The following is a 144,179-nucleotide window of genomic DNA, read 5'->3' as shown; positions in this document are numbered from 1 at the left end:
CAAAAATAAATATTTACCTTTTGTTTCTAGACCGTTTTGCAACATGGGAGGAAAATGAACACCACTAAATATTTCAGGATTGGTTTAAAATTGCATTTCTTTTTTTGCTACAAAAGTTGGATTTATTCTTTAACAAGCAATAAAGGACCTCTGTAACTGCAGACACTGTGGAGAAAAATATCCTCAACGTTTAGCAGCTGAATAACATCAGTGCTTTTGCTGTGAGCTTTGAGGATGAATTGCTTTATAATGCAGCTACAGAGGTCAAGTACTGTATATCGGTACTAAAATATGTCAATGCTTAAATGTCCATAGTCTGAACATGGATTCACTTTAAAGATAAAATATGTTATATATATAAGTATATCATTGGGAGTAGAGTTCAGTGAATTAATTTACTTCAACCTAAACTAGAGCAATTCCCTTGCCCCTCCTCACAGTTCCCTTGGATCTTGTAGAAAAACACTAACTTTAGGGGTATGTGCCACGTACCTGGTAGGTGAGCCTGATGTGTGGAGGAAGGCCTCTCGTACGGCTCCGGCTCGAGGCCCACTGATGGTGAGACAGCTGGCGCTGGAGCACAGCGGGGTAAGAGTGCCTAGGATCAGTCCTGAAGTCTCTGCAGGTAGTAGCCAGGAACTCACGACAGAAAGATGGACATGGCTGGTAGCAGGCAGGTGAGATGGCAGATAGGCTGGCAGACTTGACAGATGGCCGGCTGGGATGCACAGCAGGAAGCAGGGTCAGACGAGCCGGGTAGACAACAAACAGGTGGATCTGTTATAACAGCAGGCAGGAGCGTAGTCAGGTTACAGGCAGGCTTTGGGCAACAAACAGGCAGATTGGGTACAGAACAGCAGGCAGGAGCGTAGTCGGGTCACAGGCAGGCTTTTGGCAACAGACAGGCAGATCAGGTACAGAACAGCAGGCAGGAGCGTAGTCAGGTTACAGGCAGGCTTTTGGCAACAGACAGGCAGATCAGGTACAGAACAGCAGGCAGGAGCGTAGTCAGGGAGTAAGCTGGGAAGGTATCAGGAGTCACACAGGTATCAAGGATTTCAGGTAAACGCTGTAGACCAAGCAGCAATAAGTCAGTGTCGCAGCTCTGTTTAAATAGGCTTGACTGGTGCCAGTTCCAGTGAGCCTGATGTGTGGAGGAAGGCCTCTCGTACGGCTCCGGCTCGAGGCCCACTGATGGTAGGACAGCTGGCGCTGGAGCACAGCGGGGTAAGAGTGCCTAGGATCAGTCCTGAAGTCTCTGCAGGTAGTAGCCAGGAACTCACGGCAGAAAGCTGGACTTGGCTGGTAGCAGGCAGGTGAGATGGCAGATAGGCTGGCAGACTTGACAGATGGCCGGCTGGGATGCACAGCAGGAAGCAGGGTCAGACGAGCCAGGTAGACAACAAACAGGTGGATCTGTTATAACAGCAGGCAGGAGCGTAGTCAGGTTACAGGCAGGCTTTTGGCAACAAACAGGCAGATCAGGTACAGAACAGCAGGCAGGAGCGTAGTCGGGTCACAGGCAGGCTTTTGGCAACAGACAGGCAGATCAGGTACAGAACAGCAGGCAGGAGCGTAGTCAGGTCACAGGCAGGCTTTTGGCAACAAACAGGCAGATTGGGTACAGAACAGCAGGCAGGAGCGTAGTCAGGTTACTGGCAGGCTTTTGGCAACAGACAGGCAGATCAGGTACAGAACAGCAGGCAGGAGCGTAGTCAGGGAGTAAGCCGGGAAGGTATCAGGAGTCACACAGGTATCAAGGATTTCAGGTAAACGCTGTAAACCAAGCAGCAATAAGTCAGTGTCGCAGCTCTGTTTAAATAGGCCTGACTGGTGCCAGTTCCAGTGACAGGCGCGCGCATGTGCACGCGCAGGTGCATTTGCGGAAGCGCCCGTGGCCGTTCTGAGCGTCTTTGGTTGGCGCCTGTGCACAGGCGTGCGCCGGGGACAGCAGCTCTGCAGATGTCTTCCTGACAGTATGGGAGGAGGATTCAAGCACCTACCTACCTAGAAACCTGCACTTAGTGCCTGAGTTATTAATTTCCAGGGCCCACTACTGCAATGGGGGTGATAAGAAGGAGGTCTAAATTTAAACTCCTTAGTGTTCGCCGGAATGCATTTATTTTCTTCACTACGTCTGTCGTTCCTATTTCTGTTCTCCTCCACCCCTTTTTTCTTACCTATTCTTGTGTTCTCCATCTCTTATCTTCTGTTCTTACCTTTCCGACATCTTAACATACACACCCCCTCTTTGTATTTTAGTTGGAGCCATGTCACGGTCCGGCAGCGGGGACCGCACCTCCACCCCTCTGTCGCCCTCTGTGGGTTCAGAGCACAGCAGCGCTCTTTCCCTGAAAGTATGGACTATCCCAAAACTCATGGAGGAACTGCGGCATAGGGCCATTAACCTACCCTACAACACCTAGGAAGGCCGAGTTGTTCAGACTGTGGTTCCCAACACCAGCAGCAGCTGGACCCGCCACTCAGCAAGCGTCCCTGCAGTCTATCTTTGCTGCTCTCGCCCAGTTGCATAACATGGCTGGCACATTGACCATGGCAGTCTGTGGCATCCAGGCATGAGTGGGAGCCCTGCAAGAGCACCCAGTAGTGACAACCACAGGCACGGCCACAGCTCCCACACTAGCGTTTCCACCCACAGGTATGGCGGACGTCAGTCCCACCATTTTCCCTAAACAGCTCATCACAGCCAGCATTAGGAAGGACATTCTAGAGGGCAAGGACATTAACTATGTCCATGACATAGCCGAGAACAAGTTCTATGCCTGGGGGGAAACCTCAGTGGTAGTGAAGTCGCAAGCTGTCTGTCACTGAATTTGTGTTGGTGTTTGGCATGTTTAGGGACATCTTGCGCTTGGCCAGCCCCATCAGGAGAGAAGAGCTTTATTTCTAATTACATGCCGTTGTCGACAAGTGGGGTACAAGTTTGCCATTTATGATTACCACCACTCGTTCGCAGCTAAGGCAGCAGCCAAACTTGCTCAGTTCCAAGCCAGCACGAACTGGAGCGCCATGGATACCGAGCTCTTCTGCCGTCACTTTGCGGGCTTGCTTTCCCCACTACACTCCGTTTGCCAGTCCTCCACGCACACGGAAAACTGGTGCTCCAACACGCCAGATGCTCCCTGACCTTCCCCTCCACCTCTAGTGCTGGTCAAGGCATGCCTGTTCACATGCAGCAACCACAGGTGGGAAAGTTTGGATGGCCTATCCAGTCACTAGGCAGAGCGCAGATCTGTAATAACTTTAATTATGCTACCTGCAACTTCAACCAATGCCAGCTGCTCCACATTTGCATTGTCTGCTACAGGGCACATCCCAAGAGATCTTCCCGGTCCCTGGTTTTAGCCAGACAACCTCCTTATTCAAGCTCTACCCCATCATCACAGAAGCTCAGGTCTGGGTCCACAGCCTGTATAGTCTCCAATAACAGCATGTGACCCTCCGCAGAAATATTCTTCCACACAAAACAATAGTGAGTACTTCTCTCAGCTCACAAAAGCTGATCTGGATTCCAGCTTAACCAAGATTTATGAAAAGCTTGCTGATAAAATACAGTATGAGCTCCAAAAAACAAAAAGCACACTCACACAAGAAATAGCAACCCTGGGGGGATGCACAGATGTTCTAGAAACCAAACATGATGAGCTATCACTTGCACATAATGATCTTAGAAAATACTTTGAACTTTTAGCTGAAAACTACTAATATTTACAATCACAGGTGGAAGATTTGGATAATCAAAACCGCAGGAACAACCTAATGATTCATGGCATCCCAGAATTAGTCTCTGACCTGATACCTGCAGTGTTCAAAATGTTCCACAATATCCTTCTGGAGTTACCTCCATCCTCATTTACAGAATCCATAGGTCCTTGCGTCCTAAACCACTTCCAGACAAACCTCCATGTGACATCATTCTGTGCATGAAAGATTTCATCACAAAAGAAAGCATATTAAGAACATCCAGAAAAATGCACAACATCAACTTGGATGGCAAAAACAATCAAATATTTCCTGACATCTCCCAAGCTACCCTGGAAAGGAGATGTAAAATGAAGGAAATAACTTCTGTATTACAATCTGCTCATGTTACATACCAGTGGGTATTTGCATTTAAATTAACAGTTCTGCACAATGGCACTATCTACATATAGGTAGATTCAGGTACATTGGAATAAATTTAGGGCGGCGTAGCCTAGCCTGTTTAGGCTACACCGCCGTAAATTAGCTAGGCTAGTAGTGATTTTCAATCTACTTACCTGCTAATCTACGGCGGCGTAGCCTCAAACGAGCGGGCGTAAGGGCGCCTAATTCAAATGACTTGGAGGGGGGCGTGTATCATGGTAATGAGGCTTGACCTCACGTTTTATGACATTTTTATTTACACTGCGCATGCGCCGGGCGCCTGCGCAGTGCTAAGTACGCCGTACGGGCCTATTGATTTTGACGTGGACGTAAACGGCGTAACTCACGATTCGCGGACGACTTACGCAAACGACGTAAAAAATTCGAACCTCGAGGCGGGAACGGCGGACATACTTTAACATTGTTATTCCACCTCATAGGTGGAATAACTTTAGCCCGCCTAAGGCCTTATGGAAACAACGTAATTCGACTGCGGCGGGCTGGTGTACGTTCGGGAATCGGCGTACAAGCTCATTTACATAATCTACGCCGGCCGCAATGGAAGCGCCACCTAGCGGCCATCTAAAAAATTGCAAGCTAAGATAGAACGGCGCAAGCCGTCCTATCTTAGCTTTGTTAAAGCGTATCTCTGTTTGAGCATACGCTTAAACATACGAAGGCGTAGATTCGGAGTTAGGTCGGCTTATCTACTGATAAGCCGGCCTAACTCTTTGTGAATCTACCTAATAGTCTTCAATGTCTCAGAAGGCAAGGATCTCCAGGTGAATTTGGGTCTTTTAGATCCAGTTGCAGATGCAAGACCTCCTACTCCCCATACTTTCTTTATCTGTGCTACCCAGTCACACGTCGGGATCAAAGAAGATGACAACAATCCTTCAGAAATATGGATGCCTGAAGATAAGGATTCCTCATTCCATTAGCTAACTTAGTTGTCTCTCATTAAAAATACAACAAAATGGAAAAGATAGGAATTAGATGAAAATAATGAGCAACGATTTCCACTTTTCCTTTCAAGTTCAAAGAAAAGTTATTCAAGTTTTGAAAATTTGGAAGTTTAATTGACAACTCAAAGTAAACAGCTAATATACACCTTTAAAATGACTTTATTTGGTATATTATAGTTTCTTTTATACAAACTTTTACATTTTACTTTTTTCCAGTTTTCAATATATGATATACAGCATGCACTTACATTTTTGTTTCATAGTATCCTCGCTGAGGCTGATCTGCTCTGCCTCCATTAGTTTGTCCCCCTACTCACAAAGGTTTCCCAAAAACATGGTTGAGCTCATTGTAATTCTTATGCGACGGATCATGCTATCTATTGTTTCAATGGATGGCACTCCATTTGTGAGTATTGGACATAATTGTCCACATCAAAATTATTCTTGGTCAGACGGTGTACCCCACCCTGACCCCCTAGTTATACATAATATCTCAAAGTTATAATATATAGTTATATATATCATAGTTTTACTAAATTTCTCTATTGTATACGTTTTTAAAAAGGTTTAACAAAAAATCTGTATTTTCCTTAAGGCATTATATGGGATTAACCTTATACAATGCAACATTGATATTTTCTATAGGGTTATCATTCCTACTTGATAGATACTATATTCACCATTTTTTGCGAGTTTGTGAACAGTATGGGCGATTACTCTGGTTATATGATTCTAGTTTTTGTGGCTCCTATGGTAGTAAATAACACATACTATTTTATCAGACCAATCTATATCTATGATAGCTACAATGGGACTTAAAGTATTATCTAATAATGTTCAAGGTTTCAATTCTCCCAGTAAACGTAAAAAAGCATTCCGTAATTATAAAAGGTTAGAAAATGGTACTATTTTACTGCAGGAAACCCACTTCGCCACTAATAATCACCCACAATATTTTGACTTATAACCAGCATCATTGTACAGACTATGGGCTAGATCCACGTACCCTGGCGCATATTTCCGTTGGGTGTAGCGTATCTCTGATGCACTACGCCGCCGTAACTTACAGCTTTTTTTTTATCCTCAAAGAATTTGCGCCGTAAGTTACGGTGGCGTAGTGTAACTTTGGCGGCGTAAGGGCGCGCAATTCAAATGGATGTGATGGGGGCGTGTTTTATGTAAATACGTCTTGACCCGACGTAAATTACGTTTTTTTCAACTGCGCATGTGCCGTCCGTGGGGGTATCCCAGTGCGCATGCTCGAAATTAAACCGGAACAAGCCAATGCTTACGACAGTGACGTCATTCTACACAAAGCCCTATTCGCGAACGACTTACGCAAACGACGTAACATTTTCAAAATTCGACGCGGGAACGACGGCCATACTTAACATAGGATACGCCTCATATAGCAGGGGTAACTATACGCTGAAAAAAGCCTTACGGAAATGACGTAAAAAAATGCGCTTGCCAAGGTGTATGTTCGTGGATCGCCGTATCTAGCTAATTTGCATACTCGACGCGGAAATCGACGGAAACGCCACCTAGCGGCCAGCGTAAATATGCACCTACGATCTGACGGCGTACTAAGATGTACGCCAGTCGGATCGAGCCCTCATTCAGTCGTATCTTGTTTTGTGGATATAAAACTAAGATACAACGGAAAACTTTAAAATTACGCAGCGTATCAATAGATACGCCAGCGTAATTCGTTTGTGGATCTGGCTCTATATTTCCAAGACTCATGGTACCGCCATCTTTATAAGGAGATTACTAGTCATGGAAATACTAAACTTATACAAGGAAATACTAAACTTATACAAAGACCCAGAAAGTAGATTCCTGATCCTGAAAGGCATCCTCAATGGTTGTCAAATCACTATCACCTCAATTTATGCCCTCAATGAGGCACAATCTAAAATAGTTTTTTAATTTTTTTATATTCTTGACAGATATCATTCCCCCCATCTAATAGTGGGAGGAGACTTCAATTTGGCAGTAAATTATGTTCTCGATAGAAGTAGAGCTGTCCCTTCGTCAAAGGCATTCCCTAAATCTCTAACCCGATCCCTACATAACCTTCAATTAATAGATACCTGGAGGGCTCATAATGTTGGTATAAGGGCTTATACTTTTTACTCTCATCCACATAAAAATCTATGCAAGATTAGACTATATTTTTGGAACCCCAATCCTTTTAGCTAACTCATCTAATGCAGACATCCATACATGCCCGTGGTCTGACCATCACATTGTTTCTTTCACTACCTCTCACATAGGCATGGCCCCTACCCCATATAAATGGCGTATTAATGACTCTCTTTTAACAAACCCTACTATTACCCAACAACTTTCAACACAATTAGCAGGTTACTTTACTCATAATATAACTCCCGACATTCCTTCTACCACTTTATGGACAGGACACAAGGTGGTTATGAGAGGTCACCTAATTAATACCGCCTCAGCCAGAAATAAAACAAAATTAATTGTTATTATAACCCTAACTAAAGAATTAGACACATTATATTACAAGCATTTACAATCCCCATCTCCTGACTTATATAATCAAATCCAATATAAAAGAAGAACCCTAGACACATTGTCATCTGCTGACACAGAAAATACATTGAGATGGTCCAAAGCAAAATTCATATTATATAGCAACTCTGCCTCTACAATGTTTGCTAGAAAGCTAAAACAATCTACAAACCCCCCACATGTGTACAAATTATGCAATTCCAACAGGAATTTAGTCTCTCACCCTAAAGAATTTACAGAGATTTTTGTCTGATTTCTACAAGAATTTGCTATCTGCTTCTCATTCTTCACCAAAGCATTCTTCTCAAGATTGGCTTGGAGATGTGTTGCTCTGTCTGCCCTAAAAAATCGAAAAATCTGAACGCTCCATGCACCACTGTAGAAATAACTGAGATTATTAAGTCCCTAAAAACTTTCACAGCACCCGGTCCAGACGGATATTTTACCCTTTATTATAAAAAATTCTCCCATATTCTGGCCCCCCATTTATCCAAATTATACAATTATATTTTACAAGGCAATAAGCTCCCATAGGGAAATGCTTCTAGCCAACATGTGTCTTTTACCCAAGCCGCATACAGATCACACCTCTCCACAGAACTACTGCTCACTAATATCAGTTAAAAATAATGACCTCAAAATTTTCAGCCATTTGCTGGTGGACAGAATTGCTTTAGTCACCACCTCATTAATCCACCCAGACCAAACGGGTTTTATTCCAGACAACTTAAGTTTGGTCACAAATACTGTATAATACAGGACGCTAACTTACATGCAAACCCAGTAGTTATTATTAGCCTTGTTATCCACAAGGCCTTTGGTAGTGTCAGTTGGTCATACCTGGAACTATTACTCCCCGAATACGGTCTTTGCAATGAATTACTGCATGACTTTAGAGCTTTATATCAAAATCCTCAAACTAGAATTAGACTCCCTGGGGAAAACTCAGAGTTCTTTGCATTGCGTAGAGGAACTAGACAAGGGTGCCCATTTCTCCTCTACTTTTTGCCCTGGCCATCAAACCCCTCGCTTGTGCCATACAAAATAATGTCAATATTAAAGGCTATTCCAAAGGCCTAATAGACTTGAAATTTAGCCTATATGCCGCTGACGTTTTGCTATTCCTTTGAGACCCCTTATTTCCTTTCCTAACCTTATCAAAGAACTAGAAATATTCCAGGATCTCAATGGCCTAGGGGTTAATTTATCCAAATGTACTGCAATGCCTATAAATATTCCATCATTGTTAACAGCATCTTTACAGGAGAGATTCTCTTTCGCCTGGACATCACATTCTTTTAAATATTTGGGCATCCTCCTTACCCCATCTTATAAAACTATTTTTCAAACCAATTATCCACCACTATTCACAAATATTAAAACACTACAAAAATTATGGTCTAACTATCACATCTCCTTTTTGGGGAGAATAACTGCTACCAAAATGGTGATTTTACCCAAACTACTATCTTATTTTAGAGCTCTACCCATATTGATCCCTAAAAATATGTTAGACTCCCTACAAAGAGAAATTAACAAATTTATATGGCTCAACAAAAAAAACAAGGTTTGGTTACTCTCTCTTGCACAGATCTCAATCCAATTGTGGTTTGAGCCTTCCTAACTTACGGTGTTATTACTTATCAGCAAGATTTACACTTGGTTACATTTTGAAGAACAATCAATTATACCATTCCATCTTCAAGGAATATTATGGTCCAAGTCGATTCAACCTAGAGAGATATTTCCTTTAAATAAGGTTACAAAGATAAATTTGACTTGATTTGACTTGATTTCTACCACCCCCCCCCCCCCAGCACCCTTTATAGGAGACACCCACTTCCCTCCGGCCTTTAGAAATACGAGTACTTTTGGTATATGGAAATTATGCAACCTCACTACTTTGAAATCCCTATTCCTAAATAACAAATGTCACCCTTTATTCAGATTTATGCAGACTAAATAATCTCCCAATTTCAGAATTACCCCCATTATACTCAAATTGAAAAATTCTACCAAAAATAATTCTCTCTAACATTACATACCCCTTATTCCCAATTTGAACAAATCGGCATTTTCTCACCATGAGATAAGGGCTTGATCTCTCGTATTTACCGTTGTTTAAATTAATTTTCTCTTTCACAACAATCAAAACCAATGCTGCAATGGGAAATTGACTTGGACCAATTTTTACACTACCAGAATGGACCACTATGATCCAAAACCTACTGAAAAGTACTCACTGAATTTCGGCGAGAGAAACAGCTATCAAAATAAACACCACATGGTACCTAACTCACTTTCAAAAAAGCTAATTTTAGCCATCAGTATCCCCCACTTGTTTTAGGGGATGCCCACGACCAAGGCACCATCTTACATACCTTCTGGAACTGCAAAATTTTGAATCCCATATGGTTACAAGCAGCAGCTAAGATCAAACATATAGGCAAAAAAATTCCCCTCACTCTTAAGATGTGTTTATTGTTTGCACCTATACCAAATATACCCACACAGCATATTAGATTAATTCACAAACTGTTGAACTCAATCCACTGGATGATAGTGTTTAACTGTCACTCATCATCAGTTCCTTGGTCCCAAGTATTGAGTAGAATGGAACAAATAAAACTCGCAGAGCATATCCACCATACTCTCTTTGACTCCTGCACATTTAAAAAAATGGTCCCCTTGGGATATACCACAACCCTAAATATCACCTAATGTAGCCTAATAATAAATATCAGCTTAGAACAACACTGTGATGTAACTTATATAATCTTATAGGAAAAACGTTCTTGTTCTTACGTTGTAAGTCTATATTCTTTTTTATACATACCATTCACCTCATATTACGTACATTCTGGATATATATTGGATGTACCTATGTTTTTGTTATATATTTGTATGGAACTATGACCTTTTGCAACAGTAAAAATCGTTTGTAAACAAAACAAATATTTCTCTTATCTAGCCCCATTAACTGAAGGTGAGAGAACATTTGATACTCCCATCCACAACAAACAGCACAGATTGATGAATCTGCAGTGCTGGTTTTTATATTCTGACAACCAACACCTGAGGCTGACAGAACACCCTAATAATACCTGCATCTGAATAGATGCAGGTGTGATTCAGCTGAGAAATTTACATCTGGCTTTTCCATTTGAAGCAAACAATTGTTGCAGAAATTTAGCAGGAATCAGCCAAAACTCAATCTATGTATGCCCAGATAAACTGTGTAGCAATAATATCTCAGAATGTGTAATGTGTACCTACTAAAAATTTCCAATAGTTTCCCTTTAATAACCAAAACTGAGTAAAGAAAAACAGAGCTGAAAGCTATTTAACCACTTAAGGACCGCCTCCTGCACATTTACGTCGGCAGAATGGCACGGCTGGGCACAGGCATGTACCTGTACGTCCTCTTTAAGTGGGTAGCCATGGGTCGCGCGCGCGCGCCCGCGACCCGGTCCGAAGCTCCGATCGCCGCCGGTGTCCCGCGATCAGTCACAGGAGCTGAAGAACGGGGAGAGATGTGTGTAAATACACATTCCCCGTTCTTCACAGTAGCAATGTCACTGATCGTCTGTTCCCTGATATAGGGAAAGGCGATCAGTGTTGTCACATGTCCAGCCCGCCCCCTACAGTTATAAACACATATGAGGTCACGCATAACCCCTACAGCGCCCCCTAGTGGTAAATTTATATAAATTCTATAAATTTTGCGCAAACCAAACGTTAAACGCTTATTGTGATTTTTTTTACCAGAAATATGTAAAAGAATACATATCTGCCTAAACTGAGTTTTTTTTTATATATCTTTTTTGGGGGTATTTATTATAGCAAAAAGTAAAAAATATTGTTATTTTTTTCAAAAATTGTCGCTCTATTTTTGTTTATAGCGCAAAAAATAAAAACCGCAGAGGTGATCAAATACCACCAAAAGAAAGCTCTATTTGAGGGAAAAAAAGGACGTCAATTTTGTTTGGGAGCCACATTGCACGACTGCACAATTGTCAGTTAAAGCGACGCAGTGCCGAATCGCAAAAACTGGCCAGGTCCTTTACCTGCATATTGGTCTGGGTCTTAAGTAGTTAAAGCGGAGTTCAGCCGAAAAAAATTCATCTACAAATACTGCAGCTGCTGACTTTTAAAATATTGACACTTACCTGTCCAGGGCGCCTGCGATATCCTCACCCGAAGCCGACCTGTCCCTCGGCTTCTGGGTGGAGGTGCTGGTATCTTCAATAAGGAAATCAGGAACTGAAGCCTTTCAGCTTCATAGCCTGGTTCCCTACTGCACATGCGCGAGTTGATCCCTGCTGTCTTCTGGAACCTGTTTGTCTCCCAGAAGACAGTTGGGGGATGGAGGAGGGGCTGGAAACGGCGTAGATCGTTGTGTATTCTGCGGTGATCTATCACAAGAAGTGGGAGCAAATACCTGAATTAGACATGTATCTGATCTTCCTGAAAAGTTCCAAATGTGACACCATGTGAGGGGGAACCAGATAAGTGGAAGTTCCATGTAACTAAATTATTTAAGTTTGTGTTAGTACAACATGTATATGCAGAATGGAATGCTCTTGAAATATGCTAGTAAGGTTTATTTCTAAAAAAATCTCTAAAAAAAAAAAAAACTATTGTAGGTGTTCTAAAGCCAGAATGCATTAATTGAGTATAAATCAGCCTGCGTGGATAACCATCTAAGTCCAAGACAATGCATACAAAGTAAATTACTTCTCTCCCATGTAAATGTGTAACTAACTAGTTCATCACTCCCAATTCTTAACAAATACTTCCCGTCAATGCAATAAAGCTTACAGAAACCTAGTAATGATTTTGGCTAACTATGGATGGAAGAAAATCAATATTTCAAATTCCTTCTAACAGTAAAACTAATTAAAAATAACAAAGAATATTAATAAAAAGGAGCAGAAATTGGCTTAGCCATGCTGGTCATGAATATTGAGTGATGGGAAATGCTTCAGATTAAAAAGTTATTTCCTAGGAATTACCTGGAGAAAAAGGAAATCTCATTAGTTTTTTCACAATAAATTAAAGGTGCTGTAGTTTATATACTGTACATATACAGTAGTTTAAGTTTAAAACATACAGTCTCACCAGTTCTTGACTTCAGGCATACCATACACACCCTGAAAAATGTCCCTGCTAAACCAGGTAGATTTTTATCCATCTATGGCCAGAATAGCTAAACTATATGAAAACGTAAGATTAATCTCAAACCTAAATAGCTAGTTTCCCCAAACGTAACATGTGGGGTACACATGTTACAATCCTGAAAGTGTAGCGCAGAGCCAATCGAGAAAGCCTGCCCAGAAAAAGATATTCACATGAGAGATTGGAAAATTATCTTTGAGAATACAATTTACTGAGCACAAACAGAATGGGAGTGCAATTTTAAGTAATTTTAATAAACTGTATGCAGTTTCTATTTTATATAAATATATTGGCCCAAGTGGTTTTTATTGGACTCTATCATATTGGTCTAATTGTGTACTGCACACTTACAGGGAGATCTCCTGTGTATCTTAGCTGATGTACATTAGCATAAATTCACGTAAAAAGGTGAATGAGTCACCTAAGAATCTATTACTAAGCATGGGAAGCATTTGTGGAGTTGTTTTTTCACTGTTGACAGTGGTTTAAGTTGAGGAATAAATAGATTCAAGAAAGATGTTGGAAGTTGGGGTTTTGGTCACTGAATGGACTTGTGTATTTATTTATGTGATTAACAAGTTTCACATCACTTGATGATTTTAGGTTTGGTTTACACATGTGGGGAAGCTAGTTATTTAGAAATGATGTTAATTGTACTTATCCATATAGTTTAGTTAAAGCGCTGCACTATTACCATAATATTTTACTACGTTTTTTTCAAATCTTGGTTATTATTATTGTAATCGCAAAAGGATCCAATTTATTAGGATTTTATTATGTGCTCCTATATAACCCCTAATTAATGCTTAGTTAACCTTAATCATCCCAAATCCCTCCCTACCTTTAGGTGTATGAATGGGGTCATGAAACATTTGATACTAAAACAAAGACAGAGATTAACCTGTAAACTATAATAATAACTATATAATTAAAGGATTGGCCACAATAAATTCCAAGTAACACTTTGGATATTGTATAGAAAGCATAGTGGAGTACTCAAAACTTTGGACACCCCTCTCAGCTCATGTATCCTAAAAGCCTTTCACTGGCTGGTAGGTACATTTTATAGCACTATTACATGGTGAAGTGAGAGGTTTTGTACATATTGTTAAAAATGTTGTATTGATTGCATGATTGTTGAAGTTTTGTTATACATTAAATAAATGTTCCATCAGTTGGTAAATGTGGATATAATTTTAAAGAATGCATACTAATCTACAATTGTGAAAATACACACAAATGTACAGTAGATGCGTACATCAATTTATAGGGTACAAACTGACCAATCTCCAAAACAAAGTTCTGGAACTATGAAGGAAATAATAGAAATAGCCTGGTACTGAAGTAGATAGAATTGATCTCCAAAAATAATAATAATAATAATAATAATAAAAAAAAGAAAGATTATGTTTATTTCTCTTTCTCTTGTCCTTAATGATGTTTGGCTGTCACATTGCTAATGAATGCCTGAAATTTGTTTTTTAAAAAAATCTTCTATTTTTACATCCTGTGCATGATTGTGCTTTGCTTTAAGGCTTCTAATAAATGTCCATAAATACTATTTTTTTTTAAAGGTCACATGTCCTTTTGACTTTCACATAGTCAAAAATATATCATCATTTTATCTGACATAAGAAAAGTCTGCAATCCTCCATTTCTGTTACACTGACTTTCCAGGGGGCAAACGTCTACCAATGATAATACTATGGTTCTACAGTACTCCTTAGAAAAATATATTATTTATGAATCATCAATTTCATATTTCTATTCGTTGCTCACCACTTTACTCTACAAGTATATGATTTTGCATTTCTTAAATGCTAAATGCATTTATGTGCAGGCTCTTGTATTATATTACAAAAGTATACTTTTAAATGTAATGGTACTGAGCTATCTATATTTGTCCTCTATATTTAGGGAGCAATCTCAACACAACAGCCATGCTAAGATTCTTTGTAAGGCATATTTTGATTAATTAGAAAACAATATATTTCCCCTTTTTTCCAGAGAAGTTCATGAAGATACTATAGGTAAATATTCATTCATCTCCCCCAAAAAATGTAAATACATAAAAAAAAAAATGATTTATTCAATTCTTTGAAACTAGACCATAGAGTAGTTAAACTATTTTAATTTGCAAACTCAAGAATACTCAACAGTGTCTAGTAACCACGTGAAAATAATGCATGCAAACTTAACTATGCTAGAAAGTGAACTAAAACCAGTATATTTATTCCCAACAAGTTAAATAAAATAAACCATGGGCATTAGAATTGACCATATAAGAACACCTAAACCCTATCAATGAGAAGTGTAACAATTGCCATGAAATAATTTACAAGTCATATTGAAAAATATAAAAAGAACACAATGGGGTTGATTTACTAAAACTGGAGAGTACAAAATGTGGCGCAGCTTGGCATAGAAACAAATCAGTCTTTTTTTTGTTGTCAAAGTTTAATTGAACAAGCTGAAGTTTGAGACTAATTGGCTACCATGCACAGCTGCACCAGATTTTGCACTATCCAGTTTTAGTAAATCAACCCCAGTGTCTGCATAAATAACATAAACAAATGTATATCCATATACTGTATATCCTTCCCAACTAGCTGCAACCAAAGGAAATTGTTCCATATAATGGACTAATGGATTCCAACACTAAATTACATATAAAGAGTTTATTAGCTCAAGTTGAAATTTGCATACAGATCTGAATAACTCTTCTTGGTGACTCTTAGTGACTAAGGGCCAGATTCAGGTACATCTGCGGCGGCATAACGTATCGCATTTACGTTACACCGCCACAAGTTTTACGGGCAGGTGCTTGATTCACAAAGCACTTGCCTGTAAAGTTGCGGCGGCATAGCGTAAATCCCTCCGGCGCAAGCCTGCCTAATTCAAATGATCCGGGTAGGGGGCGTGGATCATTTAAATTAGGCGTGTTCCCGCGCCGAACGTACTGCGCATGCTCCGTTTTGAAATTTCCCGCCGTGCTTTGCGCGAAATGACGTTGCACCGACGTCATTTTTTGAACGTCGACGAGAGTTGCCTCCTTTCCTATTCACGGACGACTTACGCAAAGAAAAAATTAAATTCGACGCGGGAACGACGGCCATACTTTAACATGGCAAGTCTAAATATAGGCCACTAAATAGCAGCTCTAGCTATACGCCGGTAAAAGCCGACTAGCGACGACGTAAGAGAATGCGGCGGCCGTGCGTACCTTCATGGATCGACGGAAGCCGTACGCCTGTCGGATCGATCTTCTTCTGTGAATCTGGCCATAAGGTTTTATTAAGACAAAGACAGTCACAAGGCAGTGTGACACTGCTGTGTTTTCTCCTTTGCAAACTGAAAATTTTCTATGCACAAAATGTTAAAACAAAGATTGTATACTTAGCACACACAGTATGCATTTTAAAAAAGATTTAAACATCAGTTTAAAAAGTACTAAATAATTTAAAAAAATAAAATAAAAATTGGCAGAAAGGCATTACAGTTTTTTTTAAGGAAATCTCCACTTTTCGAGCAACAGGGGTTATAGGAGCTACACTACCTCTACCAGTTGCAAATAGAGCAAATCTGGCTTTTGATATTCAAGCAGGAACAATATTTCACTGGTATTCCATAAAAACATTAACATTTTAGATCTTTCTTAAGGCCACCATATGCATCTTGATTTTTTCTCATTCAGCCTCCAGACTGAATTTGAGAAAATCAAACAATTTCCTCAAAGATAAAGGAATCATCACCACTGGCTATTGTACTCAGGTAGCTGCAGTACCAACAGTTGCCTGTGCACAATGGTTCTGCCAAACAATGACTGCTTCTAATATGATGCAGTCAGTGGTCAGCCAAAAAAGGTTGGAATGGCCACTGTAGATAAGTCAAAACTATGCCTATATTATAAAGATTCTTTATTGAGTCTGGCTGAACATTTGCAGACTAATCCTCCTTACCTACCACCAAATCAAACACAAACATATATAAAGGTGAACAATATAATAAATTCCTAGTACTCAGTCCAGCCATCTAACTCAGAGAACGTAACTAAAAAATATTATTTAGCAAATTGATTAAATGAGGTCTCATGAGGTTGCATTTTTATTTGTAAATATATTTTAAGTCTTGCGAAGAGGCCTCTATAAAGTGTAGTCCTACACCTATCTATGATTTACTGTAGAGAAATGGAACAATTAGTTTCTGCCCCAGCCATCTAATACTAAACTATTAGAGATGGGAAAAACAAAAGTCACCCAGGAAAGGGAATTCATACTCTATTCAAGCTCAGTCTTCCTATTTTGGGAGGAACTCATTTGCTCTGCAAATAGCAAACTGTTAGGTGGTCCTTTGGTCTACTTATTACCAACTCATCAACATACCAAGTCAATTGTATATTCAGTAAAATAACATAACTAACTTAGCACCATATCAACAGTGAAATAGATTTCCTTTACTCACTTACCTTAACCAATATTCTCTGTACACAATTGTTTTCTATTTTATGTTTTTATAATTTTATAATAATTTTAATTATAACAGAAAATACATGTAGATGGACTACCTTGTAAACATAGGGACAGCACTTACTTTCATATACATTAATGAAACGTAGCACAAATCCTGCTAATATCACAAGGAATCATCCAAGCAGATTAAGTCAGCATTTTTCTCATCTGCCAAGGAATGAATCTTTTAGCTTATCTCTGTCTCTTTATCTTGGTGATATAGATATGCAGCAATGAAGGAACGACCGTCCTCATTTCCTGGTGAATGAAAGAGAGGAGGGGTAAACTATTGATAAAAGAAGGTGAGCTTTATGCAAGTGTAATTCATTCTGTGGATGTCTCCTGCATATGCCAAAGCTTAGGACATTTAGATTTATATAATAGATACATTTTCACACATAACATTTAATGCTACCATTAAATGTTTACAGTGTGCAGCTTGGTATCATCCATATAAAAGTATTGTAGACGTATTTTTATTTTAAACAAATATTTTTTTAGTAATCAATCCAGATTCAGCCACTAGATTAAAATATTCCCTAATGGTCCTTCCCCATCAGGAAGGGGAACATTTCCAGAATGTTGTCATGTAAACAATGCAGTTATCTTTTTTTTCCATCAAGTCACACGATTTACTTCAGAAAATGTAATCAGAAAAGGTATGTCCTTGAACCGAACTTTGAAATGTCACCTTATAGCCCTTCTATTTCTCTGTTTTCTATACTTCTGGCTACAGTACATGGCTATTTTAACACAATCCAATGGATCCTTTAATAATACAATATAACCCTTTGATAACTGGAACACTTTCTAGGTGAGAAACTATACATTTCTTGAGGAGGACCTGTCACTCGGGACACTTTATTACACTAACCCCATATCTGGTCAAATATACTACTGTACTACTGTATATAATTAAGTATATATAGCATTAGCTGTTCCAGCTGTATCCAGTTTCTATACCCATTTAATTTGTATGTTAAGTTGCCACTGTCTTTGCAGATTTAATTATTCATGAATATTTAAATCTGCTCATCTACTGGCACAGACCATGCTCATTGTGCTTTGTTCACCATATTTCTCAGCCAACACCACACATTTCTGATTGGTTCTGATTAGTAATATGCAGCTTGTTTCCTGTCCTTGCCATTCTATGTTTGACACAGAAAGAGGGATAATTTTATAAAAAAAATATTGCTCTTGAAGTTATAACAACTATACAGTTTTGCTTCTAGTAACAGCAGCGGCAGAGTTTTCAGTGTTGCAAAGAGGTAATTTTAACATCATTCATACATAAAACATTTTAAGAAACTTCAGTGGTTTTGGACAGCCCTCTATAGAAAGGGGAACATTTCTTTAAATGTGGATGTACTGAGATTTAGCATGTCTTTATACCAAAGTGCTTTCACTTCCATGTGCTGTTTCACACAGTTTTCAATGTGCGTTTTCATGCATATCATGCATTTTCTCAGATTATGTGCTCAGCTTCTAGGGAAACATGAGCTCTTAGCCTAGTCCATGGGCTAAGAGGGCTAAGAGCCATGGACTGTTGTCAGGGGTAGACCTCAGTAGCCATGAAAAGCTTTGGGCATTTTAATGTACTCCTATTGACTTCTATAGACCCATCAATGCACCCTGATTGGTAAAAAAAATATATCTGAACTATTTTCCATAATGAGCTGCAATACAGTGCTAATATGTAAACCAGACCCATTGAAAACAATGCTATGCTATGTGATATGTGTTTTGATGCATCATAACATACATATTACTATGCTAATATTACTTGGCTCATACAGTCCATTAATCAGAGGTGGAGTTCTTATTTAAAGCAGAACTCCAACTGGCAATAACAAGATAAAAATGATCAGTCTATTAAAGAGTAAAATACCCAAATCAGCTTTTGCTGAAATATTCACCTTCAGGCCAAATATTTCCCCCAAATTAGGGGAGTAGAGCCAGAAAACTAGAGATACTCCATACACAAACTGGAAATACTCCATAAACAATAGAAGGTCCAGGTTACTCAGGATTGGTATCCATTTTGACCCCAACTCAGCTAACACTGGCACCAATGATTTTATTGAACAGGACAAGGCTGCAAACTGATTGTAATTCTTCCCTAATGTGAAGAATAACTGTTGGTGCTGTAGGTAAATGGGTACACAGAGGTATACATCATAGATACATACATATTGATGCCAGAGAATCTCCTTTGTGCAGAAGTACCACAACCATAAACTCGACTTGAGCTTGCGGATTTAGAAAAAAAAACATTCAACACTTGATTTAAGACAAGTCATACTTCCTGGTTCTGTGAAGAGGCTTTTGTAGAAACATTTGAACCTTTCCACAGCCCGAACTGGATTCACCTGGATTGTCCGCCCACCTTTAAAAGAAGGGAAATCCTCCACCAGAATAAATATAGCCTTGTTTAATTGAGACAATGAAACATCCCAAAGGCAAAGTCATTCACTTTTTAGAATTCCACCGCTCTCAAAAGGGTAATGCACAGAAAAGCATTGTGGCAATAAAAAAAAAACTGAGTTGGTCACTTTCACTCTTCCACTCCATAGATAAAATCATCAAAAAATGAATGGTAGAGAAAAACCTTGGCAGAACACTTTAGCTTATGCATCCCAAAAGGTACTGCCACGTAAGAATCCATGGCAGAGCAATCCTCAATCTTAGATGTATCCCTAATCAACCTAAATAATGTGGACATCTATGGAAGAAAAGTTGAGGTGGACACTTTGTTGGTGCTCACTGCTGTTAGCAATACCTGTCATGCAGGCTCTTGAAACCCCCTGTCTGACATGCTGCACCAAGCAACCGCCTAATGAGCCTGCAACAGTGTAGGGTGATTGACCAACAAAACGGTGCACTTGTGTCACTTTTCAGGCCACAGCAGTTTGCCCCAATATCTTGCAGGCTACAGCTGCTACTTACACAAATCACAAACCAGGCAGAGTGCTAAAGAAGTGTTTCCCATGCTATAATGTTCCCATGTGGTAATTTTCATCATGCAGCTCTCTGCCAAGAGCTTCTCACTAGTCCTCAGAAGGGTAGTAGTACCAGACAAAAATTTCCTTGAGGGACATTGATAAGGAGCACATCCCTCCCCAGAAGTGAGAATCACCACACCCCAGATGCTGGGTAGGGGAGTGTCAGGGCTGACTTTGGCTACTTATGGGCAGCTCTTTTCTTTCAGTGTTCAGAGTTGCTCAGCTGTTGGTTAGTTACCAATAACCCGTCGTTTCCGCAGTGACTCGCCTGGTTACCATTAACCTGCCTTATTAGTTCAGCCTACAGCCAGCCCCTATTGGCTATTAAGCAACTTAGTTCATTCTCTCCTCACCCTTGTGAGGTCCACTATATCCAGTGTCTGTGTTCGTCTGTGTATCTGCTCTGGCCATGTGCTGTGACAGGTGGACACTGTGACAGAACAGTTCAAGGCTGACCTGTCATATATGTCCTCAGAAAAAAACCTCTACAAGCTGGCCTTGCTGTGGCAGCTGAACCTAAATAATGCAAGGAACTTCATGCATTCAATGACTGAAACTGTGGAGACTGCTAGAATCTGTGTTGTATGGCCTGCCAATGGAATTAGGATTTTCAGGATGAGATCTCTTATGTCCTAACTTCTACATGGTAGGCTAATACCTGCACTTGTTCAACAGTATGTGTGGGGCAGTGTTCACCAGGAGGAGCTGCCCCAGTGCTTTTTTTTATATACCGGTATATTAGTACCTACCATCCCACTCTTGCAGGTTGCACTATACCTAGTAAGTGATAAAAAGGTAAAAAATGTGGGCCCCTCCTTCCTCAATATCTAACCTGCCTGAATTACCATGCATCAAGCATGAAGTCTGGTATCTCTATAGCAGGGTAGTGGTGAGCTTTTGTTGTCTCTGCTATGCTGTTACCGGCCCACATGCTCTTAAACACTGGAGGGGTGTGCTTTGAGAGGGGTTCCCACCCTTAAAGCAGTTTTTGACTTATACTGATGGGCACAAAGCTCTTTGGCAGCCCCTGTGTCCAGAGGGTGGCAGCATCATGGATAGAACATAATGGGGGGGGGGGGTGGATTGAGTGACCTTACAAGATCTGGCACCTCATCCCTTTACATTAGTAGAATTGATGACAAAGGTTTTTTTGGGGGATTATAGCGGTGCCAAGTATAGAAAAAGATTACAAGCTTACTTAAAATATATACATTTTATTACATAAATACAATACAAAATAGGGTTCATAAAAACAAGAAGAGTAAATATACAGACTTTTGAACTGGCCAAGGTATTCATATACATGAAATGATTACTGATGAATATCACGTCCCTACATGTTTCACCATAAATGGCTTCTTCAGGGGGTTTTATAGGTCGCCAGTGTTCAAAAGAATGACTCTGGTAGTAATAAATACATAACAGAGATTTAATAGTCATATAATTAAATTAAATGTAACAAAAGCAAGTCATGTGTCACGATTTAAGACTCCTCCCATCCCACCAAACTTACCAGAGAGACCATACAAAGGGCGCGCACTAAGACAGTCCACAATCCGCGGTGGAGGGGCCTCTGTGTGACCACAGAGGGCATACAGGCGCCAGGACACAAAAAATCAGTCAAGAGAGAAAGGGAAGGAAATATACATTATTGGACACAATACAGTCCAATGTTATAGGCTAACATAGCCTCATAATATACTTACACAAACTCTGCTATAGGAAAGTGTTGGTATAGAGGCTCATCTATTTGTTTGTTTTCCTATGTGTCACGGTCCTTGTTGATGATGTGTGCACACATTGGTTGGTTCACCGGTGTGGGGCAGTTTTGCACATCATTTTTTTTCCCTTATTCCTTATCCTTTCTTCTCCCCTTTCTTTGTCTTTGCAACTCCCCTGGGCTGCACTAGGCTGCCCCTTGTGGTGATTGGTGCGTAGTGCATGTGGCTATACAGACAACCTGGGTATCTGTGTGGAATTATATCCAGATGCAATCTATCCTTTATGGATTGGTCTGTTTATTATTATCTGAAGCATGTCCACTTTGGGATTACTACAATCTCAGAGGGTTATGCATATCTGGTTGTATTTAGGCTCCCTTGCATTTCTGCAGCTTTTTTACTAATTTTGAGTAATTTCAGCTTTATTGAGTTGTCCTTCACCTTTTCCCACAGTGACTTTGATGTGACGGTGTCATATCCTCACACTTGTTGTTTGGCTTTTATTGTTTGGTGCCCCTGTGCCAAAACTTTACTATAGCAGAGTTTGTGTAAGTATATTATCAGGTTACGTTAGCCTATAACATTGGACTGTATTGTGTCCAATAATGTATATTACCTTCCCTTTCTCTCTTGACTGATTTTATGCAGCCTTGACCCAGTATGCCCTCTGTGGCCACAGAAAACCCCCTCCATCGCAAATTGTGGACTGTCTTGGTGTGTGACCTTTTTGGGGTCTCTCTGGTAAGTTTGTTGGGAGTCGTGGGATGAGGGGAGTCTTGAACCATGAAACATGACTTGCTTTTGTTACATTTAATTTAATTATATGACTATTAAATCTCTGTTATGTATTTTTTACTACCAGAGCCATTCTTTTTAACACTGGTGACCTATACAATCCCCTGAAGAAGCCAGTGATGGCGAAACATGTAGGGACGTGATATTCATCAGTGATCATTTCATGTATATGGATACCGTGGCCAGTACAAAAGTCTGTATATTTACTCTGCTTATTTTTATGAACCCTATTGTATCTATGTAATAAAACGTATATTTTAAGTAAGTTTGGAATCTTTTTCTGTACTTGGCACCACTATAATCCCCCAAAACATCTCTGTCATCAATGGATAGAACATGTGGGCAGATACACTGGCTAGTAAAATTCCACTATGCCAGGATTAGTGATTTTGTAAATGAAAAATTTAAAATGCCTACTTCCATACCCACTTTACCTATAGCCCTCTCCATTTACTTACTCTCTCAAAACGAGGATAGTTTAAAGCCCTTGAGTTTTTGAGTTCTTTGTATTTCTGGTTTAATTTTATATTTACAATCTCTTGCTCTATTAAACCATATCAATTGCACAATGTTATTGTGGTGTTTTGAGAACTACAAGCCATCTGCTGCAGCTGCCAGTGATACTTGTATCATTCATTTACAGGAAACTGAATAAATTACACAACAGTGAGTGGGGCCCTGCACGGTTGCGCTTTTTTCAAATTGTGACAGCAGGTGCAGGGAGAAGATCCCCCTCCTGCTGTCACAGAGTTGAGAGTGTTGACGGCAGGAGGTAGATTTCTAGGACCCTTAATATGGGTGTAACATGTAACATGCTCCTAAAGATGAACTTAGCCTTTAAAAGGTTAGGTAGAGGTACTGCCACATGGTGGTATTTATAGTTGAACCAAGCCTTACTTATATGACCTCTTGCTATTCCTACGCCTTTTACTTCTTTTCCATCCACCCCCTCTAATTTTTTTCCTTCTTCTCCATCATGTCTTCCTTCTCCTCCCCCTCCTTCACCACCACCACCTTCACTTCTACTTCTCCCCAGTTTCCACTTCCACCTCCTCTTCATCCTTCTATGTAATTAAGACATGAGAAGAGACTTTGGGAAGCCAGGGTTATATGGGGAAATAGCGCCCACTGAAATATACATGGTGAAGAAATAGTGTATTTAAATTTTTGATACAATTGGTTATTTACCATTTTTAAAATGTTATTCTCTTATTTAAAATGCCCACATAAGGCCATCCTTGGAAAGGGAACTCAAATTTTTAGGGCCACCACATATAGTGGGAGACTCATTTCAATCCCCTTTAATCTTTGTTGGCCTTGTACCGTGAGTCTTTCTCTGAATACAAGAGGGCCAGAGCATGCAGCAGCAATAATTAAGCATACAAACCTCTAGCCATAGGCTAACTGTTTCCATACTAAATGCTGAAAACATTCCCCTTCCACTAGTTGGCATTGCCTGCCCTACAACAAAAAAAAATCCACCCAACATCATCATGTGCTTTTTTCTTTTTTTTTTTTTGTTAAACTTTCTCTAAAAAAAAAATGTTTTTAAACCTTTCATTTTTTTTAACCTTGTTAGACCATTTCTACCATGGTCAAACAAACACAGGCAAGGATTGCAATAGTTTTTTTATTAAGGCACTGCTTATCAACATGGGTACATAAGTGTTTGCATACGGCATATATTAAAAGCAATTTCAAGAGATACAGGTTAAGATGAATAGCAAAGATCAAAGAAATATTACTGCATCAACAAAATGAGTCTACATTAAATTGGTTGTTAAGGCATTTATTTTTTACTTTAATGCATTCTCTGCATTAAGATAAAAACCTTCCATGATCATCTCCCCCGCAGCCCTCCCTAAATACTTAGCTGAGATTTATCTCGATCCACACTGTGCCCCTGCAGTAGTCAATCAAATACTGTGAGGAGGGAGTGGGGACAGGGTCAAGTCATGCTGTGTGTCTATAGATGCACCCAGCCCCGCTCAGGATTAGGTCTGTACGAGTACCCCCATAACAAGTAGTTGGAAGGGAGGAGTTGCTGAGAGCACCAGTGGTGGACCCCAGATAAAGAGGTAAGGGACTGCTCTGTGCAATAGAATGTAAATGTAGGTAGATATAATATTTTCATTATTTGAGAAAAAAAAACTGACGCTTTACAATCATTTTAAGTTTGTCTTGTGGTCTGAGTAGTGTTTAGAACTATGAGCTAATACAGGAGGGAAGATAGCTGAATAAAGATGTAGGATTTGTAGAAGACAAAGCAGGGAGGAATGAAGGAAGACGAATATAGAAAGGGATTGTAAGGAGGAAATGGAGGACCATGAGAGAGAGGAAAAATAAATAGGAAATCTGGGTTGTCTCGTCATGGCTTGTCCCACTTAACTGCATCTCTAAGGAAGAGAAAATCAGCTCTCAGCTCTACATCAACAATATAATCAAGGGCCTAAAGATGTTCTAAAAGAAATTGGAAACAAGGTCTCTGAATGGCAAAGATTTTTTATAAATGATGAAAACGGTTCATGTGTTATTTAGATTATAAACCTCCCAATGGCAATAAGTTGTTCTAAATACATTATCTGATTTAAAAGATCTTCCAATTCTGCCTGTGAGGGTGCATGTGAAGATTCTTAATGCCTTGCTGTCTGTGATAAATTGTAATTTTGTTTTTTTAGCCTCTGAGGTGGAGTGTGAAGATAGCATTAAAACTTTAGTCCTCTGTTTGCTTGCAACACCCCCCCAACACCATTATGGTGACTGGACAGATTTGCCAAAGGGTTCTGCACGGCCTTTGGGTCCTGGCAGAGCCTTTTAGCACATCTGCACACATGTAATACGTGTGCAAGGACAAGGACTTTTTTAAAAGTTTTTACATGGTTAGGACAGTAATCTTTCTGATAACCATTAAAGGATGTACAGATTTGGAATCAGCAGGAAGCATAAGAGTAGGAATGAGCCGAACACCCCCCCGTTCGGTTCGCACCAGAACCTTTGAACGGACTGAACGTCTGCGCGAACATTTAGAACCCCATTGACGTCTATGGAACTCGAACGTTCGAATTCAAAAGTGCTTATTTTAAAGCCTAATATGCAAGTTATTGTCGTAAAACGTCTTTGAGAACCCGGGTCTTGTCCCAGGGAAGATGTATCAATGAAAAAAAAGTTTTCGGGAGCAGTGATTTTAATGATGCTTAAATAAAAAAATAAAAAAATTCCTTTAAATATTGTACCTGCTGGGTGTCTATAGTATGCCTGTCAAAACGTCTTTGAGAACCCGGGCCTTGCCCGAGGGAACATGTATCAATGGAAAAAAAGTTTTAAAAACTGTTGTTTTTTTCAGGACTCCTGAAAAAACAACAGTTTTTAAAACTTTTTTCCATTGATACATGTTCCCTCGGGCAAGACCCGGGTTCTCAAAGACGTTTTCACAGGCATACTATAGACACCCAGCAGGTACAATATTTAAAGGAATTTTTCATTTTTTTTTCTTTTTAATTTAAGCATCATTAAAATCACTGCTCCTGAATCTTTAGGTGCAAACTACAGAGCACACGACCAGTACACACCAAGTAGCTTTAGGTGCAAACTACAAAGCACGCGGCCAGTACATACCAAGTAGCTTTAGGTGCAAACTACAGAGGACACAGGCAATAAACCACGTAAGAATACTGCAGCTAGCACAATCACCTGCCTGCCAGTAAATTAGGAAGAACTGATCTAGCTAAACTATACAGTGTATAAATATATGTACAACACCTGGGATGTATATATCCTCTACACACTGTAACATTAACTGACTAGCCTGCAAAAAATGACACTCTCTCTGTCCTCTCTTAACCACCGCAACACACTACACAAGGCCGACCTGCAGGCGGCCTTTTATAGTGTGGGGCGTGTACTAAACCCCCTGAGCCATAATTGGCCAAAGCCACCCTGGCTTTGGCCAATTATGGCTCTCTGTTTTTTGCAAGCTGTGATTGGCCAAGCATGCGGGTCATAGTGCATGCTTGGCCAATCATCAGCCAGCGATGCCGCAGTGAATTATGGTCTGTGAAACGTATCTCGAATTTTGCGCGAACGACCCGTTTTGTTCGTATTTCGGCGAACGATCGAACATACGATGTTCGAGTCGAACATGAGTTCGACTCGAATACGAAGCTCATCCCTACACAAGAGACGGAAAATTGAGTCAGATACCCTCTAGTGTAGAAAAACTGTTCTGCAGTCATTGCAATATTAACATATACAAAATCCACCACTAAACTCAAGGTAGAACAGGGGTAAAAGGTATAAACATTGAGAAAGAGTCTGTTTTAAAATCTTTATACTGAAAACTAATCTGACCCTTTGGGAAGATAATTCTGTGGATTTTAAGAGTAAATAAGTAGACTAACTCCAACACAGAAGATGTTAGGTAGACTTTGCCACCAACCCTGCCCTAACAGCCATCCTGGCAACATGGGCTTAAAAGGACAGTCTTGAAGTTCTATTTGCAGCAATCACAAGGTCCTCAAATATATAGGGGGATCTTTAAGGGTGCTGAGATTAGCCATTTGTCTATCATTAATGTTTATTGTTAATATTAATAGTTATGGTTTGTAGGTCTTCAGCGCATCCTACAGTGGCTTTAAAGCACAGTAAAGTTGTAGGGTGCATCTGGAGAGATGTTAATAGAAGGATTAGTTGACCATTGAACTGAAGTTCTTTGGATGTGTGGACAGCCTTCATGATGGCATTCTTAATGCTCTAAAATGAATATGGCAGATAATGCCTCTGGAATTGCCAGGGTCAGTAAAGCACGGTCCCAGCATGCGCCTTGCTCTATCAGTTCCAGGTTTGCTTCCTTATCATGTAGCTGATTAAAGATTGATCTGAGCATCAGAATAAAATCATTAGGCTCTGCTGTTTCAGGGATGTCCCCGAATCCATGTGTTATTCTTGCAAGCCCAATTTTATTGGTTATCTAGCTAGCATATTAAATCCTGGATTTGAGTACTATGGGCCAAATCCTCAAAAATCCTGCCTAACTTATTTTTTCCCATTTAAGTTACACTGACTTAAAATTTCTACCTAAGTGCCCGATCCACAAAGCACTTACCTAGAAATTTCAGGCCGTGTAACTTAAATGTCTCCGGCGCAAGGCGGTCCTCTTCTGCAGGGGGCGATGACAATTTAAATGAGGCGCGCTCCCGCGCCGGCCGTACTGCGCATGCTCGTGATGTCATTTTCCCAACGGGCAGCGCGCAAAATTACGTTACGTCGGGCTTTGTGGATTGCGACGGGACAATAAAGTTGCGTCGGGTAAAAAAAAGTTACGCGCCGGGAAAAAGAATTCAAAATTAAAAAAAAAACGCAGCGATCGAAAAAAAGATCTGTTTTTACAAGGTGTTACTAGTTTACACTTTGTAAAAGCAGAACTAATTTTACGTATGCAAACGTAAACTTACGCAGAAAACACAAAGCTGAAAAGCTTTGTGGATCTCCAAAAGTCCTCATTTGCATACGCAAAGTGGCATTTCGACTCGAAATGCCCCCAGCGGCGGATGCGGTACTGCATCCTAAGATCCGACAGTGTAAGTCTCTTACAGATGTCGGATCTTCTGCCTATCTTTGGAAAACTGCTTCTGAGGATCAGTTCCAAAGATAGGCACAGGGATACGCAGGCTGAACAGCAGTTACGCCTGCGTATCCCTTTTGAGGATTTGGCCCTATGTTCATTGACAACTTTGTGATAAGTGTCTTGGGTTTCCTCCTTAGATTGTTCCAAGTAATCCAATCTGTTGTTTAACAGTGACATTTCAGCTCCTACAATTTGTTTCTTAGCTGTGGCATTTCAGCTCTAATACCTGCCATTTTTATGGGTCTCTACTAAATATAAAATGTAGTATTCCAAGTCTGGCCAAGTATGAAGAGAGCATATGTAAGCATGGAGATATAACTTGTCCTCATCTACATTAGCGTCAGGCAAGTGTTTTTTTGCCAAATTAAGGTAAACTATGTGAGGAGGCACTAACTGCATGGGTTATGTTTGTGATGGTGGTTGTGCTGCAGCCTATCCTGACATTAACTAGCCATGCCCCTTCTCAAGTGTTCAATCCAATATACTGCTGGGTGTCAAGAATGTACCCCTGACTGGAAGTGACCCAATATGTGCCTGAATTACTAGCCCAACCTGCTGCACATGTCATATCAGAGAAGGCTTTATGCACAATGAGGGGATTTGTAACTGAGAAGCTGACTTAAAGTGGATGTAAACCCGATTCATGAAATTTGAGCTGGGCACATATATATGCAGTGTTTTGTTATCTCTCTTCAAAACATAACTCCTGACAAGTCCTCCCTCACATATGATAAGAGGGCAATAAAAATAATGGGCCAGGGCGCATGCGTGGCAGCTTCCAAGATGGCCGCCGGCATCTGAGGCTCCACTCCACCACAGCCTAACGCCGCTCACCGGAGCTGATTGAACGCCCCCGCAGCCTTCTAACTGGGACCATCGGGTAGGGGAGGCACCCCCAAACCTGTGGATGCCCTCACCGCCGGTCAGGAGAGACTTAACAGGTCAGATGGCGGTGTCTCCCGGCCCCCTCAGTTATGTCAAGATGGTGGCTCCACGAGGACTGCATGCATCGGAGCGGTCGGAGGACTCCATAGCTGATCAGGACCTGCTCCCCCCGCAATCACCAGGTACTGACTTCCCCCCCTTGGCTGCAGCCGCCTCTCCTTCCTCCACCGAGTCACTGCTGGACAGGGTGGGGACAGGATTCCCCACTACCCCCTTGATGGATCCTCATACAGGCCTGCTGATTTCTGTCAGTGAGGTGCAGGAGGAGGCCCCCATCCCCACAGACTTTCCTACCATGATGGCTGATTTCTCCCAAATGCTGTCCAAGAGCCTGGCACTAAACGCAGCACAAATTACATCATCCATCCATGCGGATTTGCTGCATTTGGGGATGAGGATGAACACTATTGAACAGAAGGCTGATCAAGCGGTGGTACAGATTAATCCGAATTCTGCTAGGTTTCAAGAAGTACAGGATCAATTGGAAACAGCCTTTGCTAAGATTGGCGACCTCGAGAACTTTAGGGTACGGGGGCTCCCAGAATCAGTCAAGGAGGTACAAGTGGCGGTGAAATCCCTCATAAAAAGCCTTATCCCTGATATTGCTGAGCACTGTCTTGAGCTAGACAGGGCGCACAGAGCGGATGGACAACCCAGAGACATCATTGTAAAACCGCACTACTACGCGGTCAAGGAGGAGGTGATGAAAAGGGCTAGGCGCTCTTAAAATTTCACTTTGAACGGCCACAGAATTCAAATTTTTGCTGACCTATCTCCATATACGGTGCAAAAGCGGCGCGCCCTCAAACCGTTGCTGCAGGTCCTTATGGAAAAGGAAATCACATACAGATGGTCCTTCCCGCTCCGTTTGAACTTTTCATACAGAAATAAAAGTTTTGGATTCTCCTCTTTCGCAGAGGGGGAGTGCCTGCTGATACACCTAGGACTGATCGCCCTGGACCCTCCAGCTTCACAGACCAGCAGGGGAACTCCTGCTTCCACGAAGAGGCCTTCGCCTGCAAGCCCGCTGCAAGAAACCTGGCTGAAACAGAACCATAAGCGTTCCAAAGAAAATTTTCAGACCTGAGGATCGAGTTCTGCAGTCCTTCTTGTCGTGCCAGGGTCCTGACCCTGGAGGACTTTCCCTTCCCTGAGTGCAATGGGGGACCCCCCTCTTTTTTTCCCCAGTGATTGCCCATGAGGGAACAGTTTACTTGTTACACGGTTCAAACACTTTTTTTCAGCCTATAGGGCTTTTTTTTTCCTTTGGAAGTGGGGCAATTGACTTGGACTTCTGGGGGGGTGTCCGGAGCCCCTGCGCGCATGGGGGAACCCTATTTTCAAGCATTATACCTGGTTTAAATTTTCTTTCACTGTCTTTCAGCCCTTCCCTAGTTCGGGGGCTGGATGTTAGGCTCCATCAGGTGGTCAGTTTTACTCCTCGACATAGCAGATTCAGTGAACATCTCGGATTAGCCTGAGACTACTTGATAGGGGGGGTGCCATCCCCGGTTCTTTAACATTATTCATAGTTAATTCCCTGGGAGGGATCTGCCTATCCCCCTATCTCCTCTGCACTTGGGGTTTGGGGGGGGGAGTAGGCCCTTCTTAGGGCTCCTGGTGAGTTATTTTTATTTTAGTTACCCTTTGCAGGTTTTCTCTGCTCGGTTGGGGCATTCAATTTCTGGGTATCATAGGCTCATAGTTAGCCCTAATTTATGGTTTTGTGGTGACGGGGCTGTGGTGGACCCAGTGCACCTCCATTGGAACGGGAGCACCATTGGTGCAGCCAGATCCGTTTCCGGTCTCCCGGTTTTAGGGAATTTCCGGCTCTCTAACGATTTTGGGGTAGGGGTAGGATTGTCCACTTCACCCCAGGGGGGGAGGGGTCGGGGACCCCCAGGTTCAGATTATGCACTGTTTCTTTTTTGTATGCTTGTATTTGCTTTGTTTCAGTTATACATTCATAATATTGTATCTTCTCTCTTCTTTCTCTTTTTCATTTCTTTTTTCTCTGCGTTCCTCTCATATCCCTTGGGGTGTTCATAGGTTCCACGGTGGGTTCCAGTCTTTCGTCCCAGGTCCCGGGTCCAGAACACTCCGGTTGCTCAAGTTTGACAGGGAGTACTCTCAGCAAGGCCAAGGTAGGCTACATTTACCTGGTATAGATTTCTCCCCTCTGATCCATGATTGACACACATTCTCCTCCACCTACCCTCAAGCTTATCTCCCATAACGCCCAGGGCCTTAATTCCCCCGTCAAACGCAGGAAACTTCTCCAACTCTACCACTCTATGCACGCGGATGTCCTCTTGATACAGGAGACACACTTCCTATCCACCTACAAACACATTCCTCCATCAGCGTTATCCCCAATTTTTTCTATCATTGGCAGATAACAAAACAAAGGGGGTGGCCAATAGGGATGAGCTCCGCGTTCGATTCGAACGTATGTTCGAATCGAACATCGGTCGTTCGATCGTTCGTCGAAAATCGAACAAAACGGGTCGTTCGCGCCAAATTCGAATGACACAAAACGTCCCATAATTCACTGGGGCGTTGAGCGCTGATGATTGGCCAAGCATGCTGTATGTCCCGCATGCTTGGCCAATCACAGCGCTCAAAAAACGAAGAGCCATAATTGGCCAAAGCCAGGGTGGCTTTGGCCAATTATGGCTCAGGGGGATTAGTACACGCCCCCCACTATAAAAGGCAGCCTGCACGGCTGCCTAGTGTAGTGTGTTGGCGGTTCTAGAGAAGATCAGTCAGTCAGACAGAGAGAGATAGAGAGATAGAGACACAGTGTCTTAACCAGATAGATAGATAGATAGATAGATAGAGTAGGAAGTGTAGTCAGTATAGTTAAAAGTACAGTTTGTAGAGAATATATTCACATCCTTAGGTGTTGTCAATATATTTATAAACTGTACAGCTCAGCTAGTTTATCTATTATTATCTGTCAGGCAGGAGATTGTTCTACATGCAGCGCTCTAACGTGTTGTATTGCCTGCATTAGGGATTTACTTTAAATATAATTATTCTGTGTTATTTAACGTGTGCTAGTTAATTGCACACACAGACGCATTACCTGTTACTGCACGTGTGCAATTTATTTGCACAGAAGCGCAGTCGCTGTTAATGCAACTGGGCTATTGAATTGCACAGAAACGCAATCGCTATTACTGCGTGCGTGCTGTTTAATAGCAACTAAAGGCAGTTGGTGTCACTGCGTGCGTGCTGTTAAATCGCATTTGACCGCAGTCGCTATTACTGCGTGCGTGCTGTTTAATAGCAACTAAAGGCAGTTGGTGTCACTGCGTGCGTGCTGTTAAATCGCATTTGACCGCAGTCGCTATTACTGCGTGCGTGCTGTTTAATAGCAACTAAAGGCAGTTGGTGTCACTGAGTGCGTGCTGTTAAATCGTATTTGACCGCAGTCGCTATTACTGCGTGCGTGCTGTTTAATAGCAACTAAAGGCAGTTGGTGTCACTGCGTGCGTGCTGTTAAATCGCATTTGACCGCAGTCGCTATTACTGCGTGCGTGCTGTTTAATAGCAACTAAAGGCAGTTGGTGTCACTGAGTGCGTGCTGTTAAATCGCATTTGACTGCAGTCGCTATTACTGCGTGCGTGCTGTTTAATAGCAACTAAAGGCAGTTGGTGTCACTGAGTGCGTGCTGTTAAATCGCATTTGACCGCAGTCGCTATTACTGCGTGCGTGCTGTTTAATAGCAACTAAAGGCAGTTGGTGTCACTGCGTGCGTGCTGTTAAATCGCATTTGACCGCAGTCGCTATTACTGCGTGCGTGCTGTTTAATAGCAACTAAAGGCAGTTGGTGTCACTGCGTGCGTGCTGTTAAATCGCATTTGACCGCAGTCGCTATTACTGCGTGCGTGCTGTTTAATAGCAACTAAAGGCAGTTGGTGTCACTGAGTGCGTGCTGTTAAATCGCATTTGACCGCAGTCGCTATTACTGCGTGCGTGCTGTTTAATAGCAACTAAAGGCAGTTGGTGTCACTGCGTGCGTGCTGTTAAATCGCATTTGACCGCAGTCGCTATTACTGCGTGCGTGCTGTTTAATAGCAACTAAAGGCAGTTGGTGTCACTAAGTGCGTGCTGTTAAATCGCATTTGACCGCAGTCGCTATTACTGCGTGCGTGCTGTTTAATAGCAACTAAAGGCAGTTGGTGTCACTGAGTGCGTGCTGTTAAATCGCATTTGACCGCAGTCGCTATTACTGCGTGCGTGCTGCTTAATAGCAACTAAAGGCAGTTGGTGTGACTGCGACTATTTTGTTACTTTACACTTGAGCCAAGTCGCTCTTACTGTGTGGTTGCTGTTTAATACCATCTGAACGCAGTTGGTGTGACAGCGACTATTTTGTTACTTTACACTTGAGCCAAGTCGCTATTACTGCGTGCGTGCTGCTTAATAGCAACTAAAGGCAGTTGGTGTGACTGCGACTATTTTGTTACTTTACACTTGAGCCAAGTCGCTCTTACTGTGTGGTTGCTGTTTAATACCATCTGAACGCAGTTGGTGTGACAGCGACTATTTTGTTACTTTACACTTGAGCCAAGTCGCTATTACTGCGTGCGTGCTGCTTAATAGCAACTAAAGGCAGTTGGTGTGACTGCGACTATTTTGTTACTTTACACTTGAGCCGAGTCGCTCTTACTGTGTGGTTGCTGTTTAATACCATCTGAACGCAGTTGGTGTGACAGCGACTATTTTGTTACTTTACACTTGAGCCAAGTCGCTATTACTGCGTGCGTGCTGCTTAATAGCAACTAAAGGCAGTTGGTGTGACTGCGACTATTTTGTTACTTTACACTTGAGCCAAGTCACTCTTACTGTGTGGTTGCTGTTTAATACCATCTGAACGCAGTTGGTGTGACAGCGACTATTTTGTTACTTTACACTTGAGCCAAGTCGCTATTACTGCGTGCGTGCTGCTTAATAGCAACTAAAGGCAGTTGGTGTGACTGCGACTATTTTGTTACTTTACACTTGAGCCAAGTCGCTCTTACTGTGTGGTTGCTGTTTAATACCATCTGAACGCAGTTGGTGTGACAGCGACTATTTTGTTACTTTACACTTGAGCCAAGTCGCTCTTACTGTGTGGTTGCTGTTTAATACCATCTGAACGCAGTTGGTGTGACAGCGACTATTTTGTTACTTTACACTTGAGCCAAGTCGCTCTTACTGTGTGGTTGCTGTTTAATACCATCTGAACGCAGTTGGTGTGACAGCGACTATTTTGTTACTTTACACTTGAGCCAAGTCGCTATTACTGCGTGCGTGCTGCTTAATAGCAACTAAAGGCAGTTGGTGTGACTGCGACTATTTTGTTACTTTACACTTGAGCCAAGTCGCTCTTACTGTGTGGTTGCTGTTTAATACCATCTGAACGCAGTTGGTGTGACAGCGACTATTTTGTTACTTTACACTTGAGCCAAGTCGCTATTACTGCGTGCGTGCTGCTTAATAGCAACTAAAGGCAGTTGGTGTGACTGCGACTATTTTGTTACTTTACACTTGAGCCAAGTCGCTCTTACTGTGTGGTTGCTGTTTAATACCATCTGAACGCAGTTGGTGTGACAGCGACTATTTTGTTACTTTACACTTGAGCCAAGTCGCTCTTACTGTGTGGTTGCTGTTTAATACCATCTGAACGCAGTTGGTGTGACAGCGACTATTTTGTTACTTTACACTTGAGCCAAGTCGCTATTACTGCGTGCGTGCTGCTTAATAGCAACTAAAGGCAGTTGGTGTGACTGCGACTATTTTGTTACTTTACACTTGAGCCAAGTCGCTCTTACTGTGTGGTTGCTGTTTAATACCATCTGAACGCAGTTGGTGTGACAGCGACTATTTTGTTACATAACACCTGAACGCATAACTATGGCTGGAAGGACAAAGAGAGGCAGAGAGTCACGAGGGCAAGCAGGCTCTGCATCTAGAGGTAACGCTGGTGATGGATGTGGTGCATCCTCTTCAGCACGTGGCCGTGGCCGCTCGTCCTTCTTTTCGGGAGCTGGCCGTGTTGAGCCTCAACATGCTGAGAAATTAGTTGAGTGGATGACCAAGCCGTCCTCATCCTCCTCATCCTCTCTCACACAGACTGATTATAGTTTGTCTGGCAAAGCAGCTGCCAAGGCGTCCTCTACCCTCTGCACAATGGGATCACACAATCCTTCCCTAGTCCCACCGTGTCCTCCTGAGGAGTCCCCCGAACTGTTTCAACACAGTGTTGGGTACATGCTAGCTGAAGATGCACAGCGTTTTGAAGACTCCGATGACGGAACACTGATAGAGGAAGGCATTGATGTGAGCCCAGGGAGAGGGGGTGGCCGAGAGGGACAACAATCTGGGAGTGATGTTCCCCCAGCTGGAGCATACTGCCAGGTTGTCGCCAGTGATGATGAGGAGGGAGGGGATGATGAGGTCATTGACTCTACCTGGGTGCCTGGTAGGAGAGAGGAGGAGGAGGAAGAGGACGAGGCACAGGCACATCTTCAAAGAGGCAGGAAGCCCTCCAGGGGTCAGCTTAAGGGCAGTACACCAACTGCATTACGTGGCGCTGCTGTGTCTCAACGGTACAGCAAAAGTTCTTTGGTGTGGGCCTTTTTTGAAACCTGTCCATCAGATGCTACCTTTGCTGTTTGCAACATATGTCTCAAGCGTATCTCGCGTGGCCAAAACATCACCCGCTTGGGCACCACATGCTTGTCCAGACATATGTCGACCTGCCATGCAGCTCGTTGGCAGGCATACCAGAAAGACCCACACCAAAGACCAAAGCGGTCCTCCCCTTGCCCTTCTGTGACCTCAAACCCCACTAGACCCCTAGTCCTCTCTGCAGCCTGCACCGAAGGTGTAGAAATAGGTGTGTCACAACGTAGTAGTGGTAGTACATCCGGCCAATCTACTGATATTACCAGACAAATTTCCCTGCCCCAGCTGCTGCAGCGCCGAAAGAAGTACGCTCCCAGCCATCCACATGCCCAGCGGTTGAATGCTAGCTTAGCAAAATTGCTAGCACTTCAACTGCTACCTTTTCAGTTGGTAGATTCTGCCCCCTTCCGTGAGTTTGTGGAATGTGCAGTACCTCAGTGGCAGGTACCCAAACGCCACTTTTTTTCACGGAAGGCGATTCCGGCTCTCTACCGGCATGTGGAAGGCAATGTCCATACCTCGCTGGACAGGGCGGTCAGTGGTAAGGTGCATCTTACCGCTGACTCATGGTCCAGCAGGCATGGACAGGGACGTTACCTGTCTTTTACGGCCCATTGGGTGACTCTGCTGGCAGCTGGGAAGGACGCAGGTCAAGGCACAGTAGTTTTGGAGGTTGTTCCACCACCACGCCTCCAAAACACTACAACTGCTTGTGACACACCTCTCTCCTCCACCCCCTCCTCTTCTTCTTCCTCTGTGGCCTCTTCCTGTGGTGATGTTGGCTCAGAACCAGCCGTGCTCCGTAGGCGTACGACGGGCTACGCAGGAATGCAGGCCAAGAGATGCCATGCGGTCCTAGAGCTGGTGTGCTTGGGAGACAGGAGCCACACTGGGGAAGAGGTTCTTTCAGCTCTGCAGGGGCAGGCTCAGAGGTGGTTGACGCCACGCCAGCTGAAGCCTGGAATGGTGGTCAGCGATAATGGCACCAACCTCCTCTCTGCCCTGCGACGTGGAAAACTCACCCATGTGCCCTGTTTTGCGCATGTTCTCAATTTGGTGGTGCAGCGGTTCTTGGGCAGGTACCCTGGCTTACAGGATGTCCTGAGGCAGGCCAGGAAAGTCTGTGTGCATTTCCGGAGGTCATATAATGCCACTGCTCGGCTGACAGACCTCCAGAGGGAATACAACCTGCCCAAGAACCGCCTAATCTGTGACATGCCCACCAGATGGAACTCTACGTTGGCCATGCTGCAGCGGCTGCACACGCAGCAGAGGGCCATCAATGAGTACCTGTGCCAATATGGCAGCAGAACTGGCTCAGGGGAGCTTGGGTTTTTTTCACCACGCCAGTGGGCCTTGATCAGGGATGCATGCACTGTCCTGTCACCATTTGAGGAGGCCACGAGGATGGTGAGCAGTGACAGTGCATGCATCAGTGAGACTGTCCCGCTTATTCACATGTTGGAGCACACCCTACGTGGAATAATGGACAGGGCCCTTGAGGCAGAACAGAGGGAGGAAGAGGAGGACTTCCTTACCTCTCAAGGCCCCCTTTATCCAGACACTGTTCCTGCTTGCCCACCTGGAACACAGGAAGAGGAGGAGGAGGATGAGGAAGAGGAGGAGGAGGAGGAGGATTGTATCAGCAGCATGGAGGTGGAGCCTAGCACTCAGCATCAACAGCAGCAGTCTTCAAGGGATCATTTACAGTCCCAAGGAACACGTGGACTTTTACGTGGCTGGGATGAGGTGGCTGAGGATCCTGTCGTCCTCAGTGACCCAGAGGACTGTGCCCCGAATGCCTCTGCAAACCTACGCTGCATGGCCTCCCTGATTCTGCAAAGCCTGCGTAAGGATCCTCGTGTACATGCTATCAAGGAGAGGGATCATTACTGGCTGGCAACTCTCCTTGATCCACGCTACAAGAGTAAGGTAACGGATCTTATGTTGCCATCGCAGAGGGAGCAGAAAATGAAACTACTGCGGGAGGCCTTGCAGAAGGGTCTGTGCAATGCGTTCCCAGAACCGGGGGGATTACCAAAACCTGGCCCTGGACAACGTCTTGCTGAGGCTTCGGTGAGTCAGAGAAGGAGCGGTGGAGAAGGTGGCCGTCTGAGCGATGCGTTCAGACAATTTTTTAGTCCGCAGCCCCAAGGTCTGACCGGTTCCAGCAACCATCGCCAGCGTCTGGTTTACATGGTCCGGGAATACCTAGCGGCAAGATCCGACTTGGACACCTTCCCCACGAAAAATCCTCTGGCTTACTGGGTCTTGAGGATGGATCACTGGCCAGAGCTTGCACAGTACGCAATTGAGCTACTGGCTTGCCCTGCATCCAGTGTTCTTTCAGAACGTACATTCAGTGCTGCTGGAGGCTTTGTGACCGATCACAGGGTACGCCTCTCCACCGACTCTGTTGATCGACTGACCTTCATCAAAATGAATCAGGCTTGGATCAACACCGGCTACCAAGCACCTGATGCTGATGTTACTGAATAAGAATTTTGTGTTGAAATATCAGATCCCTTTGAGACTGCTGATGCTGAGTGACTGTCCTGTTGTGCTGCTGATGGAATATCCTTCTCCTCCTCACTTTTCATGCTGTTAGCTAGTAAGAAATTTTGTTTTTCTGTGCTCCGCCACCAGTGCCTAAGGCCTAATTTTTCTGCCCCTGTTTAACAGGGGCGCCTAATAACAATTTTTGATGCAATACTTTGCACGTGGCCTAAGGCCTAATTTTTGTGCCCCTGTGTAACGGGCGTCTAATAACAATTTTTGATGCAATACTTTGCATGTGGCCTAAGGCACAATTTTTGTGCCCCTGTGTAACAGGGGCGTCTAATAACAATTTTTGATGCAATACTTTGCACGTGGCTCCTTGTTGCGCTCCAATTACAGATATTGGGAGGGGTTGCAGTGTTATGTTGCGCCTAATAACAATTTTGGATGCAATACTTTGCACGTGGCCTAAGGCCTAATTTTTCTGCCCCTGTGTAACAGGGGTGTCTAATAACAATTTTTGATGCAATACTTTGCACGTGGCTCCTTGTTGCGCTCCAATTACAGATATTGGGAGGGGTTGCAGTGTTATGTTGCGCCTAATATCAATTTTGGATGCAATACTTTGCACGTGGCCTAAGGCCAAAGGCCTAATTTTTCTGCCCCTGTGTAACAGGGGTGTCTAATAACAATTTTTGATGCAATACTTTGCATGTGGCCTAAGGCCTAAGGCACAATTTTTGTGCCCTGTGTAACAGGGGCGTCTAATAACAATTTTTGATGCAATACTTTGCACGTGGCCTAAGGCACAATTTTTGTGCCCCTGTGTAACAGGGGCGCCTAATAACAATTTTTGATGCAATACTTTGCACGTGGCTCCTTGTTGCGCTCCAATTACAGATATTGGGAGGGGTTGCAGTGTTATGTTGCGCCTAATATCAATTTTGGATGCAATACTTTGCACGTGGCCTAAGGCCTAAGGCCTAATTTTTCTGCCCCTGTGTAACAGGGGTGTCTAATAACAATTTTTGATGCAATACTTTGCATGTGGCCTAAGGCCTAAGGCACAATTTTTGTGCCCCTGTGTAACAGGGGCGTCTAATAACAATTTTTGATGCAATACTTTGCACGTGGCCTAAGGCACAATTTGTGTGCCCCTGTGTAACAGGGGCGCCTAATAACAATTTTTGATGCAATACTTTGCACGTGGCTCCTTGTTGCGCTCCAATTACAGATATTGGGAGGGGTTGCAGTGTTATGTTGCGCCTACGGACACATTTTTATGCCCCTGTGTAACAAGGGCGCCTAATAACAATTTTTGATGCAATACTTTGCACGTGGCTCCTTGTTGCGCTCCAATTACAGATATTGGGAGTGGTTGCAGTGTTATGTTGCGCCTACGGACACATTTTTATGCCCCTGTGTAACAAGGGCGCCTAATAACAATTTTTGATGCAATACTTTGCACGTGGCTCCTTGTTGCGCTCCAATTACAGATATTGGGAGGGGTTGCAGTGTTATGTTGCGCCTACGGACACATTTTTATGCCCCTTTGTAACAAGGGCGCCTAATAACAATTTTTGATGCAATACTTTGCACGTGGCTCTTTGTTGCGCTACAATTACAGTATGTTTGAGGGGTGCCCTTTTTTCTACAATTTTGCTTTCCCAAAAAGATAATGCCACCCCCCCACCACCCCTAAAATAATCGAGATATTGTTCCCAGACAGCACGTGCGCAACCAGTATTAAATTACTTTGTTCTTATAATAATTTAATGTTGTGCAGGGACATTTCTAAACATGTGCCACTACTAGAGACACACAGCAGGTGTGATATTTGAAGGAATTTTTCATTTTTTTTTTTTCACTTTAAACATCATTAAAATCGCTGCTCCGCAAAAACGTCCGTTTTTAAAATATTTTTTTCGATTGATACATGTTCCCTGGGGCAAGACCCGGGTTCTGAAAGACGTTTACCAACATTAAATTGAATATTGGTCTTTAAAATGATCGTTTTTGAATTCGAACGTTCGAGTCCCATAGACTTCAATGGGGTTCTAAATGTTCGCGCGAACCCGCGGTCTGTTCGAACGTTCTGATGCGAACCGAACCCGGGTATGTTCGGCTCATCCCTAGTGGCCAACTGTTTTGCTAGACATATCAACCTCTCTCTGGTGGAAACGATAGTTGACCCACAGGGCCGCTATATCCTAGTCTCTCAGGGAACTATACACCTTTGTTTCTTACTATTCCCCTAATAAGGGACAAAGATCCTTCTTTGAATCCTTACTACGCAAGCTGCAACCTCACTTTAAGGAATCGGTCTTCATGGGAGGGGACTCTAACACAGCTTTTGACTTTTCGCTTGATAAATCAGCGGATGGTAAATCTAAACCTAAGCGCCCTTCCAAACAAAGTTCTAAAATAGCCAAACTCCTTCACTCTGTAGGGTTAATAGATTTTTGGCGAGAAGCCAACCCACGTACGAGGGACTACACCGCCACCTGTGGGATTTCCACATCCTTGTCACTCTTACAGTAAAGAACCCTCTACGCAGTTTAAGGTTAAACCTTTTATCTTCTAATTTTAATGAGCGGCCATGTGTCTTATTAAACTCACTTTCTGTGAAAAAGTTTTATCCCTATTGTGGGGTCACCATTCCACCATTCAAAGTATTCCCCATTTATCACTACCTTCTGAACACGCCCTCGTAGCCAGTTTTCAATCCATGTACTCCTATGGTCCATGCCAACGAACCTTACTTTGTACAGTAAACGTGTATGGGGAACTGTGTCAAATTATTTTGCAAAACCCAGACACACCACATCTATGGGCCTTCCTTTATCTAGATGGCAGCTTACCTCCTCATAGAAGGTTAATAGATTGGTTTGGCAAGAACGATTCTTCATGAATCCATGCTGATTACTGCTAATGATACAGTTTTCCTTGCTAAAATCTTGTATATAGTCCCTTAGCATGCCCTGCAAGAGCTTGCATACTATTGATGTTAGGCTAACTAGTCTAATTCCCAGGGATGTATTTTGTCCCTTTTGTAAATATTGGTGCTACATTGGTTTTTCTCCAATCAGCTGGTACTATTCCAGTCAGTAGACTGTCAGTAAAAATTAGGAACAATGGTTTGGCAATTACTTGACTGAGTTCCCAAAGTACCCTCGGGTGCAAGCCATCTCGTCCCGGTGATTTATTAATGTTAAGTTTCCCAAGTATATTTCTAATTCTGTCCTCTGTTAGCCATTAGGGTGCTTCCTGTGATTGTTTTGGCAACTGAAGCCCCCTGATTCTTTTGTGAAGACTGAGGAGAAGAATAAATTCAATTCCTTCTCCATCTCCCCATACTTTGTAACCAGATGTCTTCTTCATTCTTTACAGGGCAAATATGGTCTGTCCTTCCATTTTTACTGTTTATATACTTAAAGAAATTCTTGGGACTTTTTTTGCTCTCCGCCGCTATGTGTCTTTCGTGTTCTATCTTAGCCGCCCTAATTGCACTCTCACATATCTTGTTGCATTCTTTGTAAAGTCTAATTGCTGATGATGATCCCTCAGCCTTGTATTTTTTGAAGGCCTTCTCCTTTGCTTTTATATGCATTTTTACATTGGAGTTAAGCCATCCAGTACATTTGTTCGTTCCTTTAAATTTATTTCCCAATGGGATGCACTGGCTAATGCCCCTATTTAATATCCTCTTGAAGCAAACCCATCTCTCCTCCTCTGTGTTCTTTGTTTTTAAGATTTTATTCCAATTTATATCTTCTAGTGAGGTTCATAGTTTAGGGAAGTTGGCTCTTTTGAAATTTAGGGCCAGATCCACAGCCAGGCGGCGTAACTTAACTTTTCCCATTTAAGTTACACCGCCGCAAATTTCCCAAGTTAGTGCCCGATCCACAAAGCACTTACCTGGAAATTTGCAGCGGTGTAACTTAAATCCGTCCGGCGCAAGGCGTTTCTAATTTAATGGGGCGAGTCCCATTTAAATTAGACGCGCTCCCACGCCGGACGTACTGCGCATGCTCCCGACGTCATTATCCCGACGTGCATTGCGCGAAATTACGTTACGCCGAGTTGTGTGAATCGCGCCGGGTAAAAAAAGTTGCGTCGGGAAAAAAAAAGATACGGCGGGAAAAAAAAAAAATAAAAAAAAATAACAGCGTCGCGGGAAAGAAGGGTCTACTTTTACAAGGTGTAAACCGTTTACACTTTGTAAAAGCAGCCCTAATTTTGCGTTTGCAAACTAATACTTACGGAGAAAAAACGAAGCGTAAAAGCTTCGTGGATCTCCGTAAGTGCTAATTTGCATACCCGAATCGGCATTTCTACGAGAAATGCCCTCAGCGGCGGCCGAGGTACTGCATCCTAAGATCCGACAGTGTAAGTCCCTTACACATGTCGGATCTTCTGCCTATCTATTGGAAACTGATTCTGTGGATCAGTTCCAAAGATAGAAACAGGAATACGACGGCGTATCAGTAGATACGCCGGCGTATCCCTTTTGAGGATCTGGCCCTTAGGGTCTTTGTGTTCCCCTTGTGTTACATATTTGTGTAATTTATACTAAAGCCAGTTGACCTGTGATCGCTGTTTACTAAATTGCCCCATATTTCCACATCCGTGATTCGGTCTGTATTGTTGGTAATCAGTAGATCTAGTAACGCCTTGTTTCTTGTTGGTGCGTCTGCCAACTGACCCATGAAATTGTCCTGCCATTTAGGAACTGGCAAGCCTTAGACGAATGCGTGGTTCCCTCCTTCGAGTCTATGTCTGGATAGAAAAAATCGCCCATTATGATAACATTTCACCATCCTTGCTGCTAATCCAAATTGTTATAGGAGGTCCAGTTCCTAATTAGATAGATTTGTGGGTGTAGGTGCAGTACGACCCCAAACACAAACAGTGTGCATTCAGGGCCACTCGCGCACACTTGCACAGATGTCAAATTAGGACCTAAGGCTGTGTTTGTAAAGTCGTTGCATTTTCATAGAGTAAAATGTGGCTCCAGCTGCACAAACAAACCACTGATTCACATTGCATGGGCCAGAGAACCTGTGTGAATGAGCCCTTAATTTTTTTAATGATTTTGTTTAGAGTTTTTAGAGTAACACAGTATGTTTCATTCATGAATGAACACAGTAAGTGAGGGGCACAGTGTGCAAGGTGGAGGGGGGAGGGGAGGGTCACGTATTTTGGGGGGTGCAACCAAAATCTGGGCGGATGCAGGGGGTGCAACCGAAATCTACATCCGCCCATGCCATTTACGCTACATTTAAAGTAAACCTGTTACAAACATATTTATTTCCAACTGGGTATAGAATGAAATATGCATAAGCAATGGCTAAATTCTGTGAAAATCTCATTTCAAGATGATCATTGGGTCCATAAATACAGGTGAGCATTCCCTTTGCTAAAGTGAACTGTTTCTACTGCTTTAGTAAATCAATTAAAGTCTTTAAAAGGAAAACACTAGCTATTTGGTCTGGAAATGGAGGTGTCATTATCCCATTACCCAGCCCAAAAGGCCTTTACTAATTCTTAACTAAACTCTGCAGCAAGATGTACCACAGGTAAATGCTATTTCTGTGGGCACAGTTTATTTTTCACTTATGTACACATTACTGGAACATCCTGTACACATACTGGCATGTAGCCCTGGCTGAAACATCCTGTTTCCAAATGTAAAATAATCAAGTGAACAGATACTTTACAATTTAATTAAATTATCTGATGTTATTTTAATGCAATCCTCCTGTTGAACTTTCCACTATTCTTAATTCACATTTTAATAATTGTGTGGTATTATTCCTACCAAAAATAAATAGCTATGTTGATGAAAAACATATTGTGATACTGAAAATCTTCTATAAATTAAAATTATATGTATCTGAAAGCTGAAAGCTGGTAATTAAAATATAGCTACTGTAGGTGGTCTGAGAGCAATGTATTTAATTTGTTCTCTAATCAGTACTTTGTGTTTAGATAAAAAAAAATGTTTCTCTGAAATCAATGAGGTGGGCAGAGGACACTTAAATTATTTTAAAAAAAAGTAAATACAATTTGCTACCTGTAAGGGCATTTTTGGACGGTTAGCCAAGGGGGCTGTAAAAACAGGTGGCTGAGCCACAGTTTTACTGTTGTCCACTGGAACATTACAATCTGACAGGGCTGTATACATGCTGCAGTCATGATATTCTGCTTTGCAGCTGCAGAAATTATACTTGGACTACAGAGTCTGACAGGCAATATCACCTATCAAGCTTACCTATTGAGATTAAAGGGGTTGTAAAGGTATTTTTTTTCCTAAAGAGCTTCCTTTACCTTAGTACAGTCCTTCTTCACTTACCTCATCCTTCCATTTTGCTTTTAAATGTCCTTATTTCTTCTGAGAAATCCTCACTTCCTGTTCTTCTGCCTGTAACTCCACACAGTAATGCAAGGCTTTCTCCCTGGTGTGGAGTGTTGTGCTCGCCCCTTCCCTTGGGGGGGGAGGGGGCGAGCAGGAGAGTCAGCATGCTCTCTATGTTGCAGATAGAGAAAGGAGCTGTGTGTTAGTGGGTGTCCTGACTCTCCTGCTTGCCCCCTCAAGGGAGGGGGCGAGCACGTCACTCCACACCAGGGAGAAAGCCTTGCATTACTGAGTGTAGTTACAGACAGAAGAACAGGAAGTGAGGATTTCTCAGAAGAATAAGGACATTTAAAAGCAAAATCGAAGGATGAGGTAAGTGAAGGAGGACTGCACTAAGGTAAAGGAAGCTATTTAGAGATTTTTTTTTTTACCTTTACAACCCCTTTAATAGGGCTTCACTTCATCTGTGAACCTCTGTGTACTGTCAACAGCCATCTGGCCCCACAAGTAAAAGCAGCACACATTACACATTGTTAGGCATACAGTTAACCCCTTGATTACCTCTGGATATTAGCATAAAGTATTATAACTGTATTAGTGTCACTAGCGACATCAGTGTCAGTTAGTGACCCTCCCAGATAGTGTCTTTCAGTGCCAGAATGCCCGCCACACTATTACAGTCACACTATAAATCGCTGATCACCGCACATATATGTATTACAATACAGAATCTGTAGATGCATAAATTCCAGTATATATACAACCCCTTGAAAAAAGTATGGAATCATCACTCTTAGAAAATGTTCATTCAATTGTTTTATTGTGTAGAAAAACAATTTATCACAGACATGCCTCAAAACTATCTTCATTTAACATTCCAACCTTCTAGCTTTAAGAAATACTTAAAAAAGAAAAAAAAGAATCAATTGTAACTGTTTTTGCAGATCAAACAGAGGAAAAAAGATGGAATCACTAAATTCTATGGAAAATATTATGGAATCACTATGTACTTTGCAGTTCTAAAACCGACATCTGCTAATTAGTCTGCAGTTAAAAAAGAGTGCTTGCACACCTTGATGAGCTGTTGCACCAACCTGAATGACATGAACCATGGCTCCAACATGAGAGATGTCAATTGAAACAAAGAGGATTAAAAAACTTTTTCAAGAAGGTAAATCATTGATGTTGCAATAGATGTTGGTTGTCCCCAGTCAGCTATGTCTAAAATCTGGACAAAATACAAATCAAAGGGGTAGGTTGTTAACGGGAGATGTACTGGTAGACCAATGAACACATCAAAGCATCAAGATAGAAAACTTAAAACAATATGCCTTGAAAACAGAAAATGCACAACAAAACAAATGGGGAACAAAGGGGCACAAACTGGATTCAATGTCTGTGACCAAACTGTAAAGACATCGTCTTAGCATCATTAACACCTAAACAGAAAAATAGAAGGTTACAATGGGCTAAATAAAAGCAATCATGGACTGTGTATGACTGGATGAAAGTGATAGTCAGCAATGAATCACAAATCTGCATTGGGCAGGGTGATGATTCTGGAACTTTTGTTTGGTGCCATTCCAATGAAATGAAGACGACTGCATGAAGGAAACGTGTAAATTTCCACAATCATTGATGATATAGGGTTGCATGTCAGGTAAAGGTACGGGGAGATGACAGTCATTAAATCTTCAATAAATACACACTTTTCTTATTCCATCAATTGAAAGGATGTTTGGGGATGATGACATCATTTTTCAGGATGATAACTCACCTTGCCATAGGGAAAAAGCTGTGAAAACTTTCTTTCAAGAAAGACATATAATGTCATTGGCATGGCCTGCAAATAGTCCGGACCTCAATCCAATTGAAAATCTATGGTGGAAATTAAAGAAAATGTTCCATGATAAGACTACAACCTACAACCTGATCTGGCAACTGCAATAAGAGAAAGTTGGAGCTGTATTGATGGAGAATACTGTTTGGCAATCTTTTTACTAAAGACATGTAACAGTTTAAATTTCTGCCTACATTTAAAAAAATATATAAAAATAATAACAGAAAGTAGAAAATATATATTTTTATCATTTTTGGTATTTTTTTTATTTATATAATAAAATAAAAACCCCAGTGGTGATAAAATACTACCAAAATAAAGCTATATTTGTGTGAATAAATGTAACTTGTGTACAGTGTTGCATGACTGTACAACCCCCAACTAAAGTAGCGCTGTGCTGAATAGCAAAAAATTCTCTGGTCATGAAACGGGTAAAACAGGTGAAATGGTAAAAGAATATATGTTTGTAAATATGGGAAATTTCTGGATTTCAATTGTATTTATTCTGAGCATTTTTGCATTTGTTTACTAAACTTATTTTTCAACTAATTTCCATTTACAAATATGACTTTTTTAAATTATTATTATTTTGCAGAGATTTAGCCAAAATAATATGTTACTTACATATTGGTTATTGATTCTCAGGAGTTGTTTCACTAAGCATAGTAACAATTGAGAATGTTCAGGGGCAAGAATAAACAAGCAGGTGTGCATTAGCCTTCTAGCAAAGGAAAACAAACACTACTTGTCCTTGTTGGTGGTGTGAGCTTTCACCCTAGCCTTTGCTCACTTCAAATTCCCAGTCAAGTTCTATTTAAGTTTGAAAAGTAAATTTTCTACATGAATCTGACTGGGTGAAAAGAATGCATACCTGTGTAAATGTTAGACATGCGTCTGTTTAATCAGTCTATGCATTTGTTATGGTAGCTTTAATTTTTAGAAATATTCAAAATAAAATTTAATTTTCATACATAAATTAGTTATGGCAGCTTTACTAATTTATCCTTCTTAAAAAAATTATGTTTTTGAGCTAGGATAAAACAAGACTGATGGCTCTGTGAATCTCCACTGAATTCAGACGTGCAGTCAGCTTGTGGGAAAATCACTATTTTTAAATTGTATTTTTTAAGCTACTTCTGACACATGTCAGTGGTTTTTCAGGTCCCCCCTGGCACTCCTGGCTCCTTCTCTTCAGCCACTGTCCCCAATAGCAAGCCACTTTCTCTGTGGGCACTGGTGCATGCTTGCTTCCGAGCCCCTCTCTATGTGTCCATTAGACACTAGAGCCACCGCTCTGCCTAGGGTTGCCAACTCATCCCTTTAAAACAGAACAAATATTAATTACACAGGTTCTGTGGCTGATTAAGGAGGTAATTAAACTCACTTGGTGCCTTATTTGCATTCAATTAGCCTCAGAACCTGTGTAATTAATATGTGTTCTGTTTTAAAGGGATGAGTTGGCAACCCTAGCTCTGCCCCACCTCTCACTCTCTCCTCATTGGCTCACTGACTGTGATTGACAGTAGGAGCCGAAATTATCCACTGCCTCAACTAATGAGGAATGAGAGACCCAGGAGAAGCTAAGCTCTCCTGCACACCGCTGGATTGAGAGGTGGATCAGCTGAGAATTGGGGGGGGGGGGCTGGGGGGGGGTGCTGCACACTGAAGGTTTTTCACCTTCATGCATAGAATGCTTGAAGGTAAAAAACCTTGAGCTTTTAAAAACATTTAAGCTGATTGGCTGCTTATGAGCACTTACGCTTACTGAGTCAATGTAAAACTTCCTGAATCTACATAGAATTTTGTATTCCTTGTTGTTTCAAAACATTTAACTCCTAGTAGACAATTTCTTTGTTTTCAGCCATTTGATTTCAGAAGAGACAGTCTACAACAAGGCAACAAGGAGTTAACTAGGTAGCATGTCATTTAGATGGTCTTTGTAAGCTTAAAATTGATCGTCTAGTAAATCAAGATTTTCATGTAAAAATTATCACATATAAGCAAGAAAAAAAAAATGTAGTAACTGGATTCATTAGTTTGTACAGATAATTAGGGACTTAATCACAAATACAAATCTATCTATCTATCTATCTATCTATCTATCTATCTATCTATCTATCTATCTATCTATCTATCTATCTATCTATCTATCTATCTATCTATCTATCTATCTATCTATCTATCTATCTATCTATCTATCTATCTATCTATCTATCTATCTATCACTAAACAGGATTTATGTACCAAGTTAATTTATTTGCCACTGACTTTACCATGGTAGAATCTGGAGCATTGCATAATTAAAACTTCGAAAGGTTTTTAAACCCTGTTTACTTCAATGACTACTGGGAAACAAATGTTTCATTCCCCTGGCAGCGCCCACCCACAGAAAGGGAACAGAACAAAGATGGTTCTGTCAGGCCTCTTAACACTAGAAAAAACGCCTTGAGAGGCCAGAATGTATTAGAGCCCTGCTGAGCTCATTCAACTTCACATAACAACTCATGCACACTGTACAACTAATTACATGTCAGATTAGCAATTTCTTTATTACGGTACTACCACTAATTAAAATTGTGTTTGAATATTCCTCAATTACTTTTATTTGTTTACCTTGTTATGCATTGCAATTTTTATGTTAATTTTTTTATATATATTTTTTAAATGTAACAAAGCAATTGTGTTATAATTTATTGTTTTAAGCTAAAAGTATTTCAGCAAAAAGCAAAATAAAAAATCTCATTGCCAAAAAAGTTTAAGTCTAAATCATTGGCTGAGAAAGCATTTCCCCTTTAAAAGTGATCAATTCATTCTCGTATTCTTTGCCATTAAAGGAAGCTGAAATAAAAGGGTTACATCATTTTAATCAGCATGCTTTGCATTTTTTTTGTGCAAATGAACAAAGTAGCACTATACTTTTATGATATTTGATTAATGAGGGCAGGAAATCTGAAGTTTTTGCAATAAAACTATCAAAAAAATTAACAGACTTTTTTTTTATTTTTCCCCTTATGATTTTAATTTAATGGCTCATGTTTTCATTACTGCAGAGGCTGTACACTTTAGCTTGCAATTATGTCCCATCTGTGAAGCAGTGTGTTATTACAGTTTATTCTAGTAGCTTTTCAATCACTTTTGAGTTGTGCTTTACAAGTATTCTTGCAGCAGGTGGGCTTACTGGCATGGGACCAGAAATACACAAAGCGCAAAGCTGGAGTTTAATGGCAGCCATATGCAAGTGGCACAGAGCGCCAGCCTTCCCCCATATGCTGCTAAGCAGCCTCTTCAGCCTGCCAGTCACTCTTCTTACTGACTACAGTCTCTAAGTAGTTTTCTGCCAGGGAAAAATATACCAAGGCAGCAAATTTCTCCAGTGCACCATCCTTATTACTGAGACAACCCTGTCATTAGCAAAAACACAATGAACCTGATCTGGAGATGCATACCAATTAGGTTGCATGGAGCACTTTTCCTTCTTATCTCTATGGAAACTCGGCCTCCCCGGCTGCAGTGGACAATCAGTAATGTTTCATCCACACATATGTCAACTAGTTAACACTGTGCACTTTTATATCAACCATAAATGTATTGTCCCCAGTCTACAGAACCTTCTATGAGGACAAGAAAACCAAGTAGCATCTTTAAATAAAAAATAAAACTTGAATGCAAAATATCTGAAGCTGTTAACCCACATTTGCAGGCATTTAGCTAAAACTGATTACATATTATAATCACTTTTTTGTTAAAGTATTATCATTGCATATATTCACAGGAAGGAATGAGTAGTTAGAGCCAGCACTTTTTTTTGGCTAGTACATTTTCTGTGTTGACTTATTGCAAATACATAATTTACATAAATGTCTATTGTTCTTTTACTTACAGCTGTTGTTTTTGCACCCTTACTGAAAAAATATGCTTAACAATATGTTGAGGGCAGTAAACAAATAAAATGTCATGTCACGGGCCATACACACAAATTGGATTAATCAGATACCAACATATTCTGTATATTTGGATTTTTTTTTTCATGAGTTTGTAACATTCAGTGGTAAACAAAACAATGGAATACAATGAAAGGTCACACTGTAACATTTTACTATATTAAGACAACATGCTTACACATTCTTTTAAAGCTAATAAATGAAAAAAAAAATATGCATTTTATATTAAATTCTTTCAAGTAAATTAAGGAAAGCGTTACAAACAATAACATTTAAAGCAACAGAATATTGTATTCTTTTTTTTTTGGATGAACTATATTTAAATAGATGTGGCAATGGCTGGTATATAGGTTGCGTTTATTAAGCATATTCCACACAATTGCCATATTGTATGTGGTTATCAAGTTAAAATGACACCTTCTGCTTAGCATGTTTTATTAACATGTTTTATATTAAAGGGGTTGTAAAGGATTTTTTTTTTTTCATAATAAGCATCCTTTACCTGCAGACATTCCTCTCTTCACTTCCTCATTGTTTGTTTTTGCTCAGAAGTTGCTCTATTTCTTCTCTGTTCTGTTTACTTCCTGCTTGTCTGATTGTTACTCACCACCATGAAGGGAGGCTTTACTGCGGTGGTCAGTGACATGCTCGCCCCCTCCTGGGAACTACATCTGTGCGGCAGGACGCTCTCTACGTGTTAGAGACTTCAAGGAGGTGTGAATTACTGGGCATGCCGCAATGCATACTGGGAAATGTAGTTCTTACTAAAAATAAAAGCCCATAACCCCAATCGCATTTTGCGATCCACCAATCCAAACCTCCTCCAGATACCCAAGGCCAGATACAAGTCCAAAGGAGATCGAAGATTCGCCTGTGGAATGCACTACCAACCACCATCCGACTGGAGTCGGACCACTTGGCCTTCAGGAGAAAGATTAAAACCCATCTCTTCTGAGGTCAAGAGGTTCCTTACCCATGAAATGGATACAGCGCCCAGAGGCGATTCAGTTTGCATGTGTTGCGCTTTACAAGTCTCTCTCTCTCTCTCTCTTACATGAACGAGCGCTGCAAACCAGGAAGTGAATGAGAGAACAGAAACTAGAACGCCAGAGGTGATATAGATGAAGGAATTTAATAGGTATTTACCCGTTTTTTAACAGAATCATTACACTATTCTGTCTGTCTACCTTGCAGACATTAATTTTAGGCAAAAAAAAAATCCTTTACACCTCCTTTAACCCAATTAATTTGAAAATAAAGTTAAAAATCTCAAAATTGTCCCACTGATATTTTGTAATATTTTTGAAAAACATGCCTTTTTGCCACTGCCCATGCATTTTCTGAAGTTAGTGCAACCTTTCTTACTAATATTTATTGTGGGTGGAGGTGTCACTCATAGGAACTGTGGGGGGGGGTTACTAAAACTGGAGAGTGCAAAATCCGGTGCAGCTCTGCATTGAAACCAACCAGCTTCCAGGTTTTATTGTCAAAGCTTTATTAAACAAGCTAAAGTACAGGCGCAATTCTAAATGTACCAGTTTTCAGGTATCGAAGATAGAGTGTCTAAGACACTAAAGAATACTCCGCTGCCAACTGTTTTAAAAAAGATGTTATTTTTGACACTTAATGTGCACCACTACTTTAAAGGCTATGGCCCAGATTCTCAAAGACTTACAACAGCGTATCTCCAGATACGCCGTCGTAAGTCCGAATGGCCGCCGTCGTATCTATGCGCCTGATTCATAGAATCAGTTACGCATAAATTCTGCCAAGATACGAGTGGCGTAAGTCTCCTACACCGTCGTATCTTGGGTGCATATTTACGCTGGCCGCTAGGTGGCGCTTCCGTTGATTTCCGTGTCGAATATGTAAATGAGCAAGATACGCCGATTCACGAACGTACGTACGCCTGTCGCAATTAGTTATGCCATTTACGTAAGACATACGCTGGCGTAAAGATAAAGCTGGTCTCTAGGTGGCGCAGCTCATGCAAGGTATGGACGCCGGAACAAGCATATCTTTTTACGTTGTTTACGTAAGTCGTACGTGAATAGGGCTGTGCGTAGGTTACGTTCACGTCACAGGCATTGAGCCGGCGTATCTTTGGGCGTAAATACAACGTGATACTGAGCATGCGCCGTTCGTTCGACCATGCATCTACATGGGGTCACGCTGAATTTAAATACAACACGCCCACGACCTGCCTACTTTGAATTACGCGCGCTTACGTCGGCCGATTTAAGCTACGCCCCCGTAACTTAGGATGCAAGTGCTTTGTGAATACAGCACTTGCCTCTCTAAGTTGCGGCGGCGTAGAGGGCTTTCTCCACTGGCCACCATGTGAGGGGGCATTTTTACAATTCACTTTTCTGAATTGAAAAAAATATTTAATTGTATGACAATAAAATATTCATGTGCAGTGTATAAACTTTATAAATAAGGTCATATTATACAGTATGTTGTTTGTAACTGAAAATTCCAAACTGCAGGAAATACAACCGCATGCTACATTCTTAATGTGTGGGATATTCCTCATCTGCCTATTTGTATACTGCTAATTTTTCATTTTATCGAGTGACTAATCTGTAAACAAGAAGCTGTAAAACAAAACCTACAGCTGAACAAAAGAAATCTTATTTCCTTAAAACAAGCATTCCTAAGATTACAGTACAAAAGGTGATACAACATTTAACTGATAATTTTATTTTTAAAGGGCACTTGATTTGAAAAAAATAAAAATAATAATAATTTAATAAAATGTTCTTTCTCAGAGCCTTAGGCCCGGTACACACGGGCAAACATGTACGATGAAACCGGTCCGTCGGACCGTTTTCACCGTACATGCCTGCCAGAGGGCTTCTGTACGATGGCTGTACTAACCATCGTACAGAAGTCCGTGCGTAAACAATACGCGGGGCGTGTCCGCGTCGTCGCCGCGACGATAACGTGGCGGTGACGCGGCGACGTGGGCGGGCCTGCCATTTAAAGGTTTCCACGCATGCGTCGAAGTCATTCGACGCATGCGAGGGACGGCGGGCGCTCGGACATGTACGGTAGGTCTGTACTGACGACCATACATGTCCGAGCGGGCAGGATTCCAGCGGACGGTTTCAAAACACGTCCAGGAATATTTGTCTGCTGGGAAAAGGCCCGGCGGGCAAATGTTTGCTGGAATTCGGCCCGCTCGCGCCTACACACGACCTTAAGGCAATGTTTTACAGACTATAATTATTTACTACAGAAACAAAACAAAAAAACACGTAGGTTACGTTCACGTCACAGGCATTGAGCCGGCGTATCTTTGGGCGTAAATACGATGTGATACTGAGCATGTGTGCGCATGCGCCGTTCGTTCGGCCATGCATCTACATGGGGTCACGCTGAATTTAAATACAACACGCCCACGACCTGCCTACTTTGAATTACGCTCGCTTACGATGGCCGATTTACGCTACGTCGCCGTAACTTAGGACGCAAGTGCTTTGTGAATACAGCACTTGCCTCTCTAAGTTGTGGCAGGGTAGAGGGCTTTCTCCACTGGCCACATATATATATATATATATATATATATATATATATATATATATAATTGTATTTATTACTAAAATCACAATGTATATATGGGCATATCTGTTCTGCAGTGGTTACTGGGCTGCTTTCAAACTGATCCACAGGTACAGAGCAGTTTACCTGCACAAAGCCATAGACTTCCGTTATTATCTGTGAGTTTGGTGAGCTTTCTGGAAGTCTATTGCAAAGTGCAGGAAAGCCAAAGGTACACTGTGTTGCACCCGCGGTGTGGGTAAACCGCAGCACATCAGTGTGAAAGCAGCCTTGGGCCCCTTTCACATGGTCAGTCCGACCAATTGGACCCTCCATTCACCTTTAAGTAGTGGCAGACATAAACTGACTTGTGTCCTACCTCGAATACGATCCGCTAAAAAAAAAGAATAGTGGGCTGTGTCCGTGTCCACTCTTCATATGCAGAGCAGACATGGAAATGCCAACCACTCGCTCCACTCATTGTGGCCCACGACCGGTTACCAAGTCACTTAAGTGGCTCTCACTCTTCAAAAGGTTGGGCACCCCTGTCTTAAAGTGTACTTGCCATTTAAATGGAAATAAATAAATACCTAATTTTAAAAGAAGAGCAGGGAAAGTTGATTACTATACTAGGCACTTTTGGAGATAACGTTTTTAGCTCATTTAACCACTTCAATACTGGGCACTTCCACCCCCTTCCCGCCCCCGGCCAATTTTCAGCTTTAGTGCTGTCACACTTTAAATGAAAATTATTCAGTCATGCAACACTGTACCCAAATGAAATTTGTATAATTTATTTCACACAAATAGAGCTTCTCTGGATATGACATTGAGCACATGCATTCTTTGTGGTATTTAATCACCACAGGTTTTTTTTTACTTTTCTCTATAAAAGTAAAAAGAAGCCAAACATTTTGAAAAATAATGTGTTTTTCTTAGTTTCTGTTATAACTTTTTGCAAATTAATAATTTTTCATAACTCATCATTAAAAATAACCCAAGTCAGTGTATGTTATTTATTTATATATATATATATATATATATATATATATATATATATATATATATATACAGTATATATATATATATATATATAGATAGATAGATACAGTATATATATATATATATATATATATATATATATACATATTATCTCACAAAAGTGAGTACATCCCTCACATTTTTGTAAATATTTTATTATATTTTATTATATCTTTTCATGTGACAACACTAGAGAAATGACACGTTGCTACAATGTATAGTAGTGAGTATACAGCTTGTATAACAGTGTATATTTGCTGTCTCCTCAAAATAACTCAACACACAGCCAATAATGTCTACTGAGTGCTGCCGGCACTGAAGAGCTACAGTGCATTGAGGGAACCATGAATGCCAACATGTACTGTGACATACTGAAGCAGAGCATGATCCCCTCCCTTTGGAGACTGAGCCGCAGGGCAGTATTCCAACATAACAACCCCAAACACACCTCCAAGACGACCACTGCCTTGCTAAAGAATCTGAGGGTAAAGCTGATGGACTGGCCAAGCATGTCTCCAGATGTAAACCCTATTGCGCATCTTTGAGGCATCCTCAAATGAAAGGTGGAGGAGCTCAATGTCTCTTACATCCACCAGCTCCATGATGTCGTCATGGAGGAGTGGACTGCAGTGGCAACCTGTGAAGGCAGTGCTGGGAAATAATGGTGGCCACACAAAATATTAACACTATTTGGACATTTTCACTTAGGGGTGTACTCGCTTTTGTTGCCAGCGGTTTAGACATTAATGGCTGTGTGTTTAGTTATTTTGAGGGGACAGCATATTGATATTGTTATACAAGCTGTACTCTCACTACTTGTAGCAAAGTGTAATTTCTTCAGTGTTGTCACATGAAAATATAAAATTAAATATTTACAAAAATGTGAGGGGTGTACTCACTTTTGTGAGATACTGTATATACTGTGTTATGGGGGCATACATTCCACATCTAATTTACTGATATTTTTGGAGGCTCTGGAGCACCCAGACAGTGGAAGCACTAACAAAAAGACCACATTTTGGAAAGCAAACACGCCCATGTATTTTCTAAGGGGCAAAATAAATATTTTCAACATGTAATTTTTTTCCCCACGCGCTTTTGGGAAAAGTGGATTTTTTTTTATACAGTTGTCAATTACTTCAATATGTCTAACACACAGCACAGGCATACTTAAAATTATACCTCAGAACACATTCTGCTACTCCCCCCATGTATGGCGATACCAAATGTGGTATGGGCCCAAGTTCTTTGTGGCAGACATGACACCCCACTACTAATACCTGGCCTGGAACACTGTGACAGATGTTGATGGTCCACTGGAGACACCAGCAGATGTTGAAGTCCACTAGGGACACAGATGTTGACAGTCCACTAGAGACACTGACAGATGTAGATTGTCCACTAGGAACACTGACAGAGCTTGATGGTCCACCGACAGATGTTGGTGTTACAATGGGACACTATTGCAAATGTTGATGAGACACTGGTACACTGTGACAGATGTTGATGGGACACTGGTAGACTGTGAAATATTTTTTTTTGCACTGGTACATTGTGACAGATGTTGATGGGACACTGAAAGATGTTTTTGTGCTTTGATACAATGTGACAGATGTTGATGGTCCACTGAGGACACTTAAAAATGTTTATGGTCCACTAGGGTCATTGAACAATGTTGACGGTCCACTAGGGACACAGACAGATGTTGATGTTGCAGTGGGACCCTGACAGATGTTGATGTTGCAATGGGACACTATTGCAGATGTTGATGTGCACGGATACACATGTTGATGGTACACTGGTACAGATGTTGATGTACATTTTGACGATGTGAAGGATCGTGCTTTGTGCACTGTTTACAGAAGGCTGCACTGCAGAGGCGTCTGTGTGTAGCTGCACAGAAAAATCAGCAGCTACACAGATACCTGACTGCAACATTCCACTCTCTCCTCACTGACCTCTCAGGCAGTGATTGGACACAGCCTTTACATAATCGGGCGGCCAATCAGAGAGCCCATGTCCTAATCTGTGAGGTGCTGTGCCAAGGGATACCACAGTCACAAAGAGGAGGCGTGCAGGAGATGCACTTTTGAGAAGAATTCCGTAGATGTGCTCACAGAATTATAGAGCCCCGCTGCAGCCGTCTTTTGTCTATAGCATGGTTGCGAAGCAGTTAATATTGAGAGTTTGCTTGTGTACTTTCAACATTCAAACATTCAACTTCAAAACTTCTATGATTGTGATATTTTATCCTATCTAAGCTTGCCAGAACTCCAATGTAAAGGTTAAACTTTAGAATTATAATAAAATTAAGGACAGTGCTATAGTAGCAATCTACCAAGATATTAAAAGTTTTAGTGCTAAAAAACTCAGTGAAATAGTGCAATACCAAAACTTGGTATCATGACATGCTATTTGTGTTTCTTCAAGTGCTTATACAATATACAATTACATTGTGTGACCATTCTTGTAACACAATTTTAATAATCAATCCTTCAATAAGTCCACACATATAAAGATATATTGTTGTTCATAATGATCTTCAACTGTACAATTTCCTTCTAAAGGGTGTATAAAGCTCTTCTTGCGTCGAAAGCACCCTTTTGTGTCCCTTACAGCTCCCTGCACATTGAACAAATTCTTTCTTTCAAGATGGACCTCATGCACAAAAAAGGCCTTGGACACCGAGATCTATCTCCCAGTAAGTTAAACTTTCAAGGAACTCCAGCTCAAAAAGAGAAGGCGTAAGCAAAACTCATAGGGCCAGATCCACATAGATGTAGAACGGCGCAGCGTATCAGAGATACACTACGCCGTCGTACCTTACCTGGCGCATTTTCGAATCCTCAGCGAGTTTGCATCGTAAGTTACGGCGGCGTAGTGTATTTCTGTCGGCAGATTTGAAATTGGGCGGGTTGGGGGTGGGTTTCATTTAAATGAAGCGCGTCCCCGCGCCGAAAGAACTGCGCATGCGTCGTCACGAAATTTCCCGACGTGCATTGCGCTAAATGACGTCGCTAGGACGTCATTTTTTTAACTTAGACGTGAGTTACATCCATCCCTATTCACGGACGACTTACGCAAAAAAAAATTAAAATTTCGACGCGGGAACGACGGCCATACTTAACATGGAAAGTCTACCTATACGCCGCAAAATACCAGCTTTAACTATACGCCGGAAAAAGCCGACTACAGACGACGTTCGAAAATGCGACGGCCGTGCGTACATTCGTGGATCGTCGTAAATCACTAATTTGCATACCCGACACGGAAAACGCCACCCAGCGGACGCCGAAGTATTGCATCTTAAATCCGAAGGCGTACGAAGACGTACACCTGTCGGATCTAACCCAGAAGCCGTCGTATCTTGTTTTAAGGATTCAAAACAACGATACGACGCGGGAAATTTGAAAGTACACCGGCGTATCAGTAGATATGCCAGCGTACTTCGTCTGTGGATCTGGCCCATAGTACTTTCCACAAAATCAAGGATTTTGTGCACAAAGTTTAAACTGCTTGTAATACTTGGGATATGGAGTCCAGGTACCGCTGCTGCAGCGTATTCAGACATACACCAAGGCTCCTCTCTTTACTTTGTCAGTCAAGCGCCACCAAAACCAGTCACATTAAAAAACTTCTTTCATGGCACAATGAAAGATTACCATGCAAAGTGCAACTTTCCCTGCAATGTGAACAATCTGTTTTCCTTTAGTAAATCAACCCTTAAATATCCAAAATGTGAGATAATTATAGTTCCTAAATAAAAAACATCTTGTTCCCACTAACTAATAATGCAAATAGGAAAGCCCAGACTTCAAAATTAAGGGTACACATTCAAATATTTTCCTTGTTTTAATTAGGTATGGTATAAGTGAAGTCACTATATTTTCTGTGTCATTTATTTTCCTTACCTTGTAATGATGGGCTCACATGTGTCTGCAGTGTGTAGTGTCATAGCTGTTTGATGTCCCTATGCTTTCCCTATGTATTGCTTCATCTAGCATGTTCCTAAGGACAGCCAACTTTTTGTTCCGGATCAAAAAAACATACAGTGCATGCCTTGATATATCCTCTGTTTTGTGTCATAAATGTGGGCGTGCTAATGTGATTAAATCCATCTGTTTCTACATGGTAATCTCTCTCTTAATTGCTCTGCCTCCCTGTATCTGTTTCAGATCTAATTTGTGTGTAGCTCACAGCAGTTGACTGAGACACAAGGGAATTGTGGGATATATCATTTCTTCACTGGAAATGTTAGTTCTAAGACTACAAACAGAGGGCATGCACTCACCTGTGCAGTGCCATGTGGCATCCCTCATGTTTGCACACACCCAGAAACCTCTGACATTAGAATGTGAAAATTATAGGCTGTGTGTACAGGAAAAACAAATTACACAAATAAAACTACATGATAGATGCAAATATTACACAGGTGAAAAACACAAAGTGGAAGAGGGAAGGTTTGTTTATAAGGTGATTTTTTTAAAAGCTTAGGGAATTTAATAAATACCAAAATAAAAAGGCAAATGAAAAATCTTAAAAACAACAACTGTATAATGCAAATAATTATGAATAAACCCAATCAGTCACATTGCTGGGCCTGCCCAGAAGGAGTTAAAATCAAGGGGGGGTTAAATTAAAAGGTGTTTGTAGCAACACTGACCTCCACAAATTACATAAGTAAAACATCTACTTAGAAGGCTATTGCATATTGTATATAGGGCTGGAACGGAGTATACGCTATATATATTTAAGTGGATCTCTGCACATAGGTGTCTCCAAAGAATTGCCTAATAGGAAATGTAAACACAGCAAAACATTGAATAATTTCAGTTTGTATACACTCTTTCAAGATGTAACAGACATACAGTACATGCCAACCACAGATGAGATAGTAGCATTTTCACATTAAATAGTGAAGCACATATAGTTTCTCAAGATGTCAAATGTGTTTTCACACATGTTGATACGCAACAAATAGAAATCATAAATGCAACGCAAACATACATATAGAATGCAGGGCAAAGATAAAGGTAAGCCCTTATGTCTACTATGTCAAATGTAAGATGCAATACACACTCATGGTCACTGATAATGCACATAGAACTCAGTATCAGAGCAGAAATATAGATATGTTCAGCTGTAGTTAGTTTTCACCGTGTATGTTTGCTTTGAAATTATGTTTGTGCTTATTGTGTGCCTCAAATTAACATAAATGTACAGCAAATGTATTATAACTTAAAATAATCGATAAAAGGTGACACTTTTTACTATGATATAGCTCATGTGGCTATACTTTCTGCTTGTCTGCATCATATGTTTGCTCTACAATAGGGTGGTCCCGAGCATTCATGGCAAATTTGAGCACTGCAGAATACGCTGCTGCAGCGTATTCAGACATACACCAAGGCTCCTCTCTTTACTTTGTCAGTCAAGCGCCACCAAAACCAGTCACATTAAAAAACTTCTTTCATGGCACAATGAAAGATTACCATGCAAAGTGCAACTTTCCCTGCAATGTGAACAATCTGTTTTCCTTTAGTAAATCAACCCTTAAATATCCAAAATGTGAGATAATTATAGTTCCTAAATAAAAAACATCTTGTTCCCACTAACTAATAATGCAAATAGGAAAGCCCAGACTTCAAAATTAAGGGTACACATTCAAATATTTTCCTTGTTTTAATTAGGTATGGTATAAGTGTAGTCACTATATTTTCTGTGTCATTTATTTTCCTTACCTTGTAATGATGGGCTCACATGTGTCTGCAGTGTGTAGTGTCATAGCTGTTTGATGTCCCTATGCTTTCCCTATGTATTGCTTCATCTAGCATGTTCCTAAGGACAGCCAACTTTTTGTTCCGGATCAAAAAAACATACAGTGCATGCCTTGATATATCCTCTGTTTTGTGTCATAAATGTGGGCGTGCTAATGTGATTAAATCCATCTGTTTCTACATGGTAATCTCTCTCTTAATTGCTCTGCCTCCCTGTATCTGTTTCAGATCTAATTTGTGTGTAGCTCACAGCAGTTGACTGAGACACAAGGGAATTGTGGGATATATCATTTCTTCACTGGAAATGTTAGTTCTAAGACTACAAACAGAGGGCATGCACTCACCTGTGCAGTGCCATGTGGCATCCCTCATGTTTGCACACACCCAGAAACCTCTGACATTAGAATGTGAAAATTATAGGCTGTGTGTACAGGAAAAACAAATTACACAAATAAAACTACATGATAGATGCAAATATTACACAGGTGAAAAACACAAAGTGGAAGAGGGAAGGTTTGTTTATAAGGTGATTTTTTTAAAAGCTTAGGGAATTTAATAAATACCAAAATAAAAAGGCAAATGAAAAATCTTAAAAACAACAACTGTATAATGCAAATAATTATGAATAAACCCAATCAGTCACATTGCTGGGCCTGCCCAGAAGGAGTTAAAATCAAGGGGGGGTTAAATTAAAAGGTGTTTGTAGCAACACTGACCTCCACAAATTACATAAGTAAAACATCTACTTAGAAGGCTATTGCATATTGTATATAGGGCTGGAACGGAGTATACGCTATATATATTTAAGTGGATCTCTGCACATAGGTGTCTCCAAAGAATTGCCTAATAGGAAATGTAAACACAGCAAAACATTGAATAATTTCAGTTTGTATACACTCTTTCAAGATGTAACAGACATACAGTACATGCCAACCACAGATGAGATAGTAGCATTTTCACATTAAATAGTGAAGCACATATAGTTTCTCAAGATGTCAAATGTGTTTTCACACATGTTGATACGCAACAAATAGAAATCATAAATGCAACGCAAACATACATATAGAATGCAGGGCAAAGATAAAGGTAAGCCCTTATGTCTACTATGTCAAATGTAAGATGCAATACACACTCATGGTCACTGATAATGCACATAGAACTCAGTATCAGAGCAGAAATATAGATATGTTCAGCTGTAGTTAGTTTTCACCGTGTATGTTTGCTTTGAAATTATGTTTGTGCTTATTGTGTGCCTCAAATTAACATAAATGTACAGCAAATGTATTATAACTTAAAATAATCGATAAAAGGTGACACTTTTTACTATGATATAGCTCATGTGGCTATACTTTCTGCTTGTCTGCATCATATGTTTGCTCTACAATAGGGTGGTCCCGAGCATTCATGGCAAATTTGAGCACTGCAGAACGCTCCATAATGCACTGCGACATCACAGTGCATTGACGGCTGCTTATTGGCCAGAGCGTGAACCTGACCTGCTTGCTTTGGCCAATCACAGTGCGATCTGCTGTAAGAGCCATGATTGGCCAATGGCAGGGTGCCTATGGCCAATCATGGCTCAGGGAGCTAGGTCCACACTATATAAGACTGCTTACACAGCAGCCGTATGAAGTGTGATATGTGGAGATTGAGAACTTGAGCTAGATTAGGCAGGTTAGTCAGATTAGTTAGAGGCAGTTTAATAATATATATATATATATATATATATATATATATATACATATATATATATATATATATATAGTCCATTCAGTGTAGACTATACATACAGTGCAGGCAGTCTAGTATACAGTGTGTGTGTGTGTGTGTATATATATATATATATATATATATATATATACACACAGTACAGTCAGTGCAGAGTATAATACAGTGCATTGAAGTGGGAACCCTATGACAGAATTAAGAATGGGGTCCCCCCCAAAATCCATACCAGGCCCTTTGGGTCTGGTATAGATTTTAAGGGAACGCCATGCCAAAATGTAAACAAAATTGGCATGGGGCCCCCCAAAATCAATACCAGACACTTATCCAAGCAAGCAGCCTGGCAGGCCAGGAAAAGGGGGGTGAGCAAGTGCCCCCCTCCTGAACCATACCAGGTTGTTTGTCCCCCAAAGCACCTTGTCCCTGTGTTGATGGGGACAAGGGTTTCTTCCCAACAACCCTGACCATTGGTTGTGAAGGTTGTTTTTAAAAATGTATTGTTGCACTGGGGCATTCAAAAGTTAGAACATGGGGGGGCGTGGCCGGATGTGATCGCAGCAGGACCTGTCTTCTCAGAGCTCCGGCTTTCCTCCTGTAATTTATCCTGATTGTGGCGGCCAGACCGACCGGTCCGCATCGTGGTGGTGACTGTAGGCTGGGGGAACAATTGGGGAACAGGAAGATGCCCTCATCGTCCTCTAAAAGGCAGAAGGAGCAGCGTACACAGCCTCCGTTGGAGCAGCGGCAGCTTCGCTCGCAAGGCAGCATGGCGGTTGGCTCCGCCCATGCCATCTTGGTTCCCAGCTCCTCCGTAGCACGTGCCAAATTTGTTCCAGCTCAGATGGCGACGCAGCAAGGCGCTCCTCCATGGGTCCCTGAGGCCTCCTCTCCCTTACCACAGGAGATCGAGGTGGATACGGCAGCCATAACTGGTCCGATTCTCGAGGCCATAGCGGCCTCAAAGACTGAGCTAATGGGTCGCATAGATAGTCTGGCGACGGAATGCAACCTCATCCGCCATGACTTAGAGAAGATCAGGGGCAGACTGACTACTGCCGAGGACCGTATTTCGGGGGTTGAAGACGTCTCTCATGCCCATGATTCTCAACTAGCGGAGCTGCAGGATATGGTCCGGTCCCTGCAACACAGGGCGGATGACGCCGAAGACCGCCAACGCAGAAATAACATAAGAGTGGTGGGGCTGCCGGAGGGGGCCGAGGGAGCGAACACTGCCACTTTTGCGGAGCGGTTCTTTGTGGAGCTCTTGGGTCTGAGTGATCGTCCCCCAACCTATATTGTTGAGAGGGCGCACAGGGTGCCCACTGCTGCCAGGCCTCCGGGAGCTCCTCCACGTCCATTTCTGGTCCGGTTCCTTAATTATAGAGACAGGGACATGCTATTGGCAGAGGCGCAGAAACATAAGGAGCTGAAGTCTGACAACGCTCGAATTATGCTGTTCCCTGATTTTTCGGCGGAAACACAGAAAAGGCATTGTTCCTTCACCGATGTGAAAAGGCAGCTCAGAGACAAAGAATTGAAATGCAGCATGCTTTACCCTAGTCGTCTTCGGGTACAGTACAAGGGATCGGTAAAGTTCTTTGAACGTCCGCAGGATACCTGTGAATGGCTGGATCGGATGCCGTGAAGACCTTCTTCCCTGAGACCTCCTGGTTCGTTTGGTTCTGATAGTTCTTCAACTGGTTTGTGCTCCGGTTATTTTTCTTTTTTATTCTTTGTGTTATTCTGCTGCCACACGTCCCCACTGACTTTTTCCTTTTTGTTTTTCTTTCCTCTGGACACAATTGCATGTCAGTGTACAGACTGGGACCCTGTGGGTTTGTGGTGCAAGTTGCAGGATAAATCATCACATTTTATGTTGCAGTGTGCTGAAGTTTCAGCGACCAGTATCCTGCTTTATGGTCGGTCGGTTGCAATCTCTTTTGATTGATTAGCCAATGGAGCGCTAGTGACAGACATGGATTTTTTTCATCATTATATGTCGAACTATAGTCGCGGAAGGCGGAACTCTTCCAGGTTTGTCTGTTACGGGGTTCAAGCTGCATACCAAACAGTTTTCTTTTTTTTCTGTTTGTTGGGGTTTCTGGTATAACAGCAGGGGGGGGGGGGGGTTTGTTTGACCAACACCATGGGACCTACTCACACAATACACCTTGGATCTTGGATGTATATTTGCTCTCATGTGGGATGTTTTTGCTTGTCTATTTCTGTATAACTGTCTCGCCACTGAGTTTTTCCTTTTTTATCAATTCATGTCATGGATAGTCGTATTAAGATTTTGTCCTGGAATGTCCGGGGCTTGAACAATAAATTCAAGAGGGCGGCTATGTTTCAATACCTCAAGCAGGTCAAGCCACATATCGTCCTCCTTCAGGAGACCCATCTGGAAGGGAGTAAGATTTTGGCCCTACGTAGGCAATGGGTACAGAGGGCGGTTCACTCCACCTACTGAACCCACATACTCGAGAGGGGTTTCTCTTCTGATTAGCAAGGCTCTCTCCTGTGTAATCCACCAGGTCTTTACTGACCCTGGGGGTCGATACGTGGCAGTCCTCTTGGAAGTGTCCGCCCATAAACTCCTGTTAGTCAATGTGTATTTGCCCCCTCCTTTTCAGGTGAAGTTATTGTATGACCTGTTGGTAACTTTGGCCCCTTATCTGCATCTCCCGATGCTTATTATGGGGGATTATAATGCTATTCTGGACCCGGTTCTGGACTCCTCCAATGCTGCTAGGCCGGCCTCGGGGGATCTCAGTTCCTGGGTGTCGATGGCGGGTCTAACGGAATTGTGGAGATGGAAACATCCTGGTGTCACTTCATATTCCCATTTATCCACTACCCATAGATCCTCTGCAAGGATAGACCTAGCGTTTGGTAATTGCTCTGTCTTACAACATGTGTATGCAATGGAATATTTGTCAGGGGGTCCCTCTGATCATAACCCACTTATGGCCACCTTGGCTTTCCCAGAGGGAGGTACAAGGGGGGGTTGGAGACTGTCCCCGGGATGGTTATTGGAGGACCAGGTGCTAGATCACCTTCAAAAGTCTATGTCTACCTATTGGGCGACTAATGAGGGTTCGGCTGAACCCTCAGTGGTTTGGGATGCTTTCAAGGCGTTGACGAGGGGTGAGTGTATCTCGGCCATAAAATCAGCCAGGAAGGACCATAATCAGGAGGGTGAAACTCTGATGGCCAAAGAGCGGGAGAGTGCTAAAGCACATGCAGACTCTCCCTCAGAGGCCACGTATGTTTCTTTACTAGAGGCTCGGCGCTCACTCACTCTGCATTTTTCGAATTTGGCGCACACTGAGGTTAGGAAAAAGGCGGAAAATATTTTTGCGGAGGGGGACAAAAATGGTAAGCTGTTGGCCAACTTGGCGGCGGACCAGAAAACAACGGTTAGCGTACCTGTGGTGAGGAGTAAGGGAGGGGCCCTGATCACTGATCCCGGGAAAATTCTAGAGGAGTTTGTGAGCTACTACTCGGCCTTATATTCGCCCATTCCGGCGTATGATTCTGCTGAATTGGACGAATTGTTGTGGGATGTGGCTTTACCGCGTCTGTCAGATTCCGATGCGGTGTCTTTGGACGAACCTATTTAGGTGCTAGAGATAGAGGCAGCGCTACAGGCTTTCCCTCCGCAGAAGGCGCCAGGCCCGGATGGGTTCCCGGCGGACTTCTACAGGACGTACGGTTCACAACTGGCACCTAGACTGAACTGGCTCTTTAGACATTGCTGGGAGAAGGGGGCTCTGCCGGAATCCATGATGGAGGCCTACATGGTGCTCGTTCTGAAGCCAGGTAAGGATCCATTAGACTGTTCCTCCTATCGCCCTATAGCGTTGTTAAATATGGATTTAAAAATCCTAACCAAGGTTCTGGCATCAAGGTTGGCGAGGGTTATATCGTCCCTAGTAGACATTGATCAAACGGGTTTCATGCCTGGCATGTCAACGGATACAAACTTAAGGAGGTTATTCACACATTCTCAATTGGATAATGCTGATTTTTCGGCCAAAGTAATTGTCTCCATTGACATAGAAAAGGCATTCGATTTGGTTGATTGGCAATACATTCATGCGGTGTTAGAGGAGATGGGCTTTGGTCCTGGTTTCCGCCAATGGATAAGACTCCTGTATGCAAACCCGCGGACGGCTGTCCGATTGGGTTTTAAGGTGTCTTTGTTTTTTACAATAGGTAGGGGCACGAGACAGGGGTGTCCTCTTTCCCCGGTCCTCTTTGCTTTGATGATGGAACCCATTGCCAGGGTTCTTAGGCGTTCGGGGGAGGTGGGTGGGATTCAGGTTGGCTCCATTGTGGAATGTGTGGCGCTATACGCGGATGACTTGCTTCTGTTCCTCCGGGATCTGGGGTCGTCACTTAAGGCGGCCCTGCGGATCCTGGACATGTTTGCCTCCTTTTCTGGCCTGCGTGTGAATTGGAGTAAGTCATCTATCCTACCTCTGGGCCCGGAGGCCCAGCTACAGAGGGATGACACGTTACCGTTACTTTGGGTCTCTTCTTTCTCTTATTTGGGTGTAAAAATGACTGCTAATATAACTGACTATATGTCGCTGAATCTCCTCCCAATGGTGGTGTCTTTGAAACAGAGGATACAGGCATGGAAAAAATTGCCCCTCTCATTAATTGGTAGAGTTAGCCTGCTCAAAATGAAGTTTTTACCTGTACTATTATACTTCCTGCGCCATTCCCCTATGTGGATTCCCAAAACTTTTTTCACCACGCTGAATGGCCTAATCGGGGCGTTTATTTGGTCACCGCAGGCACCTCGAATTAGCATCAAGGTCCTTCAGGAGCCGTGGGGGCAGGGAGGGTTGGCGCTCCCAGACTGGCAGAAGTACTATCTGGCCAGCCAGATGGTGTTTGCCAGACGGTGGTTGCTGGCTGATGAGGGTGACACGGCCACTGTACTGGAAGCAGCATTATTGGGTTCCTATGAAAGCCTACGGTTAGCCCTTTATAGAGGTCCTAAGTCCTCCTTACCTCTAACAGTTTCCATGAAAGCCACTATTCGAGCATGGGAGACCGCTACTACTATGATGTCGCCTTCCTATTTGGGTGTTTCCCCCTCAGCTCCGTTGTGGCTGAACCCAAATCTGCCGGACTTTTGCTCCCTCCCGGACCCAATGATCTGGGCCTGCGGGGGGGTTAAGTTGTTGGAGCATATCACTAGAGAGGGTGAGCTTATCTCATTTGACCAACTGAAAGATAGACACAGTCTGCCAAATTCCTTCTTCTTTCTAACCTGCAGTTGCGCCATGCCTTTCGGGCGCAGTTCAGGGATCGAAAGGTTGAATTCCTTCCCTCGGCGTTGGAGAATCTCTTGAGGGATGAGGAATTACCCAAAACCTTATCTAGGGTATATAAATCATTATTTACCAAGACGCCCTTGGGAGTCACCAGATGTCGGGAGCGATGGGAGAGGGAAATTCCAGATATTATGGGGGAGGACTGGGAGGATATGTGGGACCACCCCTTTAAGCATCTGGTCTCTGCTAGAGATCGCCTAATCCAATTCAAGTTTCTGCACCGTATTTACTATACTCCTGCCAGGTTGTCTCGTGTGTATCCATCAACTGGTAGTCAGTGCTGGAGATGTGTATTCTCTCCAGCGTATTCTGAACACATTTTTTGGAAATGTCCCCACATTCAAACTTTCTGGTCGGGGGTGGTGGAGTGTTTGACGGAGGTACTCAGTGTTCCGGTCCCCTTAACGGCTAGGGTTTGCCTTCTTGGGTTGGTTGAGGAGGTTGTTCCCTCCTTGGCGCACCGTACCTTATTGAATATAGGGCTGTTTTATGGTAGAAAAGCTATCCTACTAAAATGGAAAAAATCTGCTGCTCCCACGGTGTCGTACTGGAAGGGGCTGGTTAATTCAGTAATACACTTATATAAGGCTACTTATAGGTCAAGGGGTTGCGATAAAAAGTTTACTAGGGTTTGGCAGGCTTGGCTTGATGCTCCGGAAACGGTGGGTTAGGCTGCTAGGTTAATGGGATTGAATTCACTCCTCTCTGGGTTTCTCTTGCATGGAGAAGTTTGTATATAAAATACTGTGGGGTTGTCATAGGGGGACAGGCTTGATCATAATTCTGGTTCATAATTTCAATCTTATTTTTTGGCTCCAGTTATGTGAAGTGTTCTACTTCAAGTCTATCTAATCCTACTTGTGCTGAGTACCTTTCTGATGGGATTGTGGGGTAAGGTGTTGGTCAGAGATGGGGGGGTGGGGGGTAGGGAGTTGTTCAGGTTTTTTTTATGTCTCTGTTTCATGTGTGTCGGCCCTGTGTGGCCACCATCATGGTGGGTATGTTGCCTACCTGTTTGTGCTGTTTTTGTGTGCAAAAAAATAATAAAAATAATTTATAAAAGAAAAAAATAAATTTAGAACATACTCTATTTTTTCTCGTCGTTTTTCACGTCGTCGTTTTTTACGTCATGAAAAACGGTCGTGTGTAGGCTTTAACGACGGGGAAAAAAAGTGCATGCTCAGAAGCAGGTTATGAGAAGGGAAATTTGCATAATCAGCCCAAAGGGTGTCACCAATCGAATAGAACGTCCCCTTTATAGTGGCGTCTTACGTGTCGTATGTCACCGCGCTTTGCTCAAGCTATTTTTTTTCACGATCCTGTGTATGCAAGGCAGGCTTGACAAGAATCACGTCAAGAAAAACGTTGTTTTTCCATGACATTAAAAACGGTCGTGTGTGCGCGGCATAAGCTTCACTTTGCAAAAAGTACCCAATCAAGGGTAAGGAAAATAAAAAATACTGCATTTTTGCTTGCACATGATTGGATGATGGAAGTTAGTAGAGGTTGTGCTCATTTACTAAGCTCTGGAGCAACTGCTTTTGCAGAGTGCAACTGTGTGTTTGCCTTTAGTAAATCAACCCCTGTGTTTTATGTCCCGTACACACAATTGTATTTTCTGACAGTAAAAGTCAGATGTAAGCTTTTGAATGGAATTTCTGACCGTTTGTATGCTCCATCTGACTTTTGCTGTTGGAATTTCCACCAGCAAAACATTGAGAGCTGGAAAATCCGATCGTCTGTATGCAATTCCAACGCACAAAAAAACACATGCTCAGAATCAAGTACGAGACGGGATCGCTCGGTCTGGTAAAACTAGCCTTCGTAATGGAGATAGCACATTCATCCTTTACAGGCAGACTAAGGAGACAAAAAGGCACGACATTTAAAGGAATATTTCATTTTTATTGTTTCATTTTAAGCATTATTAACCACTTCCCTATCGCTGGATGTCAAATGACGTTCTGGACTTTAGGGGGGAAATCTAAATGATGCCTGCAGCTACAGGCATCATTCAAATATCATTCTTTGCAGCCTGCGATTCTGTGCACCATAAGAAAAATCATAGTGGCAGTTCCGCCGCTTGATCGTTCTTATAGGTGACGGGAGGGGATGCCCCCCCGTCCCGCCGCCATCCGGTGCTTCTCCAGGATCTCCCGTGCCATCAGAGGCCCACAGAACGAATCAGCTGGTGCCGGAGGACGACAATAGAAATTTCCGGTGATGTCACGCCCGGCTTCCCGGAAGTAAACAAAGCCACAATCGTGGCTATCAGCATGAGATCGGTGATTTTTTTTCCCGATCTCATGCTTTCCAGCCTGGAGGAGAGATGTGGGGTTTTATTGACCCAGCATCTCTCCATAAAGAGGACCTGTCTCAATATATTCCTATTACAAGGCATACTTTTACATTCCTTGCAATAGGATTAAAAGTAATAAAAAAAAAAAAAGTGTAAAAAAAAAAAAAAAAAGCCCCTGTCCTCGGTAGCTTGCTCTCAGAAGCGAACAAACGCATAAGTCCCACCCACATATGTGAACGCTGTTCAAACCACACATGTGAGATATCGCCACGTTAGAGTGTGAGCAACAGTTCTAACACTAGACCTTACTAACTCTAAACTGGTAACCTGTAAAAAAAATTTAAGTGTCGCCTATGGAGATTTTTAAGTACCAAATTCTGGCGCCATTCCATGAGTGTGTGCAATTTTAAAGCGTGACATGTTAGGTATTTATTTACTCGGCGTAACATCATCTTTCACATTATATCAAAAAATTGGGCTAACTTTACTGTTTTGTTATTTTTTAATTTTTTCCAAAAAAAGGCGTTTGAAAAATGATTGCGCAAATACCGTGCGAAGATAAAAAGTTGCAATAACAGCCACTTTATTCCCTAGGGTGTGTGCTAAAAAAACATATATAATGTTTGGGGGTTCTGAGTAAATTTCTAGCAAAAAATAATTTTTACATGAAGGAGAGAAGTGCCAGAATAGGCCCGGTAGGGAAGTGATTAAAATCACTGCTCCTGAAAAAAATGTTTTTTAAAACTTTTGCAATAATACATGTCTCCGAGTCCCCAAACACTTTTTATGGCAACAACTTGCATATAAGCCTTTAAAATTAGCACTTTTTTGATTTTTCACATTCGTATCCAATAGACTTTAACGCTGTTTGTATGTTCGCACACATTTTTTGCCTGTTCGCATGTTCTGCCGCGAACCGGGGGGATGTTCGGCTCATCCCTAATCACAGACAATTAAGCAGTGCTCACAAAACACATGGTTGGGCAACAGCTAAATGGTTTATACTCCTCCTGTTGTAAAAATAATGGAACATGTAACACTCTAATAATTTACAGCTGGCTTATTTTTATGTTTATGGAGGTTTTGTTGGGCAAATTTTAGTTTGAGTTGTAGTAGTTGTACCTATGCAGCAGTAATGAGTCTCTTAGGCTGCGTACACACGACCGGTCCAAACCGATGAAAACGGACTGAAGTTCAGTTTCATTGGTCCAAAACTATGGTGTGTACGGACCATCGGTCTAGAGAACTTGCTTTAAAATCGAACCGATGGACGGCTGACCATCGGTCAAAACCGATGGTTAGTACACAAAAGCATCGGTTCAAAACCTGCACATGCTCAGAATCAAGTCGACGCATGCTTGGAAGCATTGAACTTCGTTTTTTTCAGCACGTTGTGTGTTTTACGTCACCGCGTTCTGACCCGATCGGTTTTTGAACTGATGCCTGCTTCAGCGGTGAACCGATGGACCGGTCGTGTGTACGCGGCCTTAGGCAAATTTTATTGTTCAGCCATATTCCCAGTGGTACAAAGTCCTTCCTGCAAAGCCTTCACTGTTGATGTGGGATGATTGGTGCAAAAGCCGCCCCTCCATTCCTGAACTGTTCATACATTGAGCAGATTTCTGATCTCACTACAGAAACAATTAATGTATGCTTATGATGCTTGTTTGAAGATCAGGCCATGTAGATGTTTCCTAGAGCATGAGTACAAATGTTTCAGACAATTGGAAATAAAGGATATCGCATAAAGAGATTTTCCTGTTTGTTAAACAAAGAAATTACAAATTCATGAAGATAGAGCCAAATATTGACCTATATTGTGGAAACAATTGTTCATGTTACAAGTGGTTTATAGTTGAGAAAACCAAACCAGAATTATATATATATTTCTAGACAGGAATATACAGTATATACTGTATGTGTTTCCCTTAGCAACAGTCCTATGACATGCTTAAAATAGAAATAAAAGCAAAATATTTTGTACAGTTTATTACTATTTAATTGCAGTGTCAGACTACATCTAAAAGGAATTCTATGGTTATAGGTCCCTGACTAAGGAGGTGTGAAACTTTAAAGAGTTGTAAAGGTTCAGTTTAAAAACAAAAAAAAAAATGTAAATGCATACTTACCTCAGCTGTGCAATTGGTTATGCACAGGGTGGCCCTGATCTTCCTATTCTGGGGTCCCTTTGTGGTGCTTCTGGCTCCTCCTCTTCTCGTGTGTCCAGCTGGAGAAGCGCCTCAGACGGGACACCCGTGCGTACACACTCCCGTGGCCTGCTGCTGCGTCCGTAGACAGAGACAGCAGGACTCAGCTCCACCCCCCTGCATCATTGGATTTGATTGACATTAACGTGAGCCAATGACTGTGCTGCTATCAAGCTATCCAATCAGGTCATGAGACACTGGCTGGACCTGGTGTGCTTGTTCCCGTTGGGGGAATTACGGGGCTCAGGTAAGTATAAGGGGGGCTCGGGGGTGCTGCTGAGTGACAGAAGGTTTTTCACCTTAATGCATAGAATTCAACAACAATTGTGATTATAGTTGATAAATCATTAATGATTGATTAGGAGAATTGTTGAATAAAGCGAGGAATTAAAATTAACATTGTCTCTTTAAATTCTCGTTCATCTCATGTACGATGGCATGGTTCTCCATTTTTTATGTTTATTCAATAGGTGTATTTACTTTCTTTTTAGAAGACATACTGTTTTTTTTTTTACTAAAGTGCAATCACACCTTAAATGGTCCCTAAAAAGTTCCTGTTTATTGCCAGCACTCAGTAAATGTGTGCTCAAGTTTACCAATATAACCCTGAAATAGATTAGATGACACTTTAAAGACATTAAACTCTGGTTTAAAAAGATGAAAATCTATTCAAATTCAGTATGTATTCTTCTATGTATTCATGTAGTTTTGACTTAAAGAGTAATTCCGCTTTTGTTGAGAAAAAACAAAAAACAACCCCCTCTGTATGATCTATGTACTTAGCAGGGATTTTAACAAACTTTGTTGTAGGTTCCTACCTTTTGTTATTCTGAAGTAATAGCTGTTTGTCTGTGTCCATGTGCTAAGTTGATCTGTATGCATGTGGTTTTAAGATTATCAATCAGCTGCTGCACCTGCAGAGTTCTAATGAGAAAAGTGGCAGAGTCTTCATCCCTTTAGATGTTATTTTCCTTTGAGAGTATCTTGAGAGGCTCAAAACCTGATACACCGTGCACATTTCTTTAGCTTGATTCCCCTAACAACACAGACAGTGTTGATGTGGGAATCCCTCCTGCCGAGCAAGGAGGGTGGGGAAGAGTGGGGGAATCTGTCCCCGATGGGAGAAGACAGTGATTATCGCTAGCGGCTATAGCTACTACAAGTGATAATCGCAGGCTGGTTGTACCCAAGTCGATCCATTTGGTACATTCAGCCTGCCCATTAACAGGTTAAATCTTGGGCAGTTCCTGCTGAACCTTGTATGCCTTAGTGCAGACATCTGGGAAAATTAGTAAGCTCATCATACAAGCAGGAAATTACATTTCTGGGAGGACAGATCGCCAGTACACATTCTGTGTACAGAACGCCTCAGTTAGCCATATTGCATTACATTTTACAGAAAATTACAGCACTGCTGATTGAAAAGGAAAGGTGACTTTTAACCGCTAACCGACCAGCCACCACAGTTATACTGCGGCAGGTTGGCACGGCTGCACAAATCGGCTCTTTAAGACGCTATTGCAGGCGCGCGCGTGCCCGCAGCATGTCCCCTGAGCTGATGCAAGTTCCCAGCGAGCACGATGTCACCAGGTCCCTGCGATCGCTTGTGACAGAACGAGAATGTAAACACACAAATCACGGTTCTGTCAGGCGAAAGGAGACAGATCGTGTGTTCCTACTAAGTAGGAACAACGATCTGTCTCCTCCTTATATCACTCCCATCCCCCCACAGTTAGAACACACAGTGAGGGAACACATTTATCCTCTTTATCGCCCCCAATGTTAACCCCTTCCCTGCCAGAGAGATTTATACAGTAATCAGTGGCTATTTTTATCTCTGATCGCTGTATAGATGTCAATGGTCCCGAAAAAGGGGCAAAAGTGTCCGAATTGACCGCTTCAAGGTCACAGTCCCAATAAAAATCGTGGATCGCCGTCATTACTAGTAAAAAAAAAAATTATAATAAAAATGACATAAATCTATCCCCTATTTTGTAGACGCTATAACTTTTGCACAAATCAATCAATATATGCTTATTGTTTTTTCTTTGTACCAAAAATATGTAGAAGAATACATCTCGACCTAAACTGATGAAGATTTTTTTTGTTGATTTCTTGGATATTTATTATAGCAAAAGGTACAAGATATTGCGTTTTTTCCAAATTCTCTCTGTTTTTTTGTTTATAGTGCAAAAGATATAAAACAGAGAGATGATCAAATACCACCAAAAGAAGTGAGGGAAAAGGGACATAAATTTTGTTTGGGTACAAGTCACTCGAAAAAATTACCAGGTCAGGAAGTGGTTAAATCCTTTCGGGGCTAAATTGGTTAAAGTAACCCTGTGCCTAGACTATGCACATTAAAGTATTTACATATTTTATTTTATATAACAAGCATTAAAAGCCCACCTCTGTAGTTGTAGGCACTGCAGAGAAATCTGTATTCAAATTTTACAACATGCTCCAACATGACTTTACCTGAACTACTGTGCATAAGCTAGCCCTGGATATATATGACCTCAAAGGACATACATTTTTCTGACTGTATAATATATTTTGTTTAAAGTGTATATAACCCTAACAATAAACTTCTCGTATTTGCTCACTTGGTATTTTAAATATATCATTGAGAGCATTTTGTTATATCAGCACAAAAAATTACCTGTCAATCCTATGTTCTTTGCTCTCTGCTTGTATTATCTTAAGGATGCTATTTAACCCTCTCTGTTCTCAATTTGGACTACATGTCAATTATTTCCTAGGCTGTGGATAATAGGAGTAGTTAAGTCATTTAGCAAAAGGCAATTGGCACTCAGGACTCATACCACTGAGTTCACAGGAATACCTGGGAGAATTTGTAAGGATAACATAGTCGCCTTTTAGAAATCCATTGGGGCACAGCACCCCAAGTGTCAGTGCTTGCACCTGACCCATGTACTGTACCTGTGAGAGATGGACACTCCTTCCTCACAGCACTCTCTCCCTCCCTGGTCACTGTGCCTGTCACACTGAAAAGTGCATGGCTAAGGAGTTTTATACTAGGGGTGGGTGGAGCCCGATGGGGAACTGTAAAAATAAGAGCCCATCAAATCTGCTTTAAAGCACTGCAATTCATACCTGCTATTCAGTTCAATGGCAGCTCTCAAATCTGCCTACTGCTGTGTGGTGTCAAACAGATGAAAAAAAAAAGACATGTTGGTGAAGTAATATCTCAGTTCCCATCAAGCTTCACCTACCTAGTAACTAATGATTGTCTAAATATGAACATTGCTCCTATTTGGGTAATAACTTTACCTGCATCCCTGTTTATATTTATATTTCAGCCTGGGAATCTCCCAGCCGACAGCTAAATGTTGCCTGGAATACGGCTTTGCAAGGTAAGCTGTCACATACAAGACAGTTTCTAAGTACAGGGGCTCTGAGTGCTGACATACCTCTATAGACCAGCTCAGAGTTGGTCTTAATTACCAGTTTCCTAATCTAAAAAACAGCTGTAATTCTTTAAGAATTTGTTGCTGCCATAGCGACAGATTCCTAAAGCAGTGGTAGTAAGAACTACCTGAATTTGCTGCATGTGTTGGTAATGCGCTTATTGAATATCCTGGGTATACTGGTTATTGTTGTTCTCCATGCTATCCTTGTTCCTCCTTGTTCCTTCGTATTTAGGGCAAAAGTGTGCTAATGCATAAATATATGGAAGAGGAAATCCACATAGTTTACTTCCATTATTTATTATAAAAATCAGCAGGGTAAAACATATCCACTCACATTGATTTGGTAATACACAGGCAGATAAAACCCGGAATCGAAAGTCCACAACGACGTACGTCTCACTGGCTGGAAATGACCTCACCACCCTCAGTCAACTGGCGCATTTTGCCCCCCCACAGGCCATTATCAAAAGCAGCCTTTGATTTTATTTATGCATTAGCACACTATTGCCCTAAATATGGAGAAACAAGAAGGAACAAGAATTGCCAGGAGAACAACAAAGACCAGCATACCCAGGATATTTAATAAGTGCATATGATTCCTATCACTGGGAGTCCATAGCAGCTGGTGAGTGTGTGGGCACACAGAAGGGAAGCACGCATTGCACTTTATTTTGAACTTACAAGCACTTTTTTTTTTACGATGGACAATTTATTTGCAAATATGAATATCACTGACTTTTATATTGATGTTCATATGGATGTATTTATGCATTAATTATTGTTTGATTGGCACCCCCGCTTTCACGGGGGTGGCTGGTGTCTGTCCTCCGAACTGTAATGTGCAGGGACACTGTGATTACAATGATTAAAGTCTCCTTTACAGAGCAGTCCCCTTTATAATACAGTGTCCCAGTCCTATTGTGGCCATAGAATACTAGTACTGTGTCTCCTATTGTGCCCACACTGTCCAGTTACACTGACCTGCTCTTTCTGGTGGGCTTGGACAGCATGGCACTCTCTTTCTGGTGGTGCGGTACAGCGTGGCTCTCTCTGATGTCACAGTACAGTGTAGCTCTCTCTAGTGGTGCAGGTACAGTGTGGCTCTCTGGTGGTGTGGGTACAGCGTGGCTCTCATGGCTCTCTCTGGTGGTGTGGGTACAGCATGACTCTTTGGTGGTGCGGGTAGAACGTGGCTCTTATGGCTCTCTATGGTGGTGGGGTTACAGCATGGCTCTCTGGTGGTGCGGGTACAGCATGGCTCTCTGGTGGTGTGGGTACATCGTGGCTCTCTGGTGGTGCAGGTACAGTGTGGCTCTCATGACTCTCTATGGTGGTGCGGGTACAGCATGGCTCTCTGGTGGTGCGGGTTCAAGATGGCTCTTTGGTGGTGTCGGTATGGTGTGGCTCTCATGGCTCTCTCTGGTGGTGTGGGTACTGCATGGCTCTTTGGTGGTGTGGGTACAGCGTGGCTCTCTGGTGGTGCGGGTACAGCGTGGCTCTGCAGGAACAAGAAATGTCTCTGGACCACCGCACTCTCAACAAATTGTAGCCTTTATTAAAAGAAGGACTGCACTACAAGTCACAGCAAAAATGAAAATAAAACCTGGCTTCTGCCGCGTTTCGCACTGGAACTAGTGCTTAGTCATTAAAAAAAGGGGGGTTGCCATTCGGGGCCCTGGGGACCTCTGGGAGCTTTAATTTAAAAAATATATATATTTTTTTTTTATTAAAAAGGGGGGGCTGTCTCCCTGCTGAGATCAATTTGGCCACCAATCTCTGGGACTACATATCCCATGATGCCCCACTAGTTCTTTCTGATTGACCCTCCGCTGTGGCCAATTGGGAGGGATGAAAACCAAGCAGAAAACTTTCTTCTCTCCCTGCTGCCAACATGAGAAAAGGAGGAGGGGGAGGAACATCCTGACAGAGGCCCGCAGCTCTCCCCACTGTGCAGACACCTATGGCTGGAGGAGGAGGAGCAGTCCATAGGTGCCGAGAGTGGAACTGTCAGGCCTTGTACACACGGTCGTTCCAAACCGATGAGAATGGTCCGACGGTCCGTTTTCATCGGTTCACCGCTGAAGTGGCCTGATGGTCTGATGTGCGTACACACCATCGTTCCAAAAATTGATCGGGTCAGAACGCGGTGACGTCAAACACACGACGTGCTGAATAAAACAAAGTTAAATGCTTCCAAGCATGCGTCGACTTGATTTTGAGCATGAGCGGGTTTTGAACCGATGCTTTTCTGTACTAACCATCGGTTTGGAACGATTGGGCAGCGGTCCATCGGTTCGGTTTTGAAGCATGTTTTAAAATTTTGGACCGAAGGAAAACAGACCGATGGGCTATACACACGGTCGGTTTGGACCGATGAAACTGAACCTCGGTCCATTCTCATCAGTTTTGTCCGACCGTGTGTACGGGGCCTCAGCGCGGCTCAGAGGCTCAGTTCAGCCCATGCAGTGGCTAGTTCCGCCAGAGAACACACAGGCATGGCCGCATGGCAGTAGGCGAACGGCAGCCGTGGCCTGTGTTAACCCTGACATATATAATGCCACTTAAAGCACCTTTTTTTATTTGTTCTTATTAAACCTATTTCTTTTCAATACTCAATCCCGCAATGGATGCAAAATAAAGGGTTGGTTTGCTAAAGGAAAATAGATTGTACACTTTGGAAGTGCAGTTGCATTCATTTTCTCCAGAGCTTAGTAAATGTGGTGAAGCTTCTCTTTGTAAAGAATAGCCAAAAAGTTACAATAAATAAAAATAAATAAAAAAAACACACATTTTTGCTTGCACAAGATTGGATGAAGAAACTCAACAGAGCATCAGCACAATCAGTAAGCTCTGGAGAAAAAGAGTGCAACTGAGAGTGAGTGTTTTATTTGCCTTTTGTAAATCAACCTCCTCTCACCCCAACTTTGCTTCAAATAAAAAGCTTTAGCAAGGATGCACAATAATAAGGAATATATCGCCCCTCCCCCCCCCCCCAACGCAAATACATTTATTCATAGCAATTTCTTTCTGCTCCTAAAAAACAGTAAATGTAAAACATATGCATACACATGTAGGGCTCTAATCCCAGCTGGAGTATAAACCAAAGCAGCGCAGATTTAATTCCTTATTCCCCAGCTGGATGTTTTAGAATGAGAGGGATACTAACCTGAAAATGGCTATAAGTGCTCAGGGACCTTTGAGAAGATGTCTCTTTGTGCTTGTCTTTTTACATCACTATCTGTAAGTTAAACTGCATCGAAGGTTGAGGATATGATGTGCATATGACATAATCAAGATATGGGGAAGTTATTCCACCACTGAACATGTACTGTATCTACAAAAGATATAGGAATAAAAAGGAAAACAGCTTATGGGTAAGCAAAAAAAAAAAAAACTTTTGTGTGGACTTTAGATTACTGGATTGAAATAAAAATGAGGAACATGTTACATAATTTTATGTACAATGTATCTTCTACTTACAAGCCTTTAAAAAAAAAAAAAAAAAAACGTTATTTACACATCCAAATATGCTATATAATAGTTTGATATACATAAAAAGATGATCGATTGAAGCTGGATTTTTTTCTCCCTAGTCTAGCCTAATTTCTGTATAAAATGCAGTATACGTTTCTTTATTTCTGGAAATTCTACACTTCAAGACACAATCCACTTGGGAGCACTTTGCTATTCAATTACACTTCACTGTGTCATTTCCTAATTTACATATTTTTTCATAATTATTCAGCTAGCCTCAAACCTGCCTACATTACTAAAATCCTACTCTTAGCTTCTAAGTTGAATTTTAATTGCAGCTGAATAAGATGTAGAGAAGGTTGCATGTTTTCTACATTTAAAGTAGTTTTTTTTTCACATGTATATGACTAAAAAGGACTGTGTAAGTCACATGTCTAAATTCTTGCTTGCTATGTAAATTGCAATGTAAGAATACATGGCCTTAGCATTAAACTGTCTGTCCTTGTGTTTTTTTAATGGGTGATCTCTCTATTACTGCCTATGAATCTATAATTTAGAGATTCTAATGATATCTATTTATCTCTTATACATTACCAGAGATAGTATAGAAGATGGTATTTTACATTCACCAAATGATTTCTACAGTAAAACTATAGTGTTAATATTGCCTAATATGAAAATTTGCTCACCGACAATTACGAGTTGACAAAAAATATTGAGATATTAATTAGTCTACAAAGATACTCTTGCTGCATGTATGACTTTCTCCAGGGTCCTATATTGTCAAATATTGAAAAGAACATGTGAAATTTTAAACTGTAGCTCCACTGTCCATCTACCCTATCCGTAATTTAATAAAGGAAATGAAATGGTATAAAGGCCAATCTATAAAACAAACTTAAAGTGGAACTTCAACCAAAAGGGCAAGTTCTGCTCTTCTTCATCCTACAAATGTTTTCCATGCCAGTCATTTTGTTACTTCCATAAAAAATCAATGCCAGGCGTTCCCCCTTCCCTCTCTTTTAGACTGTTTTTTAAAGATCATATGTTGGTACTCCCATATATATGGTACATGGCTGACTACCATGTAAAATCCATTGGTAGACCTGTTCTCTTAATTTAAAGTCAATTTAAATATATTTCACTGAATCCAATGATATCAATAAATATCAAAATAATTGATAATAAATTGTGCTATCCATTTACAAAAAAAGTTGTCTGTATTAGACATTTAGTGGTGCTTATAGTCTTTAAAGAAAGCTAATGAAATTACTGAGACTGAGGTTTCAAGAGAATTTGATTTTAAGTAATGGAAAAATGACACCTGATATAAATGAACAGTTTGTGTAGCTCCATTTAACACATTATAGATTTGCACAAATTAAATTAACAATTAAAACTGCATATTCCTATTAAATGAACATTACCTGTACAGATATCATGTCACTCTTTCCATCTGTACCAAAATGAGAGCAAAACCTCTATAAATCTTAAAATTAAAATTCACAAATTTCAAGAAAGTATAATCAAAACATTTTCTTAATGTCATTAAATAATCTTTCTTTCTCAATGTCTGACAGCATAGAAAGTTTATGGTGTCAGATTTTCCCAGGGGAGCAGATATAGAAACATTGTAATTCGTTTTAATGCAAAATGTGAACTAGCTTTGTCCTTTTAGCTTCTGACATGTTAATCCTAGTTGAGCAATTCATTTTACTTAAAAGGAGATCCACTGTGTATTTGACACAGATGGCAATCCTTAAAGATATTATAATCTACATTAAAGCAGTACATGTGTCTTTGCAAGCACATTTGGGGCATTCCAATACAGTGCATGCTCTCCCATGATCCCTTGGATGTGTTCAAAGCCCCTATGTGCTTGCATACCCTCAGCAGCAGTTGGTCAGGAGAAGTGATGTGTGTATATGATGTGCAGGCTACATATTAAATTGAATTCAGAGACCAGCAGTTGCTATTTGCAGTCTGCTTTCTGAAATTGGTTCTTAAGATGCAAAGGGGTTAAAAAGGCTTTAAGATGAAAAGGTATGCCTTGATTACAATTATCTTGTATAATTATTTTTCTAGTGACCTCTAGGATGTGTTAAAGCAAATTTTAAATTTAGAAAGAAAAAATACCATTTGCTGCTAAATGACATATCCCAGCCAGCTTTGTTCCCTTTGTAAACAAAAAAAGACTAATAGGCAAGATATTGTAAAAAAGAGGGCACGGGGAGCTGGGTCTGTTCTAGGGAACATGTACCACTATAACATAAATAAATAAATACGTTCAATGGGTCGCGGCTCTTTTAATAAGGATTAAAGTGCAAAATTAAAAAGGCACAATTCCTTTAAATAATATGCTTACATGATGCCTTAAACCTACCTGTGAAGTGAGGAACCTGTAGCATGTACTAAAGAAAAACTGACATATACAAAAGAAAAAAAATGCCACTAAATGACAGTTGGCATTAGGTGCATTCTCTTTGTAAACAAAAAACAACAAAAGCTGACAGCACTCAGGGGCTGAAGTAGGTGAGTGTAAAAGCAGCTGCAATAATCCTAAGTCAATCCACAGTCAATGCCCAATGAACTCACTGGCGATTTATTTACAATATGATTTAAAAGAAGTACATGTTCCATATGATATAGTTGCAATGTTACCATGCTGACTCTAGAACTGGCTTGGGCACTGGTTGGTCACTGTGTCCTGGACTGGCTGCGAAGATGGAACAAGCTGCAAGAAAATCCAAGCCGGAGTCTCCCAGCACGAGTAGATGGCGTGGAACGCATGCGTCCCTGTTAACTGGTAGTTCTCCCTTTAGCTCTGCCAACTCCCCACCACCATTTTGGGCTTAAAAAACCTCTGGCAGGCTCTGGCATGGTGCATCTTCATAGCAGCATAAAATAGGCAGGAGTTACTTAAACGGGAGCATGCAAAATATGGTGCAGCTCTGTATAAAAACCAATCAGCTTCCAGATGCTTTTGTCAAAGCTTAATTGAACAAGCTGAAGTTAAAAACTGATTGGCTCCATAGGACAACATATCTATAGGTTAGCTTCCCTCTGTGTCAGACATTCACATTATTATAAGCCAGCCATAGCATGAGAGGAATGTGTGTGCTGCCATTAAGATGCACTAGGAAAGAAAAAGCATGGAAATGTAAGTATACAGTTTCCCCTCTTCTTGGGGCATCATAACAGCACATAATGAAAAAAAAAGCGATCACATAGTCAGGAGGGCACTGCCAATGCAAAATGTATTCAAAGTTGGCCAAAAGCTATGGTTCTGGTTGAGGTTAGCATGACTTTTATGCCTGCGTGAGGTATGAGAAAGAGTGTATTTGAAGATCTGAACTTGATGTATAATTTAAGCATGCTTCTGACATTTAGTGCATGAAGTAAGTCTAATTCCTCTGAAAAGATAGGAAGCACTATGTCCTGATTCAGTTGCCTTTGGTGGAAGTGGAAGTTACTTTTGATAGAAAATGGAGTAGCAGTCCACAGGAGATAGATTAAAGGGCCACCAAGGCTGCTCTGATTACCAATATATTTGAGACAAGAGTGGAGATTTTAAAACTACACTTACCTTGAGCTGCCTGGTCTTTGTAGTGAGAGACCATACCCTGGTGGCTGGCATTGGAGTTAACGATTACCACTGTGTCTGGAACAATGGAAAGGTGTCTGTATAAATTCAAGCTTTATAACTATTATAATAACAAATACTTCATACAGCATTCACAGCACTTGCTTGCTCTAGCTGAATCACTTAATTTATCTGACAGGCTCCCAGTCAGATTACCAATGACCCTTTACAGGCAGGCAGGGCTGCCATCAGGGGGGTAGAGGCAGTACACCTGTAAGGGGCCCGGAGATCCCCAGGGGCCCGGATGGCAACCCCCCCTTTTTTTTGGAAGGGGTCCGGAGTTCCCCAGGGGCCCGGATGGCAACCCCCCTTTTTTTATTTATTTTTTATAAATGTATATATATATATATTTTTTTTTAATTAAAGGGCCCAGGGGCCCGGAGGTCCCCAGGGCCCCATGTGGCAACCCCCCTCTTTTTATAAATGTTTATTTTATTTTAATTTTTTATATATATATATATATATATATATATATATATATATTTTTTTTTTTTATATTATTATTAAAGGGCCCAGAGGTCCCCAGGGGCCCGGAGGTCCTCAGGGCCCCGGATGGCAACCCCCCTTTTTTTATTTTATTTTTATTATTTTTTTCGGATGGCAACCCCCCTTTTTTTAATAAAAATAAATGAACAATTATTTTTTATATATTTCTTTATTCATTTTCTATTAAAGGGCCCAGAGGTTTATTTTTTCTTCTTCTTCTTCTTTTTATTAAAAGGCCAAGAGGTCCCCATGGTCCCGGATGGCAACCCCCTTTTTTTGTATTTTTTTTAATAAAGGGCCCAGAGGTCCCCAGGGCCCCAGATGGTAACCCCCCTTTATATATATATATATATATATATATAAACAAATTTATTAAAGGGCCCAGAGGTCCCAAGGGCCCCGGATGGCTACCCCCCCTTTTTTTATATATTTTTCTTAATCTTCTGCTTCTCAATTTTTCAATTAGCGGTGGCACCCCCCCCCCCCCCCCGCTTCTCAATTTAATTTACCCTGCGCTCCCGAAATTAAGTAAATGGTAGCTGCTAACACGGCTCGTTTGAGAAAAGCAGAGAGAACAAAAGAAATTAAATGTGTAGCGCTTAAAATTACTATCAATGATGAAAATCAGATACCAATAAATGTGAAAATATAACACACAAAACAATTATGAATAGAATGTGCATCAATCATATATGAGTCCCTTTCCCTAAGGAACAAGAAATATGCCGCTGGCACGTGATGCAAGGTGGACTGTTGCACCTGTTGATTAGTGACAGAACACAAAACTGATATGATCGACTGCTGTTAGATGAAAAAGTTAGCATACATCAAAAAGTCAATCAAGTGAATGAGTGAATGGATGAAAATAAGTGACTTCTCCAATGTGATAATCCCACCACCGAAAGCAATGCAGGCTTACCGGTGCACATTGACTTAAAGGATCACTAAAGGAAAATAAAATTTGAGCTAGAATGCACTGATGTATGGTACTAACGCTTAATAGTGTATTGATTTTTAAAAAAAAATAGTGACAGTGGATTAATCTCTTCATCTGTCTTACCTTGGTCTGCCTCCTTTCGTTTCTGGTTTTAACTTCTGCAATCTCAGCGCTCATTCATGAGAGCGACGTCGCCGTCATGCTGGGAACTATATTTCCCAGAATCCTTTGTGCATCAAGCATGCGCAGTTAAGAAAAAGCGGGATGAGCGCGCTGGATTGAAATTTGAATAACCCGCCCACTATACCTCCCACTATACTGCCCAATGATAAATAATAAAGCTATTCAACCCACCCACACAGCCAGCCAGAGACAGTAATAAACAGCACATGACCGCAAGCAGCACCCACAGGAGAAAAAAAATATATAATGGTAAGATTTACCTTAGATTTATTAACAGCAACTGTAGCATTTTAAAATTGAATTTAATGATAAATGTATTCTTATTTTACACTAAAAAACATGGGCATTGATTAAAAAAAAAAGGAATAAATATAATGAATTACTGCAAAAATAATTGATATATGTACTAACTTTAATGTTTTTCTTGTTTAATATTGGCATAGTTGATATAAAATACAATATAGATAAGATAAATTAAAAATAAATTTAGAGCTTGTCTCCGTTCAGCTTCTGCTTGCTGTAAACTCACAGTGACAGTGTGTTCGATATGAAAGTTTTCCCCTTAGCAAGGGAGGGGACGGGGTCCAGGCAGGGCAGTGGTTTCCTAAAACGAAACTTATTGGAAGAGAGGAGGTGCTGTGGTGTTACAGACACACCCAGTCATTCACACCTCCTTGCTGTTTGGGAGACATGCACAGTGTTCACATGTACAGTTGTAGTTTCCAGGAGGGGGCGAGCACGTTTGTCCACACACCAGGAATCCCCTCGCTCTGCCATGCTTTTCTTACACAGACAACCAGGAAGTAGGGAGAACAGAAAAGCCATACAAGAACATCTGTGCTAAAACGAACAATGAGGGCATGAAAACAGCACTGCACTAAGGTAAAGGAAGCTATTTAGCTAATAATTTTTTTTCCTTTACTGACCCTTTAAGATGACATATGCCACTGAAAGTCTAAGAAGGCTTAAAATGACTGATGTCATAAACGATCTTTGGCAGAGTCACACGTTAGCCTGTCATCATATCTTCTGTAGGATGGGTGAATGGAAAGAAACTGGGAGCTGGGCTGGAAATAGGATCCCCAGGCTGATTTTCTCACAGTGCGTATGGGAGCTGGCATGCTGAGGACTAATTTTGTGACAAAAAAGTCATTTAAAACTACTCGCGCTATTAATGAATTGTCAGTCCCGGCAATACAGAGAAAAGTCATTGAAAGAAATGACAAGGATCCCCCCAGTCCATTACCAGGCCCTTTGGGTCTGGTATGAATATTAAGGGGAACCCCTGCAATTTCTTTCAATGACCTTTATCTGTATTGCCGGGACCCGACAATTCATTAATAGCGCAAGTAGTTTTAAATGACTTTTTTTACCTTCAAAAATTACATTTTGTGCAGGGAACCAAAATTAAAAAAAAATGTGTGGGGTCCCCCCAAATTCCATATCAGGCCCTTCAGGTCTGGTATGGATATTAAGGGGAACCCCATGTAATAATAATAAAAAAAAAATGACGTGGGGTTCCCCCAAAGAATCCATACCAGACCCTTTAGGTCTGGTATGGATTTTAAGGGGAACTCCGCTCCAAAATAAAAAAAATGTTGTGGGGTCCCCCAAAAATTCATACCAGACCCTTTATCCGAACACGCAACCTGGCAGGCCGCAGGAAAAGAGGGGGGACGAGAGAGTGCCCCCCACCTGAACCGTACAAGGCCACATGCCCTCAACATGTTGATGGGGACAAGGGCCTCATCCCCACAACCCTTGCCCGGTGGTTGTTGGGGTCTGCGGGCAGGGGGGTTATCGTAATCTGGAAACCCCCTTTAACAAGGGGGCTTCCAGATCCTGCCCCCCATGTGAATGAGTATGGGGTACATAGTACCCCTGCTCGTTCACCAAAAAAGTGTCAAAAATAAATGAAAACACACACACAGTTTTTGACAATTCCTTTATTAAAAATAAAAATAACAATGATGTGATTACCAGTTGGACCCTGGAAACATCAAACAAGCGTACATATATGGATCGACAATTTCCGTCCAAAAGTTTTAATGAAAGAGATCACGGCACAAAGGAAAGTGCAACGTTTAAGGAGCCCTTTGTCAGGCATGTGATGGCGAAGGGGTCCTGTGCGGCTCCGAAACGTTGCACTTTCCTTTGTGATGTGATCTCTTTTATTAAAACTTTTGGACGAAAACTGTTGATCCATGGTGTGCTGGCGAGTATGTACGCTTACACCAGGAAGAAAAGTATCCCTGATATGCCTGTGTAATTTTATATTGATGTAAGCAGCATTTTAAGCATAAATAAAGTAATTTGTATTACACTATTGGGCTATCCGCTATGTCCCCACATATATGAGTGTATATGGTATATGAGTGCACCCCAGTGTATGGACCACATGTTCTCAAAGGTACCACAACACCATTATTGAGGAGAAAGATCTAGGTAAATAAGAATTCCCCGGTGAATGGTACCCTGGGATCTTTGAACACCAATCGGACCAGAGGGAAGTAAGCTGGATATTCCTGCACATGCGTGTATACTACTTTATTGAGGTGAGGGCACTGACAGCACTGAGGTGATTGGGGAAGAGGCTTGAAGATTTTTGTAAAGAAAAAGTCACGTTAATTTAATGTTTTATGAACTGCAATACCATTGTATTTATTATTGGATCATTATTATTCACTATGTATTGCTTAGTACATGTATACACTGATAGTGATACACTGTTTAATTTGATGTAATTCTTTTTATGTAGTCACTGAATAGGTAGCGTGGCATCTTTATCTTATTTGTTTATTGTTTAGTGATTTTATATTCATCAGTCAAAAGCCTCATTGTGCCTGAAAGCATTTATTCAGATTTGCCTCCCATAGAATCTTAAATGCTGCAGTAATTTTCCTTAAGTTAAGGGAACATTAGGGAAGTCCAAATAGACAAAAAGTTTTCTCTAAAAAATGTCTCCAGTTATCTTAGATGCCATCAATTAGTCAATTTCCTACCCAGCAAATTCTCAGGAAGAAGGCAGTCAATTAAGAATTCATCATATCAATATTTCCACCTTTTTGTTGAAATTGGGTCATTAAATTATCCCACTGGACCCCATGGTATTCTGCCATGTCTGTAGAAAAAGTCTAACACAATATAAAAAAAATCAATATATAAAAAAAAAAACCTCAGTTATTTAGATAAAAAAGTATATATGGACCTGTATAGACAGTTATTATCAAGGTAGGTACCACATCCCTACTATATTCCAATAACTATTGGTATGCATGTTACAGGATTTTAAAAGTTATTTGAATCTCAATAAATGATATTTAGTTACAAAGTTTTTCTACAATTTATTTAAATATTCACTTAAAAAGTCCAGTTTCATCCACCCTCATAAACAAACAAGTATTTAATAAAATTATGCAATACACCTCCCAGCCCAGCTCTCTATGGAACTGTATTACATGTATCTTAAAATAAGTGATATACTGTAACATACAAATAGATCTCTAGCATTTCTTCCAAATAGAATCAATATTAGACCAATACTTAACCAATTGCTTTCAGTTTACTGGGCTACTTTTTATTTCAACCAGCATCCAGATACATTATATTTACAAATAAATTAGAGCAGCTCAACCTTATAATTAGTGCACAAACATATAACTGTGTAATTATTGTGAAAGTCCATTACTCCATAGTACAATTTGAATTGTGACTTGTTCAGTTTTTATATTCAAAAAACACATCAGCAATCAAAACTAAATACAACAAAAAATACAAAATAATATGAAAAATAAAAATAAAAAACAAAAGTCTAGTGCTCTACTTAGAAAACCAGTGTTCTTCTATTTCTTTTTTTCTTTCCTTTTAATCCAGTTATCAGTGCACCACCACATACCAGGTGAAAAATCTACTCACCTTAAGCAAGTAACAACATGCTTATCGTTATGTATCATTCGGACCAGATTAAGATGATCAGGCAGATATATAGGGCCAGATTCACAGCAGAGATACGACGGAGTATCTCAGATACTCCATCGTATCTCTCAGAGTATCTATGCGACTGATTCATAGAATCAGTTACGCATAGATAGCCCTTAGATCCGACAGGTGTAATTGTTTTACACTGTCGGATCTTAGGATGCAATACCGCGGCCGCCGCTGGGCGGAGTTCACGTCGTAAACCAGCGTCGGGTATGCAAATTAGTAGTTACGGCGATCCACAACGGTTTTTCACGTTCGCTACGTCGCTGCTAGTCTAGTTTCCCGTCACAAAGTTAGTCGTCGTTTTTGGTGCCCTAACTTTACACAGCACACGTATGTGCTGTATAAAGTATGGCCGTCGTTCCCGCGTCGAAATTTAAAAATGTTTCCTTCTTGCGTAAGACGTCCGGGAATACGGAAGTACGCTACGCACGTCGCCGTTCGAAAAAATGACGTCACTTCAAGCAAAGCACGGCGGGAAATTCAAAAGGGAGCATGCGCAGTAGGTCCGGCGCTGGAGCGCGCCTAATTTAAATGGCACGCGCCCCTTTGAATTACGCGGGCTTACACTGGCGGCCTCCACTGTACTGGTCATTGTACTGATCACTTGAGGCAGAGCTAGCAATAAGAACAAATACGAAATTTGACAGCCTTGACTGTTTTAATTGCATTATAAGAAACCACAAGAGAGCGGTGACTCGGAAGCACCTGATCCAGGTGATAAGCGTCAGATGCCCCCCCTTCTTTTTTTTGTCTTTGTTGTTGAAATTTTGAAATTTTCTGGGCGCGTTAACAAGGCAGATCACCTAGTGTTGGAAAAACATAATTGCGGATGGTCCAGACCCATACGAACAAAAAATGTCTCTGGGAGATAATGCACACTTATGGTAGTGTTAAGGTCCGTGATATAAACTATTATAGACTATTAGGATAGGGGGGTCCCTGACAGTACTGAGGCGCTGCTAGGAGATTTACCCCTCCCTCCCCCCCCCCTTTTTTTTTTACTGGTGAGACGTTTTGCTTTGTGTTTTTTTTTCTCGTCTCCATGTTCACCATGACCAATAAACGTGGGCCTGAGGACCAGCAACATTCAAAGGGAGCCCCTACCACACGGTCTGCTAAGGGAAAGGAGAAGGGTAGCCAGGCTGCAGCAGCTAAGCTGGAGCGCTTCTTTCACCCCTCTCAGTCTGTATCCCAATCGCCTACTAAAGGAGGCCTATCGCCATCAGCCACACATACCAAGGGTCCTGTAGGATCATCGGCTGTTAGGAAAAGTCAGGGGTCGGTGGTCTCTAAATCGACTAATCCCACAAATTTAACTGGGACTAAGGCCCCGACCGCTAAAGGGCTTGGGGGGGAAGTACATGGAACTGCATCTGCATTGGCTACACTTGCGATATCTGATCTTACCACCCTACCCAGCCCTGAACTAGTAGAAGAGCCTACACTGAAAGATGTTCTGCGGGCTGTCAATGATTGTAAGGAATTCATGGTGGGCTTTGATAATCAGCTAAAGAGCCTGAGGGATGAGCTTGCCTTAATTCATCAAGACATGCGCAAAACTGTCGAATGAGTCACTACCTTGGAAGAACGAGTGAGTACGGTAGAGGATACCCTATATCCGTTTGAGAATGAACTCAGGGGCCTACAGGAGAAAACGAACCAACAAGCAGCCAAACTAGATGAAATCGAGAATAGACTTCGAAGAAACAACGTTCGAGTGATCGGTCTTCCGGAACGGAGTGAGGGGCCCAACACTATATCCTTCATTGAGGGCTGGCTCAGGGAAATCTTTGGCCCCGCCACTTTCTCGTCCTTTTTTTCTATCGAGAGGGCCCACCGAGTTCCTTTCAAACCCCCGCAGGAAGGAGGGCGTCCTAGATCATTACTCTTTAAGCTCTTCTACTATGGCGACAAAGTCACTCTTCTCCAAAAAGCCAGGGAAATGGGAGATATTATGTATAATGGAGCGAGAGTTTCATTTTACCCCGATTTCTCTCCGGATCTACAAAAACGCAGAGCGGAATTTATGCAAATAAAGCGTACCCTACAGCAACATAAGGTGGTATACGCCTTACAGTACCCGGCCCGCCTACGGGTTACAGCCTTGGGCAGAACTTTTTTTTTCAACTCACCGGCAGAGGGGGCACAATGGCTGGAAGCAAACAGCAAGGATCTATAGACATTAACATAACATAACTATATGCCTCCCCTTTTTTTTTTGGAGGGACACCTTTTTTCTTAGGTAGTAATTGTGCTACCGAAATAATTCCCCCCTTTTTTTTTTTTTTTTTTTAAGAGGGGGAGGGGGGAGGGGGGAGGGGGGAGGAAGGCAAGGAAAATATATATTTTTTTTTTTTTCTCCTTTTTTTTTTTTTTTCTGGGGGGGGTCTATTTTTATTTTTTAGGGAGGGAGTGATACGTACTTATTGTCACTTGTATAGCCACATAATGCTCACTTGTATATTGCCAAAGATTTGCTTAAGCCTTTATATTTACGGATAATTTGTTTTTTTTTTGTTTCTTTTTTCCTTTTTTTATTTTTTTTTCTCCCAGTCTGATTGTGTACACAAGGAAACTTGCACTATAAGATTAATGGCACTAAATGTTCCACTACTTTGTGGTTTTTCTTCTTTCTTCAAGGAGGGGAGAGTGGGAAGGGGAGGGGGAGGTGAGAGGGGGAAGGGGAGACGGAGGGGAGAGGGGGAAGGGGAGGGGGAAAGGGGTTGTTGTTTTTTTTTGGGGGGGTTTGGTTTTTTTTTTTTCTTTTTTTTCTTTTTTTTTAGGGGGTGGGGGTTGTTTGGGTTATAGAGGGAGCAATCTGTATTTATTGACACTTTATTGACACTTTTATAGCGGTATTATGCTTACTTATATATTATTAGGGGTTCCAGTTTGCGTGAGTTACTACATACATGGATAATTGATTAATCCTATTAACTGGGGGGTGGGGGGGGCACTATGTTCACTTTTACTATGCCAATGACTCTAATTTGCTTAGGTTGTTATATTAATCGATAACTTGATTAATTTGACCAACTGTGGGGTCCCTCTTTTCCTTCATTTTTTTTCAGTTTCCCCCCCCCTTTTTTTTTTTTTTTTTTTTTGGGGGGGAAGGCAGGTATTTTCTTTTTTCAGCTCTGGGAGATGGGGATTTAGATTATGACTAGGGGGATGGGGGGAGATGAGAGGCTCTCGCTCCTCTACAGAGGGAGAGAGGTGAATAAGTGTGAGAATGGGAGGATGGTTGTGGTTAGGCAAGAGTGGTGAGGTCGCAGGTGAAGCCCTATGGGGAGCCCAGGTGGGCAGGGGGGGAGGGGAGGGGGATTTGGGAGGGGGGGTGTCAGGAGGGGGAGGGGGAAGGCGGGAGGGAACTTTGGGGGAAAGAGGTATCTTAATCATCATAGAAGAGAGGAGAGGTCTTGGTCTTGATAAGTGGCAGGAAGATGGGGAAAGGGAAGAAAAAGTGGTTGAGAAAAAATTGGTTGCTTTATGCCATGCTATTTTATTTCATGTCATTGCTACTCTATTTAGTTCATGGCTTTGAGGATTAGATCATGGAATGTACGGGGGCTAGGGGACCCCACTAAGAAAGCACTGGTGCTAGCATCAATGGAAGGAAGGGGGCCAGGGATACTCTGCCTACAGGAGACACACCTTACCAAAGATTCAATGACCCAGTTGGGTCTACAAAAATTCCCATTTCGCTACCATTCTGTACACTCCTCATATTCGAGAGGAGTGAGCATAATGGTAGTGAAAGGTGTGCCATTTACGTGTGAGAAGAGTCTGATAGATGAACAGGGCCGGTATGTATTTTTGGCCTGCTCTATTGAGAATAAGCAGTATATTCTTGCTAATATCTACATCCCCCCCATTTAAGTTCGATGTCTTACAGAAATTAGTGGAATTTATGTTGGATAAAACCGACACTCCCTTGATAGCAGTAGGCGACTACAATGAAGTGCTAGATAGAGCCTACGATAGATTTCCCTCGGCATACGAACCAAATATGGAACAAGGAAGCCGATTGGCCCATTTCTTGGATGAGATGGGATTAAAGGATATTTGGCGCACTCGCCATCCTTGTATCCGACAGTACTCTTGTCTTTCTAGCTCCCATGCTACTTTGTCCAGAATCGACATGGCCTTGGGCAATGAGTTGGCTCTGGGCATGGTTGAGGAGATAGAATACGGGCCAAGGGGGGTCTCAGACCACTCACCATTGGATTTAGTTATTAGGAGGAGCAAGAGCACCCCTCTAAGAGAGTGGAAAATTAGTCCATACTGGCTTGAGCTATTGGGTGAACCACAGGAACTGTTGAACAGCTTGAAAGAATATGTTGAAATAAATACAGGCTCGGCAAAGCCTGGAGTGGTCTGGGACTCGTTGAAGGCTTACTTGAGGGGTTTGCTGATTCAGAGAGTGGCAAGAGTACAAAGGGAGTCCAGGGCATGGGAGGAAGATCTTGGAAGGGAAGTGATGGTAGCTGAACAAAGATATATTGAGACCCCGTCCTTAAGCAGGCAAAGAGAGTGGCTTGACAAACAGAAGGTCTATAAAATGGCTACTATGAGAAAGGCAGAGAACCACCGAATATTCCAGAGACAAACCCAATATGGGGAGGGGGAGAAAGTGGGACGAGTCTTGTCCTTGCTGACTCGGGCCAACTCCCCCTCTTCAAATATTTCGGCAATTAGGGCCTTAACAGGTGATATTTCCACTGACGGTAGCGAGATAAGACAAATATTCCACGGCTTTTACAAATCTCTCTATAAATCTAGGGGAGGAAATGAAGGAATGGAAACCTTCTTTCAGGGAATTCCAGCTCCAACCCTAGCAGAAAAAGACAGGGAAAAATTGCATTCTCCAGTTACACTCGAAGAATTACAGTTGGCAGTAGCTGGAATGTCCAGCCACAAATCACCTGGCCCGGACGGGCTCCCAATAGAGATCTACAAGCGCTTTGGTGAAATTCTGCTACCAGAACTGCTTCAGACATTAAAAAGTGCTTTTTTGGAAGGGCAGCTTCCTTCCTCTATGATGGAGGCAACGATTGTTGTAATCCATAAAGAGGGAAAAGATAAACTAGATCCTACTTCCTATCGCCCAATATCATTGCTCTGCACAGATGCAAAAATTCTTGCCAAAGTACTGGCAAATCGCCTAAAAGGGTGCATTGAGAGCCTTATCCACTCTGATCAATCAGGGTTCATCGCAAACAGGTCAACTAGCATAAACATCAGAAGGGCCTTCCTAAATATACAGATTCCCATTGACAATGAGGGTCCTAGAGCTGTGTTGGCTTTAGACACTGCTAAAGCTTTTGATAGCATTGAGTGGCCATACTTATGGAAGGTATTAGAACGCTTTGGATTTGGCCCATCATTTACCAAGTGGGTTAAACTCCTATATAGCGAACCACGAGCAAAAATCAAAATTAACGGTGAAGTCTCAGATACATTTGAGCTCGAGAGAGGGACGAGACAGGGTTGTCCCCTTTCACCGCTTTTATTCGCACTTGCCATGGAACCTCTTGCTATCAAAACTAGACTAAATAAAGACATACAGGGGTTTAGAAGGGGTTTAGAGGAAGACAAGATATCGCTCTTTGCGGACGATGTCCTGTTCTTTGTAGGAAATGTGGATAGCTCGTTGACGACAGTGGTCCAAATGGTTAGGGAGTTTGGAAGGTTTTCGGGACTAATTGTCAATTGGGATAAGTCGGCCCTACTCCCAATAGATCCGTTAGGGGACCAGACAATAGCCGAAATACCACAGCTGAAAATATCAACAAAATTGAAATATTTGGGGGTCTGGATTACTAGTGAGGTTAAGGAGTATACCAGTAATAATATAGCTCCACTATTGTTAAAATTGAAATTAAAAAAAGATATCTGGAGCCGCCTCCCCCTTTCTGTAGCTGGGAGATGCAACCTGATAAAAATGATCTGGCTCCCCCAGATATTATATGTTCTTCACAACTCTCCAATCTGGGTGAACCAAATATGGTTTAAACGAATGGAAACACTATTCAGGGAGCTAATGTGGAAGGGAGGCCAGGCCAGAATCAGACTGCAGACTATGCAACTCCCAGCAAAGGAGGGGGGATGGCGGTCCCACACCCGAGAACATATTTCTTGGCATCTCAGCTACAGCACATAGTGGGTTGTGGTACTCAAAATCTGGGTAATAAAGGCTTTAGATTAATGCTATCAAGGGCCCCACATAAAATTTTAATAGAAGCCCTGGAGGCAAACTCATTTTATCATCAGTGCCCAACTGTAAAGCTAATTAATAAAGTGTGGCAGACTACGAAAGCTTTGTTGGGATACACTGGTGTAACTGAGTTTGCCCCCCTTTGGCATAATAAAAACTTAACAGAACTTAAAGATATAGCAATTCCTAAAATCTGGGAGAACCAGGGAATAACACGGGTACTACACATGTATGAGGGAAACCTTATTAAAACGTTTTCGGAATTGAGGGATGAATTTAACATACCAAATAAAACATTCTTTAATTATCTACAGGTTGGACACGCCCTCCAGACCCAGTTTAAGATCCATCCGATGGTTAGGACTCATACCCCTGTGCTTCTTAAAATGATTCAGACTAATATCACAAAAGGTCAAATCTCTGTACTATATGATAAATTGGGGGCTAAAGCCATAAGTCAAACCGGGGTCTCTAAAAGCCGAGAAAGGTGGGAAAGAGACATTGGGTTATTAACCTCGGAGCAGTGGTATGAAATCCTACATAGAGGGGCATTGGTGTCAATTGCCCCAGCACAGAGATTGTCTCATCTATTTCTACTGCACCATGTCTACTATACCCCTAAAAAAATGTTTGTACTAGGCTGGAATGTAAGTGACGAATGCCCCAGGTGCAAGGCAACAGGGGATTTTATCCACATGTTCTGGAGATGCCCCAAGCTTTTTAGATATTGGACAGAAGTGATAAATAGGATCAATAAAATCTTTAAGACCTCTCTAGAGCCGGAGGCTAGAACTTGCCTGCTAGGAGATATGGAAGATCATAGAATCCCTGCAGGAGCTTTGGAAAGTGTGCTTAGGTGCCTATTCCAAGCCCGGAAGCTAATAGCACAGAGATGGCAAGCGCATGTTCCTCCAACAGTTGAGAACTGGGTTGAAACCATCAATGCCCTGATTTGGTGCGAGAGGGTGGCCTTTATTAAACAAGGAAACTATAACAGATTTAGAAGAGTGTGGGGGCCTTGGCTGATAGAAATGGGAGTCCCCTTGGAGAGATAGCCTCTATATGGGGTTCATAAACCCCCTCATCCCAGATGTGGTTAAAGATCTCTAACGATAAGGAGAAATCAAGCTACCTTTGCTCTCTTGGGCTTCTGAAGGGCAGGACTCCCTTTCTGTGTCTCTTGGATCTGACTTTTTTCTCTCTTTTTTTTTTTTTTTACTTCCTCCCTATCAATCAAAAGATAACTTAGACTAAGATACCTGCTCCTATTTTTCTATAATATCAATAGGGGGGTGGGAGGGGGGAGAAGAGAGGGAGGGGATGGGTTAAATTAAGGAATTCAAATAATATATGCTTGTTTATATATATGAATGTAATTGAACTAGACAATGTATACTACCGATATGTAAACATATAAATTTGTATTTATGTCTATTTTTTGGAAAATAATAAAGAGAAATTAAGATAAAAAAAAAAAAAGAATAATCTTGGACTAATAGAGTTAAGGATAGGCACATTCGACCACAGGTTTGATAGACACAGATTGTTATTGTCAGCATCATGTCGAATCTCCCATCTATATCGAACTTTTGTTGCAACGAAAATGAAAATAAAGCATTTATTTATGTCGGATCTTTCATTTTTCGTATTCTGCGCTTTCGTTTTCGTTTGTTAAAACGATAACGAAAATACCTGAAATTCGGACGAAAATGCATTCGGACGAAAACGAATCCACATGTCTAGTTATAACTGACTATCAAACTGAACGCTCGGGTAGTCCTTAATCAAAGCACACAATTTATCCTGACTTTTCTTTAGCAATTCCAGCTTTCTCAAGGAATAATTTCAAGAGAATAATTTTGAAAAGTAAAATCAATATACCCAGGGCACTACAAAATCCTTCAACCATTTGCCTATCAGTGTGATGGGCACAATAGCTGGGGAGGGAGAGCACTGAGGAAGGAATGTCCAGTATGATATATTTATGTACCTGTTCTGAAAATGCTAGTGTGACAGCTCAACAACATTCTAAAGGGAGTCTGCAGCACCCTTTATGAATTCCCCAATTGTCCTTACCTGAAACTTCTTGCAGCCACCAGTTATTTTGTTTGCCTACAGTATAATGCATATTCCATCTACAGCTGTATAATAATAAATGTATCTGCCTAAACAATCATTATTGTGGTCTATTATACATATATTGTTATTACAGACCATATATAAGAATTAAAAAGGCAACTGATTTTTTACAGTTTGATTTTTTTTTATAAACTGTATTACTCAAATTTTTCCTTGCAATCAAATACTTATATTGTGATTTTCCATTGTAGATGATGGATGATTTTAGTTTTAGATTCAGGGACAAGATAAAATCATATAATCCTGAAAAAAACTGCAAAGCAAAGAATCTATGACGGAAAAGGTCAATGTGACTACAAATGTATAATGATTAGTTTACTGCTCTTCTAATAAAGTTCCGCAACAATGAAATTAATCTTTAGAAAGAGAAAAAATTAAGAGGTAGTTTACCCCCAAGAGAGACTTGATGGGATTTTGCTTTATAAGTTATGATGAGCACTCTTCAGGACAGACAGCAAAACCCCATGACGCCTCATTGTTTAATCAGTTGGGATAATATCAAGTTGATTAATCAGCTGCACTTCCCTTTGACATAACCCTGCTAATACTAGCTGTTGTAGAGATATTTTCATCTTGTGTAGGTTTCCCACAGAATTGCCCTTTCTGAGCCATCATGTTTGAGGTTTGATGTATTTGAATTTATAAACCTTTGCACTTGAAGTTGCTTCTTATATTAGTATTTTAATGTGATGTTGAAAGCTTGGCAATAAACATGTGTGTCCAAAATAAGGTAGTGATGTAGTTAAACACTTTGTACTGAAAGAATACAGTGGACTCTAAACACTTTAAAAACAATTCTAACAAATAAAATTAGTAAAAGCAATAAAATAATTAATTCCCATCTCGGGGCAGAAGATTGTTTTTTATTGAATAAAATTCAGAATCTTTATAACCTCTTGAAAACAGATGTTCTAACCCTTCCTTACTCTACCCAAAACAGAAACTGTTTTGGCTGAAGTTGGGCTTTATTGTGAAAGAAAATAAGATGAGGGGTAAGACAGGACAGAGCTCTGTCCTGCCAGAAGGGATGTCTCGGTTTGTTTCCCAGCAAAGCAGGGAATAAAAACCGGCACATCCCTTCGAAAAAGCACCTTGCAGTACACACATAAACATTGATTAGGCATGCAGTTAACCCTTTGATCACCCTGGATGTTAAACCTTTCCCAGCCAGTGACATTAGTAGAGTGACAGTGTATATTTTTAGCACTGATCACTGTTTTAGTGTCACTGGTTCCCACAAAGTGTCAAAAGTGTCAGATAGTATCAGAATGCCAGCCATACTATAGCAGTCCCGATATAAGTCGCTGATTGCTGAAACAAATTCCAGTATATATACACCATAGTTTGTAGATGCTATAACTTTAATGCAACCAATTAATATACGCTTATTGGGATTTATTATTTTACATTTTTTTATTAGATGTGTTTTATAGCATAAAATAAAAATATTGTTTTTTTTTCCCAAAATGATTGGTCTTTTTTTTACTTATAGTGCAAAAAGTAAAAAACCCAGTATTGATCAAATACCGCCAAAAGAAAGCTCTATTTGTATGAAAAAAATATATATAAATGTAATTTTTGTACAGCGTTGCATGACAACACAATTGTCAATTAAATATAAAATGGCCTGGTCAAGGGAGGAGCTTAATTTATGATGCCCCGACCAACAGAGAAGGCATGGGAAGCTTTGATAGAGGAGTTTTTGAAAAACACTCAGTTTCCTAACTGCATTCCTGAGTCCTGGATGGATAGCACGTGAAGGTAAAGGTGCCCGCACACGCTGGATGAAGTATTGTCCTACTGGGTTTGGCAAATTCCTTCCTACATTTTGCTACAGTTGATGTGGGTGCCTGCGGGAATCAAGGATATTCTTGCATCTTCACTGAGTCTGCATTGGGGCAATAGCTACATGAGAGAGAGGACTAAGAATGCTGTCCAAAAGGCCACAGCTATGTTACAATGCAAACTAGTCTGTCATATGTGATTGTGGCAGAGGCTTTTGGACTGGCCAAAAACCTGTTGTACTCCTACAGTGAACATGGACAGATTTAAGGATAAGACATTGAACTTCTACCTGTGCCGTGCCTGTCAGGTGGTTGAGTGCACATTTGGATTCTGTACAGCTAAGTGGCATGTTCTCCTAATGGCAATTAAAATTAAATGCTAAGAATGCCATCAAAGTGGTGCTGGCCTTTTGTGTGCTCCACAATTAGGTCATTCAAAAGGAAACAGTAATTTTAGAACCTGAGCCCCATAAACCTGCTCAGGGTCTTGTGTCCTTAGAATGCCAAGTGCACTGGCAAAACAAATATACACTACTCAAAAAAATTAAAGGAACACTTTGAAACTGTATCAGATCTCAACGGGCAAAAGTCTCATGCTGGATATCTATACTGATATGGATTGGGTAATGTGTTAGGAATGAAAGTATGGCACATCATTTGATGGAAATTTAAATTATCTACCTACAGAGGGCTGAATTCAAAGACACCCCGAAAATCAAAGTGAAAAAATTATGCAGCAAGCTATTCCATTTTGCTAAAATTTCATTGCAACAACTCAAAATGGTCTTCAGTCGATTGTATGCCCCCAAGTGCTTGTATGCATGCCTGACAACATCAGGGCATGCTCCTAATGAGACGACGGATGGTGTCCTGGGATATTTCCTCCCAGATCTGGACCAGAGCATCACTGAGCTCCCGAACAGACTGAGGTGCAACCTGGCTGTACCGGATGGACCGAAACATTCTTTTGGATTTAGGTCAGGTAAGCATGGGGGCCATTCAATGGTATCAATTTCTTCATCCTCCAGGAACTGGCTGTATGCTCTCGCCACATACGGCTGGGCATTGTCATGCACCAGGAGGAACACAGGACCCACTGCACCAGCATATGGTTTGACAATGGGTCTAAAGATTTCATCCCGATACCTAATGCAAGTCAGGGTGCCATTTTGTAGCCTGTAGAGGTCTGTGCGTCCCTCCATGGATGTGCCTCCCCAGACCACTGACCCACCATCATGCTGGTCGATGTTACAGGCAGCATAAAGTTCTCTGTGGCTTCTCCAGACCCTTTCACATCTGTCACATATGCTCAGGGTGAACCTGCTCTCATCTGTGAAAAGCATGGGGCACCAGTGGCGGACCTGCCAATTCTGGTGCTCAATGGAAAATGCCAATCGAGATCCACAGTGTCCGGCAGTGAGCACAGGGCACAGTAGAGAACGTCGGGCCCTCAGGCCACCCACATGAAATCTGTTTCTGATTGTTTGGTCAGAGACATTCACACAGGTGGCCTTTTGGAGGTCATTTTGTAGGGCTCTGTCAGTGCTCATCCTTTTCCTCCTTGCACAAAGGAGCAGATACCGGTCCTGCTGATGGGTTAAGGACCTTCTACGGCTCTGTCCAGCTCTCCTAGTGTAACTGCCTGTCTCCTGAAATCTCCTCCATGCTCTGGGAGACACAGCAAACCTTCTGGCAATGAAATGTATTGATGTGCCATCCTGGAGTTGGACTGCCTGTGCAACCTTTATAGGGTCCAAATATCGCCTCATGCTACCAGTAGTGACACTGACCCTAGCCAAATGCAAATCTAGTGAAAAACAGTCAGAAAAGATGAGTAGGGAAAAAATGTCAGACACCTCCACCTGAAAAAACATTCCTGTTTTGGAGGTCGTCTCATGCACCTGTTGTTAATTTCAGCAAAACAGCTGAAACTGATTAACAACCCCCTCAGTATACACCCCTCCCCCTCTGCTACTTAACTGACCAGATCAATATCCCAGGAGTTATTATTCAAAAGTGTTCCTTTAATTATTTTGAGCAGTGTATTTAGGTCCTGTATCTGTAATTAAATGATAAATACATACTTTGAGTTAGTGTAATAAAAGGGCATGTTTCCTAAATGTCCTGTGTGTTTGTATTTTACTTCAAAGTGAAGATATACCTCCAAGATGTCTACCACATGGTAATTATTGTCATTTGAAAACATTGGTAGTATGGTAAGCATACTGGGTACAGCCAGATACTTGACATAAAAGTGGCCACTGTAAGTGTGCTACTGAATAAAAGACTTACCACACATGCTTGAAAATTTAAAGCGTGTGTGATAAACCAAGGTTCACTGGGTATGGAAGCCTTATTGCACATGCCTGACAGTAGCCAGTGCTCGTCAAGACTCTGGAGTAGTTCTGCTACACTCGGTGCATGAAAGAACTACCCCACACAAGTCACCAAAAACAACTATTGCCAGGTGATAATTATTATATTTCCCAGTGGTTGGGTTCAGGAAGGTCTACATCAAAGTTTTTCAGCACACATTGGGGAGAGTGCCACACTGCATTATAAGGGCAAAAGTAAACATCTTATTTCAATTCAAAGAGCATTGACAACAATAAACATTTTCAAAAACTTTAGTGTATAGAAATCTAAAAAAAAATAGCTTAGGTGGAAGTGGGCGTGAGCCATGTTAATGAGGCGTGACCCCATGCAAATGATGGGCTGAGTGCTATCCAAGTACTTAAAACGAACGGCACATGCGCCGTCCCGTGGACGTATCCCAGTGCGCATGCTCAAAATCATGTCGGAAATACTCCCTAAGATACGACGGATCACTGCCTACGACGTGAACGTAACCTACGCCCAGTCCTATTCACGTACTACGTAAATGGCGTAAACTACGACAGCTGTGTTCCCTGGTCCATACCTTTGCATGGGTTGCGCCTCATATATGGGGAATAACTTTACGCCGGACGTACGACTTACGCAAACCGCGTATATTATGCGCCGGGCGCAAGTACGTTCGTGAATCTGCGTATCTCCCTCATTTGCATATGTGCATAGAAAATCAATGGGAGCGGCAAATGCGCCCAGCGTAAATATGCGCCCACGATACGACGGCGTAGGCAAGTTACGTCGGTCGTAGGAAGCCTATTTTTAGGCGTATTTTAGTATGTGGGTCGGCGCATAGATACGACGGCGCACATTTGTACTTACGTCGGCGTATCTTGAGATACGTCGGCGTAAGTGCTTTGTGAATCCGGGCCAAAGTGTCACCATATGTTGAATCTGAGGAATATAAAAATAAATCAGATACCCTTAAAAAGATTTTAGAAAAGGAGGATCAGGAACAAAAATTGAAAAAGCGGAAGAAATTTTGTAGGAATGTTAAAATAATGTTGTTTTTAATTGGCAGAAGAAAAGGGATGAGAAGGGACCAAGTGGAACAATGGCTGGATCATCTTTGCCCAATACTCGCCCCTTGTCCTATTCTTTCCCTCAGCCTCCCCACTCAGATCTTTTTTTTTTTTTTTTTTTTCCACCTCAGCTTTTTACCAAATTCTAGAGACTCGCTCATGATTTGTTGCTTCTTTCGTCTCTATTTGAGTTTGCATCATGAGTGGTATCTTTCCTGTATGCTGTCTTTCTCTTTTTAAGTATTCCTTAAATGTATATATCTGTGTACATGCAGTATAAATGCCGACCCTCTATAGGGGCGACCAGATCACGACCCAGCTGTTTTTCCCCCAGCGCACCGTATTGGCTGGTCGAGACTAAATTAATCTCGAACAAGAAAGACACTCATATATATATATATATATATATACATATATATATATATATACATACATATACATACACATACACATACCTACATATACACTTATCTATATATTATTATTTTTTTTTTTTTTAATTGATTAACACCCACCCTCCCTCCCCTCATGGCTCCCAGGGATCTCCCGTTTATCCCTGGTAAAAGATATAAAAAAAAAAGAAGTGGTAAAAAGAAGAAGAAGGCTTCGAAAGAGACTTGGCGTCAGCTGTTCGGCTAGAGATAACTAGGGAAAAGGAAGAGAAGAGGTATACTAAGAGTAGAAGAAAGCCGGAAGGGGACAGAGGTATATAAGTCTCACTTTAGAATGACAGGGGATAGGGATTTTTGCGATATCCATTGCATATATCTAACGTCGATCAGACCCTAACTCTCTCTGCATAACTCCATGTTTTTTTGTATTCCTTCCATTTACCCCATTTCTCCCTATGTTCACTGTTCCTCTCCAAATAACTATCCTTAAGTTCTTCTAATCTATACGTTTCCTCCACTGCGTCTATCCAACTCCAAATATGTGGGCTTTCCGTCTCCTGCCACTTCTTAGGTATAAGTCTCTTGGCTGCATTTAGGAGGTGGGGGATTAGGGACTGCTTGTATTTTTTTACGCCCTCTTGACTGCCATGAAAGAGGACGACCCATGGGTCTTTCTTGATCTCCTCTCCCGTGATAATCTTTATTTGTCTCAATATTATGTCCCAATATGTTTGGATCTTGGGGCATAGCCACCATAGATGTGCCATCGTACCTCTTTCCTGGCAGCCCCTCCAGCAGTCTGCGGACTGACCTGCTTTAAATTTATTTGCTTTGTCCGGGGTGATATACCATCCTGAGAGGCACTTATAATTTGCTTCAGCTGTACGTATATCTATTGCCGATGAGTGGGTTAATTTCATAATCCTCTGAACAGTATTTATCCCCCTCGTGATCCCTAACTCTCTTTCCCATTTATCTATAAAAGGTGCTTCATCCCGTGTTCCTAACTTAACCAATAACCCGTACAGTTTAGTGATTGTGCCCTTAGAATTCTTAGATTTACAAATTTTCTCGAGTGAAGTCAGCTCCGCCTCCGTCCGTAATGGACGGGGGAGGTGCCGTACAAAGTGGATCAACTGGTAGTAATGCCACCTATCAAGATTCCAAAAGTCCGTTTTGGCTTTCAAATCTTCGTAGGTCATTATCTCACCGTTTTTAATAATATCCCCCAAATGCACTGTGTCTCTCCTTATCCAGTTCCCTCCTATTTTTTTTTCCCCAGGTGGGAAATAAGGGTTTTCTTTTAGATTCATTAAAGGGGAGTTAAATTTCCCTTCTAATTGTGCCTGCATCCTATCCCACATTCTTAAAGTGTCCCGTGTTATGTCATGTGTTTTGTGATCTAGTGCTCTGTGTTGTGTAGGGATCCAAATAATATTATTCAAATATTTATTAGTTAACGCTTTCTCAATTTGCACCCACCTTTTATCTGTCCTGTCCCTAGCCCACTCTACCGCACGCGATAAGACCGCCGCCTTGTAGTAACTTTTGATATCCGGGGCTGCCAGACCGCCGAGTGGCTTGCCCTGTTTTATTATGGAGAGGGATATTCTATGCTTTTTATTTTTCCAAACGTAATTTAATAATAAAGTGTTAAGGATTCTCAGATATTGCTGGGGAAGAGCAATTGGGACTAATAAGAATTTATAGAGAATTTTAGGAACTACCACCATCTTCAACATGTTTATGCGTCCTATCCATGATATAGGTTTATTGATCGTTCTTTTTAATTCATTCTTGATCTCATTTAATAAAGGAATATAGTTTATTTTATACATCTTCTGTGTTGTATTGGCAAGTTTTATTCCTAGGTACTTAAGTTCTTTAGTCCATGGGAACGCGCATACTTCCTTAACTGAATATACCTCTCTTTTATTTAAATTAATGTTCAGGATCTCAGATTTGGTTACGTTAATTTTAAAGTTGGAGATAGCGCCATATTGTTGCATGACTCTAGAAAGCTTGGGGATAGATTTGACTGGGTTAGTTACGTAAAATAAGATGTCATCGGCAAAAGCCGATAGTTTGTGTTCTTCCCCTTCTACTCTCACTCCGTTGATGTCTGGGTCATTACGAATAGTGGCCAGCAGCGGCTCAAGGGATAGAATAAAGAGGAGGGGCGACAATGGGCACCCCTGTCTCGTCCCGTTTTTCATCTCGAAGGGTTCCGATAGTGTGCCATTGATTTTTATTTGCGCGGTGGGGTGGTGATATAGTGTTTTGATCCAGCGGGACATCCTGTTTCCTATTCCCATGACGGTGAGAGTTTCCATCATGAGCCCCCAGTCTACCCTGTCGAATGCTTTTTCAGCATCGACTGACAGGAATAGACCTGGGGGCTCGTTCTGCCTTATGGTCTGAAGCAGAAGAATTGCCCTTAGGCTGTTGTCTTTACCCTCTCTATTGGGCACAAAGCCTACCTGGTCGGGGTGCACCAATAAATGCATAACCCCTTTCAGGCGGCACGCCAGAATTTTCGCGAAAAGTTTGATGTCTGTATTTAACAGAGAGATAGGTCTGTATCCCGAGCATAGAGAGCTATCCTTGCCTTCCTTCAAGATTATTGCCACCACAGCCGCTATGGCCCCGCTACTAGTTTCAAATTCCGACCCCAATCCATTGAAATATTTACAGAGTCTCGGTATCAGGATGTTACTAAATCTTTTATAATAAAAGGTGGAAAACCCATCTGGCCCCGGACTCTTTCCACCAGTGGTGGAATTTATGGCCCTTTTTATTTCTTCCTCAGTTATGGGTCGATCCATAGTCAAGCTTTCCATCTCCTCCAGTCTAGAAAGTCCTGCGTTATCGAGAAACTCTCGGGTCTCCTCCTCCCTTTCCCCTACCTGCCAACCTGTGTGTTTTATTGTGTATAGGTCCTCGTAGTATTTTTTGAATGTATCCGCGATTTCGGAGGTTGCATAAACCAGTTTCCCGTCTTTACCTTTAATTTTCTCAATATAGTTCCTGGCTTTCTTTTTTTGGGCCATTTTAGCTAGAAGTTTGCTTGGTTTGTTTCCCCATATATACCTCTCTTTGGAAATGCAGTTTAATTTGTACCTTGCTTCTTGTTCCAAGATCTCCTTGAGTGCGTCTCTTTTTAAAATTAAGTTATGATAAGTCACTTTTGCTCTCAGCACTTTGTGTTCCCGTTCTAGCGTCTCTATCTCTTTCCTCAGGGTGGAAGCATTACTTTTTCTCTCTTTTTTTTTTTTGCGCCCTCTGCAATTAGGATCCCTCTGATAAAAGCTTTGTGCGTCTCCCACAGGGTTGCACTGGTAATCCCCTCTGTGTCATTTGTGAGGAAAAATTGTTTTAATTCTGCCTCTACCCTGCTTCCCCCTCCCTCATCGTGGATCAGGCTATCATCCAGGCGCCACGTCGGCCGCTGTCTCCTTTGTACAGCTAGTATAATTTTCATCGATACCGGGGCATGGTCCGATACAGTCATAATTCCAATTTCTGTCTCAGTAATAGCGTCGATCAACCTGTGGTCCGCTAGGATGTAGTCGATCCTGGAGTACGTTCCGTGGGGGGGGGAGAAAAATGTGTAATCATGCTCATTTGGATGTTTAGTCCGCCAGACATCCACTAGTTGGCATTCATGGAGCTTATGTTTAATTCTCTGTAGATGCACATTTTTTGTCTCCCTCCCACAGAACGTGCGATCTTCCGTTGGATTTAAAACAAAATTTAAATCGCCCATCAGGATTATAAATCCCTCGGCAAAGTTGTTCAATTTTCCCAGAATTTTATTTAAATATTGGGTTGGATGCACGTTAGGGGCATAAATGTTGGCTAAGGTGTAAATAATATTTTCAATCCTTATTTTAAGGAACAGGAATCTCCCTTCTGGGTCAGTCATCCTTGCCTCCAAGGTAAACCCAAACACTCTTGTAAACCCAATCGCTACTCCCCTTGCGCGTTTTGAGATGGAATCGCCGTAAACCCAAGTAGGGTACGCCGGGGAGTAGAGCTTGATATTAGCTTCCATGGTCAAGTGCGTTTCTTGAATAAACACTACATCAGCTCTAAGTTGTTCAATCTCTGCTAGGACCTTTAATCTTTTACCTACTGAGTTTAATCCCTTTACGTTATAGGATAAAAATTTTACTTCTGTCATTTCCGATAACCAAGTCGCCTCCTTAAATGCACGGGACTTTTCCGGAAGATTCCTGGGAGCCATGATACCCTTCCCACCCCCCTCCCCCTCCCCCCTCACCCACCCCTACCCAAGCCAGATCTTCACCCCTGAACCGTAGGGATCTTTGGTATCCCCTACCCATCGGTTCTTGTGGATGAGGTGTTACACCCCACGCCCCTCCCTCCTGTTCTCACAGGACTAGTTCTTATATGGGAGGAGTTACGGATCTGCCCTCCTTATGCCCTTCTCTAATCGCCCCCCAGCCCTTCCTCCCTCCCTCTCCCCATCCTGTCCGGCCGCCCCACCCACAACCGCCCCAAAGGGCGGGCTGTTATCTGACCGCTATTCCACCCATCCTGGTATTTCTATGACCGGCATGTCCAGTTTACGGCAGAACCCTGAGAGTTCTTCGGGAAATATTAATTTCGCTGACACTCCCTCTTTATGGCCTATCAAACAGGCCGGAAAGCCCCATTGGTAGCTTATATTGAGTTGACGCATCTGTTCCAGGAGGGGTTTTAGGTGTCTTCTTCTGGCTAGGGTTTCCCAAGCCAGATCCGTGAAGATCTGAATCTCCCTGCCGTCGTAAGATAAGGGAGGTTTTCTTCTCAGTTTTAACCAAATTGTCTCTTTGTCTTCAAAATGTCTGAACCTCACAATTATGTCCCTATGCAAATTCCCTCCTCCCTCCCTCGTCTTCCCCACACGATGGACCCGTTCTATTCTAAGAGGGCCCTCCGAGCCATTATCGAGGAGGGGGAGGAACAAATCTTCGAGGATTTTCCTCAGGTCTTCGCCCTTCTCCTCCTTTACAGATCGTAATCTTAAATTTTGCCTTCTATTGCGGTTCTCTTGATCTTCGAGACGATATTGCAGCCATCTCTGATTTTGTTTCATAGTCAGGTGCTGAGTCCTCAGTTCATTTAAATCCTGGTCCTGCTTTTCTATTTTTTTCTCCGCTTCCTCTACCCGTTCCAGCATGTGGAATAAGTCCGTTCTTAATGTACTGATTTCCTCTTTTATAACGTTCTCCAATCTCATTAACATTGCCGCCATTTCTCCCGTGGTTGGGATGTGAGAGTCCGAGCTCTGTTCTTCTACTTGGCTAGCTACCTGGTCCAGTTCTGTTAAAGTATCAGATGTCAGATTTGCTGCCCCCACTCCTCCCTTTTTGTTTACCCCCGTTTTTTCTGTTTTTTTAATCGTGCCTGGGCTCTTTGTGCCCGGGGTCATGTAGTGTCTAATCGTAGTTGGAGAGGGAATATCCTTTGGGGCTTTCGAAGCAGCCCCCCTTGTTGATCTGTTCATTTTGTGTTTTTTTGTCGCTCTGATGCGCTTCCCCAGTTTGAGCAGTAAATGAGGGGCCTAACACCCCCCCCTTTTTTTTTTTTTTTTTTTTTTGCCGAAACCGCACAATTTTTGTATCTCGCTATGGCGTGATTTCCTAAAAGGGGGGAGAGGTTGAAGGTTTTTCTTCTCCCTTTTTTTTTCCTCCCCCTAATCAGAAGTTGCCACCTGACATTTCCGAAAGTTTTTTAGGGGTTCCGGGGATTAACCCGATACCCTAAGATATACCTGGGGGAGGCGGATCAGCCTCTCTCTATTTTAGGAAGTGTTGCACCCCCGTCCGATTGGGGACTTTTTCTTTAGGGATTCTCCACTTAGAAACACCTAGTGGTTTTTGAGCCGCCGTCCTCCCAAAAAGGGGGAGGGGGGTTAAGTTTGTGTCCCCTTCTTCCCCTCTTTTTTTTTTTTTGTTGTTTTTTTTTTTGGGGGGTTAGTGCTCCTCCTGAGTATAGTGGGGCGTATTAGACGCAATCCCCCTGGGGTTGCGCTCCGCTTCTCAGATTTTTGATACCTTGGGCCGGTATAATAAACCTGTCCTATGAGCCAGGTTAAACCTGGGGAGTAAAACTTCGTGGATTTTTCTGCTGAGGTTTCCGTTCAGCCTCCCCGTAATTTAGCTGCCCTTTATAAGGGTGGGAGCGAAAGTCTTTTAAGAAACTAACCCGATTACTTTTGGTATCCGTGTATTTCTCCTTTTTTTTTTTTTTGGGTTGATAGCCAGCCTTGTTATTTAGAGTTAATGCAATTTGTATGGAATTCCCTGACTCGGACCCATACTCCGGGGCGTCACTCCTCACCAAATTAATTATGGTTTGCGGGGAGAGATAGTGTCTCTGAAATGTCAATATGCTTCCACACTCTAACCTGCATCAATATCCACAGTGTTTAAAGTATAGACCCATGCGCTTTGGATACTTGAGTTCACATGTGAATAGCTTTGAGGGGGAAAGAGAAAAAAAACAAGGAAAACGCCAGGAAGCTATTGCGACCCTGCAAAGATCCCTATAATCTTTATAGGGCATAAGCGGTTCCTCAAATCGTCCTTATTATTGATCTCCTCCTCTGATTTATGCTTTACCAATGCAGGGTCTCTAAGAATACAGTTAATTTACACACATGCAGAGTGGCCGTTTGCCATAGGAGATGCAACTTATCATTACCTGTCCCCTGCTGTCAGTGCATTGATCCATGCTCCAAAGGTTACCATGGTGTAGTCTTATGGAGAGAGGAAGAAAGAAAAAAGGGTCCATATTACCTGATCTAATGGGGTGTCCTGGGCTCACCACCAAACAGTAGGGGGGGGTGGGAGGCAGGCAGGAGCGCCGCAAGTGGGAGCCTCCTTCTGTTCAATTCGTCCTGTACCTTAACAGCTGACTCCCAGAGCGGCACGAGGGGGGGCCGGAGAGTGCGGGGCCATCGGAAGGCTGCGGATGCTGGTCTTTTTCCGCAATGGGGGAGCTAGCCCCGCGGTGAGATCCCTCGCTGCAGCGCGATCGCTGCCTCTGGGGCGCCGCCGGGTCTAGGTCCCTCCATCCTCCTCCGGGTCAGATCCGTATCGTGGGCCGCTCCTCCCTCCGACGTGCGTGCTTCACGTGCACCACGTCATCTCCGTCTGCCCACTCAGATCTTATCAGACCCCGCAGGGTGGTTTGAAGCATGCCCATAATAGACGTCACAACATAAACCACCCTTTAGAAGGTCAGGCCCCCCTATCCTGGTGGGAGATATCCAGAACATGGCAATAATAAGTATGCCACAGATGAATATAGCCAGTACACACCACGTAGGAATGGGGGGGGGGCGTGGGCTCTTTTGGACAATGACATTCCTTTATCTAATAGGTTTGAACCTCTTGCTAGAGATTCTCCAGGTGGCTATGGTGATTACGATGACAGGTATATCACAAACTACCCTATGAATACCCCTGGTGGAGACAAACGAGGTAATCATCACCAACAAGGGTGGTATGCCCCCCCCCTAATAATCAATTAATTCTAATAATCAATTTATGCCTCCTTTTTTTTAGGAAGGAGGATAGAAAAACAAACACAATCAAGATCTAAGAGTGGGACCGGAGGGGGAGCAGAAAAGAAAACTAGTGCGAGTGATGTTGGATTTTTTTATTCAAGTCAGACCACCCTTACTGATCAGGAGAAATAGGTCCTTAATCATGGGTTGGAATGTACTCCTCCCAAATCTCTGAACAAATTTGGTGTTTTATGGATATACAGAAGTATATTCGTAAGATATTTGTTAAACGTTATTTGATATCGAATGCCATTAGAGAAAGTGTTAGTGTAGCTGACGGCATTAGACATTCAGGATTGCCTAATGCTTAATTATTCAATCCTCCTGGTTTATTGGCTCCATTATTAGGTGTCTTTAAGGACCCTGTACTTAAGTATTTGGAATCTGTTAATATCAAGCGAGCTAGGAATGATCTAAGATTTACACAGGGTATGGAACCTCTTAAACAAGAAATAACATTATCGTCAGACCTGCTGATAAGGGTAGAGAAATTGTCATTTTGGACAAATCTACATTTTTGTCAGAGATAGGGAGGATATTGTCGGATATTGAGACTTCTCTGTCATCTAATCCTATCCATACGTACAAAAAGGAGTTGGTCAAACTTATTGACCAGGGATATCAAGGTAAAATTTTAACTAAAAAGGAGAGAAACCACTTATTACCTATATTACTATTACCTCCCAAAAGTCTATAAGGACCCAGTTAATCCCCCTTGGAAACCCATTATTAGTGGGTTGGATTCCATGACCTCGAGGATAGGAAGGTATATTGATGGGTATCTGCAGTCTTTGGTAGTGCAGACTCCATATTTTTTATGTTATTCTACACAAGTCCTCAATTTGCTGAGCAACATACAGTGGAAGGAGGGCTACGCCTTGGCCACTGCTGATGTGTCATCCCTGTACACCATCATATCCCACAGACATGGTTATGAGGCGGTGGACAGCTTTTTGGGACAAGATCCCAATTTGGTGTCGGCACAGAAGGATTTTATTTTGCGCCTGTTGACCTTCACCATGGAACATTATTACTTCTGGTTTGGCAGCTCCTTATATTTGAAGAGTAGGGGAGTTGCTATGAATGCAAAATTTGCACCCAGCCAGGCAGATCTTTTTATGGCCAAATGGGAGGAGGACGTTGTCTATAATGATCATAGGCCAGACTTCCTCCTTTGGAGGAGGTATATAGATGACGTCCTCCTCCTGTGGGATGGGGATGTGCAGTCCCTGAATGATTATATTGATTCCCTTGAATGGTAACCCCCTGGGCATAGTTTTACAACATGAGGCTAGTCATGAAAAGGTCCAATTCTTGGATCTGAACCGTCTGGAATCGTTTTATAGGCTAGGGTAGTTATCACTTGTTCTTCAACTACTGTGGTATATCTCTTACAGTTCCCATGTTGCCTACAATATGTGGGTCAGACTATTAGAACTATGCAGATTAGAGTCAATTAACATTTGGGTAATATACAACATGGATTCCCTAAGCACAGTGTGTCTAAGCACTATGCTAGCTACCAAGGGGACTCTTATTTTAGAAAATCAAGGGTGCAATCAGCGCAAAAATAAACCCAATAAAACCCCTCCCCCAATAATGCAAGCTGAACACTGACAGGATATTCACAAAAATCCATAAAATTGCAAAGATATAAAGAGAGAAAAAGTGCAGCGCAAAATTCAGTAAGAATATATATAAATATATATATGTATATAAGATTAATTATGTAAATTGTATACAAGTAAAAATAAAAGTCCAAAATGTGAGAAACGGATTCCAAAAAATGCCAGATTACAGGAATATTCACCAGGTGATGATTAAAATCCAAACTCAAAGTGATCCCTCCACCAGTAAGAATGGCTACTCTCACCTCCAATCATGGAACCTGTTTTACCAGGTGGTCAAATTAAGCAGAGTTCACAGCATAGAAAGCCAGCAGGCAGGATACATGGATCAATTCCTCATAATTCAGTGGCAAATGGACCATACATGAAAAAGAAATCCAGATCTAAGTGCTCTCTGATGAGCTAAAACATTTATTTAAAAGTTGTGTAAAACAGGCTACTCACATTAGCCAAGAAAGGAAACGGCAGTGTACATATGTGAACAGTCACAGGATAAATCTTTCAAAGAATAGCAGCGAGCGACGTGTCTCCAGGCTCCTTCCCCCGTACGCGTTACGTTTTTGCAACTTCCTCAGAGGGGCAGAGCCTAATACGTCACTGGCTCACCTATAAATATGCTGCCGTCGTCAAGGGAACCATACCCTAAACAAGCGTGGACACGCAGATAGGACGTCCAGCGTCAAACTAATGTGGACAACTTTTTTGTTCTCACATGGGTGGTAACGGCAGTAAAAACAATTTAATGGACAATATCGCCATCATGTGGTCAAAGTATAACATTAATGCCTAATTGAATATAATACAAAACTTTAGACATCTAGGATCTCTGTTGTGACATTGTCTAAAGTGTCTAGAGAAACTATGGGTACGCAGACCCCGCTTAATATTATTGACATGTGAGATGAGGCCTATATACTGGAGTGCACAATCTAGAAAGAGTGGATAGACATTGGAGGGGGGGTAATTATATTCAACATATTAGCCAAAGGGAATCTTATTGGATCATAGAGGATAAAGTTCGGGATGTCAATTGTTTTTTAAATAATAGCTAATTATAGCTAATTCGGTCCGATCCTACATCTTTCCCCATTCTTCGCAATTGGCTCGTCCTGCTGTCAATCAAATCCAATGATGCGGGGGGCAGGGCCGAGTCCGGCATTCGTGTCTATGGACGAAAATGCTGGACTAGGGAGCAGGCCCGCAAGGTAACCCTTTTGGTAAAGCGCTTCCCAGAGGGGGTTATCTGATGTGGGGAAGAGCCAAGAAAGCTGCCAAGGGACCCCAGAAGATGTGGATCGGGGCCACTCTGTGAAAAACGAGCTGCACAGCGGAGGTTAGTATGACATGTTTGTTATTTAAAAAAAAAATCGAACCTTTAATATCTCTTTAATTTAATTTACCCTGCCGCAGTAAATGTATGCAGGTGGTCCTTATGTAGTTAATAGCAGCATTTTTATGACCAGGTGCATTAGCTTAAGATACTGAGTTAAATAATTGTATTATCTTGTATTATCTGTAAAATTTGCCAGCAGCAGTGAAGTTTAACTAAGGATAATAGGTAAAAATGTACTAGAGCCAGTACGAGTACATGCAAATGTATAATACAAATTTATTGTATTGTATATACCACCAAAATAAATAAAACCCCCAGAAATACCACCCCTAAAATAAAAGCCTATTTTTAACAAGAAACCTTGTAGCTACACAAAAATAGTTTTATCTGAGAACATAAGTCTATAGAAGCTCTGATGAAGTCTTCCAATTAATTATTTACCATTGCAGACATAATAGCTGGAACAGCTGAAACCGCTGGAACAGTAAAGCATCAGGTCACTTCTCCAGGTAGAAGTAGAAATGGGGCAGCTAGTCTAGGTCTAGGTGCTTTCTTGACAAGTCCACCTTTAGGTGTCTCTGCTTCTAGCTTGTGAATTGGAGAACATCCTTGAATGGGAATCAGTGGAAAAGACTTCAGAGGGTTCACAGTACTTGACCTTTCATTGTTGGCATGGTTTGTCATGTGATAGTTGAGATGTCAGCTGTATTGGCTTGGATGTTGATGAAATATCAGTATTGTGGTGCAGGATTTTGCCATTAGTAGATTCCTGTTCATCAGTCAGAAATTCATTCTCACTGCTGTCAATAGTAGTTTTAGGTGTTGTGTCACTCATCCTGCAGTAAGGTAATTTGCTGATGTGGACTTGATTATGCATGCAATGCAAACTAGCACATTATTATGACATTAACCTGCAGGAGGAACTTTTTTTTTAAGCCAGCACCATTTTTTTAAGCCAGCACCTTCACCTCATTTACAAAACTTAATGAAAACTCATTTTGAAAGTGATAATGTTTTACTTATTTAGTAAATCAACCCAATTGTGTAGTTGCTGCATAACTCTCTTTTTTATTGTTATTAACTTAAATCTCTTTGTATTTTGTATTTGGTCAATCACCCAAGATCTCAAACCATTAAAGCCTGGTACACACTGAGTTTTTATTTTTTTCGTTCAACCTAGCAGGTTGAATAAAAAAACTGTCAGCTCTGACGTTAGTAGAGTGATCTCCCCCGCTGAGCTGATGTGTTCTGACAGGGGGTCACCCCCCCCCCCCCACAAAAAACGCTCCAATCAGCACTCTCCACCATTGGCTGCTGGTTTTGCAGCAGGGTGCCATACACACGGGCTGAATGTCGGTTGTTTTTTATTGAACCAGGCGATATTTTCTAAAATTTAGCCCATGTATGTTTACAAGCAGAACAAAGATTTGAGGAACTGTCGATAAAGCGCAATTTTTTTTTTAAATCAGCAGCTACAAACAGTGTAGCTGCTGACTTTTAATAAAGACACTTACCTGTCCTAGGCGCCCATGATGTTGGCCCCCCTGAGGCCAACCCCTTGATCCTGGAAGGTCCCGGCGCCACCTTGCGGCTTCACTACTGCGCTTGCGCGAGTCTCGCAGTGTTTTCTGAATGAACGGCTGCTCTCTGGGATACACACGGTTCTCAGAAGGCAGCGCGCCCCATTACCCAGAAGACACCATGAGTAGGACGAGGAAGAAGACCTGTCGAGGACTAGGAAGAGGCAGATTAGGAACTTCCGCATAGCAACCGCCTTTTCTGGTGAGTAAAACATTTTTTTTTCTATTTTTTCTTTCTATTTTTTGCAGGATTTTTGTAGGTTTTTTTTTAAGGGTGCAACTCCACTCTAAGCAGCAGTGTTTTTTTTTTTCAAATGTCACTTTTTTCATAATGGTGTGCATTTTCATGTACAGGTTTATGGTATCCCCAAACATGTTCTTTACATATTTGTTGTCCTTTAAGCCACATTAAAAGTCCCTCTCAGTATATATATTTCTTGCCTTGGTACACATCTTCCATGGCACTATCCAGCCAACCACCCCCTTTTGTAACAATAGCTTTCATGTTGACCTTTAAAAAGCCCAAAAAAACAAGACTTAGCTTACAAACAGTTCATTGGGGTTTGCTGCTATGTTCGGGTTCAGCTAATTTTTGTGTTCAGTAGAGGTCCAGCAAGCAAACCTTTGTTTGGTTCGCTCATCACTATTTATAAATCAGTGCATTGTGAAATTTATGTACTAACATAAAATGCTAACTTGTATAACATAGGAGATCTGCTTCCTAAGATTCATCTACGTATTTAGTAATGCTTAGGCTGACATTGATGTGATGACACCCTGATGTAATTACAAGTCAGTAAGCCACAATCCGGAGAAGATCACAGGAGGACTAAAAAAACTTGCCTGCTAAACCAATATCACAGGCTTATTCTTGCTGGGGAAATGACTAATTCGGAATTTGTTCTCCTACAATTAGTCATTATTATGCTTCAAATCCTCAAGCTAAAACATGTTTGCATATTTTCAGCAACTTTCAGTTTCATAAAAACAAGCTTGCAGGCAATAATTGATAGTCACAGAGAGAAGCGATGATTAAATATTCTATTCTTAGATTAGTTGCGCAATATACTGTAGATACATTTTTGAGAGAGTCATCAACAAAAGTCATGTAAAGGTCATTAACAATTCAAAATAACACAGATCTTTATATGAAAAAAATCTCCTGTAGTCCAACTTAGATTTGCTGTGGAAACTGAGGCCATTTTTCTATTTTTACTGGATTATTTTTAACTTTGTGAACATGTGTCACGATTCATTGTTTGTCTCAGCATTTTCCTGCCCATTCTGGGTGTGCAGGAGGGAGAAAAGACCCTGGAAGCAGCTTCATTATGATACATTCTTTGGGCCAGGTTCACAGAGACTTACGACGGCGTGTCTGGAGATACGCCGTCGTAAGTCCGATTGTGCGCCGTCGTATCTATGCGCCTGATTCTTAGAATCAGTTACGCATAGATTTCCCTAAGATCCGACCGGCGTAAGTCTCTTACACCGTCGTATCTTAGGCTGCATATTTACGCTGGCCGCTAGGTGGGGCTTCCGTCGATTTCAGCGAGGAATATGCAAATTAGGTAGATACGCCGATTCACAAACGTACGTCCGCCCGGCGCATTTTTTTACGTCGTTTACATTAGGCTTTTTCCATCGTAAAGTTACCCCTGGGTCTATGAGGCGCAGCCAATATTAAGTATGGTCGTCATTCCCGCGACGAAATTTAAATTTTTTACGTTGTTTGCGTAAGTCGTTCGCGAATAGGGCTGGACGTAATTTACGTTCACGTCAAAAGCAATGACGTTTTGCAGCGGATTTTCGAACATGCGCACTGGGATGTTTTCACAAACGGCGCATGCGCCGTTAAAAAAAAACTAAAATACGCGGGGTCAAGCCAAATTTAAATAAAACACTCCCCCAACATCCCCATTTGAATTAGGCGGGCTTACACCAGCCCACACACATTACGCGGCCGTAACTTAGGGTGCAAGTTCTTTCAGAATACGGAACTTGCGCCCAAAGTTAGGGCGGTGTAACTTATATGAGATACGTTACGCCATCAGAAAGATCCGCTGATCTTTCTGAATCTGGCCCTTTGTGTATTGTGCAGGAGACCCTGAGTCTGGAATAGCAGGGTCAGATATTCTATCATTTAATTTTTCCAGCTTTTGGGATCTGCTAGGCAAGTACTGCTGTGCCTGATTCAGTTAAATGAAACCCTGGTCTCTTTCAGTGTGTGGGAGCAGTGAACTGACAAACCCCAAAGAGACTGTGAGGCAGGGCTCGAGTCCTGCAGGAACGCATGGGAATGATGTTCCTGTACTTTTTCCACAGCAGGAAAGCCGTTCCCATTGTCATCAAAGCGCACCCATCCTCCCCTCCCTCGGTCCGCCTATTCCTCCTCCTCCAACAGCCGCTGTAACAAAGTCCCAGCTCTAGTGATGGAGGAACACTGATCCAATGGCAAATTGAATCAGTGTGATATGAATTATAGGAGCCGGGACTTTGTTACAGCAGCCACTGGAGAAGGAGGAAGCAGACCGAGGGAAAGGAGGACAAGGTCATGCTGGGATATTCAAATCCCAGATTCAGACACATGCCAGGCTTCATTGCTAGACACAGATCAGGCTGCATTGCTGCACACTGATCGGGCTGCATTTGATGAACACTGGCAAGGCTGCATTTGATAGGCACTGGTAAGACTGCATTGATGGTCACTGATAAGGCCGTATTTGGTGAGCACTGGTAAGGCTGCATTTGATGGGCACTGATCAGGCTGCATTGATGGGCACTGATAAAGCTGCATTTGATGGGCACTGATCAGGTTGAATTGATAGGCACTGATCAGGCTGCATTTGATGAGCACAGGTAAGGCTGTATTGCTGGGCACTGGCAAAACTGCATTGATGGCCACTAGCAAGGCTTCATTGATGGGCACTGATCAAGCTGCATTTGATGGTAACTGGTAAGGCTGCATTTGATGGGCACTGATCAGGCTGCATTGATGGACACTGATCAGGTCACATTTGATGGGCACTGGCAAGGCTGCATTGATAGGCACTGATCAGGCTGCATTGATGGGCACTGATCAAGCTGCATTTGATGGGCACTGGTAAGGCTGCCTTACTGGGCACTGATCAGGCTGCATTTGATGGGCTCTGATTAGGCTGCATTGATGGACACTGATCAGGCTGCATTTGATGGCCACTGGCAAGGCTGAATTGATGGGCATGAGGAGTGTGCGGCCCAGGGCCTGGGCACCACTTTGCACAATCAATACAGACAGCCGAGTAGAGGGGCCCTGGGTTTGCATGCTCAGCACTCCCAGCCTTAATGTTCTGCACAGACCAACAAATGTGTGCGGACACCTTGGGGTAGCAGGGGACCCACACATAGGAGCCTGCATAGAAATATAGTGCAGAAGGGGCCCCCAGTTGTTGCAACTTGTTTTAGAAATTGCCTGCGAGGGAACCATTATCACACATTGTGGTGTGTTTTAGGCCCCATACTCACGACCAAACATGTCTGCTGAAACTGGCCCGCAGGCCAGTTTCAGCAGACATGTTTGGTCGTGTGTGGGCGCGAGCGGGCCGAATTCCAGCAAACATTTGCCCGCCGGGCCTTTTCCCAGCAGACAAATATTCCTGGACTTGTTTTAAAACAGTCCGCTGGAATTCTGCCCGCTCGGACATGTACGGTCGTCAGTACAGACCTACCGTACATGTCCAGGCGCCCGCCGTCCCTCGCATGCGTCGAATGACTTCGACGCATGCGTGGAAGCATTTTAAAGGCAGGCCGCCCACGTCGCCGCGTCATTGTCGCGGCGACACCGCGTCATCGACGCGGCGACACCGCGGACACGCCCCGCGTATTGTTTACGCGCGGACTTCTGTACGATGGTGTGTACAACCATCGTACAGAAGCCCTCTGGCAGACATGTATGGTGAAAACGGTCCGACGGACCGCTTTCACCATACATGTTTGTCCGTGTGTACCCGGCCTTATTGTTAGTATAGCATACAGATTAAATTATTTTGTTGTTACATCTGTGCTAAATTTATTTGTTTAATAAATGATAATTTTAGATGTGTCCTCGACTCGTAAACTGGCACTTCACAATAAATGTTGCAGTTTATTTGTTAAAAAAAAAGTAGTACATAAAACATATATATATATATATATATATATATATATATATATATATATATATATATATACATACACACATGCATTTTTTTATTTTTGAGGTGGGTGGGGAATCTTGGGTGAGTTCCCATACTTTTTTTCCCAGGACTTGACCCCTGCTGTGATGTATGATTGCTAGCCAGGCAGCAAAGATGCTGTGTTACTGTTCACGTTCACAAACCCCTTTGATGGAAGATGTCTCTTTTTAATCCTCAAATGGAAATTTTTTAGATTCATGTACCAAAGGAAAAATAAGTACCCCTCCAGTGAATGATGCTAGCAGATACCAGGCTTTTTAAATAAAAACATAGTTTTACACATTTTCTGCACATTCACAGGTAAATAAATGACACGGGTGTCAGATTAATCCATAGCTAATTCATCAGTCCACTGGAATATTATTGTTTTTTGTTTTACAGTATTTTTTGTAAAATTCTGCACCATCCCAGCAGGTGTGTTAGATTTGGTGTTATCGCTCTCACTCTCTCATATCAGTCACTGGAAGTTCAACATGGCACCTCATGACAAAGAACTCTCTGAGCATGTGAAAAATAATTGTTGCTCTACATAAAGAGGGGCTAGGCTTTAAGAAGATTGCCAAGTCTGTGAAACTGAGCTGCAACATGGTGCCAAAGACCATACAGCGGTTTAACAGGACTGGTTCTACTCAGAAAAGGCCTCGCCATAGTCTACCAAAGAAGTTAAGTGCACATGCTCAGCATCATATCCATAGGTTATCTTTGATAAATAGACATATGAGTGCTGCCAGCATTGCTGCAGAGGTTGAAGGGGTGGGGGGTCAGCCTGTCAGTGCTCAGACCATATGCCACACACTGCATCAAATTGGTCTGTATGGCTGTTGTCCCAAAAGGAAGCCTCTTCTAAAGATGATGCACAAGAAAGCCCGCAAACAGTTTGCTGAAGACAAGCAGACTAAGGACATGGATTACTGGAACCATGTCCTGTGATCTGATGAGACCAAGATAAACTTATTTGGTTCGGATGGTGTCAAGCAAGTGTGGCGTCAACCAGGTACCAAGCACAGATAGTTCCCTTTTAGAAAAACAGTCAGTAATTCACTGAATATTAAAGCAAGGATAAGAATAACATTCCAGGAGCACATGACATCAACACCAAGTCACAATTGTATTTGCTTTATTTTTTCTTATGGATTTCCTTTGAATGTTATTTTCTCCATCTTTCTGTGATTTCCTGTAGGACAGTTCAGTAGATCATGCAGAGCTGAATATTGGATATGGACAATGCACACATTTAGAGGCCAGAAGTACTTGAAACTAATCTCTGAGACAATAACATTGCATCACAAAGCAGCTTAGTAATTACTGAATAAGTAACTTGTGTAAGCCCAATGTCTTACTGAGCACTGGGGAAGATACAGTGTTGACATGTTGCAGGAAAAAGAACTATGGGGAATGTGGGAGCAAAATCAGGCAGAATGATTGATGCAGTTTAGGGCCAGGCAGAGTGGGGGTGGGAGAGGCTTGCGCCCCAGGGTGCAGTGCTTCTATGTAGAAGAGGGGCGCCAGATTAGATGAGTTTCACGCAGAGTAGGGATTCACTCAGGCTCCTTCCCCACAGTTTACACAGGATGTTGCATATCCCTGCTACCTCCTGCATCCTTCAGTGGCAGCCTCACAACTTGCTGGCTGCCAAGACTTGTTTTTTGCAGGTGGAGGGAATGTTAGGAGGGAGCCAAACACTCTGGTTGGCTGGGGGTATCATCTGTCAATCAAACTGACCCCATCTAGAGCTTCTTGGCTATCAGTGAGGAGGAAGGGGAATGGCTGGCACAAGCAAAGTGGTTCCCTGCAAGGGATGAGGGAGGACTCCTAGTCTCCTGCACTCTACTACTCCCAACAGATCTATTAACACATACTCAGCAATAACATTCTACATCCATGGTGAGCCACAATTGCTGTATGATGTCAGTACTTTCCCTCTGCAAAGTAAATTAAATGTGTTTTGTGCAAATATCTGAAAAGGTGAGAGCAGCAAAAATTAGTGAGCACCGTCGTAAAGACATGAAAAAAAAAATCATAACCTCTCAACATCTTAAAGCAAATTTAATGCATTCCTTCCTTACCATATTTAGCACATTTTAATCAGATTACCTTTAGGACTTTTAGGTGAATGTTTCTCCTTTTCACCTTGAGAGCTTATTCATACTGGATGTGTTGATCTGCATTGATCAACATAGGCACATCAGAAAGGTACAGAGAAAACAGTTATTCTCTGTGTGCCCTATTCATACCATACATGAGCGTTGGTATGTGTTGTGTAAAAAAGCAGCATGTCTGCATTTTTTTTCTCAGTGCAAAACACAACAGCACAGTGCAGCAGTTGAATGGATTGTATTTTGTTAATTTTGGAAAGGGAAAAAGTAAACAGTGATGCACTTTAACAAAGCATTGCATAGCCCCACACAACACATACCAGCAGGCATGCATCAAATGAGCCATTATGCACCTACTGGTCTCCAAGTGCTAGCAGCTGTGTCAAATACAAAAGTTCCCCCTTCTCCATAAAATGATGAAATCATGAAATGATGATCTTTACAGTGAGTGTAAGAAAACTGCTTCCTTCTGACTGTAGCAATACATCAGAATCCAGTGGGTTAAAGAGTTCTTGTCAGACTGTATGGGGCCCCATGACTGCTGTGGGCTGCCTGCTATAATATCAATCCCTGCACTGTGCTGCTGAATTGCAGAAGGAGGAGATCTATGTGCCCAAAGACATTTTGTTGATGGAGGTGTACTGACAGTTCTGTAGTCATGACTTCAGTTAAGGCAGCTTACAGCACTGTGTCACCAGGTCCAGAAACGAAACATCAGCCACTGTGCCCATTAAATGCAGCCACGGTGCCATCAAATGCAGCCACTGTGCCCATCAAACGCAGCCACTGTGCCATGAAATTAAGCCACTGTGCCATCAAATGCAGCTACTGTACCCATCAATTGCTGCCAGTGTGCCCATCAATTGCTGCCAGTGTGCCCATCAATTGCCGCTACTATGCCCATCAATTGCTGCCAGTGTGCCCATCAATTGCCGCTACTGTGCCCCATCAAATTCTGCCATTGTGCCAATCAATTACTGCTACTGTGCCCCATCAAATGCTGCCAGTGTGCCCATCAATTGCTGCCAGTGTGCCCATCAATTGCCGCTACTATGCCCATCAATTGCTGTCAGTGTGCCCATCAATTGCTGCTACTGTGCCCCATCAAATTCTGCCAGTGTGCCAATCAATTACTGCTACTGTGCCAAATCAAATGTTGCCAGTGTGCCCATCAATTGCCGCTACTGTGCCCTAACAAATGTTGCCTGTGTGCCCATCAATTGCCACTACTGTGTACCATCAATTGCTGCCAGTGTGCCCATCAATTGCCGCCACTGTGCCCCATCAAATGCTGCCATTGTACATCGCCCGGCACTTTCCTGTCTTGCAGCGGGTCACTGTGGTGTCCTCCACGCTCCTCCATGTCTTCTCCCATCCTCTCTAAGGCCTTGTACTCACGACCGGATCTGTCCGCTGTAAACTGTCTGACGGACAGTTTCCGGCGAACAAGGCTGATTTGTCTTTTGGTCCGCTGGCTTGTACACACCAGCGGACCAAATTCCCGTTGTACCGGAACGCGTGCACGTAAACCACATACGACGTCACTATAAAGGGGAAGACCAAAGTCAATGGCGCCGCCCTCTGTTCCTCTTTTGCTAGTTACGGGTTTGCTCATGTTAGTGCAGGTTGCTTCTGCTTTTGCAGTTGCGTCCTGTACGCTCGTATCTGTTTGTCACGCGTTCTTCGCAGGTAGTGCTGGATTTGCGAGTGCTTTCTGTTGGAGTGTGTTCTTGACTGACCAGCCGGCCGGTTTGAAGCCATGACGGAGCAGCAGCGTAAATTTTCGCGAGTTGGTGCTGTTTATGGGATGGCTGCTGGATATGTTCATCATTCCAGTACTTTGGCCAGAAACAGGGGGCGGAGGCGTTTCTGGACCAAGAATTGGTTGCGCCAGCGTGACCAGTTCTCACATATGCCTCTGCTTAGGGAACTCCAGGAGAATAATCCTAATGACTATAGGAACTTTCTCCACATGACGGACCCCGTATTCAACCGTCTGCTGGATCTTCTGTCCCCCTATATCACGAGGCAGGACACTGTGATGCGCCAAGCCATTACGGCCGAGCAGAGGCTTATTGCCACGTTGCGGTACCTGGCGACTGGGAGGAGCCTGCAGGACCTCAAGTTCTCGACAGGCATCTCTCCGCAGGTGCTTGGGGTCATCATACCGGACACGTGTGCTGCCATCATCAAAGTTCTGCAGGAGGAGTATATTAAGGTAAGTTTCCTCATTTTAACCTCACAATCTGTCTTTAATAATGTGGGCAACTAACTATTTATTTTATTTCCCAGATATGCTGTGTGTTTAACTAACGTTCCCTTTTCTCCCTATGCATGTTGATATAAGCTTTCCATGTTTTATTCTTGGCCTACCTGCATATTTGTCCCTTACCCAATATTAACCTGTCCAGCATGCTATCCTAGGGACAAACCCACCTTGCCAATTTTTAAAACAGGACTTTTTGGTTTTTCTGTTCCAACCCCCCCCCCCCTTAACACTTTTTTAGTCCCCATCAGAGGGCTGTGGAGTCTCTTAATTAAGTGGCCCTATATATTTCATTACCCAAATTCTCCCTGCACATTTTTGAAATGCAATTTTAATACTGTGAAGTAGCACAAGGATGCTTGTAGGATTATGTTTTCAATGTTTATGTGCCAAAGTACTAAATTGCTTTATTTGTTTGTCCCCACAGCTACCCTCCACACCACAGGAATGGCAGTCTGTGGCTTCCCAATTTGCCCAGCGGTGGGATTTCCCGAACTGCGGTGGAGCAATAGATGGGAAACACGTCCGCATAGTGCCCCCACCCCACTCGGGGTCCTACTATTATAACTACAAGGGTTATCATAGTATTGTGTTGATGGCGGTGGTGTCGGCACAGTATGAGTTTCTATATGTGGACGTGGGGAAGAACGGCCGGCTGTCTGATGGGGGAGTGTTCGCACGGACTGATTTCTATGATCGTCTCCAAGCTGGTGGTCTGGCACTGCCACCAGATGAAGATAATGTGGAAGGACTTCCGTTTGTGTTCCTAGTGGACGAGGCTTTCGGGCTTGGTCCTCACCTCATGCGGCCTTTTCCCCAGAGGACCCTCACCTCAGAGAGGAGGGTGTTTAATTATCGGTTGGCTAGGGCTCGGAGGGTAGTCGAGAATGCCTTTGGGATACTCTCCAACCGGTTCCGCCTGTTCAGGACAGCGATACACTTGGCGGAATATAAATTGAACACCGTTGTATTTGCCTGCTGCATTTTGCACAACTTTTTGCGCAGGCACTCCCAGACGTACCTACCCGACATCGGTTCTGAGGCAAGACTACCCTCAGATCCCCTTCCCGGGCTGGACACTGGTCGCGCTGGCTTGGCCACCCAATCAGCTCGTGAGGTACGTGACAAATATGTTGAGTACTTCATGGGTCGGGGGGCCATTGCTATGCCAGATCATATTTCTTTCTAATTCGGCCCCCAAAAGAAAGAAATATTCACAGAACTAATAAATAATTAGACCATTGGACTTTATACAGTTGTTTGTCATTAATGCTTTTTCTCTTTTTATCTGTCTTCCTGGTTTTCAAACTAACTATTGCACTTCTATTGACACATTTAGTTCTCTAGTTTTATTAAATCACCACAATTGCACAATATTAACTCATCTCCAAACTGGGTATTGAAATAAGAAGCCACTCCATTTTCCAATTTTGAGGTCAAGCTTTTTATTTTCTGCTTGTTCATGACCACACAAAAAAGTATGTTTTTTTAAAGGACTCCCTGCTTTTGGACTTAGGAGTCTACAATATTTTTAGTCCTTTTTTTTATTTATTTTTTATTTTATTTACCAAAAAATATTCTCAAGAATATACATTTTTAAACAAGTTCACATTTTTGGTTATCAAATATAGTTCTATTTCTTTTTTACATAGATATATATATATATATAATGTAGTAACATTTTGGCCAATAAACTAAAAAAATATAGAGATATATAGGTAATCTTTTTTTTGTGGGGTGTTTACTGCCATTTATTTGGTGTTTTTTGGCTGTTTTTTTTTTTTCAACAAAATAAATATATATTTTTTTGGGACCTTTTGTTTCCAAATAAAATAATTTTTATTTTTGTTAAATATTTTGTTTCAATTTTTCGAAATGTTATATTTTTCTCTTTTTTAAAAAATATATATTTTTTTGGTTTGTTCTTATTTTTTGTAGGTAAATTTTTATTTATTTTTTATTTTTTTAGGAAAAAATATATTATTTGTTTTTGATTTTGCTGTAAAATATAGACTTACCTAAATTTGTTTTTTTATAAGATATATAATTATATATATATATATTTTTTTGCGTGCAAGTGCTGCTATAATTATTCAGCAGGTAATGGAGTGCAGCACTGAAATGGACAATATGCGGGAAAGGATGGTTGTCATGGAACAGAATGTAACAAATGTCCTTTTGGAGTGCAGCACGGAAATGGACAATATGCGGCAAAGAATGATGGTCATCGAAGCAAATTTTAAAAATATTATTGACATGATGGGCCGTGTCAAAGACTGAAACACCCCCCGCCCACCCCCCGCCCCCACAACCATATATATATATTTGTTTGGTGTTTATTATTTGATTGTTTATGGTATAAACTTTTTAGTATCCAAAAATGACAAAATGGACAAACAAAAGAACTTAAACCTTAGAAAAATATAAGAATTCACAACAGCAGTCAGTCATGGTGTGCTTTCACACTGGAACACGCCAAAATTTGAAGATGCACACATTCAGTGAAAAATCGCCAAATGTCATTGGTTCAACAGACAAATGGCCACATGTGCTATCTGACATCATGGGTGATCAATGTCTGTGTTTTGTGGGAGCAAACCCTTCCTCTCAACTACTTGAGGATTGAGGAGGGGGTTGGACCCACAAAGCACAGACACTAGATATTCTGTGATGGCAGATAGCACATGTTGGCACACTGTGTGTGCATCTTCAAATTTTGGCGTATTCATTATTCAAAAAGTAAAAATGGTTGTGGGGGCGGGGGATGGGCGGGGGGTGTTTCAGTCTTTGACACGGCCCATCATGTCAATAATATTTTTAAAATTTGCTTCGATGACCATCATTCTTTGCCGCATATTGTCCATTTCCGTGCTGCACTCCAAAAGGACATTTGTTACATTCTGTTCCATGACAACCATCCTTTCCCGCATATTGTCCATTTCAGTGCTGCACTCCATTACCTGCTGAATAATTATAGCAGCACTTGCACGCAAAAAAATTGCAACACCATCTTCATCCCCTAAAAAAAATTAAAATGGGCAATCAAAACTAAAATATTTTATGAGGTCTATCTACATATGTTTTGCCAAATAAAGCTGGGGTGACACTGACCTGATGGTCTTCTCCTTTCCACCTCCACAACTTCGCCATCTTCTATCACTCCTCCTTCTTCCACCACTTCCCCATCATCTTCCACGACTCCTCCTTCTTCAACCACTTCCCCATCATCATCGACTCCTCCTTCCTCCATCAATCCACCTTCTTCCAATTCGCCAAATTCTTCTTCCTCAACTTGCCCTTCATCTGCTATAAATTCTAAATCCAAAATTACTTCTTCCTCCTCTCTTCCTTCCTCCTTTCTTCCTTCCTCCTCTCCTTCCACATCCTCTTCTCCTTCCACATCCTCTTCTCCTTCCACATCCTCTTCTCCTTCCACATCCTCTTCTCCTTCCACATCCTCCTCTCCTTCCACATCCTCTTCTCCTTCCACATCCTCCTCTCCTTCCACATCCTCTTCTCCTTCCACACCCTCCTCTCCTTCCACATCCTCCTCCTCCTCCACATGGCGAGATGGAAGATTTTGGCCTTGTCTGGCCCTCTCTGCCTCCTCCAAATGCTGGCGTCTTCTTTCCCCTAAATAACACAAAACAAAAGGTATACTCATCAGCACACAGATATTGGAGAGCAGAAATCGCATACATTGCTTAGAAGAGGCTTTCATTTATTTTGATTTTTCTTTCACCAAACCTACATTTTTGACAGACTTCTATGCCAAGCTCTGATCCTGCCCCTTTTTAGCAAAGTGACACACATGGATGTCCCCCCTAAACTTTATTTCTGGGAGACCCTACCAAAAAATTGACATTTATTTTGGAGACACAGGTGCTCTGCATTGCAGATGGGAAAACATCTGCTTTATTATCAGTGTTTTTAGAATGAATCCTGTTTGCCTTTCACATTCTCTTAATTTGATTTTTCAAAACTAGCTTTTACACAATGTTTGCAAACCAAGTTTTTGGCCAGTGAGCCATGTCCAGGTGTGTTGTTCCTGGAATAACCTTGCATTTATGAGAAACGATGTGATGTTACGCGGTTTACTAAGAACACTATTTTCAAAAGGTAGTTATTTACGTAAAAAACATTAAATTTCAACATGTCTTCAAAAGTACAAGCAGGCCAAGGAGGCAGATGTCGAAATATACATGTCAACACATTCTTGCAGACAATCCCCCCCCCAACCACAAAAATATTAACTTACTTTTACGCAGAATTTTAAGGATCTTCTTCATCTGATGTGGCTCCCTCAATTTTAAGTCGGACCAGCGTTTTCGGAGCTGTTCTTTGGACCTGGTGACCCCAAACATCTCCTGCATTCTCCTCGCCACCTTGTCCATAATGTGTGCCTTTCGGCGGTTAGGGGTCTTGTATGGCCCTAATTCACCATCATAGTCCTTCCTCCGCATGATGGAAACTAACTCCACCATTTCGTCAAACCCCATATTAGTGGCTTTGTATATTCTTTGCCTGGATCGGGACGTCCCTGCCTCTGTCCCTTCACTTGCGGCCTGAGAGCATCGTGCCCGCTCGTGTGACATCGCCATCTTTCCTTCCCACAGAGATTATGGGTGGGGAAAAGAGGAAATGTTCCGCCATGGGCGGAGACGAGGGCGGCGTTTCATACATACGCGGAGTGTAGAGAATGCAAACAACGTGTTTACGTAGGTTACGCGGAGACTATTCGAGCGATTCCAGAACATACACAGTTAATGCCATATTTCCAAAACACATTGATTAGGGCATGGCAAAGGTGACGAGGGCAGCATTTCATACATACGCGGAGTGTATAAAAGGCGCACGCCGTGATTACGCAGGTTACGCGGTAATTAGGCGAGCGTGAGAAACGAGGAGCGAGAGACAGGAAGGTAAGGAAATTCAAAATGGGATCAGCAGAGGCCTAGAAAATGGAGAGCCATGGGATGGGGGTTTGGTCTGTTGGTTGCACCCTTTTTAAGCTATTCTGTCTCTTGAGTACCACAATGTTATTTTGGTATCCAAATGCTTTTGGACACCTCACAAAATATAGATGTGAACAATGCTGTACCTCATTTAAATCTTTTTGAATGGTGTATTCAGATCAGGCAAAGTATTGTTCAGTGTTGGTTGTACAGAGGTCATTAGGAAGTGTCTTTTATGTCATCCATGCTCAGGGGCAGGATATCTACACATGAAAGAGTGCCTAGATGAATGCTCTCATTTGTAAGCATTGTTTATGGTTCTATATTAAAATTATTTACTGCAATGTTACCAAAGGGTCTGCATGTAGCAAATCAATGTTTGGTACAACCAATGCGGCCGAGCTGGCCATCATTTTTACAACAAGAGACACTGTGTTTGTAATTATATATAGGTCATAAATTTAGAGACACATATTATATCAAGGTCAACGCTGAGCCTTTTTAATATCTAGTTTTATTTGGTTTATGTTTTGCTAATCTAGACTCAAAAATCACATCAGCAAATAAGGCCGGGAAATGGACCTCCTCCAAACGAAGGAAGCAATAGAGGCCTTACTTGAAAAATTTGAAGACACGCCCATCCTGTGGGATTCAAAAAACTCTTTATATTGCAATAAAGATATACGAGCGGCAGCACTAGAGGAGCTAGCAAACTATATGCAAACATGGGTGCCAGGATGCACTGCCAACATGGTGAAGGATAAACTTGCCAACCTGAGAAGCACATATAGAAGAGCATACAGAGCTAAAAAATATACAAAGTCTGGAGCAGCAGCAACACAAGCAAAGGAACCCAAACTGTGGTATTACAAACAGATGTCTTTTTTGCGGAAGGAAATGGAGGGCAGGAAATCGATGTCTAGTCTTGCTTCCAACCTTCCCTCCAAGCTACCTTCCAGCGGACCTTCCCCAGATGACCACAGCCCTGCAGAGTCGGAAGAAGAGGGCCTGGCTGACAGAGAGGCAGATCTGCCACCCTTCGATGAGGAGGTATAGTAGTTTCCTATATATTTCTGGCGTAAATAATTATTGCTGGATTAATGAGTTGATATTGTAAAAGAAAAGCCAAGCTGGGAAAACCCAAAAAAAAGGTCGCCAGACAAATAGGTGTCAGGGATGACAACTGCAGGGGTCAGAAGGAGAGTCTATTCAAGTTATAATGAACCAAAAATAATAAAAGAAAAACATGAAAATGTGTGTGTTTTGATTTTGCGAAATAGTAAAACATGTCCCTTTTTTAGACACAGGAAGAAGAGATCAGCCAGTTGGTGGCAGATCCTCCCGTCTCTGTCAGCCAGGAGGAGGCCAGGGTCAGTGGCAGCCAGGAGGAGGCCGGGCCCAGTGGCCTGCAGCAGGTCCCCCCGCCCAGGACAACCACCACCAGCCAGTCTTCTCCCCCCCAGGTGAGGCCATCAGGCCGAAGGAGGCAGTTGAGGCCTGTGGAGGAGGCAAGCCTCCGCATGATCCAGGAGGCAAGCGCCATCATGAGGGCCCCCCTCAACCCCACAGAGGCCTACAGTGCCTCCTTGGCACACAATTTAAATGAAGGGGGGAGGAGCAGAGAAGACTGGCAAAGGGCCGGATCAACCAGGTCCTTTGGTGGATGCAGAGGGACCTGCTGACCCCAGACACTGGGCTATGTGACCCGGCCCGGCTTGCTGAACACCATCCTCCTGCTGCCACATCGTCCCCACCTGCAAGGGCCCGTGTAAGATCTGCTGAAAGGCAGCCTGGAGGGAAGGCTGGAAAGAGGAGGAAACGGTGATTCCCTGCCTTCCATTTCCTTCCCCACAAAGGACATATTGTTTGGACTACCAGTTTGGGTTCCTTTGGTTCTGTGCTGCTGCTTCATCAGATTTTTTTGTTTGCCTCCTGAGGTTTGGTAGTTTATCCTTCACCATGTTGGAAATGCAAGTTTGCATATAGTTTGCTATCTGTTCTAGTGCTGCCGTTCTGTTTATTTTTTTGGATTACATTTGCCAAAATAAATGGCTTTTTGCTTTCATTTGAAAACCTGTCTATTGTTTGTTATACTGTGGGGATTATTAGGCAGCAAACATTACAAAAAAATACAATGGGTCATTTACAAAGGACACAAACTCCTTGGGGAGGGGGACATTTGGTGTGTCAACATGGTTAAATATTCCAAAAAAAACAAACAACAAAATTGCACTAAAAAATAAATATAACATGTAATAACAAAATGTACAAAATGGTGACATAACTAGAAACACACCAACAAAAAAAAAAAGATGAACATTCATTTCCAAAAATAAAAGGAAAAAAAATGGAGGACCACCAACAAAAACACACGTCTGGCCTAGAAAACATTTTTAAATGATTACATCACAAGCAAGAAATGTCACATTTCAGTATGGGACAACTCAGTTGAAATTGCATCAGCAAGAGAACGGGTTTATTCTAGCAAGAGAACAATGAATAAAACGACGCAATAAACTGTTGTTTATTGCGTCGTTTTAAGTCATTGTTCTCTTGCTAGAATAAAAGCTTTCAAATGACGAATGTGCCATATCCCAAACAAACGCGAGTTTTACCTGAACGAGCGCTCCCGTCTCCTCATTTTGACTGAGCATGCGCGGGATTTTTGTACGCTGCTTTTGTGTACAGACGACCGAACATGTCCGAGCGGACACGGTTCCAGCGGACTGTTTTAAAGCAAGACCAGGAAACAGTTGTTCGTTGGGAAACGGTCTGTCAGACAAATGTTTGCTGGAATCCTGTCCGTTACTGCCTACACACGACCGAACATGTCCGCTGAAACTGGTCCGCGGACCAGTTTCAGCAGACATGTTCGGTCGTGAGTACGGGGCCTATGAGACATCCAATCACAGCGCCTGTCGTTTCAGCCAATCAAGTGACAGGTAACAGATCCGAGCACCTGATTAGCTGAGAGGCGGTTCAGTGTTAGGAAAGCGAATTCCTTCACTTTCCTAACACAACGCTGAGTGGACAGCGAGCGCACAGCATGGCACCCGCTGTTCACCTTTTTGGATGCCTATTAGAGCCTATGGCTGTAATCAGGTGCTTCCAAAAAACACCCCTGCCACTGTAATTCAGGTGCCCACACCCAAAAAGGGTCCGGATACCTGAATAGGGGGTGTCAGCGGTGACCATAGATAGATTTGTGCAATGCATGAATCTATCTATGGTGATACAGCTGTGCCAGGGTAGAGGGGGCAGTGCCCATGTGCCCCTTATGGATGTACTGCCCTAACCCACACTTTAGCCAGTGCCAGTGCAAGGAATGATATCACGGCAGTGTGACAATGGTGGGCTTTACCACTAGTCTAGGCTGACCAGTAGCGTTGATTATTGCAGGAGAGGGTGACTTTGCTGGCATCCTCTGTGAAAAGCAGGATTAGCAGCCTCAGATCTGGAGAAAAAGCTCCTTGAATTAGGAATTTCTTCTGATGAGCAGAATATACCTCTGCTGGAAGCTAAAAGAAACATTGATGAAGTCCCCTAGTTACACCTCCCTCCAACCTCCCTTCACCCTTCCCCAGTCATAATGACTCCCTGCCACCATAAATCCCCCCATTACCCCCCTTTACCACCTCATCTTCTCATCACCCACAGCATCTCCCACCCACTTCTCACTCTCGACAATTATGTCTTTCTTCCAACTACTTTACATTACAGATAACAGCACCTCCTAATGCAAACCTCTCTTCCTCCTTATGCCACATCCACTTTACCCACCTTTCACCCCTTCCAGAACTTCCCTCCTACATATCTCACATTAACCTGTTTCAGTACACTGCCTCTGTACCATTATCCTCTCCACCTCAGGTCACGGTACCTACCTTCGACCACATACATCACACCCCCAACCCCCCTTTCCCCTTTATCATTGTCGAAAGGGGAGGTGCAGCTTGGTGTCTTTTCCCTGAGCACTGGACAACCTTGTCATGGCACTGGTGCAGTATGGTGTAATAGAGCAAGATGCAGCCACTCAGAGGTAACCCAAATGACAAGTTATCAGGACAAGACATCAAACTCATGTAAGACCTTACTTCTTCAAAAACTGTCTTTGTGACACCAAAGAGGCAGGTTGTTTTAAAAATTGTGATACATCATGCATGAGAGATTGAGTTTTTGATTGACTGAAACTTACTATAAAATATTTAGTGCAGATTATAATTTTCTTAAATGCAACCTGAAAGTTTAATGTGCAATAAACTGTCTTAATTTAGTGTTAGTAGTTAAATACATGTATTAGAAGGGGGGGGGATCCACCGATACTGCACATCCATGTCACGTTCTCCACTCTGGACGTGTGGCGTCTCTTGTGATACCGATATGTCGAGTGCCCAGTGTGAGTTTCCATTCTCGTGGCCAATCGGGAGACTGTGGCAACGTTGATTGCCAGGCGAGTTACCGCACAGGTGACGTCGCGTCCCTTCCTCCCCACTGAGCACACGCACGTGGCGTTGGTTAGTTGTCTGGTGTTGGCGCCTACATATCCCTCTGGGTGGCTTCCATGTTCTCCCATCCCCAATTCCCTACATCACCTTGGACTCTGTCCCTCTTTTTTTCCCAACAGTCACTTATTTTTGTCTCCTCACGGTCCTCTCTTGGATCCCTACCTTTCCCTTACAGCAACCCACATGGTTGGTTCACATACCATCCCCACTGCACCATGGATATGCCTAGACCCACAGTTCACTGGGATGTTGTGTGTTTTTGGACACTTTCATTGGACACGCGCCAACCACAGCTTCTGACCATGATGCCCCTGGGTGACCTATTTTTTTTTTCATTTTTTTTTTATCATGTGCCTGCTCCTAATGAGTGGTTATACACCGCAAAACACATAGAGACAATCTATGTCGTGTATTGTACCATCATGTGGTCAATTGAACTTTTCATAATCATGCTTATCTATATCAATTCTGAATGGAAATAGCAAGGCCATGGGCCATGCAGGCATTACCCTAAATTATGTTATGTTTTATATAAATTCTGATGGATTCCGGTGATTTATTGTCATGCAATTGATACCCATATTATTATCATAGTAATACTATATATATTGTATTACGATTCGGCACTGCGTCGCTTTAACTGACAATTGCGCGGTCATGAGACGTGGCTCCCAAACGAAATTGGCGTCCTTTTTTTCCCACAAATAGAGCTTTCTTTTGGTGGTATTTGATCACCTCTGTGGTTTTTATTTTTTGCGCTATAAACAAAAATAGAGTGACAATTTTGAAAAAAATGCAATATTTTTTACTTGTTGCTATAATAAATATCCCCCAAAAATATATAAAAAAACAATTTTTTTTCCTCAGTTTAGGCCGATAAGTATTATTCTACCTATTTTTGTTAAAAAAATTGCAATAAGCGTTTATCGATTGGTTTGCGCAAAATTTATAGCGTTTACAAAATAGGGCATAGTTTTATTGCATTTTTATTATTTAATTTTTTTTTACTACTAATGGCGGCGATCAGCGTTTTTTTTTCGTGACTGTGACATTATGGCGGACACTTCGGACAATTTTGACACATTTTTGGGACCATTGTCATTTTCACAGCAAAAAATGCATTTGAAATGCATTGTTTACTGTGAAAATGACAATTGCAGTTTGGGAGTTAACCACTAGGGGGCACTGATGGGGTTATGTGTGACCTCATGTGTGTTTACAACTGTAGGGGGGTGTGGCTGTAGGTGTGACATCATTGATTGTGATTCCCTATATAAGGGAACACACGATCGATGACAGCGCCACAGTGAAGAACGGGGAAGCAGTCTTTACACACAGCTCTCCCCATTCTTCAGCTCCGGGGACCAATTGCGGGACTCCAGCGGCGATCGGGTCCGCAAGTCCCGCGGTCACGGAGCTTCAGACTGGGTCGCGGGTGCATGCCGCGGGCACGCGACCCACTGCTGGGCATTATACAATCACGTACAGGTACGTTAAATAGTTATATACATAGTTAAATAGTTGTTAAGATTTAATAAAGGCATCAATCCATCTAGTTTAACGTGTGTGTGTGTGTGTGTGTGTGTGTGTGTGTCTTCTGTCCCTACCATGTCCCATATCCCTGAATATTGTGTTCAATAAGATGTCCATCTACAGATTTTTTAAATTAGATACATTACCTGCTGCAAGTACTGTACTTATTTTGGAAGGGAGTTCCACATCCTTACAGTAAAGATTTGTTATCTGTGTTAGATGTTTAGAAAAAAAAACATACAAAATAGGTAATATTTGTATGCAAGCAACCACAACTAATAATCATGTATTATCATACCTCGTATATAAAATGAGTATTGAAGCCAGACACAAATATAGATATTAGATGCTTTAGGTTTTAATTTTATAACGCTATCCTTATAACTTTATTGTTAGCAGTAACTCCAGTTATAGACCACTTACAGACCTTAAAACTGACTCCCTTGACACCACCCCTCTTATAGCCTCCCGCTATAACTTACCCAAAAATTGGACTGACAACCAAGGTTGGGAAAAAACTGGCCGTCGTACGGCCCCTTTATTAAAGTAAAATAATTTAACAATATAACCAAAAACAAAGGATCATCCTTTTGGCTGCCGATCCTTGGAGGCACTACCTATAAACTCTTTTTATCTTATATCTGCTTAAACACTAACTGGTCCCTGCCGCATTGCACCGACTCAGGGACGACCACCTTCAGAAGATATACCATATACCATTCCCTTCCCAGTTAATCCACCATAACTGGTATTCACCGGGGGCCCATACCTCAGATGTGTCCCCACCCATCAAATTCCAGAAGTCTGTTTAACCATGCTTTCAAAGACCGAACCTCATACCTTGTAAAAGCAAAAACATGTACAAATACCGAACAACCCACCCACCATTAAACTTTCAAACCTGTAGGGCGGGCGGGAACGTGTGTCCTCCTCATGTGCTGGCCGGAAGCTGCTGCATGCCCTGTGACCCCACACTGCCCAGCCTCCCATTACTTGCCGACCAATCAGCTATTTTCCTCACTTCTCTCCTGCACAGAGTTAACCCCCACTAGCCCAGTCTGACTGGGCACCTTTTCATGCCACCCTGCGCTTACTGCATTTTATTTGTTTTGCTTTGGGCTTACTTACTAGCCTTTATATTTAATAATGACTGCCTATAGTACATTCCAACACTTAGTAAATGGTCTGTGATTGCAAACAATAATGATCATTGATCATTTATTATAATGTATGGCTTGCAGCATAACAATGATGACTGTGTCTGGCAACCACTTGGCTCTGTATGGTTTTCATATGATTGTAATATCATAAGGACTGCATAGGAGAGTTGGTCTGATGAACTACTCTATATACTCGAGTATAAGCTGAGTTTTTCAGCACATTTTTTTTGTGCTGAAAATGCCCCCCTCGGCTTATACTCGAGTCACCTTTTTGTGCCTGATCTCCCAGGCTTTGGGGACCCGTTACAGGTCGGTCCCCTGGACTTGGCACACGGCCAGGGAGCACTTATTTTTCAAACCTGGGTACTTCTTCCATTGTCGCCCATGTTAAACGGTAATTTCTCCAGTGACTTTGGGGACCCGGTACCGGTCGGTTGTAGATCCCCTGGACCCGGAACTTGCCACACAAGTGTGCAAAGTTTGTTGTCTGGGGGACCTACGGCTGGGGAGCACCAATTTTTCAGAACCGGGCACCCTTTCCATAGACTCCCATGTTAAACGTCAGTCTAGTCATGGGCCCAGTGAGGCATGGGCCCAGTGAGGCATGGGCTCAGTGAGTCATGGACACAGTGAGGCATGGACACAGTGAGGCATGCACATGGACACAGTGGGGCAAAGTGAGGCATGCAGATGGACACCCTAGGCTTATACTCGAGTCAATACGTTTTCCCATTTTTTTGTGGTAAAATTAGGTGTCTCGGCTTATATTCAGGTCGGCTTATACTCGAGTATATATGGTAATTGGTTTAAAAGAGTAGGACAAGAGGCATATAGGGTTAATGCCTCAATGCATGCAAATAATTCCAGTTACAAGGCGTAATTAAGGCAAGTGAGGCATTGAGTGAACTTATTTAACCACATGACTTGCACAATTTTGTCAATGTCACTTTTGTAAGGTAGAAAAGGGAAACCTTAGAGGCACACAATATAGTAAGTGGAAGCTCAACAAATTTCACCCGAAACTACAAAGGGTGCAAACTTTTCAATATTAAGCAGAAAATGTTTGTTATATGTAGAGAATCTAGGTCAAAAATCTGTTTTTGCTCATCTTTAACATTCTGTGTTTGCAATATATTTTATTACATTTTTATGATGTAAAACACTATTGTTATTATTATTATCAGCACTTATTTGATTACAAAAGTCTTTGGAACAGAAGTTATCAAAATCCAGATTACAAATGCAACATTCCACAGGGTTAATTAATCTTTGATATAATTGAAATGTATCTTAAGATGTACTTTACTGGGGTAAAGTACATCCATAATGCATCTGCACTTTTCTCCCAGATGGTAATAAGGTCTGTTTATAATATTCAACATGCTAGTCTTTTTTTTTCTTCTATATTTTTCCTCTATTCTAGTTTATGGTTACAAACACTTTTTATGTGGTTCAATATTTACAAAAGAATTTCAAAATCAAAAGGAATCCCATGGTTACAGGAGACAACATAATTATAAGGGTCAACTTGATAAGACATATAATCTTCAGAAACCCGCAGGTTTTCTTAATAAAATATTTATATCACTCACAGTTGGGCACCAAAAGAGAGGGTAATGTAAATTAATTCCTCAACAGCAACTTTTTAATGTGGAAATATCTACCGTAAATCTATAACCATGTTTAAGCCAAAGATCAGCTGAAATAAATCTGTATTTTTTCCCCCTATGTTATCAATTCTTACAAGCAAAGTGTTTACTATAAAAAAAAATTACAAATCTATTTCTATGATTTATTTTCAATATGAATTCAAGAAGTAAGAAAAAGTAAAAATTAAACATCTATTTTGTTTGATTTGCCATAGCTCAAGAATGTGCAGTGAAAGAAAACTCAGAGAACATGGAGGCTTCAGTATGTAAGTGTCCACTCAAAACTAAAATGTACATCAGACTTTCTATGCTCACTTTTTGCTTGTTGCCTACTATTGATTTTGGAAGTATTAAAGCCACTCACAGCCAGGCAGCTAGCCTTTTCTGAAGAAAGTTATATATGTAAGTATCTATATTTATCTTAATACAGATTTAATTTGGGGTAGAAAAAAGCAGAAGGCAATTCCAGAGGCAGGCCATTCACGAAATAAAAATAAATAATCTCAGCATGAACATGCAAAAATTGAGGACCGCAGCAAAAACCTTCAATAAACTAATCTTATGGAGCTTATCAATTGCTTACGTTTTTTTCTTTTGTTTTTTGTTTGTTTTTTGGCAGTAGGCTGAATTTATATTTGTACTGGGGCATCTGCTGGGCATGCAATCATGTATGTCTGTTCAATAAGAGGGTGCATTTCAATGTGTATAATTGTATTTTTTTTTACAAGAGACATATCGTAAAACAAACTTTAACATTTCATAAAGGAAGGGATGCCACAGATGTGACAATTGCAAAATCTGTGGTGCCCTGATTTGTATTTTTTTTTATACCATCCATATTCAGGACACATATTTTTCAAAAAAGATTATTACAATTGCACCACAGAGTTTTGTATATACTTACTCAGGAGTCCCTGTTCCCTGACATGTTGGAAAAAAACAAAAGCCTAAGCAATGCAGGTTCCAAAAACACCCGGGCAATGTTCACGTGGTCTTTGATGTTCACAGTCAGCAAAAAACAATTAATCGGGACACACTGGTGGCAATGCATTGTAATGAAGCATGCCAGCAGATGCTGAACTTAGAGGTATGGTCATAGATGATATACGGTACCTAAACCTATTAGAGGACAGAACACAAATAAACTTCAGTGCAAAGCTTACTGTATTCATACACTGCAAGTTCTAAACGTAGGAGGCCTCAACACCAGTGGTGGCCCATGGTATATTTATTTGGGGGGGCAAACAGTGCGCAGCCGACCATCTGCCCCCAGAACCCCCAGTCAGTGTCGGGGTCGGTCACCCGCAACCATTAACCCAGGCAGCAATTCCCTCTGGGCGATGGGCGGCCAGCTTTCCATGTATTTCCTTCTCGGCATCACAGCGGTGTCCCTGCCCTGCATCTCCTCCCTCCTACTCTCTCAGCCAATAGGATAGCTTTTCCTTTTGGCCAATCGGATCCACTTCCTGATTGGCTGGGAGGCACAATCAGTGTTACAAATGCAAATATTCATTCGCTATTGTCACACAACTGGGTGGGCTCAGGATACAGAGCCCATGCTTTTTTGAAGCCTATTAGAGCCTCTGTCTCTAATCACGTGCTTCAAATAAACCCTATTGGAATCTATGCATCCAGTCCTCTGCATGTAGATTAGAGGGCTGGATGCATGGATGGGGGGCAGCGTCCATGCGCCCCTTATGGATGAGCTGCCACTGCTCAACACTAATGTATTGCTTTGGTATTTTTACCTTAACTGCAGTCAGTTACTTTCTTATGCCCCCATTATTACAGGGTCCCCCAGCAGTGGCAATTTGTATATATGTTTGTGCAAATGTTATATTATTTTTGTAATATTTTTTACGCTCTTCTATTTTTTTATTGTTGTATGTTATGCAGTTGCCAACCAATGGTCGCGGTGCCTAATCATAATTTGTGATTTTTCACTATATGTCATGGACTTTATCTATTTAACATTTTCTGCTGCCCCTAGTGTTTGTGCTGAGAATTGCATCCATACTTACTTTTACAAATCCATATGGGTAAGGGAAACTGAGTGAGGCTCTGCTCTGCACATGCATGGAATATGTAGGGAATGCTGCATATTCCGATTTCCAATCTGGACACTGAATAGTTAAAGCTATATTAAAGCCTTGTTCTATTTACACACAGAGATGGGCTTAGCCCCACCCCTCCATTTCCCAATTGGCTCACTGGATGTGATTTCCAGAAGCCAATCAGGAGGCAGGGCTCTCATGGACATCGCCGGGTCGAGAGGGGGCTCAGGTAAGTATTAAGGGGGCTGGGGGCTGCTGCACATAGAAGCTGTTTTACCTTCATGCATAGAATGCATGAAGGTAAAAAACCTTGTGCCTTTACAACCACTTTAAGGTAAGAAACACGTTTACTGTATGCATTTGGGTTAGTCAAGAATACAGCACTGTGGTGTACACATTACATGTTGTCATGGCAATGGTTTTTGCATTGTGACCCTTGGAAAAGATACCCTGGCTGAGCACAATTGTTTGGGTGATTACATGATTACATCATCCTGGGCAAGCAGTTTGTTAGCATTAAGAAAAGGTGTGTAGTGCCAAAAGTAAATGAACACATTGAAATAAAGTCCAAAAAAGTGAAAAAAAGCTAAAGTGAAAAAATATACATATAGGTCCAATCTTGTGGATGGAAATCAACAATTAAAAAACAATGTAGTGATAAATATAGATTGAAATGTTTTAAAATGTTATGCACAATCCCATGAATCATAAAAACATATGACAATGGGTGCCATTGCCGTCCCGGTATTGGACAGTGGCCTGACGTCAGCACTAGTGTTTGCTGCCCGAAGCTTTTTATCAAGGGGTCCTCTAGTGTCAGATGTCAGGGGACGCTTGCTGAGGATGGTGGGAGTAACTGAGTACTGCTGAATATTGTAGTGTAACTGAGTATTGTGGTATAACTGAGTATTTTGGTATAACTGAGTACGGTCGAGTAACTGAGCTTTGTGGCATAACTGAGTACTGTTGAGTAACTGAGTATTGTTGTATAACTGAGTACTGTTGGATAACTGATTATTGTAACTGTGAGTACCTGTGGACTGTAAGTACCTGTGGACTTTGAGTACCCGTGTACTGTGAGTGCCCTTGTACTGTGTGTGCCGGTGTATTGTGTGTGCCCATGTACTGTGAGTGCTGAGTACTGTGTGTGCCCATGTACTGTGTGTGCCCATGTACTGTGAGTGCCCGTGTACTGTGAGTGCCCGTGTACTGTGATTGCCTGAGTACTGTGAGTGCCTGGGTACTGCGAGTGCCAAGTACTGCAAGTGCCTGAGTACTGCGAGTATCTGTGTATTGTTGAGTACCTGTGTATTGTCGAGTATTAGAGTCACAAAGCTAGTTGTTATATAATCAGATGGAGTATAATTCCAGATCCCTATTAAATTAGTGGGTAAGATGCCCGGTGGGTGTGGAGATGCAACTCAGTGCAGCATTTATGTGTTCCTTGATCATCCTTGATCATCCAATCGAGGGCAAATACTGCTGCACAAAATGTAAAAAAGTTGTTTCCCTGGAAGCGCATGTTCTGAATCTAGGGAAGCAACTGTCAACACTGAGAAGACTCTCCATACTCAAGGAGAGTTGGGATTGTACCCGGCAGGTCAGACAGAGACGGGTGGAGACAAAGAGGTGCAGGCACCAGAGGAGAGTAGATGGGTGACACTCAGGAATGGTAGAGGGGAAAATGTCAGGAAGGCCGGTCCTGGGCTGGAACACCCCAATAAGTACACCCTGTTGTGTGATAATGGGGAAACCAGTCAGGGACCAGCATTGCTAGAGCAGAGTGACGCCCCTAGCTGCCAAGGGGAGAAACTCCTCCAGCAAGGGCGGGGGTAAAGCAGAGGGTAAGGAAAGACAGATGCTGGTGGTAGGGGACTCAATTATTAGAAGGACAGAGAGGCGCCAAACTGTATGTTGTTTACAGGGGGCTCAGGTTCGGCACGTCACACATATGGTAGAGATTACTGGTAGGGGCTGGGGAAGACCCAACTGTCAGGTGCACATTGGCACCAATTACAAAGTCAAAGAAAGATGGAGTGTCCAAAAAAAAGATTTTAGGGCCTTAGGAGCTAAATTGAGGAATAGGACCTCCAAGGTAGTATTGTCAGAAATACTACCAGTACCTCGAGCCACACCAGAAAGGCAGCGGGAGATCAGGGAAATGAACAAGTAGAACGGAGGAATTTGGGTTCCTGGAGAACTGGGCTGACTTCTCGGTCGGTTTCTGGCTCTTTAGCAGGGACGGACTGCACCTAAATGGGGAGGGTGCAGCTCGGCTGGGAGAGAAGATGACTGAAATGTTAGAGGGGCTTTTAAACTAGGCGATGGGGGGGTCTAGATGTAGAGATAGCCAGCGTGGAACAAATTTTGGAGGGTGATATTGGGGGTATTAGTGGTAGTGTTACTAGAACCCGAGGTAAGTAAATAAGAAATCAATATTCCAACCTCAGAACAACCAAAAAATGTAATGTAAAAATGCATATAAAAGCAGAGGAGAAGACCTTCAAAAAATACAAGGATGAGGGGATTTCGTCAGCATTTCAACTTTACAAAGAATGCAACAGGAAATGTAAGGGTGCAATCAAGGCGGCTTAGATAGATCACAAAAACCATATAGCAGAGGAGAGTAAAACATATATATTTAAGAACATAAACAGTAAGAAAGGGAGGTCAGAACATATTGGCCCCATAAATGATGATGAAGGGAATCTGGTTACAAAATATGGAGAAATTGCGAAGGTTCCGAATGTATTCTTCTCCTCAGTCTTCACAAGGGAAACAGGGGGATTCCGTAATGAAGTCTGCAATGTTTATCTTCATAACACATCACAGGAGGCACCCTCATGGCTAATAGAGGATAAAATTAGAAGTAGACTTGAAAAACGTAACATTAATAAGTCACTGGGACCAGATGGCTTGCATCCGAGGGTCCTTATAGAACTGAGTCAGGTGATAGAAAGACCATTGTTTTACAGACAGTCTACTGATTGGAATGGTACCAGCTGGCTGGAGAAAAGCTAATGTAGCACCATTAATTAAAAAAGGGCCAAGATATATCCCTGGGAACTATAGGCCAGTTAGCCTAACATCAATACTTTTTAAGCTCGTGGAGGGGATGTTAAGGGTCTATATACAAGATTTTAGTAATAAATTTGTATTATTAGCAGTAATCAGCATGGATCCATGAAGAATCATTCTTGCTAGACCAATCTATTAACCTTCAATGCGGAGGTGGGTTGCTATCTAGATAAAATATGTGGTGTATCTCAATTTTACAAAGGCATTTGATACAGTTCCCCATAAAGTTTTACTGGACAAATTAAGGTCTGTCGGCATAGACCAAAGGGTGAGTACATGGATTGAAAACTGGCTATGGGGACGAGTCTAGAGGGTGGTGATAAATGAGGAGTACTCGGAATGGTCTAGTGTGGAAAGTGGGGTCCCCCAGGGTTCTGTTCCCCTGGGTTCTGATCTTATTTAATTCATTCATAAATGATCTGGAGGATGGGATAAATGGCTCAATCTCAGTATTTGTGGATGATACTAAGATAAGCAGGCAATAACTTCTATGCAGGATGTAGAAGCTTTGCCAGAAGATCTAAAAAAAAATGATGGCAACTAATTGGCAAATGAGGTTTAATGTTGAAAAATTTAAAATAATGCATTTGGGGGCCAAAATTATGAATGTAATTTACTCGCTAAGAGGAGAACCTCTGGGGGAATCTAGGATGGAAAAGGACCCGGGGGTCCAAGTAGATGACAGGCTCAGCAATGGCATGCAATGCCAGGCTGCTGCAACCAAGGCCAACATAATTTTGGCATGCATTAAAAAGGGGATTAACTACAGAGAAAAAATGATAATTCTCCCACTCTACAAGACTCTGATCCGGCCGCACCTAAAGTGTGCTGTCCAGTTCTGGGCACTGGTCCTCGTGAGGAATGTGCTGGAACTTGAGAGGGTCCAGAGAAGGGCAACTGTATATACTGCATAGTCCCACATAACATAATGTTTGTCTGTCGCAGACAGAAATACAGTCTGCGTACTCTCAAAATGTTGGATTTGTTTGGCTAATATGGGATTACAGTAAAAAGTAATTCTGGAACATTGTTGAAGTGCTGGCTTTTAGGTGTTTAGGCTTTTATCACTGTCTGTGTTTTCATTAGGAAGACTCACCCTCTCTATTTGTCTTGGTGACCAGTGTTATCACAAGGGAAAGTGAGAGACATTCCAAAATTTCAGTTTGGGAAAGTCTCCAATGTTAATACTAGTTCTGGTGACTACTCTCTACGATGGAATTTCCCTCTTTGTGGAGAGATTTTCTCTCACTTCCTGCTATGGCTATGGGACAGAAATGAAATCTTTACAATAGGACATAAAACCCCCCCAAAAAAACGACAGGTGTTTTAATCCCCACCCCCTCACTCTAAGTTTGTTTTTTAGTTATGCTTTAACAGTGTGTTCTAAATTCCGGTGCAGGATAGCACATTGGTAAAAAAATAAATACACATAAATTAACTTTAGGAGGTCTTGATCATATAGGGGCCGCAATTCAGATACATTGTCGTATCTTTGAGTGGGCGTAGCGCATCTCATATGCGCTACGCCAACGTAACATTGAGAGGCAAGTACTGTATTCAGAAAGCACTTGTTACCAAAGTTACGTCGGCGTAGAGTAAATGGGCCGGCGTAAGCCCGCGTAATTCAAAGTAGCAAGGCAGTGGGCGTGTTGTATTGTAATAAAGCAAGACCCCATGTAAATGCATGTCCGATCGAACGGCTCATGCGCGCGCATCAAAAACTCCCTAAGATACATCTTCTCAATGCTTTTGACGTGAACGTAACTGACGCCCAGCCCCATT

The sequence above is a fragment of the Rana temporaria genome, chromosome 2 (genome assembly GCF_905171775.1).
Source record: "Rana temporaria chromosome 2, aRanTem1.1, whole genome shotgun sequence".
In the NCBI taxonomy this organism is placed as follows: Eukaryota; Metazoa; Chordata; class Amphibia; order Anura; family Ranidae; genus Rana; species Rana temporaria.
This window is presented reverse-complemented; position numbering follows the sequence as displayed.